This window comes from Lampris incognitus, chromosome 8 (assembly GCF_029633865.1).
Source record: "Lampris incognitus isolate fLamInc1 chromosome 8, fLamInc1.hap2, whole genome shotgun sequence".
Classification (NCBI taxonomy): Eukaryota; Metazoa; Chordata; class Actinopteri; order Lampriformes; family Lampridae; genus Lampris; species Lampris incognitus.
Genome location: NC_079218.1, coordinates 18,029,813 through 18,169,378, shown reverse-complemented (window position 1 = coordinate 18,169,378; position 139,566 = coordinate 18,029,813). Strand labels below are relative to the sequence as shown.

General features: G+C 42.8%; 6 protein-coding genes across 7 annotated transcripts; 3 read left to right on the top strand and 3 right to left on the bottom strand.

The window, feature by feature from the left end:
- The first annotated feature begins 30,915 nt into the window (after nucleotides 1-30,915).
- LOC130116925 (voltage-gated potassium channel subunit beta-3) lies at nucleotides 30,916-61,577 on the top strand. Of its 2 annotated transcripts, XM_056285029.1 has the most exons (14): nucleotides 30,916-31,163; nucleotides 48,358-48,401; nucleotides 48,488-48,525; nucleotides 49,016-49,095; nucleotides 49,339-49,383; nucleotides 57,189-57,233; nucleotides 57,341-57,384; nucleotides 58,540-58,626; nucleotides 58,831-58,916; nucleotides 59,034-59,154; nucleotides 59,404-59,498; nucleotides 59,652-59,772; nucleotides 61,214-61,302; nucleotides 61,488-61,577. In XM_056285029.1, exons 1-14 carry the CDS (start codon nucleotides 30,916-30,918, stop codon nucleotides 61,575-61,577), a joined length of 1,233 nt encoding a protein of 410 aa, XP_056141004.1. The 2 variants fall into 2 exon arrangements, with proteins under 2 accessions (XP_056141004.1, XP_056141005.1); XM_056285030.1 differs by lacking the exon at nucleotides 58,540-58,626.
- Nucleotides 61,578-71,053: 9,476 nt separating this feature from the next.
- neu3.1 (sialidase 3 (membrane sialidase), tandem duplicate 1) lies at nucleotides 71,054-73,077 on the bottom strand. Its single transcript, XM_056285026.1, has 3 exons — nucleotides 72,959-73,077; nucleotides 72,540-72,779; nucleotides 71,054-72,408 (listed from the first exon to the last, which is right to left on the bottom strand). Exons 2-3 carry the CDS (start codon nucleotides 72,762-72,764, stop codon nucleotides 71,401-71,403), a joined length of 1,233 nt encoding a protein of 410 aa, XP_056141001.1. The 5' UTR covers nucleotides 72,765-72,779; nucleotides 72,959-73,077; the 3' UTR covers nucleotides 71,054-71,400.
- A 734-nt stretch (nucleotides 73,078-73,811) lies between these two features.
- Nucleotides 73,812-86,902, top strand: xrra1 (X-ray radiation resistance associated 1). Its single transcript, XM_056284220.1, has 17 exons — nucleotides 73,812-73,893; nucleotides 75,829-76,007; nucleotides 76,124-76,201; nucleotides 76,300-76,372; nucleotides 76,454-76,551; nucleotides 78,453-78,598; nucleotides 79,518-79,622; nucleotides 80,428-80,546; nucleotides 80,719-80,762; nucleotides 80,917-80,994; nucleotides 81,086-81,179; nucleotides 81,276-81,394; nucleotides 81,529-81,750; nucleotides 83,565-83,724; nucleotides 83,829-83,944; nucleotides 86,507-86,612; nucleotides 86,748-86,902. The coding sequence occupies exons 1-17, from the start codon at nucleotides 73,812-73,814 to the stop codon at nucleotides 86,900-86,902; spliced, it is 1,974 nt and encodes a 657-aa protein (XP_056140195.1).
- A 23,340-nt stretch (nucleotides 86,903-110,242) lies between these two features.
- Nucleotides 110,243-128,985, bottom strand: chrdl2 (chordin-like 2). Its single transcript, XM_056285024.1, has 11 exons — nucleotides 128,808-128,985; nucleotides 128,251-128,363; nucleotides 127,969-128,062; nucleotides 127,673-127,818; nucleotides 124,243-124,336; nucleotides 122,559-122,620; nucleotides 122,051-122,210; nucleotides 112,382-112,570; nucleotides 112,103-112,276; nucleotides 111,895-111,987; nucleotides 110,243-111,696 (listed from the first exon to the last, which is right to left on the bottom strand). The coding sequence occupies exons 1-11, from the start codon at nucleotides 128,893-128,895 to the stop codon at nucleotides 111,563-111,565; spliced, it is 1,347 nt and encodes a 448-aa protein (XP_056140999.1). The 5' UTR covers nucleotides 128,896-128,985; the 3' UTR covers nucleotides 110,243-111,562.
- A 533-nt stretch (nucleotides 128,986-129,518) lies between these two features.
- On the bottom strand, nucleotides 129,519-134,193 carry spag7 (sperm associated antigen 7). The gene is made up of 7 exons (XM_056285032.1): nucleotides 134,063-134,193; nucleotides 132,994-133,061; nucleotides 132,249-132,337; nucleotides 131,934-132,018; nucleotides 131,709-131,798; nucleotides 131,338-131,494; nucleotides 129,519-131,228 (listed from the first exon to the last, which is right to left on the bottom strand). The coding sequence occupies exons 1-7, from the start codon at nucleotides 134,145-134,147 to the stop codon at nucleotides 131,113-131,115; spliced, it is 690 nt and encodes a 229-aa protein (XP_056141007.1). The 5' UTR covers nucleotides 134,148-134,193; the 3' UTR covers nucleotides 129,519-131,112.
- A 41-nt stretch (nucleotides 134,194-134,234) lies between these two features.
- defbl2 (defensin, beta-like 2) lies at nucleotides 134,235-137,842 on the top strand. The gene is made up of 5 exons (XM_056285035.1): nucleotides 134,235-134,250; nucleotides 136,186-136,217; nucleotides 136,411-136,707; nucleotides 137,082-137,202; nucleotides 137,443-137,842. The coding sequence occupies exons 3-5, from the start codon at nucleotides 136,650-136,652 to the stop codon at nucleotides 137,462-137,464; spliced, it is 201 nt and encodes a 66-aa protein (XP_056141010.1). The 5' UTR covers nucleotides 134,235-134,250; nucleotides 136,186-136,217; nucleotides 136,411-136,649; the 3' UTR covers nucleotides 137,465-137,842.
- Nucleotides 137,843-139,566: the final 1,724 nt, after the last annotated feature.

Sequence of the window (139,566 nt, the reverse complement as noted above, 5' to 3'; positions counted from 1 at the left end):
ACTCCGGCCTGCTGACTAAGGACAAAGTATGCTACAAACAAATAGACTGTGCTGAGTGGAAAGGTCCCGGTGTGGTCATTGGGGAGGATGGGGCGGGGATCTTTGTGAGACATGGAGGCACCTATGTTAGAGTAGTGCACCACTCCAGATTACAGAAGGTAAATGCTCATCACACTGAGGAGGCAGCTATAGCAGGGGGAGGCCACAGAGGGTAACACAAACTTACAGAATATTGAATCCACAGATATGGACAATGAGACTGACATTGAAAGTGTGGGAGAGACCTCCCAGCATGACAACAACAACAACACTAGGAGTACAGACCAGGGGGTTACAGACCACAACAGCCAAATGATGGTCAGAGTTTGAAAGACAGACTATAACATATGTGGACAGAGAAAGTGGAATGGCACACACAACAAAGATACTTGGTCGAACAGGGAAGACAAATTGAAAATATAAGAACTGGTACAACCTGCAATACTGTAAGCCAACAGATGTTGCTGGTACCACAGGGTTAGCTGACCTAACACAAGTAGACAATCTCCAGATTGAACCTGAAGACAATACAGAGCAAAGCCCTATCAGACATAAGAATGGTGTTCTAATCTCACAGGATGTGTTATTTGACTCAGCTAAACAGATGAATTTAGCAGCTGGAGGCAGACTAGTGTTTTGATGAAGTGAAAGACATAGGCCAGAAGTGCATCTCCACAAGGTGGGTGTGTACCCTAAAATAAACCACTGATGGTATTTTACCCAAAGCACAATTGGTGGCAAGAGATTTTGAGGAAATAAACACAAAAGAATGTCCTAAAGACTCACCTACATGTGCCCCAGAATCCCTGAAATTACGAATGGCAGTGATATTTCAAAAACAATGAAACTGTACTCCATGGATATCAAGTCAGCTTTTTTGCAAGGACAGGAGTTGACTCAGGATAGCTACATCCGTCCACCCCCTGAGGCTCAGAGTGAAGGAACTCTGGAAATTAAAGAAGCATGTGTATGGATTAGTAGATGCATCATTGTACTGGTACAACAGAGTCAAAGACATAATGCTGAGAACAAAAGGAAAAATGTCACAGGTCGACCCTGCAGTGTTCTACTGGCAGGATAAGGCTGTAATGTGATAGGAATGCTGGCTTGTCACACTGATGATTTCCTTTGGGGTGGCTCACAAACATAATCATTCCTCAATTGAAAGCAGCTTTTCAAGTAGGTCGTGAGGACCATGACAGCATCAGCTATATACTAGGAATGGAGTTAATATCTGGAGATTCAGGGGTACAAGTGCAACAAGAAAACTACATACAGAGCCTTCAACCTATGCATATAGATCCTGTTAGAGCTGTGCAGTGTGACGGCTCTCTCACAGACAGTGAAACTGATCAACTGAGGTCAAAAATAGGTCAAATCCTGTGGGTTGCCAGACAGAGTAGGCCTGATGTAATGTGTAATACTTGCATCCTTGCATCAAACATTAAACATGCAACAGTACAAAATTTGCATGAGGCAAAAAAGATAATCTGAAAGTTGAAATCAGAACATGTAACTTTAAATTTTCAGAATGTGGGGAACGACAGCACACTAAGATTAGTGGTGTTTAGGGATGATTCAATGGGGAACCTTTCAGATGGAGGTACTCAAGGGGGATATCTCAGTCCTTATGGGTGAGGAAGGAAGATTCTCACCTATCTGCTGGCAATCAAAAAGAATTGGAAGCGTTGTCTGGAGTACTTAAGCTGGAGAGGCACTTGCTGATGGTATTGACAATGCCATCTTTCTGTCCACGCTTTACTCTGAACTTAGCATAGGTGAGGCTATACAGCACATCTTGCCTGTGGTATGTGTTACAGATAATTATTCCCTTGTGGATGCTATCAATTCTACCAGGTAAGTGGCAGAGAAAAGGCTCCGCCTTGAAATTAGCAGCATCAAGGAGCTCCTCCACAGTGGAAAGAGCCAATATATCCTGTGGCCAGCCACAAAGAAACAGCTCCCTGACTGTTTAACAAGAAAGGGAGCGTCAGCTCTAATGCTCCTTAAGGCACTGAATGAGGGATTGTGGAAGCTTGACAGAGACTAAGAATAAGTTACTCGAAGGACTTGATTTTATGAAAATTGTAAAACAATTTCCCTCTTAATAGAGACTTTAATGGGCTACTTCTCTTTAGGGTACTTTAAAAAAAACTGTTCTGTTGCTTATTGTTTGCTCTTATTATTATTTTTTTTTTTTTAAAGAAGTATGGGGAGATTGTTAAATTGTAAATTTTTAGCAGGCATTGCATATTGCTATCCAGGGGTCCTCTCCCTGAGTGCGCGGGACTTATTGCACTTCCGGTGGTTATTGTAGTTTTTGGCGGTTGTTCTACGTGACTGTATGGTTCTGATGTTTCATTAAAGTTGTTACACGCTCGTGAATGTTGTCGTTAATTTGACCTATCACTATGCATTCGGATTCCACCTCTGTGCTTCTACTACTGGACCTAGGTGCAGCCTTTGACACCACTGATCATTATGTACTATTAGACAGAATACATTTTTATTTTGGCGTCTCTGGCCTAGCTCTCTCTTGGCTTAAGTCCTACTTATCTGGAAGGAGACAGTGTGTCTGCTATAATAATACTACTACTACTTTCGGCTGCCCCCGTTGGTTGCCACATCAGATCATTCATTTCCATCTCTTCCTATCCTCTGCATCTTCCTCTGTCCCACCAGCCACCTGCATGTCCTCCCTTACCACTTCCATAAACCTCCTCTTTGGCCTTCCTCTTCTCCTCTTCCCTGGCAGCTTCATTTTCAGCATCCTTCCCCCAATATACCCAGCATCTCTCCTCCACACATGTCCAAACCATCTCAATCTTGCCTCTCTTACTTTGTCTCCAAACCATCTAACCTGAGCTGTCACTCTAACATTCTCATTCTTCATCACTCCCTATGAAAATCTTAGCATCTTCAACTCTGCCACCTCCAGCTCCTCCTCCTGTCTTTACATCAGTGGCATTGTCTCCAAACCATACAACATAGCTGGTCTCTTGTAAACCTTCCCTTTAACTCTTGCTGGTACCCTTCTGTCACAAATCACTCCTGACACTCTTCACCCACTCCACCCTGCCTGCACTCTCTTCTTCACCTCTCTTCCACACTCCCCATTACTTTGAATAGTTGACCCCAAGTATTTAAACTCATACGCCTTCGTCACCTCTACTCCTTGATCCTCACCTTTCTGCTGTCTTCCCTCTCATTCACGCATAGGTTTTCCATCTTGCTCCTACTGACTTTCATTCCTCTTCTCTCCAGTGCATATCTCCACCTCTCCAGGCTGTCCTCAACCTGCATCCTACTCTTGCTACAGATCACAATGTCACCCATGAACATCATAGTCCACGAAGACTCCTGCCTGATGTCGTCCATCAACTTGTCCATCACCATTTCAAATAAGAAAGGGCTCAGAGCCGATCCTTGATGTAATTCCACCTCCACCATGAACCCATCTGTCATTCCAACTGCTCACCTCACCACTGTCGCACTTCCCTCATACATATCCTGCACCACTCCTACATACTTCTCTGCAACTCCCGACTTCCTCATACAATACCACACCTCCTCTCTCGGCACCCTGTCATATTCTTTCTCTAAATCCACAAAGACACAATGTAACTCCTTCTGGCCTTCTCTATACTTCTCCATCAACATTCTCAAAGCAAACATCGCCTCTGTAGTGCTCTTTTGTGGCATAAAACCATACTGCTGCCCACTAATCATCACCTCTCCTCTTAACCTAGCTTCCACTACTCTTTCCCATATCTTCATGCTGTGGCTGATTGACTTTATACCTCTGTAGCTGCTACAGCTCTGTACATCACCCCTCCTTGCTTGTCAGCACATTTCCATCTCTATCCTTGATCGCCGTAACCTGCTGCACATCCTTTCTAGCTCAGTCCTTCTGTCTAGCCAATCGGTCCCTTTCTCCTTCCTTAGTGTCTAACCTCTCATTCAACTCACCATACGCCTTTTCCTTTGCATTCACCACCTCTGTCTTCGCTTTATACTACATCTCCTTGTACGTCTGTCTGCTTTCTTCATCTCTCTGACTATCCTACTTCTGCTTTGCCAAACTCTTTCTCTATATACGTTGCTGTACTTCCTATCCCACCACCAAGTCTCCTTGTATTCCTTCCTCTGTCCAGATGACAAACCAAGTACCTTCCTAGCTGTCTCCCTCACTATTTCTGCAGTAGTTGCCCAGCCGTCCAGCAAGTCTTCACTACCACCCAGTGCCTGTCTTAACTCCTCCCTGAACTCCACACAACAGTCTTCCTTCTTCAACTTCCACCATTTGATCCTTGGCTCTGCCTTCACTCTCTTCCTCTTCTTGGTCTCCAAAGTCATCCTACAGACCACCATCTGATGCTGCCTAGCTACGTTCTCCCTTGTCACCACCTTGCAGTCTCCAATCCCTTTCAGATCACACCTCTTACATAAGATATAGTCCAACTTTGCACTTTCCTCCACTCTTATATGTCACCCTGAAATATGTATTCACCACAGCCATTTCCATCCTTTTCATAAAAGCCACAATAATCTGTGCTTCCACATTCCTCTCCTTGACACCATACCTGTCCATCACCTCCTCATCACCTCCGTTTCCTTTACCAACATGCCCATTGAAGTCCACTCCAATCACCACTCTCTCCTCTTTGGATACACTCTCCACCACTTCATCCAACTCACTCCAGAATTCTTCTTTCTCTTCTATCTCACACCCAACTTGTAGGGCATATGCGCTGATAACATTCACCAATACACCTTCGATTTCCAGCTTCACACTTATCACTCTGTCTGACACTCTCTTCACCTCCAACACACTCTTGGCATTCTATTCCTTCAGAATTAACCCTACCCAATTTCTCCTCCCATTTGCATCATGGTAGAAGAATTTGAACCCACCTCCAATGCTACTGGCCTTATTCCCCTTTCACCTGGTCTCTTGCCCACACAGTATATCTACCTTCCTTCTCTTCATCATATCAGCCAGCTCTCTCCCTTTACCAGTCATAGTGCCAACATTCAAAGTTCAGACTCTCACCTCCACACTCTTACCCTTCCTTCTCTCCCACTGCCTCTGGAAGATGGCTCCCCTCTCTCCTTCTCCTTCGCCCAAAAGTAGCATAGTTCCTACCGACACCCTGTGTCTGCTGTAATACTATTGCACTGAAATTCTCTGACATGGAATATAGCATACCTCAGGGCTTGGTTCTTTGCCCCTTACTTTTCTCTTTTTGTATTTCACCACTTGGCCAAATTATATGTAATTATGGAAATAAATTTCCATTGCTATGCTGGTGATACTCAGCTGTATGTGCTGATAAGGGCTGATGATCATACTCAAATGATTAATTTAGAGGCCTGCTTGGCTGCTGTGAAAAATTGGATGTCACTAAATTTCCTGCTTTTAAATTGTGATAATACTGATGCTGGTCATTGGCCCTGCTAGACACAGACATAAATTTGATCAAGTAACAATAACACTCGACAACTCTGATTTCACAAAGAGTGGCAGCCAAAAATCTTGGTGTTATATTTGATTGCAGCCTTTCCTCTGATAAACACATTAAAGAAGTCACAAAGACTGACTTTTTTCACTTAAGTTACATTGCCAAATTTCAGTGTTTCCTGTTACGGCTGATGCAGAGACTCTAATACATGCATTTGTTTCATCCAGACTTGATTACTGTAATGCTCTGTTGTCAGGTCTGGCACACGCTAGTGCTAAAACTCTTCAGATGGTTCAAATTGCTGCAGCTAAAATCCTAACTAAGACTAGAAAATTTGACCATATTACCCAAATTCTTACCTTCCTTCGTTGGCTACCTATCCATGTTAGATCAGATTTCAAGGTGCTTCTGTTGACTTGTAAAATCCTAAATGGGCTTGCCCCATCACACCTGTCTGATCTCCTTAAACCGTATATTCCATCTCAAGCTATCCACTCTCAAAATACAGGGCTCCTGTACCCAAAGTTAAAAAGAAGTCAGCCTTTGCAGGGCCTTTTTCTATCAGGCCCCCGTTCTTGTGGAATAATCTGTCTGCTGTCGTCAGACAATCAGAGTCTGTTGAGTCCTTTAAATCCAAAGTTAAAACTCTTCGTTTTGCCTTAATCTACAGTTAGTTACCTTTAAATTGAATACTTCATGACCTGTACTGCATGGCAGGTCGGTTTGTCTCAATGAATTTACCAAGCACTGTTCTGCTGATGAGAGTATAGGGTATAGATTATTGACTATTGCAACTGTTATTTTTTTCCTCTCATGTCTTTTCTCTCTCTCAACGATGTCTTCCCCTGTTTCTTCTCCCGTGTATGTGAATGGTGTGATATGAGTCTCCCCCGTGTGCACGTGCAGTCTGTTCTCCTGCCAGGTCTCCATGGTGATGGTGGACACCACCTGGACACTGCTTGGCATTCTCCTCATCACATTTTTATAAATCCGTATAATTTTGTTATCCTGTTTAATGTTATATCTTTCTCTCTCTGATTAATGTCTTTCTCATCTCTTCTCCCGTGTATGTGAATGGCGTGATGTGAGTCTCCCCCGTGTACATGTGTATTCTGTCCTCCCGTCAGGTCTACATGGTGATGGTGGTTGCATAGTTCAGCTCCCAGGCCGTTCCAGTGGCATCTGGACACTGCTTGGCATCCTCGTCGTCATATTATTCATGTATCTTATAATTCCATTATAATTCTGATATCCTCTTTCGATGTTGTATTCTGTAAATTGTGTAAACACAACATCCATTTCACGTCTGTTTGGGAGAGAGAGCCCTCCTCTGTTGCTCTCCCTGAGATTTCTTTCTATTTTTTTCTGCCTGTTAAAGGTTTTTTGTTTTTTAGGGGAGTTGTTCCTTATCCAATGTGAGGGTCTAAGGACAGGATGTTGTATTGCTGTAAAGCCCCTTGAGACAAATTCGTAATTTGTGATATTGGGCTATACAGAAAAAAATTGACTTGACTTGAAATTGCTGACACTCCTGCCTATACGGTCCACTGCCTCCTTCATGCACGTCACACAGGGAAAGGGGATGCAATACCTGGTGGACTAGGAGGGTTATGGTCCAGAGGAAAGGTCCTGGGTCCCCCGTCGCAACATCTTGGACTCTATCTTGGTGAGAGATTTTCATCGTCACCATCCAGAGAAGCCTGGGAGAATGCCAGACACGTCCATGGGGGGGGGGTACTGTCATGACACTATCCCACCCCCATGAGCCCCCATGTTACTGTGTTCTTTTACTTTTTAAGTCTCTTTTTAGTATGAATGCTTTGTGCCTGACGTGGTGTGCTTTGGTTCTCTCTCTCATTCTCTCTCTCTCTCTCTCTCTCTGTCTCGAGCAATGATGTTAATGGACTCCTGCTGAGAGCACACCTATGGAGGATCCTCATAGTTTAGATAAGATGAGGGCTGAATGTCATAGCTCATTGCTTAGTTTATATATATAGTCGGAACTTTGAATGTTGGCATTTCGACTGGTATGGGGGGAGAGCTGGCTGATATGATGGAAAGAAGAAAGGTAGATGTACTTTGTGAGCAAGAGACCAGGGGAAAGGGGAGTAAGGCCAGGAGCATCGGAGTTGGGTTTAAACTCTTCTACCACGGTGCGAATGGGAGGAGAAATGGGGTAGGGGTAATCCTGAAGGAAGAGTATGTCAAGAGCATGCTGGAGGTGAAGAGAGTGTCGGACAGAGTGGTGAGTATGACGCTGGAAATCGAAGGTGTATTGATTAATGTTATTAGCGCATATGCCCTGCAAGTTGGGTGTGAGATGGACGAGAAAGAAGATTTCTGGAGTGAATTGGATGACGTGGTGGAGAGGGTACCCAAGGAGGATAGAGTGGTGATTGGAGCAGACTTCAGTGGGCATGTTGGTGAAGGAAACAGAGGTGATGAGGAGGTGATGGGTAGGTAGGGTGTCAAGGAGAGAAATGTGGAAAAAAAGATGGTGGTGGATTTTGCGAAAAGGATGGAAATGGCTGTGGTGAATACATAGTATTTCAAGAAGAGGGAGGAACACAGGGTGACGTAAAAGAGTGGAGGAAAGTGCACATAGGTGGACTATATCTTATGTAGGAGGCGCGATCTGAAAGGGATTAGAGACTGCAAGGTGGTGACAGGGGAGAACATAGCTAGGCAGCATCAGATGGTGGTCTGTAGGATGACTTTGGAGACCAAGAAGAGGAAGCGAGTGAAGGCAAAGCCGAAGATCAGATGGTGGAAGTTGAAGAAGGAAGACTGTTGCGTGGAGTTCAGGGAGGAGTTAAGACAGGATGGCTGGGTGGGAGTGAAGAGTTGCTGGATGGCTGGGCAACCACTGCAGAAATAGTGAGGGAGACAGCTAGGAAGGTACTTGGTGTGTCATCTGGACAGAGGAAGGAAGACAAGGACACTTGGTGGTGGGATGAGGAAGTACAGCAAAGTATACAGAGGAAGAGGTTGGCAAAGAAGAAGCGATGAAGAAAGTAGACAGGGGTACAAGGAGATGCAGCGTAAAGTGAAGAGAGGTGACAAAGGAAAAGGAAAAGGCGTATGGTGATAAGAGGTTAGACACTAAGGAAGGAGAGAAGGACTTGTACTGCTATGTATTAAAAGTTTTTTCCTACATCTATCTATCTATCTATCTATCTATCTATCTATCTATCTATCTATCTATATATATAAAATATAATCCAGTGAGTCAAATATTTTGCTCCTTGTTTGTTGAGCACTTTTCCTACCACTGAGTGTTTCTTTTAACAAAGTTATATAATATAATTGCATATATATATATATATATATATATATATATATATATATATATATATACGTGTGTGTGTGTGTGTGTGTGCTGTGTTCTTTACTGTAGACCAACAGTTCCTATTTTGAGTATTTTCAGCCTCTCAGTTGTTTTAGTTTGTGAATTCTTCAGTAAATAATTTCCACGTACCTTCTGCCGTGTCTCCTTCTCTGCATCTGGGTACATTGTGCCATAAAGACATTGCTGAATGAGGCAGTTTCACGAGTTTATACTCAAAATTTCACCATTAAATGCATTGCTGGAGCCTGATCTGTTGACTGCCTGCATGCACAAGCTTGTGTCAAGCCATCATTGCAAGGAAGGATTTGTTTTTAACTGATTTATTAACAATACAATGATAATAATTACACGCTGTATTACAGTTAATGTGGAATGACACTTGTATGTTTTGGCATAAATTTGATCAACACCAATTCAATTCACCTTGTTAGACCACAGGCTTGCAATAGTCAGATCACGCCCGCCCTTCTGTCGCTCTATGGTGGAGCTCCTCCTCAAGCTGCTCATCTCTTCTTCATATTCTCATCTTTTTGCTCTCATAGTCTTTCTTTTTAGTCTCATTTCACTCTTTCCTCTTAAAGTCATGTGTGTATAACTTCAGTTATTCAATGTTTGAATTGCAAATTGAGATTGCACAATATTGGCCTCAGCCACAGCTATAGGAGCTACCTCTCTTCCTATCCCCAAAGTCACGATGGTCTTCCATTCATTTGTTTTTCAAAGAAATTTACTTTGCAAAGGGCTAACATTCTTTGAACCAATATTGACTATGATGAGGATATGAGCATATCTAGGGCTGAAATCTAACCTCCACCCTCCTTCTAAACTAATGTTGAGATTTCACATCCGGCATAACAACGCATGTGTTATGAAGGACTATGTGGAGCTGACGGCGTGAATACAAACATCACATCCTCGGGACTGGAGGCCGTCCATTTCACTGGTTTTCAGCACATCCCTGCTCCTTCGGGCTGCTCTGTCTCAGCTTTCACTTTCCACACTCCAGCCGTCTATCTCCCTATGATCCCCTTTGTTTTCCACTCATTTAAAATGTGCTTATTCCCTTTCTCTGAGAAAATGAAGGAGGTGTGAGCTTCCTATTTCTCATCTCCTCCTTGTAAATCACTCTATATTCTGAAACTCAAGCCCCGGGCTCTGAGGCTCACTAAGAGACATTAAGGGCAGTGGAAAACTATCACATTCCTCCAAAAAAGATCTTTTGGTAGGAACAAGCGGGGAGTTAATGTCACAGACAGCGATGGTGTGAGAGAATCCATCTGCTCGTAGTGGAGGAATGTTGAAAGAGAGAATTTGCTAGGAGGCGGCTAATGACTCGTATTTAAAGAGAAAAAAAAATGTTTCTCAAAAACGTGTGTTTGATTGCTTATTTGAACTCTGTTCCAAAGTGTACCAGTTTGCTAGCCAGACTTGCACTTAACCTTTCACATAGACCTCAGCTCATTCTCTTATTTCACCCTAACCTCCCCTCAGCTATGAACCCTAGAAGTATAAATCCTTCCAATTCCCCGTTGCTGAAGAGCGCTATGCTGTCTTGTTATGTCTCCCGCTTTTTTTTACACTGGAGTCTGTTTTTATGTTTGTATGACTGCCATAGCAACACTTCATTGTATACTGATAGTTTTTCCTCCTATATTATATATCATTTTATATTATAGTATATTGTATTATAAAGTCTTCGATCGATAATTGGCCGACTTTTGCTAAAAGGATGCATGCTAAGTTCTATTAACTCCCACATCTGAATCCCAAAGTAATCCCAAAGTAAAGGTATTCATCAACTTTATTGACCGCAAATTGTGAAAAGCGTTGGATAACAGATCGAGAAAGAATATAAGCCTGACACGAGGGACTGAGTGGTGCATAACATAATAAAAGAAAGAAAATAACACAAGCAAAACGAATCTCTTATGGGCATAAAAGAGCAAAACAGAGCTACCTTTTGCCTGTGCTGAAGTCTCGGTTCTATAACGCCGGGGAGGGGGTGCTTTAACGTTATGTTGAGGTTTTCCTGTTCAATCGCTTTTTTGGAATGCATGAACACAATTTCACATATAAGGTTTGAGTTACCCGTAGTGTGTGCCCCTTCTGTTCCCCGTTAGCCTCAAGCCTCTCCCTGTTGTTTCAGCCCTATTTGAATGATTTACTGTCCCTTATAAATGTTAATCACAGTGAAAAAATATTACCACTCATGTTCATTACTCACCCAACCACCAGCATGACGTGTTAGACTTACATTGTGACAGTCTGAGTGGCAGCTTGAGCTGTGTGCTTGTCATGATGTATGTTTTTCTTTGAATCCCTACACCTTTGTTCACCATGTGCATACTTGGAAACTTAAGGATGGAGCACATGGTTGTGATTTAACTGGCATCTGGTAGCAATATATGCGGTTTCCAAGGCCTACTCTGTGTGTGCATGTGTGTGTACGTGTGTGTGTGCGTGTGTGTGTTAAATTTGGGGATTGATTAGATATTATTGATATTTTATGAACAATCTATTATTGTTAGTATTAGAGTTATAGGGGTTATCAAAAACAAATACCCAGTTCATATTATCGTAGATATATACACCAATGTCCCTCTCCTGCAACCCTTTAAAATATTTTCTTCATAAACACGTTAAAGGAGAAGGCTATCATAGCTATCATATAGTGTAATTAAATATGAAAAGAATCAACAACAATATACAAGAGGGCTGGTTGGTATTGATCGCTTCTATTTCCAGTGTTATGTCTCCCTCTAGCGTGTAAAAAGGGTAGCGTGTAAATCTGCTTTTTTTGTTCCTTTTTCTTTTCCCCCCTGAAATTGAGGACATCTGCATGAGAAACGCAATCGCCATACTCCATATTTATCCGTCGTTCATTCAGGACAGCTCTCAGCCCTCGGTAATGACTTTCTCGTCAGCCGTGTTATATTGTTTATATGTATCCATATTGTGCATAGCACACAACGTTCAACTCGCTTTGCTGTGTCCACCGTGGATCAAAATGTAGGCTATCCGGTTTTTGTTGTAGCCCACATGTTCGACTGCAGTCGAAACTAAAGAGACAACGTGTCTGAGTTCGCAACTTGGGTTGACCCATTTGAGTCTAATAAATGGACAGTTCCCCTTAAATCACCTGCGGATGGCAATGCTAACAATATTTAACAATATAGAGCATAATCTGCACGTAAATTACGGATCAATGGGTACATACATTAGCGAAGTTCAAATAAGGATCTTTTTTATTTTGGTACAGCGGTCTGCACACTTCGATGCTGGCCAATGTACCGAGTGCTCTCCTCTAGGCTCTCTTTGAATCCAGATGTGGAAGGATAAACGAAAACGCGAAGTGTCCACGACCTACTTGTGCGATTTTTCGGCCGCACTTCGACAATTCTCACCATCACGGAGTCGACTTGCCGAAAGGCATAGGGTGACAAACATAGGTGCTACATCTTCCATTAATCCAAAATGTAAAAAAAAAAAAAAATAATAATGATAAAAGATTTATGTATTAATCCTGTATCTACCCAGTAACAGCAGCACTCTTTTTAAACGGAGAGCAAATGATATTGCGCGTTGATATTTGATCCCTCATTTATTACGAGAATTAGCTTTGAGTCGATACAGCGCAACGTTTGAACGCTGTGCGTAGTTTTGTCGCCATCCTGTGGCATTACAGGATATCGCAGGCAGGGAGGAGACCCCAGGGTGCTGGGAACAACAACCTGTATAAAGATGACGCTGACGATGAGGGACACTGCTGCCATGTGGGACACACAACAATGGGAAGAAGTAGTAACTTAATAGTCAAAACAGTCAAAAAGGAACCCAAGAAAAAAAATGCACACTTCTCAGTCAGTAACAGAGCTCTGCTAAAATATTATTTTTTTATATCAGAAATTGACATATAACTGACATACATATCCGATATAACGCTGATTTAATTTTACCTAGTTAAAATATCAATTGTTGGTATAAAAAATTCTATTACAGCGAGTTCAAATGCTGATATTAGAAATTAATTTTTAACTCGTAAAGATGCAAGCATATCAGATACTCAAATCTAAGATAGTCGTACAGCACAATCCATCAGGTTTCTAAAAACAGACCGGCACTGTTCAACGCCACATTGCTGGAAACAGGGATCTCTCTCTCTCTCTCTCTCTCTCTCTCTCTCTCTCTGTCTGTCTCACTCTCTGTTTGTCTGCCTCACTCTTTGTTTGTCTGTCTCTCTCTCTCTGTGTCTAGCTCACTCTCTCTCTCTGTCTGTCTGCCTCACTCTCTGTTTGTCTGTCTCTCTCTCTGTCTCGCTCTGTCCATATCTGTCTCCCTCTCTCTCTGTCTATCTATCTCACTCTGTCTGTGTCTCTCTCTTGCTCTCTCTTTGTCTGTCTGTCTGTCTCACTCGCTCTGTTTGTCTGTCTGTCTCACTCTCTCACTGTCTGTCTGTCTCACTCTGTCTGTGTCTCTCTCTTGCTCTCTCTCTGTCTATCTGTCTCGCTGTCTTTCTGTCTCACTCACTCTGTTTGTCTGTCGTCTCACTCTCTCACTGTCTGTCTGTCTCACTCTGTCTGTGTCTCTCTCTTGCTCTCTCTCTGTCTATCTGTCTCGCTGTCTTTCTGTCTCACTCACTCTGTTTGTCTGTCTGTCTCACTCTCTCTCTGTCTGTCTGTCTCTCTCTTGCTCTCTCGCTCTCTGTCCGTCTGTCTTGCTCTCTCTCTGTCTATCTGTCTGTCTGTCTGTCTTGCTCTCTCTGTCTGTCCGTCTGTCTTGCTCTCTCGCTCTCTCTCTCTCTCTCTCACACACACACACACACACACACACACACACACACACACACACACACACACACACACACACACACATTTTGACTGGATCGAATCAGTTTGTTCACATCATTTGTTTCCTTTATCATCATAAACAGGACTTCACTGCACATAATCCATAATTTCCCCAAATCCTAAATTAGTCTGAAAACATCTCAGGCTGTAATTTACAGGGGGAGGATGGAGAATGACCCCAGCCAGCTGCCGGTATGATTCTGGTCCATCCAAAGAGCGATTACGGCAGCTTAATCCCAGATCATCTCTGTCTCTAAAAGTAACGGCAGCACAAACAGGACACGGCAGCCTAGAGACAGTCCTTGGCTGCATGGACAGCTGGGAGATTAAGGAATTGAAACAGATGTGAAATACATATCAGTTAAGACAGCTGAATGGGATTTCATGTACCCGTGAATGAGGCAATGAGGGAAATTGTGTGTACAGTGTTGATGAACTTTCATTCATTAAATGAGTATGCACGAGGCCTTTTGTACCATCCATTTCGATATCCGTTGACATGATTGCTGCCAAAGTCGTATTTGGTGAGTGACAACGTGTGGCAAACTTATATTTCATAACCTCCCGGTCGTCGCTAATGCAATTTCGAAACTTTCTTTTGAGATAAAAATTTTGAGTTCATGTTGAGAAACCAGGCTAGACAGAGGGACCAAGCTGCAAAGGATGTGCAGCAAGTTAGGGCGATCAAGGATAGAGATGGAAATGTGCTGACAAGCGAGGAGAGTGTGCTAAGAAGGTGGAAGGAGTACTTTGAGGGGCTGATGAATGAAGAAAATGAGAGAGAGAGAAGGTTGGATGATGTAGGGATAGTGAATCAGGAAGTTCAGCGGATTAGCAAGGAGGAAGTGAGGGCAGCTATGAAGAGGATGAAGAATGGAAAGGCAGTTGGTCCTGATGACATACCTGTGGAGGCATGGAGATGTTTAGGAGAGATGGCAGTGGAGTTTCTAACTAGATTGTTTAACACAATCATGGAAAGTGAGAGGATGCCTAAGGAATAGAGAAGAAGTATACTGGTACCGATTTTCAAGAACAAGGGCGATGTGCAGAACTGTAACAACTACAGAGGTATAAAGTTGATCAGCCACAGCATGAAGATTTGGGAAAGAGTAATAGAAGCTAGGTTAAGAGGAGAGGTGACGATCAGCGAGCAGCAGTATGGTTTCATGCCACAAAAGAGCACCACAGATGCGATGTTTGCTTTGAGAATGTTGATTGAAAAGTATAGAGAAGGCCAGAAGGAGTTGCATTGTGTCTTTGTAGATTTAGAGAAAGCTTATGACAGAGTACCGAGAGAGGAAGTGTGGTATTGTATGAGGAAGTCAGGAGTTGCAGAGAAGTATGTAGGAGTGGTGCAGGATACGTATGAGGGAAGTGTGACAATGGTGAGGTGTGTGGTTGGAATGACGGATGGGTTCAAGGTGGAGGTGGGATTACATCAAGGATCGGCTCTTAGCCCTTTCTTGTTTGCAATGGTGATGGACAGGTTGACGGACAAGATCAGGCAGGAGTCTCCATGGACGATGATGTTCGCGGATGACATTGTGATCTGTAGCGAGAGTAGGGTGCAGGTTGAGGAGAGCCTGGAGAGGTAGAGGTATGCACTAGAGAGAAGAGGAATGAAAGTCAGTAGGAGCAAGATGGAATACCTATGCGTGAATGAGAGAGAGGACAGTGGAATGGTCAGGATGCAAGGAGTGGAGGTGACAAAGACATCTGAGTTTAAATACTTGGGGTCAACTGTCCAAAGTAACGGGGAGTGCAGTAGAGAGGTGAAAAAGAGAGTGCACACAGGTTGGAGTGGGTGGAGAAGTGTGTCAGGAGTGATTTGCGACAGAAGGGTACCAGCAAGAGTTAAAGGGAAAGTTTACAAGATGGTTGTGAGACCAGCTATGTTATATGGTTTGGAGACAGTGGCACTGACGAAAAGACAGGAGGCGGAGCTGGAGGTGGCAGAGTTGAAGATGCTAAGATTTTCACTGGGAGTAACGAAGAAGGACAGGATTAGGAACGATTATATTAGAGGGACCGCTCAGGTTGGACGGTTTGGAGACAAAGCAAGAGAGGCAAGATTGAGATGGCTTGGACATGTGTGGAGGAGAGATGCTGAGTATATTGGGAGAAGGATGCTGAATATGGAGCTGCCAGGGAAGAGGAGAAGAGGAAGGCCAAAGAGGAGGTTTATGGATGTGGTGAGGGAAGACATGCAGGTGGCTGGTGTGACAGAGGAAGACGCAGAAGACAGGAAGAAATGGAAACGGATGATCCGCTGTGGCGACCCCTAACGGGAGCAGCCGAAAGTAGTAGTAGTTGAGAAACCAACAAGACACCCCAGGAACTAAAAGGACAATTTACAAACTAGCCACTAATACATAACCTGGAAGGTTTTGAGAGATATAACTAAAAACATGTATGTAGCCCACAATTTCTTGTTAGAAATGTCCATTTTCATCAAAATGACATGATGTGCAACAAAAAAAGATATCCTTTTTTATCTGAACAGCACTGCCAAGAATACCGTGAAGAACAAGTGAGCAAAAAATAAAAAGGCAAAATTCTTACTCCAAAGCAAAATTGTGGACAAGTTAGCCAACATTAATCATAGTTAATAGACTTCCTCGTTTGCATCGTTGAAGTGATAAGTTTAAATCTTTTATCCTCCCATATTTTCTGACTAACTTTCCCTTTCTAGGCATTTATTTATCCTTTTGTTTACTCATATTTCAATATTCGGATAGAGATAAATGGATAATACATAAACACACAGCTGTTCCTCTCCTGCTATGTACGTGCTAATTTGGGAGATGGACAGGCCAGTCATGCCTCCTCCTCTGTTATAGGCTGCGTTGAAAGAAAAAGAAAATATTGACGCCTGGGGGTTTAACAAGAGAAGTGGCGTGGAAGCTAACGATAACACTCACCAGCATCCTGCAGCTTACTGCAGGGTTTGGGCTGGACGCCATCCCAGCACTGTGTTCAACCCAGTAGGAGCTAGAAGGCAAGAAGAGGCATAGTTATGATAGATAGCATCCCCCCTCACACACACAACGCTCAGGGTCAAAGTCCATGTAGACTGATTGATCACTTCTCCAATGATGGAGAAAGGGTCTGTTGCTATTACACACCTGAAAAAGGTCAGAGAGAACCAAAGCCCGTCTCCAAATACTCCTGTGACCACCAGCGAAGTACTTATTCTTCATCCGGGTCTTCTCTTAATCTGGGCGAGTGTAAGCTGGTGGGGCTTCGGCGTAAATCCCTCACTGTCCCTCCTTTGAGAGATAAAGAGAGAAAGGAACAGATTGCTTTCTCTATTCATGTTTAGTCAAACAACAATTCATGTCCATATGTGACTGCCGATTTCATTTTTCATGCCTTGACCGTCTGATATATGAGGATTGGTTTGGTTTAATTTCGGATTTAGACGTCAAGGAGAGGACCCAGTGTTTATATTTTTTTTCCCATAAAGCTCTTTTTTACAGGTGCTTTGGGTACTTTTTTGCAACAGTTTGTCGCTTGTAATATTGCCCCTTGGCTGGATGGTTGAAAGGCCTCAGTTATTCCAGGTGATAATAGCCGCACACCTTGTCTCTTTCTTCGTGACTGACACTTTGGACACCTGACAACGAGGCGATAAGTAAAGCCATCAAAGAAGCAAGAGGAAAAGTTCTGAGCATCTTCTGTCATTTGGAAGATATTTCAAGAATAATGTTTGCTGGTCGTGGTGGTGGAGGCAAGGGAGGGAAGTTCTCGGTGGAGGATCTGTATGGCATCAGTAAGAAGCCCAAGGCGTCGTCTTCCTCGGGGACAGTGGCGAAGACTGGAAATCGGGGGAACAAGAGCCAGACCCAAAGGACGGAGTCGGAGGCCCTGGCGTCCCAGATACTGGAGGCAGCTCACCGGCTGGTGGAGCGCCGCAGGTTGGAGCTCTACCTGAGGGAATGTGGCGTCTCCCTGGCCGACTGCGAGGCTGAGCGCGCCGCCATGACATACAGGTTAGGAGAAGAAAAGCAGAACTGAAAGAGCTGCACTCAGAGTTTCAGTTCAACTGAGGCACTTAACATTTGGCACAAAAATGATTGATATGAAAATAGACTTTGGCCACACTTTGGTACCTGATAACATTTTTGATCGTCAGCATTTTAATAACGATCTTGCAAACAAGATGACAAAATAGAATACAGCAAAATGAAAGAAATGAATAAAAAAGATACATGAAACGATTTGGGTGGACGTGTTCAGCATTTCACGATGCTCGTGTCCCAAACTGCTCCTTTATGGTGACAGAATGGGTTCAACAACAGCAAGAGCATCCTGTCGTTGTAAGTCTTCTAAGTAGTTTTGGATAAAGCGTCTGCTTAATGGGTACGTGTAAATGTAAATATGAATACAAGCCACCATGCACTTTCACCATAACAGAATATACAGGTATAGTAAAAACAAAATTAATACTGCTGGACACACTATCTGTATGTATATCTGTATGTGTGTGTGTGTGTATATATATATATATATATATATATATATATATATATATATATATATATGTATATATATATATATATGTATATATAAATTGTATATACATATAAGTAAATTGCTCCTTGTTTGTTGAGCACTTTCCCTGCCATTGAAGGTTTCATTTAATGAAGTTATATATATATATATATATATATATATATATATATATATGTATTCTTAATGTTCCGTTCCTCATTTGTTGAGCACTTTTATCTACACCACTGATGGTTTCTGAAACAAAAACGCTATATATATATATATATACATATACACACACACACACATATATATATATATACACACACACACACACACATATATATATATACACACACACATACACGTATATACACATATACATATATATACATATATGTAAAGATTATATATATTCTTAAGATTTTATATATATATAATCTTTATAGTCCACTCCTCATTTGTTCAGCACTTTTATCTACACCATTGATGGTTTCTGGAAAAAAAAAAATTATTGTGGGCACTCAGTTTGGCTATTTTGGGGATAAACTATCATTTATCTCACAAACTACTGTAACAACAGGAGTGTTTTAGGTAATTAAGGAAAATTCAGTTTATGACGTGAAAGAAATTAACAATGGTCAGCACTTAAATATTATTGTTGGCTTATACTGCATGTAAAAGCCCACTGTAACTCACTAAGGTTCACATATTCGTTAAAATATTCTTCAAGTATACAAATGTGCCTCTAGGTGGCAACATAATCCTGCTATGGGACAAATGTGCATTGTGGCATAATGACTCAAGAGCAGAATTAAAACAGAATTTAAGGCAATAACGAACGATAACTGCAGAATCCTCTTATGTCACCATTACATATTAGTACTTCTGAGAAACAGGCCTTGTTTTCACTGGAAAACAAGAACAGGTATGGGAAATGTTGTGAATAGTTTCTAACCATTGAATTAGTGATTATTTAACAAGCTCAAATATTTACCTCAGATATTCCAGCTTCCTCTCAAAGTAAACAATTTGCGCACAGCCACTTCCATCATCACTTTGTTACTGCTAATGGCTTTTGTGAAACTCTACGCTGTCTTGTTTATTTTAGTCTTCCAGATGGCAACGACTGCAGTTCAAACAAAGTGTCCAAATAAACTGAACTTACTTTCCCTGGAATAAGATTTGGTTCAAACCTGAATGAATAATGCAGACAAACTAAATAAATGCAGCGCAGTCCAAAGACATGTAGTTCAGGTGAATTGGCTATACTAAATTGCCCCTAGGTATGAGTATGAGTGTGTGTGTGTCTGTGTGTGTGTGTGCGTGTGCGTGTGTGTGTGTCAGCCCTGTGTGATGGATGGCCTGGCGGCCCTTCCAGGGTGTCTCCTCGCCTGCCGCCCAATGACTGCTGCAATAGGCTCCAGCATCCCCGTGACCCTGAGAGCAGTATAAGCAGTTCAGATAATGGATGGATGGATGGATATATATACATATATAATCCAGGTCTCATAAAGAATTTACTTGACTCACTGGATTATTTTGCTCTTTATTTGTTGGGCACTTTCTCCACCATTGAGTGTTTCTTTTAACAAAGTTTTATATATATATATATATATATATATATATATATAGTATATATATATATACATACATACACACACACACACACACACACACATATATATATATATATATATATATATATATATATATATACCTAGCACAAAAAAGTAAGTAAATTTGTGTTTGGTAGAATATTTCTTTGGTTGTAACAAGTAACAGTGCTTCTTGGCAATAAATCGTATACCATTTGTAAGGAACATGCATTTGTGGGATGAGCAGCAGAGTTGACTATGTGGGTTGCACCCATGAAAAATTTGCCAAATCTTCTCTGCCAATGCCAAACAGCTTATTTTGCTGTTGCTATTGACTCTTGTTTTGAGCTTCTGGTACCCCAGGTGCTGACAATGCCTGATATAAGATTTATTGCCAAGAAGCATTGTTGCAACAACGAAATAATCTACCAAACACAAATTTCTTTACTTTTTGTGCTAAATTTATACACACACACACACACACACACACACACACACACACACACACACACTATTATGGTAATCCACAAATGTCTTTTCATAGATGCATACAAATACCGTTCATCTAAAGAAAATAATTACACAGAAGTATTTTTTAATCTAAATTCTCTTATTCTACATATCGTTCTACATTTCTACAATGTCCTCTAATTTTACGCAAAGACGTCTATGCTTGAGAGTAATAACACGTAGACTGGCTCAGATAAAACTTGACTTGGCTTGACAACTGCACAGGGCTCCAGTGCTCTGCAGTGGGTCGGACCAGTCATTCTTACGTTTGTTACTAAAGGTGAGTGTGACGTCCTTACCCTGGAAATGCACGAATAAGCAGGGTGAATCGGGTGGCAGCTGCTGACAACAGCGCATGCTGAAGTTACCTGATATAAGACAGAATTATCAACTGGTTAGACCCCATTTCCATCTTCAGTCTGACCTCCTCCACTCTAACCGATTTCCGTGGGGGGGAGGGGGGTTCGATTTTCCCTAACCAATCAGTAGAGACCAAAGTCTCCGCCTGACTCTGACGTCATTTTAAGTCGACGCTGATGCGTGGCCATGCCAATTTACTGGTTTTGCCGGGGTTTTACGAGTGGAGCGGGGCGAACCATAAACAAAGACGTCGGGCGATTTTGAGAAGACAAGCCGTCTATGTTACCCTGTTTTTTTAGGGGGGAACATAGACGTAAAAAGGGGAGGGGGCGGAGGGTGTGCTCCAATTATCGGGGTATCAATTTGGTCGTAGACTCCTTTCCAGCACCCTAGGATAAACTTCCAGTACCCTAGAGCTGTGGTTCTCAACCTTTTTGGGGTCCTGGACCCCCTGCGTATTTTTTATCTACCCTGAGGACCCCTCCACCTGATCTTGGGGGAGGGGGGTTGCAATTTGATAGAAACAGTAGAAACTGCATTTTAAATTGCATTATAGCATTTATTCACTCTTTGGGGCAAAAATAAGAGCTTTCAGTTGTAACTTAGATATAGTTAACAAAACAGAATTCTTATGCAGTAACTTTCAGATATATGTAACAAAACAGAATATGTATTCAGTAACTTTCAGATGTATGTAACAACAAAATGTTTATGCAGTAACTTTTAACAATGCAAACGGGAGCGAGATCTCTTATTAAAATACAATAAATTACACTTGTGAAACAGATGTAATTAGAGAAAAAAGTCCTGTTACCCTTTATAGTTTAGGTAGATAAAGGTCTCAGTCACATTTGAGTAAAATAATCCTATTTCTATAAATGTCATAGGATCTTTTTTTTTAAAAGATTTTTATTTTCACGGACCCCTTGCAATTACACCACGGACCACTAGGGGTCCGCGGACCCCCGGTTGAGAAACACTGCCCTAGAGTCTAGGATGCTGGAAGTCTATTCTTCCAGCATCCCTCCAATTGGTACGGAGACTCCTTTCCAGCACCCTAGAATAGGCTTCCAGCACCCTAGACTTTCCCACGGAGGCTCCCACTGCTCAGCCTCCCTGGGGAAAGTCTATTCTAGGGTGCTGGAAAGCAGGCTCCGACCAACTGTCGAACCTCGGATCCAGGAGGAGGAACAATGCGGATTCCGTCCTGGCCATGGAACAACGGACCAACCCTTTACCCTTGCGGAAGTGGTGAGGGAGGCATGGGAGTTTGACCAGCAAGTCTACATGCGTTTTGTGGACACAGAGAAGGCTTACGACCGTGTACCCCGGGGCACTTTGTGGGGGGTACTGCGGGAGTATGGGGTACCGGGCAGTTGCTACAAGCCATCCGGTCCTTGTAAAACCAAAGTGAGAGCTGTGCCCGTATTCTCGGCACAAAGTCAAACACGTTTTCGGTGGGTGTTGGACTCCGCCAAGGTTGTCCCTTGTCTCCGATTCTGTTTGTGATATTCATGGAGAGGATCTCAAGGTGAAGAGTGTATCCGTTTTGGAAACCTCAGAATTGCATCTCTGCTCTTCGCAGATGTGGTTTTGTTGGCCTCATCAGAACGCGACCTCCAGTGCGCACTGGAGCGGTTTGCAGCTGAGTGTGAAATGGCCAGGATGAGAGTCAGCACCAACAAGTCTGAGGCCATGGTTCTCTACTGGAAAAAGGTGGATTGCTCCCTCCGGGTTGGGGATGAGTTGTTTCCTCAAGTGAAGGAGTTCAAGTATCTCGGGATCTTCTTCACGAGTGAGGGTAGTGTGGAGCGGGAGATTGACAGGCGCATTGGTGCAGCATCAGCAGTAGTAATGCGGACGTTGTACCGGGCCGTTGTGGTGAAGAGGGAGCTGAGCCGGAGGGCAAAGCTCTCAGTTTACCAGTCAATCTTCGTTCCAACCCTCACCGATGGTCGTGAGCTTTGAGTAGTGACCGAAAGGGTGAGATCGCGGATACAAAGGGCTGAAATGAGTTTCCTCCGTACAGACATCCGGAGGGAGCTCGGAGTAGAGGCGCTGCTCCTTCGCGTCGAAAGGAGCCAGTTGAGGTGGCATCTGATTAGGATGCCTTCCTAATCAGCCATCCTTTGGAGGGTTTTCCGGGCACGTCCAACTGGGAGGAGACCCCGGGGTAGACCCAGAACTCACTGGAGGTACTACAAGTCCAATCTGGCTTGGGAACGCCTTGGGATCCCCCAGGAGGAGCTGGAGGGCGTTATTGTGGAGAGGGACGTATGGAGTGCCCTTCATAGCTTGCTGCCATTGCGACTCGACCCCGGAGAAGCAGCTGATGACGAGATGAGATGAGATGAAGCTGTCTATGTAGCTTGACAACAGTTTGACAACGGCGTTACTCCCGCTCGTGGTGCCGATTGGCTGATGGTTAGCCCCCCCCCCGCATCACTGATTGGCTAATCGTTAGTTAGTCTCTCTCTCTCTCTTTCTCTCTCTCTCTCTCTCTCTCTCTCTCTCTCTCTCTCTCTCTCTCTCTCTCTCTCTCTCTCTCTCTCTCTCTCTCTCTCTCTCTCTCTCTCTCTCTCTCTCTCTCTCTCTCTCTCTCTCTCTCTCTCTCTCTCTCTCTCTCTCTCTCTCTCTCTCTCTCTCTCTCTCTCTCTCTCTCTCTTCCCCCCCCCCCGGTGCTCATTGGATAATCGCTTTTACAACCGAGAAACCGCTGTTTCATGTCATGATACCAGACAAGAAGAATCAGTCAACTCGGTGAAGTGTGCGGATTCAAAGGTCTGGACTCAGGCCAGTGCTGAAGGGAACTGACTTGAACTGGAGTTGAGCTCACTGCTCAACTTGTCTCACAAAGTCTTAAATAAATGTGAGCCGATCCACATGTCGGTTTGTTTGGTTGTTTGTTTTTCAAATACAATGTAAAGATATTTGTAGTGGCGTATATTGCGGAATTATTTTCTTCGCATTTGTTTGCAAGACAAGCGTTAACTACGTTCTCTCCGTTTATTTTGTTGTGTCTTTGAATTTATTAAAATTTGAAACAAATCTGGTTCCACGTATTTCAGTTTACTTGAGAAAAAACGGTTTCCCACTATGATTTAGCTCCTTTTTCTTGGACTCATTTATAAACTCATAGATAGGAGAGAAGAGGAATGAAAGTCAGTAGGAGCAAGATGGAATACCTATGCATGAATGAGAGGGAGGACAGTGGAATGGCCAGGATGCAAGGGGTGGAGGTGACGAAGGCATATGAGCTTAAATACTTGAGGTCAACTGTCCAAAGTAATGGGGAGTGCAAAAGAGAGGTGAAGAAGGGAGTGCAGGCAGGGTGGAGTGGGTGGGGAAGAGTGTCAGAAGTGATTTGCTACAGAAGGGTACCAGCAGGAGTTAAAGGGAAGGTTTACAAGATGGTTGTGACACCAGCTATGTTATATGGTTTGGAGATGGTGGCGCTGACAAAAAGACAGGAGGTGGAGCTGGAGGTGGCAGAGTTGAAGATGCTAAGATTTTCACTGGGAGTGATGAAGAAGGACAGGATTAGGAATGAGTATATTAGAGGGATCACTCAAGTTAGACGGTTTGGAGACAAAGCAAGAGAGGCAAGATTTTGACATGTGTGGAGGAGAGATGCTGGGTATATTGGGAGAAGGATACTGAATATGGAGCTGCCAGGGAAGAGGAAAAGAGGAAGGCCAAAGAGGAGGTTTATGGATGTGGTGAGGGAAGACATGCAGGTGGCTGGTGTCACAGAGGAAGACGTAGAAGACAGCAAGAAATGGAAACGGATGATCTGCTGTGGCGACCCCTAACGGGAGCAGCCGAAAGTAGTAGTAGTAGTAGTAGTAGTAGTAGTAGTAGTAGTAGTAGATGGATAGTGACAAACTGTTTTCAATGGACTGAAAGCATAATTTCATATTATGATACAAGGATTCATTATTTAAATTAGAAAAGATAAAAAGTTACTTGCATGTTATGCTGGGTGAATCATGTCTTTCCTTTTTTATGAATTACTAATCTAAAGGTTTCCAGATGTTGGAGTACTTGCTAAGTTTTCAAAATAGAATTTAAAATGGAGCCAGATTATACCACAGACACCATGAAACAAGAAGTCCAAAGGAGTTACAATAAGTTTCATGGAAAATCCACTGCAGGCCCCTGGGTGTGTTTCTAAAGAACACGTGCATGTCATATAGGTGCACATGTACAGAGAGCATTTTATGAACATATCTACACAGATACACTTAGCACATTGAAGCAAACTGTTAGCATCTCATGTCCTTGCTATAGCTATCACATCTTATAAAGATTAACTGTCCAATAAAATAGATTTAGATATAGCCCTCTAAATGAGGTGCTCTTTAGGGAGTTGTTCCTTATCCGATAAGAGGGTCTAAGGACAGGATGTTGTGTTGCTGTAAAGCCCACTGAGACAAATTTGTAATTTGTGATATTGGGCTGTACAAATAGAATTGACTTGACTTGACTTTTACTTCTACCTGTAAATTCCAAAATGACCAATAGGGATTTAGCCACTGGCTTTTTACCCAAAGCCATTATTTATTTATTTTATATACCAAGTAAAAGCCAATAAGAGTTTGTGTCTCAAAGTAACAAAGTAAAAGACAACATCAGCTGAAAACAGATCTTAATCTGATAAACTGCATGCCCTAATGCCTTGATCAGAATGTCAGTTCGATTATAGCTAGTTATCAAACTTGATCAGTGTCATGTAAACAGGTCCATCTTTATAATGTTCAGTTTACCGTGAGCCGAGAGATTTCCCTTTAGCTAAACACACACAAAACTATGGAACTTTGAGATTCTGTATATATTCTCAGTAAAAGGTTTTTGAGATAAGAAGGAGAAAATGTGTGGTGAGCTTTTCACTTTGCGTGAAGAGATGTCCCATTTATAGAGGCATACAGGCGCTACTAGCAGTTGGTTTTGTCAGGAGCACGGGTGGCAAGTTAAATGGCAGAGAAGAACAAAACATCTGGTTACTGGACACAATCCAGTTGATGAAGGAGAAGAGCAGCTGTTGTGTTACAGAGAGTTGAGGCAAGTTCTTTTTGCCTTGGTTGGATGTGGTAAGAAGGGTGACGTTATATTGACACCAGGAAAGGCGCTACCAACTTTGTATTCTCCTACCAATCAGGTAGTGGAAAGTAACTAAGTATATTTACTCAAGTACTGCACTTAAGTACAATTCTGAGGTACTTATACTTTACTTGAGTATTTCCATTTTCTGCAACTTTGTACTTCTACTCCACTACATTTGGGAGGCAAATGTTGTACTTTTTACTCCACTACATTTATTTGATAATTGGCAGATTGGGAATAACAATATAAAATATAATCAACAAATAAATGATGATGTAATATTATAGATTGAGATAAAATAAAACTATATTAAGCTGGGATGAGGGGGGCAAACTGCCCACAAAGTAGTTAAAATAAGCCCTCCCTTTACCAGCTGCAAATTTAATTCATTAACTACACATTAGTGCATCAATACTTATAATACAATTAAGTAACATTTATTATTCTGAAATCGGCCATTCTGCACAATGAGTACTTTTGGTGCTTTAAGTATATTTTGATCCTAATACTTTCGTAATTGCACTTGTACTATTTTATTCAAATTTCATTGTAACCTGTAGAATGACAAAATAAAGTGTCTTTCTCCTTGAATTAAAAAAAAAGAAAAAGGTGGCACAGTGGCCCAGTGGTTAGCGCTGTTGCCTCGCAGCAAGAAGGTCCTGGGTTAAAACCCCAGGCCGTCCCAGGTCTTTTCTGTGTGGAGTTTGCATGTTCTCCCTGTGTATGCGTGGGTTTCCTCCGGGTGCTCCGGTTTCCTCTCACCATCAAAAAGACATGCATGTTAGGGTTAATACTCCTGTCTGTGCCCCTGAGCAAGGCAATGGAAAGAAGAACTGGAGTTGGTCCCTGGGTGCCTGCAGCTGCCCACTGCTCCTATACAATGGGATGGGTTACATGCAGGGAACACATTTCATTGTGACCTGTACAATGACAAAATAAAATGGCTTTCTTCTTTCTTCTTTTCTTCTCAAGTCCAATTTTGAATGTTAGACTTTTATTTGTGACAAAGTATTTCTACACTCTGGTATTTCTACTTTTACTTAAGTAAAAGATCTGAGTAGTTCTTTCACCACTGATCAGGTGCACATGTATTTTGTATGCCTGAATTTCTGTTGGAAAACAGGCAGCAAAGGTCTGCACTACGAACATGATTTGCATGTATTTTGGAGCATTTCAGTTGCAGAACACAGAAGAAAAAGAAGAAATTAACCAAGTGACTGTTCTGAAAGCACTGGTCTTAGACCACAATTGCCAACAATCTCCACAAATTCATGTTAGTGGGGGTTTAACATAGCCCCATAACAACCATAACCGGAGTAAGAGCATAACCCACAATAATGTGCTTACTTTTCAAATGTCCTTTGTTCTCTCTTATCAGTGCTCATGAATGTCTCTGTTTTGGGTTCTGCACCAGTGGTACCACTGTCCTCTGGTGTGAAGCCGAGCAACAAATTACTTGTACAAGCATGTCTCTCATTTTGTTATATGAACAAACCAAAAGTCAAAATGGAGGTATTTAACTTTGATTAAAGTTTTATCCGTTTGCATTTGGACCATACCAGGGTCAGCCGTCACCTTAACCTGTACAATTCCTACTGCAGTTCGGTTTCTGAAGAAGTGAGCAGGCTAATTTCAGGTAGATGCGGAGGGGGGAAATGGCGAGGTGGGATATGGTGGGACACTGTAAGTATACGCTCAAGACCAGATGCAGTGTCATTATTGCGTGATGTTGGTTCACAAAAGGTGAACCACTTGAAAGCCCCAATAATTCACCCATCGCGTTTCTCTCTCGCATCCAAATGAGGTTCCAGTGTGGGCGTCCATCCCACTTTAAAAGGACAAGGGATTGTTACATCTGACTCGGTGCTTTGGTAAATGTCACAGTGGGGTAGCACTCAACTATTTTTTCTGACTCAACAGCTGCTGCAGCCCACTTCAGATTGTATTGAATCCCCCTTCTCGATGGCTGATTGCCTATGTGCTGCCTTTCATGGGCTGCTGACTGCTATGCCGTTTGCATGGGGGAACATCATTGTCTCGAGCCGTTGGCAATGGGATTTTGCCAAACCCAAAAAGAAGCGAAAGTGTGTGCGTATGTTGTTATGTAATCCTCTGTGTGTGTGTGTGTGTGTGTGTGTGTGTGTGTGTGTGTGTGTGTGTGTGTGTGTGTGTGTGTGTGTGTGTATACCAGGTTTTTCCATCCTGTTGGGGACATTTGGTCCCCAACAGGATGGAAAATTTTGAAACCACCTACCTTGTGGGGGACATTTTATGGGTGCCCATGAGGAAAATGGTCCATTTTAGGGTTAGGATTTGGGTTTAGGGTTAAGGTTAAGGTTAGAATTAGGATTAGGTTAAGGTTAAGGTAAGGATTAAGGTTAAGGTTAGGGTAAGGATTAAGGTTAGGCATGTAGGTATGATGGTTAAGGTTAGGGTTAAGGGCTAGGGAATTAATGTAGTCATTGAGGGGTCCCCACAAGTATAGGGTGATGTGTGTGTGTGTGTGTGTGTGTCAAGTCAAGTCAAGTCAAGTCCATTTTAGTCATATAGCCCATATCAGAAATTACAAATTTGCCTCAGGGGGCTTTACAATACAACATCCTGCCCTTAGACCCTCGCATCAGATAAGGAACAACTCCCTGAAAAAAACAAAAAAAATAAAAAACCTTTAACGGGGAGAAAAAACAGGAAGACACCTCCGGGAGAGCAACAGAGGAGGGCTCTCTCTTCCAAGATGGACAACGTGCAATGGATGTTGTGTGTACAGAATAAAACACAATTTACAGCATGGAAATAGGATAACAGCATTATAACGGCATTATAAGATATAAGTGTGTGTGTGTGTGTGTGTGTGTGTGTGTGTGTGAGAGAGAGAGAGAGAGAGAGAGAGAGAGAGAGAGAGAGAGAGAGAGAGAGAGAGAGAGAGAAGTAAGGGATGGTAACCCAAGTGTTGCCAGTCAGACTGCATGTTGCAGTGTGAAACAAAGGGACAGCTGACAGAGGTGATGAAGGAAGGGACAAAGACGTGTTGGATCACAGCCCCTCTTCACAGGACAGATAATTAGCACTGTAAACTGACCCTTGTGCGAGCAATTAAAGTAGCCCGGCGACTAAACTGACAGTTAACTTTTCATGTGCTGTGATGTGATTTATTAGCTGCGATGAAGAGAAAGGTTTGCCTGCCCGCTCGGTAAAAGTTGGCTTTATCCAACACCGGTTCTAGAGCTTGTCTAGAACACGGTACCAGGACACATCGACCCAACGCGTCAGGTTTGTTTGCAGCCACTTCTCCAAAGCTCAAATACCGCATTTGCAACTATGCGGCCTGCCCACGTGCATAAGGGCCAATCTCCCTGACAAAGTGACCCGACCCAGTAAGCCTCCTTTAATTCCACACGATGCATTACGCTATAACACGGCATGTGCACGCAGCGGAGAGAGGGTCCAGTATTAACCGAGTCCACGCGAGCTATTTCTGAAGACTAGGGCGAGCATTTACTCCTCACTGCAGCCCGTTTGCTGCAGGGCCCTTTGTCCATCCATGCGTGGTTGTGTGGTTGTGTGTGTTGTTTTGGTTGTTTTTTTTTTGAGTGACATTTTCGAAACCAGTCAGATAATATTTCACTGTTACCTCTCCGCATGTGCGCGTGGTCTGTCTGTACATGTGTACCCCCTGTGACGGAAAATGTGGCGATCCCACCCGTCAGAGAGAGAGAGAGAGAGAGAGAGAGAGAGAGAGAGAGAGAGAGAGAGAGAGAGAGAGAGAGAGAGAGAGAGAGAGAGAGAGAGAGAGAGAGAGAGCGCGAGCGAGAGCTATGCAAACCCCCCCCCCCACTTTGCGCGTGCCGTGAACATTTTCGGACCTGTGCCCCTGCGGGGGAAAGCTGGTACGGGATTATAAACTGTCAACTTGACGATGCTCCGTTGAAGGACAGCCTATCCAAGAAGAGGTTTTATTTATTTATTTATTTATTTCTCTATCTTTGACGCGTCTATCGCAGCTGCATCCTTGGCCAGCAGCATGCCGGCATTTTTTTTTAAAATGACCACCATCAGCGTGACGTGAGGTTTGGTTTTGGTATTTTTTTTAAGGTGTCTCCAACGAGACAGCACAGTGGCTCGGCGACATGCCACGCACCGCATCAAGTGAAGGTAGCAGCGCCCGCTCGCCCCTGGACACGTAATCTGACTGGACGCTGTGTGGGCACGGGCGGACCTATCGATGGATTTAGACTGCGCGAATCGGCGTCACAGCGAGCTGAATAATGGCAGATCGATCATGTTGATTATGTAAGAAAAAAAAGAGAGACATAGAGAGAGAGAGAGAGAGAATCGCAGATCACCCAATTTTCATTTTCATTTTCGTTCTTGTTGTGGTTGTGTTTTCTTGTTTTTGGTTTTATTTTTAAATTTCCGATACGCTCGCGACAGATATGCGCTTCGACGCGAGGTGTGAGAATGCCCGCGGCTGTGGTTGTGTCATTTCTGCGGCACACTCCGGGGCAGAGGGAAGTAGCCTCGGCTGAGGGGGACACAGCGAGCTGGCAAGCGCCTCGCCATCCAGCATAGGGCACATGCCTGTGCATCACACACGTATGTGATAGAGGGCCAATCAACCGGCTTCACACTCCCGCACCTGAGAGGGCATTGTTGGAGCCGCCACACAGTAACCGCACCACTCCTTCCAGCATCCATCTGAGGACCTACTGCAAGCCTACAAGCCCCCTGATGCTTCCTGAAGGACAGCCCTTGATGCCCCTTCCAAGTGTGAAAACTCAGCAAGTCTTTGCCAGGGTTGCATCACCAGACGGGAGACAGACCAGACGGTGACTCCGTGTGTGTGTGTGCGTGTGTGTGTGTGTGTGTGTGTGTGTGTGTGTGTGTGTGTGTGTGTGTGTGTGTGTGTGTGTGTGTGTGTGTGTGTGTGTGTCAGGTTACCCGCCTGGATTCTTCTTGCCCAATAACCCCAACTCTTGCCCAAACCCACTACCCTTCCCTGCTTGGAGCACATGGTCTGGGCGCCATTGCATTATACAAAGTGACACAGTGTTTCAACAACAACTGAAAAGTTGTACCAGCAACTTTGCAGACATTCACCGCTTGCGCAAATCTTAATCCGATTTCCCTGAGAGACACTGTAAACGGGGGTCACAATGCAGGTGTCCTTCGCCTGCACTGAGCACAACCTGAAAAGTCGCAGCGAGGATCGCCTTTGCGGCCTTCGCACCGCGCCACCTCCAGGAGGAGGCAGCGGAGGTGTAGGGGGCGGACAAGGGAATAATGGCAACTACATCTCCCAAGGCTCATCCAAGACCAGGGAGGCGCCAGGCTCCCGCCCGACCCCACAGGGCCATGCACACATGAAGGAGGCCATTGGGCGCCATAGCAGTATGAAATACAGGTGAGCATGGGCGACGGCCAGGTGGAGAGAGAAGGCAAGGGGAGAAGCTTTTGTGGTGACATGGGGTCAATTTCTTGTGAAGACATACACACAAGTGGAGCGCTTGGCTCCCAGAGGGGACGGAGATGGTTTTTAATTGCAGTAAAATGTTGAAAGCTCATTGATCTCCAGAGAAATTATGAATTATTATGATAAGCATCTGTGGCAAACACCTCTCCCACTAACAAGGTGGCAGCTCAGCTTGTATGATGAGGCCTCCACTCCTATGAAGAGCTTCTCATGTACTGAGTTCAGTCCTCCTAGCCAGATTTTTGCTGGTCTCTGTTTCTTTTTCACTTGGTTGAGGTTATGAGGTGAACGACTATGTTAGGCTAGCTGGAGTCAGAGGGCTGTTTGGTGTCTGCAACATACTGCATTCCTCAAGATATCGTGCCGAATACTGGAAAATGACTAAGTGGGCATGCTCAACTAACATTAGTTATCCAAATTATTTCATTCCTTTCCAAAGTAAAACAAAAAAAAATGCTTATTTTTAGGTCTTGAATGATCACCCACTTTGATAGTTGGATCTAGAAAACATCTTAATGAACAACGGAAGTTGTTATATTTTTTTTAATTTTATATAGCAGAGTCATCATATCAAATATCCTGCAAATCAGTCAACCATTAAGCCATATAATGTTCCTCAGAACATGAAATAAAGAAATGACACACTATTAATGCAAATTTTAAAAAAAAAAACCAAGTATAATTCACTTTTTTTGGCATATTTAGTTGGTAAAGTTGCAGCCTCAAAGGACAGGTCAGTTTTTGGCACAAAATACAGACTGTTGAGTTGACCTTGATGGATTGGATTACACATTGAAATGGGCGGTCTTTCTTTCTAGGGGGATGTTTTGTACCCTCGACTGATCCAACTGCAGTGGAAAGTAGCACAGTTTTGACTTGCATGTAAGAAATCTACCACAGACACGGCATATGAGTATACATTTATCTTGCAATTATTTAGCAATCAGTGGTAAAGACATGATGTAGACAGGTGAAGAAAAACCCTCACGACCATCACTGTATTCCCCAATTTAGATTGCACCGTGCCATACTTCAGTTTTTAATGATCCATTGCTCCTGTTAATCAGGTTGACTTAAATGCCGCCATTCTCTTCGCTCAATTTAGTTTTCATTTCAGGCCATTTAAAAAGGGAATGAGGTGCAGGCGGGAACAGGGCTGGCACCAGCTCCCCCCCCCCCCCACTGTGAGCTGCTTGCATAGATTGTATTGGGGGTCTGCTAGTTATTGTTCAGCGGTCTTTGGAGTTCTGTCACTAACAGAGGATGCAGCAGCACAATAAGTCTATACAGCATATGGCCAGCTCCAGTTGCCAGTGGCAACACCCGAGGCATTGCCTTTATTTTTTTTCCTTCTTCTTCTCCTCTTGTTTTCTCATCAGCAGGCATTGCTGTCCCCTTTATCAGTTCCCTTTTTGCATCTGTGTCTGGCCAAAGCTCCACCATCACAGCCTCTGCTCGTGGGCATCGCCACCACTGAGGTGTGATACTGACAGAGCAGCTACATGTGCTCCATTTTACAGTCATGCCAACAATCTGTTAGGTTTTAGATGAACGATTTGCACATAAAATAGTTCCACATATGTATGACTGCATGTTTGTAATCATAAACAAAGATGTAGTTTGCAAATATATCTGTATAATCTTTTTTTTTTAATCTTGTGACAGCTTGTAAATGATAGTTAATAATATGCCTAGTACATTTTTCATTCATGCCAGCAATCATTTTGCAGGTAAAGGGATGAAAATTTGATGATGCATATTTTGGATTAAAATTTGACCAGACGAGCCCCGCTTCTTTCATTCGATCATACCGTATGAAAACTGCAATAGAAAAAAGAGGGATCAATTGAAGGGAATTTAACGTAATCCCATTTTTTGCACATGGCACCTGCCTTTACTATCCTGTGGTCCTTCTTCCACTTAGTGTTTTCTAATCCCTCATGCTCGCTCATTAACCTGAGTATCATTACTAACTAACGGGCAGGTCGCAGATGATGGCACATGCTGCCAGCCACCGCTTTAATGAGCCTTCCCCACAAATCTCTCTCTCTCTCTCTCTCTCTCTCTCTCCCTCTCTATAGTCTCTCTGTCCATTTTTTCACAGCACCCCAATCTTCATCTCGCCACCATAATTCCCCTTGGTTTTCCCTTCTTTGATCTGTTACCCCCCCTCCCTCCCCGCTCTCTCTCTTTTTTTCTTCTTTAAAACCCTTTCTTTCCACTTTCATTAGTCAGCACAGTTGTGGTACACTGCAGCATTCTCAGCTCACCATCTTATAGAGAGGTGTGTCTGTGTGTTTGTCTGTGCCTGTATGCACACACTGTTGTGTGCCAGTGCATTTGCATCGGGTGTGTAGATGCGTATCCATGTGTCTCAACTCGCACAAACACACATTTGTGTATGCGTGTCGATATTTGCATGTTGTCTACACATGTTTATAGTTTTCTGCATACTTCACAAGAAGCAAAAACACCAGCAGGGTTTGTCTCCCTCAGAGATTACATGTGGAGACCATGTTTATCCGCGGCTCCATTTTTCGTTGGGTGTCAGTTTAACGGTTGTTTTGGCAATTTAAACAGGGCCCAAACTCCCCTGACACTGTGACGTCAAACTGATTTGCAGCTTCACTGGAAATGCGTCAAGAAGGATGGAAATGACATCTGTGAACAACATTCCCAGGGGGAATTTGTGGGACACGGATTCCATTTTCCCAAGGAAAAGGTAGCGTGAAGCTCAGTCTTGACAGACAACGAGATTTACCCCACAATCTCTGTCTAAAACGATGGCATATGTGCCTCTCTACACATCCTAGTCTGAGGGTTTTATCTCTATGTAGCGATTAAGCCACTTAATGGAAATGGAAATTTTGGATCGTTAAAATAACGGGCAGGTCACGACTACTGAGAAAGCATATGCTAAATGCATGTTTCCAAGAACTCGCAAGCCCCGATGTCTCGTCTTAAACCCCCACGAAGTACGGTTGTTTCTATTGTTTTGTCTTTTTTTGTTTTGTATTAATAAAGTTTTCAATACACAGTTTGTTAATGCAGTTTGCATATAATATGCAAAGATTTGCCAGACCTAACAGCCTCACAAGGTCTCCTTTGGCACACAATCTAGCTATTACATAGACCCACCAGCTATGAGAGAGAAACAATATGCACTCACCGGCCACTTTATTAGGCACACCCGTCCAACTGCTCGTTAACGCAAATTTCTAATCAGCCAATCACATGGCAGCAACTCAATGCATTTAGGCATGTAGACATGGTCAAGACGATCTGCTGCAGTTCAAACCGAGCATCAGAATGGGGAAGAAAGGTGATTTAAGTGACTTTGAACGTGGCATGGTTGTTGGTGCCAGACGGGCTGGTCTGAGTATTTCAGAAACTGCTGATCTACTGGGATTTTCACGCACAACCATCTCTAGGGTTTACAGAGAATGGTCCGAAAAAGAGAAAATATCCAGTGAGCGGCAGTTCTGTGGGCGAAAGTGCCTTGTTGATGCCAGAGGTCAGAGGAGAATGGCCAGACTGGTTCGAGCTGATAGAAAGGCAACAGTAACTCAAATAACCACTCATTACAACCGAGGTATGCAGAAGAGCATCTCTGAACGCACAACACGTCGAACCTTTAGGCAGATGGGCTACAGCAGCAGAAGACCACACCGGGTGCCACTCCTGTCAGCTAAGAACAGGAAACTGAGGCTACAATTCGCACAGGCTCACCAAAATTGGACAATAGAAGATTGGAAAAACTTTGCCTGGTCTGATGAGTCTCGATTTCTGCTGCGACATTCGGATGGTAGGGTCAGAATTTGGCGTCAACAACATGAAAGCATGGATCCATCCTGCCTTGTATCAACGGTTCAGGCTGGTGGTGGTGGTGTAATGGTGTGGGGGATATTTTCTTGGCACACTTTGGGCCCCTTAGTACCAATTGAGCATCGTGTCAACGCCACAGCCTACCTGAGTATTGTTGCTGACCATGTCCATCCCTTTATGACCACAGTGTTCCCATCTTCTGATGGCTACTTCCAGCAGGATAACGCGCGATGTCATAAAGCTCGAATCATCTCAGACTGGTTTCTTGAACATGACAATGAGTTCACTGTACTCAAATGGCCTCCACAGTCACCAGATCTCAATCCAATAGAGCACCTTTGGGATGTGGTGGACCGGGAGATTCGCATCGTGGATGTGCAGCCGACAAATCTGCAGCAACTGCGTGATGCTATCATGTCAATATGGACCAAACTCTCTGAGGAATGTTTCCAGTGCCTTGTTGAATCTATGCCATGAAGGACTAAGCCAGTTCTGAAGGCAAAAGGGGGTCCAACCCGGTACTAGCATGGTGTACCTAATAAAGTGGCCAGTGAGTGTATATACAGCCTCCTGATCTCCCACCTATCCTAAAATTAGATTCTAAGCATAACTGAACTTTACAGAATAACTAATGAATAACCTCCTGGTTCACTTGACTAGCATACCAGCATTTTTATGCATTATCAAAAAAACTGTAGAGAATTTTACACTGGCAGTGCAAAGCAAAGCAACTGCACAGAGATTTTTACTGATCTGATGGAGACTCATTAAAAATGCACTTAGTAAAACTGCATAGCGAAGATATCAGAAATGAGCGTTTGATTGTTTTTTATATGTAAAATGTTCCTTAGAAGTGATGACGTAGCATTTACAATACAAGTACAATTGTTCTTAATTTGATGTTTTTGAAGCCCTTCAGAATGTGTGAAAATGGGAATGATGAGATTCATTGTTTTTGAGGGGCCATTTGGGGTGTGTGTGTGTGTGGGGGGGGGTAGACAACCAAATGTCATTCAGGCACTTACTGAGTTGTGTCACTTAGCATATTGGCCATTGCTATGGCAACCATCCACTCTCCATTCACAATCAGTAACTTGAAAACCAAGCTGGAAAGGTTTGATCATAGATTTATCCAGATTTCAGGGTTTTGGTTTTCCTAATGACTACGTCACACGCTGTCACACAGTGTCAGTGACAGCCCACTCGATGTGGGTATTTAGACGCAAGTTTGAGAGCAGGATCACGGTTAGATACTATCATAAAAAAGGGGAATAATCTTATTTTCGTCATCTGCCGCAACCACTCGCTTGACCGTTGTGTGAGCAACTGAAAAACCAGTGTGCTGAATTACATTTGCATAATGTAACTACAGTATGACACATTTAAAAGAGAATGAGTAAAAATACCACTTGTGTTGGGCAACTCTGAAGATGTAGAGAGAGCCAGGAGCCCTGGAATGAGGACATGTGACCAACATCCAGCATCTTCTGCTGCTGATCTTCTTCTGTGCTGGAGATCCAAGGGAGCCCAGCTGAGCCGAGCATTTTGCTGACGCCCCGTGCACGAGCTCTCTGATCACCAGTGTCAGAACACAGTAAGCGCTTATAAAGCTCAGATGGACAAAGGACTCGGCCTTTTTGCTTGTTTCTTCACAGAAATCCTCACAGATCATGTATAAATTGAAATTTCTAGTGCTTGCTCTTAGCACTTCTTCATCCGGTCCCACTCTAGTTGAAATGATTTGCAGTTTAGACCAGCAAATATACATCCATTATTTCCAGATTCAATAAATCCTCGGTTCACCCTCAGTATTGAACTCTCCATGAAAAATGTGTGTGTGTGTGTGTGTGTGTGTGTGTGTGTGTGTGTGTGTGTGTGTGAGTGTGTGTGTGTGTGAGTGTGTGTGTGTGTGTGTGTGTGTGTGTACATGTTTAACTATCCTAGTGTGGACCAAATGTCCTCATTAGGATAGCAAAACCAGAAACCACCTACCTTGTGTGGCCCTTTTAGAGGTCCTCACAGGGAAAAGGGTCTATTTTAGGGTTAGGACTTGGTTTTAGGGTTAAGGTTAGAATTAGGGTTAGGTTAAGGTTAGGGTAAGGGTTAGGCGTGTAGTTTGCGTGGTTAAGGTTAGGGTTAAGGGCTAGGAAATGAATGTAGTCAATGAAGGGTCCTCATAAGGATAGTGAAACGAGTGTGTGAGTATGTGTGTGTATGTGTGTGTGTGTGTGTGTGTGTGTGCGTAGGGCTGCACGATTATTGTTTAAATTAAAATTCCAAGCATTCACACAGTAACGCTGCGATTGCTGTTTAGCAAGATTATCAGTCTCAGTGAATTTGGGACCAACATTAGGGAGACTCGCTGTAGCCTTCTCCCAACACAATTTTGTGCAGCACGTTTGCATGCACGACAAGGACAAGATGCTGTTGAGGATATTTTTTATGATGTTTCATCATAAAAACATTTCTAACACATAGGTCTGCAGTGCATTTCTGCAATGTCATCTGTTTTGTAACTGAACCATTTTTTTCCATAGACAACTGAGGATCCATTTTTAGCTGTTAAGATGATTTTGAGTTCACACTCGGAGGACGGCTTGCCCGCTCTATCATCACTGAGTTTACTTATTTACTGCTTGCTGTTTTCACTGATGGCATGCCAGCAAATTATTTCAGTTTGGCCACTGTACGTGCTTCTCGAAGCTCAGACACTTGGCTACTCCTATTCCCTACCATCCGCCATCACGCAGCGCAGCTTTTTCTTGTATGCCCAATGCATGCTTGAGTCAGACTGAAAGGCAGATATATAGTGAAATTAACTCCACGTAGTGCACCAATCCGCCCTGGGTGGCCATCGTGGTTTCTGAGTGGATGAATGTCATCAGGAGCGCTTTGTTTTATGGATGAAACACCTGATTCTAGTGTTTATGCTGGAAACTAGAATAAAGATACTTTATTATGTCCTGGCGTCCAGGTGGCGTAGCGGTCTATCCCGTTATCTACCAACACGGGGATTGCCGGTTCGAATCCCGTGTTACCTCCGGCTTGGTCGGGCGTCCCTATAGACACAATTGGCCGTGTCAGCGGGTGGGAAGCCGGATGTGGGTATGTGTCTTGGTCGCTGCACTAGCGCCTCCTCTGGTCAGTCGGGGCGCCTGTTCGGGGGGCGGGCGTGATCCTCCCACGCGCTACGTCCCCCTGGCGAAACTCCTCACTATCAGGTGAAAAGAAGCGGCTGGCGACTCCACATGTATCGGAGGAGGCATGTGGTAGTCTGCAGCCCTCACGGGATCGGCAGAGGGGGTGGAGCAGCGACCGGGACGGCTCGGAAGAGTGGGGTAATTGGCCAAGTACAAATGGGGAGAAAAATGGGGAAAAATCCAAAAGAAAAAAAAACATACTATATTATGTCTCAAGACTGATTTTGCAGCCCAACGAACAAGCTAAATACCCATATTGTGTCAAGGTATCCATAAATAGTTATTGGAATGCTCCATGCTTTCCTGTTCAGTGTTGAAATAACTCGTTTGGCCTTGGCAAAGAAATCAAAAAATAGAGGACCTTCATAGCAGCAAGCCCAAAACTGTTCCAAATGTGTAATAGAACTTTGTGGATGAGACTGACTTTCTCCAGAAAAAGAAAAAAAACTTTTATATTATCTGGTTGGATTTATTGGCATCATAAAGAAAAGAGCGTTTATCAAATTGCAAGAAGAGGTCACATTAATAATTGAGAAAAGCACTCAGTTCTACAAATCATTGTCAAGGGACAGAAAATGATCATTATGACCTCTAAATATCCTGCCAAGACAAAGTTTGCCCTTGTCTTCCAGCAGCGACAATACAATACATGCAGTAAATGCGTGTTATCGCACAAGGGCATATTGCAGCATAATGACAGTAATCTCAGTATTCCAGCAAATGTTCAGGCTTATTTCTAAAGCACTTTAGTCAAGCAGACCAAGGGACAGGACAGCATGGCATGCCACTTCTGAGCGCCAGGAATGTATTGTGTACTTCCGGGTTACTTGGGTTTTGTATGTCTCTCGCTCGTTACCTTGACATCATTCAGTAAAATCATCTATGCACTTACCGGATCGTGTGTGTGTGGCTTCGTGAGTGTCCTCACCTTATACCGGCGTGGTGGCAGCGTTTAACGAATTTACGCTCTTGGTGAAGATTATCAGCGCGGGAGTCCGGCTAAACACGAACCGGGAAGCTATCGCTAACATGGCTAACGTGCACAGAGCACCGAAGTAGTGGCGCCTAACGAAAATAGAGACCGTGAATTCTTTTGAAAGCTGGCGCCAGAGTCTTCTCTACACACTGTCGCTAGATAACGAGTTTGCTCCTTTTCTTGTTGAGGGTGTGCACTGGGAGAAAAAGTCTAAAGCGTCTGCGTTCACAGGTTTCACCGACGACGGTGTGACGAAGTCCCTGTCGCTCTGAGACGTACCAGACAGGAAAGAGTTAACATGCTGGCGTTAATGCCGGGGCAAATAGCCAATTATTGCCCAGTCGTCTCACGCAACACAATCGTCAGAAATCCCCCGTCTGTAGCTTACATTTGGTAGACTATTCGACTGCACTATGGATTCCAGTCTACAGGTGTTCACTTTATAGACTTTGCGGCAATTACACTGGAGGCAAATGAGAGACCAGAGGACCTGTTTCAGAGGCTTATGCCCTTTGTGGAGGATAAGTTACTTTGCAAAGATTCCGCTATTACTTATTTAGGCGCTCCTGGGACTGAAGATGAGGCGCTCACTCCCACTGTAGAACATGTCATCGTGCTCACCTGGCTCCGCCTCATACGCTCTGACCTACCAAAGCTGGTGAAACAACGTTATGACACGGAGTTACGGTCACGCACATTGGCCTCAATTAAACCTGAGATTTCCCAGGCAATTGATTCCTTGCTGGAACAACTGCGGGCTTCTGATGATGCGAGAGCCATGCGCGCAGCTGTGTCTGTTTTGCCCCGGCCCAAACAGATCCCTGCGGTAAGAACAAAGAGGTCCTGCCCACTGTGCAAGGAGGCGCGGAGACCCGACAACCACTTCTTAAGCAAGTGCCCATTTCTGCCACCTCAGGATAGAGTGTTTATTGCTAAAGCCAGACAGGTGGCTGAGGCACCAGACGACACGAGGAGTGAGCCAGATGACTGTGAGGGTGACGCCATGGCCATACCCAGTCTCATGCGGCGTATGCTTATCCGGCAGTCACCATACCTCGACGTTTTCCATGACCACACCCCCCGTGAGGCGCACCATTGACAGCGGTGCCACAGGCAACATGATGAGAGCCTTATGTGCAACCAGGCTGGGTGTCAAGAGTTACCAGCACACAATCTGCCCATCAAGCCGATGGCTCTTCTCTCCTAAGAGTGGTGGGGGAAACACGTGCACAGTTTAATAGAGATGGACACTGTATTTATTTTGAGGGCCTTGTAGTTGAAAATCTGGATTCTGATATCCTGGCTGCCATTCCCTTCATGGAGAAGAACTATGTCTCTATTCGACCAGTGAAACACCATGCGTCCGGGATGACATGTATCGGTATGGCTCCTGTCAGACATCCATGGACAGGCATGCTGTCCAGAACCACAGTGTGGCCTGGTGAATATATAGAGCTTGGGCTTCCTACTGAGCTCCGTGATGTCGATGGTGAACTGGATGTGGAACCACACGTGGGGACACTACATGGAGTAGACACTGCCCCCTGCTGGCCCGCTCCATCCTTGTTGGCTAGTGTATCAGGGAAGATTAGTGTTCCCAGTCTCACAAATGAACCTCAGTATGTGAGAAAAAATGACCATGTATGCCATGTTTGCATAACCTTTGTCCCCGAGTCCGACAATTCAGAGATGCCCCCCCGCTTAACATTATCTCTCCACCAAGATCTGCACCCTTCTCCAGAGAAATTAGGCTAGACCAAGACAATATTATGCCATCTGACATAAGGAACAAATTTCAGTTACTGCACAAAGACTTTGACGAGGTATTTGACCCCCACTTCAAGGGATACAATGGCGCCATCGGTCCGTTCCATGCAAAAGTGAATATGGGTCCTATTCAACTACCACCGTGCAAGGGTAGAGTTCCCCAGTACTCAAGAGGCCAGTTGTAGGCGCTCCAGGCCTAGTTTGACACACTGGAACAGATAAGCGTCTTTAAGCAGCCTGAGGATGCTGATGTGTGTGTGGAGTATGTCAACCCATGGTTCCTTGTAAAAAACCCAAATGGGGGTTTTCGCCTTATCACTGCCTTTGCAGATGTGGGCTGGTATAGTAAGCCCCTGCCTTCTCTCATGCCAAACGTCGACTCCACCCTGAGGATGATAGCCCAATAGAAGTACATTGTTGCAACTGACCTCACCAAGGCATTCTACCAGATACCATTATCCAAAGACTCAATGAAACACTGCGGGGTGGTAACACCTTTCAAGGATGTTCATGTATATGCTCGATGCGCCATGGGCATGCCTGGCTCAGAGACTGCCCTAGAGGAGCTAACATGCCAGGTCTTCGGTGAACTTCTGGAACAGGGTAAAGTGGCCAAGGTCACAGATGATTTGTACTGTGGGGCAAATACGCTTGAAGTTCTGCTTAGTGTCTGGAAGGGAGTGTTTGTCAGCACTGCGACATTGTGGACTCAACTTACTGGCTGCAAAAATAGTTGTTGCCCCTCAACAAACAAACATCCTGGGCTGGTTGTGGCATGATGGGACCATCCAGGCCAGTCCCCACCGTGTTGCTCAATTAGCTGCATGCTCCCCTCCTAAGAACGTGGCTGGCCTTTGATCATTCATTGGTGCATACAAGGTGTTTGCCCGTGTGATTAAGGGCTGTGCATCCATCCTGGCCCCACTGGATGATGTCATTGCTGGCCGTGAGTCAAAGGATGTGATAATGTGGTCAGATGAACTTCTGTTTGCCTTCAACAATGCACGGAAAGCCCTGGCCACTAACCACTCAGTCACATTGCCTCAACCAGAGGACCAGCTCTGGATCATCATTGATGGCGCAGTCAGGGAGCCTAGTCTAGGAGCCACACTTTATATCACTTGTCAAGATTCAGTGAAAGTTGCAGGCTACTTTAGTGCTAAACTCTGCAAGAACCAATCAATTTGGCTACCATGCGAGGTAGAGGCCCTATCTATTGCTGGTGCACTGAAGCACTTTAGCCCATACATAGTCTAGTCCTCAAAGAAAACTTGTGTGTTAACAGACAGCAAGCCTTGTGTACAAGCCTCTGAAAAGCTATGCAGAGGAGAGTTCTCAGCTAGCCCCTGTGTAACGACCTTTCTGTCTACAGCCAGTAGGTTTCAAGTCTCCATTCAGCATGTGGCTGGTGCAGTGATACTGCCTTCTGATTTTGTCAGTTGCAGTGCTCCCGACTGTGACAATACCACCTGCCAGATCTGCACTTTTGTCCGCACCTCTATGGAGTCTGTTGTACACCAAGTTACGGCTGAGAGCATTCTTCAGGGGTCCCAAAAACTCACCTTTACCAACAGATCAGTGTGGCTGGCCATACAGGCTGAGTGCTCTGACATCCTCTGAAGGACATGTGCTCACCTCCGCTAAGGAACCCACCCCTCAAAGAAGCTAACTGACATACATGATGTTAAACATTACCTGAATGTAGCCACATTATCCAACGATGGTCTTTTGGTGGTGCATCGCCATACCCCCCTTGCTTCCTCAGCTGACTGTATCATAATTCCAAGGTTGGTCCTGGATGGCCTCCTTATGTCCTCTCATAAAAAACTTGATCAGCCTGCAGCTGGCCAGCTGAGGCTGGTTGTGCAACGCTATTTCTATGCTCTGGACATGGGTGCTGCCATCCAGTGTGTCACTGAGGGTTGTCACCAGTGTGCTGCACTTAAGAAAGTCCCTGCCTTTGTGGTGGACCAGTCAACGTGTGATCTGCCAGTCCTCGTCGGTGCATCCTTTGCAGCCGATGTGTTCAAACGTGAGCACCAGCTCATTCTTGTGGTCCGTGAGTGTGTCACCTCTTTCACAGCGTCCACTCTCATTGAAGATGAACGGCACCAGATCCTTCATGGTGCTCTGATTTGCTTGTGTATTGGCTTGCGGCTGCTGGATGGTCCATTTGCTGTGATCTGAACTGACCCAGCTCCTGGATTTGTGGCGTTGGGTGGCAACACGGCCCTTGCCAGGCATAGGCTGACTGTTGAGGTCGGCAACGCTAAGAACATCAACAAAAACTTGTCGCTGAGAAGGCCATTCAGGAGCTCCAAGGTGAAAAACTGCATCTTGAGCCAAACTGCAGAGCTGTCACCCACCTGCTTCTGTCAATTGCCACTGCCCACTTGAACAGCCGCACAGATCCCACGATTTTTCTGCCCATGAGATGCTATTACAGATGGACCAGTTCTCCAACAATTAGTTGCCTATCAATGAGCGGGACATCATTATGCAGCAGCGTGCGCAACGGTTGATCAATCATCTACGTATATAGCATGAAAGCCAAAGCTCCCACTGGTCATGTTGCATCACCTTCCATAGTTCATCCTGGCGACCTTGTATATCTCTATGGCGATCGAAATAAGTCTAGAGCCCGAGACAGATACCTTGTCATCAGTGTTGAAGGGTCATGGTGCAACCTGCAGAAGTTCACAGGTACCCAATTCTGTTGCACTTTGTACAGGGTTAGATTGAGTGACGCTCCTGACGTGGTCTTCTGTGATGACGCAGATGAGGACATGTCTGACACGGATCCTGATATCTCCCCTCCCAAGGAGCCCCGACATTCTCCCGTCATAGCCGAGCCTGCTCCAGCGCCCTTTCTGCCCGCTGGGGTTGTCAATTGTCTTCCTCCAGACGAACCCTCTGCTGGTCCAGTTAGTGATCAGCATGATAAAGAAACCCATGGGACTATTCCACATACTGGTGAGGCTCTTCAGCGTTCCAGCTGCTCCCGAAGGCCTCCCACTGGTTGAAGGACTTTGTTGCTTTATAGCTTTCTTGTTTATTCCTCCACACCACTGTCGGACATTCCCATAATTCCTTCAGGGTCTGTGTGTTCTGCCTTTGGAGCCTGTTTCAGGTTTTGTTACTGTTCTATTCTATAGTGCCTTACTGTGCCCTTTGTAATGTTTGTGCCCTAAGTGGTATTTTTCTACACTGTTTTTTAGTTGCCTTATGGCTGTTATGGGTGGGTTTGGTTGTACTGGAAAAGAGGGTGGCACTAGGAATGTATTGTGCACTTCCGGGTTACTTGGGATGTGTACGTCTCTCGCTTGTTATCTTGACGTCATACAGTGAAATCATCTATGCACCTACCGGATCGTGTCTGTGGCTTTATGAGTGTCCTCACCTTATACTGGCGGAGAGACTCAAGATTTATGGGAAAACAGAGTAGGGAAATGGCAGATCATTCTCAATTTTATTTATATCTTTTACTGGCTGATTTTAATGTTGAGTTTGAAAAACAATTTACCAACATGACAAGATAGATGTAGGTCAACTTGATCCCTTCTTCGGAGGTCCATTGTAGTTTCAGAGAATAGATGCATTGTATAGTCATTTCTTGCATTGGCCCTCCTTTAGCATACAGTGTTGCTATATTCTCAACCCAAATCCACAGGATAGCACCTGCATTCAATTTTGCCATACACTATTCCAAATCCAGACCCCCTTCAAAACATGCACATTCGGTGATCCTCCAACAAAATCCCTTAAACACATGCACTATATAGAGAATAAGCGGTAGTGCACATGTTCTCATGTCAAGTTTGCTTTTTATCCATCCCAATTTTTGAATATATATATATATATATATATATATATATATATATATATATATATATATATATATATATATCTGTCTTGGGAGGCATCATAAGATTATTACTGATCTTCTCACACTACCTCAGACTATGCCACTTTATTTCATTTAAGTAATTTCGGCTAATTGGAAGGTCACAACCACTGATGAATGACAGTGGTTGTGCAAGCGTGTATGTGTGTGTACATGTGCGTATGTGTCTGTGTGATGCAAGCTTTGTTATAGATAGATAGATAGATAGATAGATAGATAGATAGATAGATAGATAGATAGATAGATAGATATTTCGATAGTTATTTGTGCACTTTCAAAATTTTGAGCTTTTTTTGTACAAAAAAAGAAATCAGTCATAAAAACTCATCTGCTCATAGTATCTAATCCCCTTCTCAGGTGATATCCCCGGTGAAATAAACTGTTGGCATCAGCGCAGGTTAAAATGCTGACTAAACCGTGACTGTGCATCTGTGTGCCATTTTCTTTCCTCTGTTAATGCTGTGTAGAACAGCCAAGTCCACATAATCACCTAGCTTGGGCTCGACGATTTATGGCGAGAGAGTGGGAAAAAAAATAGGTAAGAAATCACAGAAAGCCCACATACTTCTACAGGGTAGAGAAAAGCATCTGTGTTTCCGTGTGTGCCCTGCTCATGTGCGCATTCATGCGCGCATTCATGCATGACTGTATGCAGATCTGTGTCTATTTGCGAGTATAATTCCCATCAAGCGTGAACATTTACGTTAAGAGCACCGACTAGCATAACAACATGTGTGCTTGCTATGTCCGCCAAATCCATGTCAGCTGAAATATAGGCCACACATGAATGTGTGTACGTGTTCAATGGTAAGCGTGCTTATGTGTGTGCGATGAGGGAAGAGGAGAGAAGGGAGCGAGCATGACTCCCTCCAGACCTTCTCCAGACTCGCTGATAGTAATTTAGCAGACTGCAGCACTGCAGAGGATGGTGGAGCTGAGGAAAGGAGGAGGAAGGGGGGTGCAGTTGTCACGCATTGAATTAGTGACATTCCCATTTGCCAAGACTCAAAAAATGGCTGTTTTATGTGGCACACCAATCACGGTTTCCATGTACTGGTGCATTTCAGTTCACTATCCATTGCTGTCAGCACGGACTCAGTCTCAAATAGAAATTGAGCTTCTTATGTAAACTCAAATCTGTGCAAAACACGTATGATTCAATTATATATGCCACAGCCAGCCTTTAGCTTCCTTTGAGTAAGTATGTAAAAATAGAATGTCTGCTAATGTACTTTGGTTGTATTCGTAGCAGCAGGAGGAGTGTGAATTCTGACTCATTTTGATGCTGTTGGCGTTTCCTCACAACTTACCTTCTCTCCCACCACCACCACCACCTGAACAAGTAAAGGCATCGGGAGGGTGGACTGTCTATTCGCTTTTACATAAGATGTTGCCTGCAGGCTTTGCGTAAGACTTGCTGCTTGCAGGATAAAGTTCCCCACGGAGTGTCTTTAACGTGTTAGAATCCTTGCCACGTGTATTCCTGCGAGCACACGTTAGCAACACGAAGCTAAAATTGACACGGTGTGACAGCTATTTCAGAGGCTGGACTGTCTGAATACCAAACAAGCATGGTTTGAACAACAGCCGCGCACGCACACACACACATACTGAAGGCAGCCATTTCCTGTGGGGCAGAGAAATGTTCTATGTGGATACTTCACGCATGGACCTCACCCTGACCAGTTTTCTTTTTATTTATTTATTTATTTCAACGCAACAGTCCTGTGCTGATTCATCCAACTCTCACTCATCGCTTAAAGGACAGAGATATCATCTGCTCCCAGTAGCTATCCGGCAGATGATGTTTGCTCTGTTAACTGACCCCTTGATTTGAATATTAACCCTAGCCATTGTTTTTTCTGCCTGCATTGAAAACTGTATCATACATGTTCTCAGTGCCCCTCTGCTGTATAAGTAAAGACATGCTAATTGGGAAAAACTTAAATATAACCTCTCCCTCGTCCCCCATGTCTTGCATCTGCATTGTGTTGATGCATGAAGAAAAAGCAACACGGCGTGTCACATAGTTGCAGGTAAAGGACTATACTGTAACGTGCATGGATAAGTAGACACGTTGGCCCTTGGCTAAAGGGTCGGACTCTTTAGTCGACTGGTTAACGTTGTCGCTTGCGGAGTGGGAGACACGGGTTCGCGTCCCGGGCTGTGGCGACGGTTCCCGGACTGCCCCCCGAATTCGCTACAATACGAAACAACTGAGAATATGAACTTGAAATGTCTTTACGAGATACTGAAATCTACTAAGAAGACCCAGTGTTCAGAGCCAAATGTTTCTCAACAACACACTTGGCCGCCCTTTATTGACGAATGGTGCTGGTCGGAACGCTGTACGTGGGCTCATCTCACGGCTGCAAACTGACAGGAAAACCTGCGCGTGTAGCGTTTTTGGGTCTACTACCTGTGTATTATTTTGGCAGCACATCAGGTAAATGACACATACAGCATGCCCACACCAAGAGCACAAATGCTCACTAAGACCCTCCACATAACACATGAGCACACACACAATGGAACAAAAAAAAAAGCTCACATACGCAAGAATCTAAAAATAGTCTCGGTCAGACAACAAAAATAGAACAGAGCAAAATAAACGCCGCGCTCGTCCGCCTGTGTCTAAACGCTCTGACAGTCTGTCTCTTCCCATTTGGCTATTCGTGGCGGACACAGGGAGGCAGACAGGCAGAGAGGGGCGGGGCAAGGCGCTGGGAGATGAAACGGCGGCGAGGAGCCACGAGTACCGCTGCAGTTTTGCCCCCTCTCCAGCTGGCTCGCGCTGCCTAATTAGAATGGAGGAGAGCGCGCACATGGAGGAGAGAGACGAGCATGAAGCCCGGATCATTTTCAGCCGTCCGCGCTCCTGCCAACGAATCAGAGTCCGTTGCATTCTTTTATCTCGCCCTTCAAAACTCACCAGCCCTGATAACCAATCAAACGTGGCGTGTTTCAGCGCAGGACGTCGCTGTGCCCTGTGTGGACCGTTTATAGATCAGCTCCCTGTGTTTGCCTGCGCAGTAGTAGCACATCAGCCACACTCATAGCACCTCGCGGTTAATACGGGGACTCAGCGTGTCACCGTGACCTGTTGAACTACCAGAGATTGAAATACCAGAGGTCAAAGGTCAGATATTCAACAGAGAACGTTACCGCAAGTCAGAGACTCGCTCAGCAGGACTGAAAAAAAACCCATAAAGACAGCCTGGGCTTCGTTCCATATCTTTCTTCTCCCCATGCATCATTTAAAGGCATCGATGTGCAATAAAGATATAATTTTGTGCCTATTCTTCACCAAGGGTTGATGATGAAAAAATGTTTATGAATTCGATATTTGTATTTATATTTTTGATTTTTCGTTTTTTATTTCTTTTCTTTTTTTTAATTAATAGTTTCTTGGACTTTTTTCTCTTCCCCCAAACATCCAATCTTTTCCTACAGGAACCTTGGGAAGTCAGGCCTTCGAGTTTCCTGTTTAGGATTAGGTGAGTTGGTTCAAAGACTAAATGTAATTCATCTCTTTTTAAATCCGATGGCGCTAAATAGCATTTCCATCTCTGTCTTTGTGAAGGTACCTGGGTGACATTTGGATCACAGATCTCCGATGAGGTGAGAGAGCCGATGTTATTCTATTCCCATGAACAATGCCTCCGGGTTTCCTCCACCCTGCATAGACATTGCTCTCGTGGAACTTGATCGGTGTTATAAAATGTTATGACTCCCCTGCAAATCTGACTCCTCTTTAGTGTGAGGCTAGGTTAGGCTAACCCTACCCCCCCAACCCCCTAACCCTAATCCCCCAACCCTAACCCCCTAACCGTAACCCGTTCACACCAAGGGGAGTCAGATTCTGAGGGGAGTTATAAAATTCTGTAACACCAGGGAAAAGCTCTTAGCACTTTGGCAACACTGATTTTAGTTCCATAGCGTAAAATAACGCAAGTCTTTAGCATTCACACTTACTTGCTATCCTACTAGAAACCACTTTCGAGAGGGGAAAAATGATTTTGCAAACATTGTACCCTTCTTGGTGGGTCACTCTGCATGACTGGAGTAGCCATAGCCTCCATCCTTCAGTCCTTATTTCTGTTTCCCCCAGATGGCTGAGAACCTAATGACCATCGCATATGAGAATGGAGTGAACCTGTTTGACACAGCAGAAGTGTATGCCTCTGGCAGGTCAGTCTCATTTCCATTCCTCTCCTTGGTGAAATGGGTTATTCTGCTTTTCCTTCCTTCACGAGTTTCCTGATGAAACATTTTATAACCCATCTACAAATATTAAGCATCAGAAGGTCAAAGTTTCATCAACACATTTGTGTTTGTAAATTCTCTGTGTACTTTGTTAATGGAGTGCAACAGAGTGACATCCACATTACCCAATGTTTATCACAACCCAAGTTGTCCTTACCCCCACCGCAGAGCTGAAATCACCCTTGGGAACATCATCAAGAAAAAAGGATGGAGGTAAATATTACTCATTTTACTGACCTGACTCACATGTACGTGAATATCCAACTCTTATTAAATCATGAATGTTTTCTTGCAGGCTTACCAAACCCCTTTCCCTTTCTATGAAGGATTTTATAAGTTGTTATTTAAACTGGAAAAATTACAAAATTACACCGTGAGAAAAAAAATAATCATTTTAAAATGAATACCAAGTTTTAGCTTCACAAAGATAATAATAAGCAAATTGGAGCCATCCAAATAGAAATACCCAAAACTTGAGTCTATATTGTTGATCTAATACCCCATTTAGGATATTTACCTTTCTATAATAACAATTAATGTAATGAAAAATATATAATCAAACAAAATGAAAGTTTCAAATTCAGTATATATATTCAATCCCAACAAGCTATTGTTATGACAATATCTGAACGTACAGTATAAATTAACTAATGTGTAAACAATTTGTGTTTGAAATAAATGCAGAAAAAACAACTTTTAATTAAATTGATGTAGCCCGTGGAATTAGATACCACACAGGACACAATTACTTCCGGGGTTCTTGTAGCTTTAATTTTATTGTTTGAACCTTCGAATGCAGATCGTTTTACTGAGTGCATACATTCCTGTGTCTTTCGAGCAAACAGCTCATAAATGTTCACAGATGTGGCAAGTTTAACAGAAAAGATTTTAAAAAGGGAAATAATAAATACAAAATACGGTGCAAAATACGGCAGTGGACTATGTACGTTAAACAGGGTTTAACAAAGACATGTGGAACTTCCTGAAGATCGCGCAACTTCTCACTCTGTCAGTTACCTTGTCATGCCTGCAATGGCGAACAGCGGTCGACGGCTCGCGCCCAAAATCACCGAACATCAACTCCAGTAGCGTCCTTACTTACTACGGAGTCAGAGCACTGTCACCGCAATCTTCAGGCGCTCCACACAAGAAAAAAAAAAAATACCCAAGATGCACTTGGATAACTTGCACGGAGTTACAATAAAAGTCCGCCACTGCCACTTACTGGTCAAAACATGCAATGACAACCAAAACTATAAAAATACACTCACAATCTGCCTCACAATTTAAATACATCAAATGACATTTTACATGGCTTGACAGTGTAACAATTACATATATTAACAGTTAAACTATACTAAATTTAAGTGGAAAATCTTTTAACATATTTAACAGATTTACCACCCGGCTACATACTCCCCTGCAAATATAGTCAACGTCCTCGGTGACTACGAAACATGAACTGACTCAAATACTCCCTGCAAGGCCTTTTCAAAGAGAGCAGCACCCAGGCTTGTCAAAACCTTAGAGACCATGTCTGTGCTGACTGAGACTGCATTACAGGCTGACTTTGGCAGATGAAATGGGTTTGAATGAGATCCAGCCATTTCCCGCTTGCTTTTCCTAATGGCAGGTGCATAGGTTCTACGTCCTGCTCCACCAGCATCCTCTGTTAGTGCGGGCCTGTCCCTGTTTTCAATAATGGGCAAGTCACTGTCGCTAACGTTTGGATGCACATCATTAACACATTCTGTTTCTGTGCCACAATTTCTCATATCTGAATAACCTTCCTCAGGTCCTTCACCGTCACTCTCATCTGTGGGTGCTGTCACAGGTAAACTAACACTTTCTGCTGCAAGAGGCAGGTTAGGTACTTGCACAAGCCGGCGAGGGATGACTTCCTCAACAATAACAAAATCAGCCTCAGGTGACTCAGGCTCATCCTCAGCTACAGGCTGTGTAGTGGTCTGTAACCTAGTTCTAGTTCTTGGTTTGGGAACTGGTTTCGCACAAGGTCGCAACTCTGACCTATGAACTCTTTTAATGGGACCTCCCTCAAAAGGTTCAACAGTGTGTGTGGTACCCTGGATGTCAACTACCTTGTAGACTGTTGAGGTCCATGTGTCCTGAATCTTATGTCTACCTGGGGGTCTGTGACGTAGGAAAACCAACTGACCAATGTCCACAGGAGGACAATACACCTTCTCATTTTGCAGTGAGATCCTCTCAGCTGCCTTCTGCTCTGAGTACTCTCTGGCTCTCTCATGTGCCTGTCGGAGTCTCTCCTGATGAACAGACAACCAATCCTGTTTCCTGTCTGACACACACTCACGCCCTAATAAAGCATCTACTGGGAGATGTGGCTGTACCCCGAAAAGCAAATAATAAGGCGAGTACCCTGTGGTGGAATGAGGAGTGACATTATAGGCATATACTACTTCAGACAGATGCTCTGGCCAACGCTTTTTTTTTCTCTGGTGGGAGTGTCCTTAACAAGTCATGGAGTGTGCGATTGTATCTTTCACACTGACCGTTTCCCTGTGGCCTGTAGGGAGTTGTCCGTGTCTTTTTAACCCCATAGAGTTTGCACAGCTCTGCTATAATTTCACTCTCGAAATTTCGACCTTGGTCTGAGTGCAGTCTCTCTGGGACCCCATATTTCATGAACCACTCCCTGAGCAAAACTTTAGCTGTAGTGTCAGCCTTCTGGTCTTTGGTAGCATACGCTTGTGTGAACTTTGTAAACACATCGGTCACAACAAGGACATTTTCACGGCCATCTGAAGCTGCCTCCAACACAGTAAAATCAACAGCCACCACTTCTAGAGGTCGGGAGGCCAGGAATGCCTGAACTGGAGCATGGATTTTTGGCTGAAGCATCTTGGTCAAAATGCACCGCTCGCAGTTTTTAACCCAGCTTTCCACATCCTCGCATAGCCCTACCCAAAAACACCTCCCTCTTAGCAAGTTTATCGTGCGCTCTATGCCCTGATGTCCCATGTTGTTATGTACATTTTCTAGAACTTGGTCCCTCAAACAACTAGGCACGAGTAACTGCCACACTTCTCCATGACGTGGGTCTGTGATAACCCTGTACAACAACCCTTCTCGTTGTTGTATGCATCTCCATTGTTTCAACAATCTTTTCACTTGACTAGACAGGGCTGCTCTCTCTCTGGGACATGGCCTCCTCCCCCGATCCCAAAATGCCCTAAACTCTTTTAGGGTGGGGTCACCGGCCTGAAAACCTACCAGCTCCTCTCTGGTATAACCTGGCAGTGTGGGGGTGTTGCCCTGTTTAGTACCTGTCTCACCAGACCTCGACTCCCCAGCACGGATCTGTCTCACTTTGTAACACTCCAGACCTCTAGAGACAAGACCAGGATCCAGAACTGTTCCTCGCTCAATCAGGTTACACACAGTGATACAGTCGTCAAAATCCGAGTCAGGGTCTGTTTCAGGCTCCCCTGCAAACTCCTGCCTAGAGAGAGCATCTGCGGCGGCATTACTGCAACCAGGACGGTACTTAACCTCGAAATCAAAAACAGACAGTTGCGCTACCCACCTCTGCTCTATAGCACCTAACTTGGCTGTCTTGAGGTGGCAGAGGGGATTGTTATCAGTCAGGACAACAAACTTTGAACCAAGCAAGTAACCCCTGAATTTTTCAGCAACTGCCCATTTTAAGGCAAGCAACTCCAACTTCATGCTACTATAATTTCGGTCATTCTTCTCAGCCTGGCGTAGTCTGCGGCTAGCATATGCTAGGACACGTCTGGTGTCACCTTGCTGCTGACACAATACAGCGCCTAATCCATGCTGACTAGCATCTGTCTCAACTACAAATGGTTGTGTGAAATCGGCAAAACCCAAAATGGGAGCAGAGGTAAGTTTTTCCTTTAACTGCTCAAAGGAAGAGTCACACTCTGGTGTCCACATATTACAAAACTGGTGACCTACTTTCCCTGTTTTTTTCACACCTGAACATTTGTTGACTAGGTCATGCAGTGGCCCGGCAATCTGTGAGAAGCCTCGAATGAATCTCCTGTAGTAACTACAGAAACCCAAGAACGACTGCAGCTCTTTGGCAGTGGTTGGGACCTTCCAGTTCTTAACAGCAGAGACCTTGGAGGGGTCAGTTCCTATACCTTCTGCTGACACCTGATGACCCAAAAACTTTACTGACTGTTGTAGAAAAGCACACTTCTGCAACTTCACCTTAAGGCCCGTCTCTGCCAGTCTCTTAAACACAGTCTCAAGTCTCTCCAAATGCTGCTCAAATGTCTCTGAAAAAACCAAGATGTCATCTAGGTAGACCAGGAGTATCTGAAAAATGAGATCATTCATAGTAACTTGCATAAGTCTCTGAAATGTAGCTGGACCGTTACAAACACCAAAAGGCATTCTCACGTACTCATACAGACCAAACGGTGTAGTAAATGCAGTCTTAGTCCGATTTCTCTCATGCATAGCTACCTGGTGGTATCCGCTCGCCAGATCTATGGTCGAAAAGAACTTTGCCCCTCTCAGCGCATCAAAACTCTCATCAATTCTCGGGAGCGGGAATGCATCACGTCTTGTCTTTGAGTTGAGTTTCCTGTAATCAACACATAGCCTCAGACTACCATCTGCCTTTCTCACTAGTACTATGGGCGAAGCATAAGCACTAGAGCTTTCTTGAATGACCCCTTTTTTAAGCAGCTTGCCAATATGTTCCCTGATTTCACTGTACTGTGTGGGTGGGATTCGTCTGTATGGCTGTGTTACAGGTATGTCATCTGTCAGATGGATCTCATGTTGTACTTTGTCAGTGTGGCCTAGATCTTCATCTTCTGTTGCAAACACAAAAGAGTACTTCTCCAGTAACAAAGTCAGCTGTGCTTGCTGTTCTGGGCTACCACAAAAATTGAGCTTGCCGAGAATTTCCTGCACATCTGGTGGTGTTTCGGGGTGTTCACTGATACTCACTTGTTCAGTATCTGCTGAGATTCTCTGGAACTGTACCTCACAAAGCTCATCACTTTTCACACAGTCTACCTGAGTCAAAACCCCTAGCCTAGTCCGTGGCCCTAGCCAGATATCTTCATCAGACATGTTCATGACTCGGACTGGAAAAATGTGATTGCCCGATGAAACCAAAGTAGGCACAACAACCAAACCTCCAGGAACGGGGACACCCACAGACTCCAGCAACAAAAAAGAACCATCCTCACTCACGGTCCTGAGTCCCCTAGCCATAACTGTAGCAGCAGATGAAGCAGGTATATGGACTACATCCTTACCAGCTACCCTAGCGAAAGAGAGTCTGTCTGTTACATGTACTGCATGAAGATGATTAAAAGCCTCTCTCCAGTTTGAGTCAAACCTCTCCTGCAGTGTGGTGTCAAACTCAGTGTGCACTAGCTCTCTGCATTTTTTGACAATGTTCATCCCTATTAGACCTGGAACAGAGGAAGAGTGTTCAGAATCTTTAACTATCAGAAAACCCCACTCCTGGTACCAAAATTATGTAGCCCGTGGAATTAGATACCACACAGGACACAATTACTTCCGGGGTTCTTGTAGCTTTAATTTTATTGTTTGAACCTTCGAATGCAGATCGTTTTACTGAGTGCATACATTCCTGTGTCTTTCGAGCAAACAGCTCATAAATGTTCACAGATGTGGCAAGTTTAACAGAAAAGATTTTAAAAAGGGAAATAATAAATACAAAATACTGTGCAAAATACGGCAGTGGACTATGTACGTTAAACAGGGTTTAACAAAGACATGTGGAACTTCCTGAAGATCGCGCAACTTCTCACTCTGTCAGTTACCTTGTCATGCCTGCGATGGCGAACAGCGGTCGACGGCTCGCGCCCAAAATCACCGAACATCAACTCCAGTAGCGTCCTTACTTACTACGGAGTCAGAGCACTGTCACCGCAATCTTCAGGCGCTCCACACAAGAAAAAAAAAAAAATACCCAAGATGCACTTGGATAACTTGCACGGAGTTACAATAAAAGTCCGCCACTGCCACTTACTGGTCAAAACATGCAATGACAACCAAAACTATAAAAATACACTCACAATCTGCCTCACAATTTAAATACATCAAATGACATTTTACATGGCTTGACAGTGTAACAATTACATATATTAACAGTTAAACTATACTAAATTTAAGTGGAAAATCTTTTAACATATTTAACAGATTTACCACCCGGCTACATTGAAAACAGTTGAAACAAGCAGAGAGCAAACCTAAATGGGTAAGTGGACTAAACAGCCTAGTTTCATACACATTCACTTCCCATTTTCTTGGTTATCTGCTGGGAAATGTATCTCAGGGAGAAAAAAGCCTTCTGGAGACAACCTAATGGCTATCGGTAGCTAGGAGAAAACAAGTAAATAAAAACTTAAATGTATTTCTCACCGCCAGCCTGGGTCTCCGGTCTTGGTCAACCGTGCGGCCATATTGCTCGTTGCCTAGTTCAACTGAAGCAAATACTCTGTAAATACAAACAATGTGGCCTGTTTGTGGTTTGTAACGTTAACATTTTCCACTCATTTACTCGCGAATTTAAAGCCAAAATCAAGGAAATCGTTGGTTTTGTTTAGCTTGACTGCCACCTTGTGGTTGTACGAGTAATCGCATTGGAGTCAGACCACTCCAAATCCCAGAGATTGATTTGAAGCGTGATCAGTCACCACCGGCACTTATGTTTCAGCATCTTCCCGGCTGCTGAGGGGGGTGGGGGGCATGGTTGAACATGACTTTGGGGCTATAGAATTGTATTGTATTGTATTGTATTGTATCTCAGTAAATTTAAGTCACAACAACTTCGCCTCTTCTGCAAACTCGCCGTTACCCGCCCAATTCTTTGCACTTGGTTGCTACGTTGGAGACGCAAAACCTTACGCAGTGTATCGGTACACACATACTTCACAAAACCATTAAAGGTTCACTAAGCGATTTCACCATGGCTTGCCCCCCCCCCCGCAAAGGTTCTTCTTCTCCTTCTAAAACGGCCGACATGACACCGGTCTTGCGCTCTGCCGACACCTATTGGCGTAGATGCAGCTCAGCCGCTCTTCTAGATGCCACGATGCATCTCATAAACTTTCTCTTCCACTCAGTATTTGACCCGCCAAAGTAACGACTCACAAGAAAATGCATGTGGTTAGAACACATGCATTTCTTCTTTTCTTTCCCCCCTCCCTTTTCAGGCCTAATTGTTTCAGACACCCCGTGGTGTCAGCAACTATGCTTAACTCGCTAGCCACCGTGCATAACTGTAGTCCACTGACTTCCGGTTTCTACTGCAGTGGTCATACCAGTTTCCGTCCGTCCGCCCGCTCATCCTCATAATTGTGGACGTAATTTGATATGTACAACTTGAAACTTTTCACCCGTTTGCTGGTAGGTGCAGGTGAAAGTTTGTCGACAATTCTGTGCATGTGGTTGACATTTATCCATGGTAAATCTTTCAGGCATCGCGAAAAATATACCATTGTCAATAGCACACGCCAACAAACAGGAAACTAGCATGACCGCTGCAGTACAAACCGAAAGTCAGTAGCTTTGTGGTGCGGAAGTCCTTCAAGTCACATGGTCTGAACATGACAGTGAACACGGGGGGCCACAATGTGTTGGAAAAAAATAGCTTACTCTAGCTTATTCAGAACCTACAAAACATTTTCAGTCCTGATCTACTGTAAGGGTACATTATTTAAAACATTAATTTTAGTTAGTTGCATGAAATTTTGTATTCATTCTTTGTATATGTACATTTGTCTTTTTTTTTTGCCTACCAAATCTCTTGGTGCTCCTTTAAAATGAGCAACTACAAAAGCATTCATGATTTTAGGGTATTCCCAGATCAGATATTGTCTTAAATATGACAGTATTATAAAGTATGACAAAGGACACTGGTTTCCATGTAAATCTTCAGGATTGTATCTTTAATGAAGATAACAATGCACCGGACTCCAAACCTGTGTTCCTTGACCTTTCTTTTTTCGTATCCTTACCAGGCGTTCAAGTTATGTCATCACTACTAAGATTTATTGGGGAGGCCAGTAAGTATACTAATAGAAGACCATAAGCCCATTTTACTCCATTCAAATGCAGTTTCTATTGTTTAATTAGGTGGATGAAATGAAATTCCATTTTTATCGCCCCACAGAGCAGAGACAGAGAGGGGCCTATCCAGGAAACACATCATTGAAGGTAGCGTAAAACACACCTGTAGCTAATTGTTAAATTCATAAATTGCCAACAAGCTTAACATCTTTGATAAGACAATGGCAGTATCACACGATTTTTTAAGAGAAGCCTTTGACTAGTTGTGTTTCACAGCCTGCTGTTGCTCTTCTTGGAGCTTGGCATGCACTTGTAAATTATATTTTCCTTTGGATTCACTGTATGAAATTATTGCAGACTAGCACTGAACTGAATCCAAGCATTTGTTAATCAATGGTAGGGTAAAGGAAAAATGCAGTGTGAATTGGCTTTCGCTAATGTGGTTAGTGGAAAAATTATAATGCACAACCATGACTTTCCTAAAATATTTTGGATCACCACATTATTAAATCCTTGACGAGGGGAAGTTATTTGGTTCAGAGTGCATTGCAAAGTTACACCCTGTAAATTTTTGCAATTAATGCTGGCGGCGCGGCAGAAATCATTAAAATTAAGTAACTCAGCAAGTCATTTATAGCAAACATTTGCACAGGGCAAGCAAAAATGATATCATCTGTGTTTTCTTAATCACTTTTTTTGCAGAATATGTTACCACTGTTTGAAAAACGGTATTTCCTGCTTTATAGAAACAATGTATAAATAACAATACTAGTGATTACACACTTGTTTCACACAACCAAATGTGCTTCAAAATACAATTAAATGTAGGGTTCCCAGACTGAATTGTTCTTTTTCCTAATTTAGAGGATTCATTTAACACTCGCAGTAGCAATTCCTACTTAGTGCAAATCTGAAAATCACAAACTGACTTTGGCAACCGATTGTTGATACTTTAAGATCAGGTTTGCACTTAGCAATCTGCAAGTTTTGTTCTCTTTTGATGAGTTTTTACTCCTCATCACGTACTATGTACTTGAGAAGTCTTCATAGATTATAACAATCAACATGCTGCTTGGGTACCCCCCTCCCCCCCATTCATTTGCAATACCCTGCAATTATGCAGTTATTATTGATTTAACAATAATTACTTGGCAAATTATTAAATTATTTTTGCAGTATTCCAGTTTATTATGTATTGTATATATTAATAATGATGGTATGATAACAGGAGAGAAGAAATGATGATTGTGGCTGCTTATTGACCATTAATGATGAATAACCATTGCTAACTGACGCTAATAGGTTTGAGAGGATCCTTGTCAAGACTCCAGCTTGATTATGTGGACATCGTTTTTGCCAACAGAAATGATGTTAACAGTCCTATGGAAGGTCAGTCATAACTTTGTGAAATTATTATTCTCGTTCACTCAGAATTGGTATGCTAAAGCACTGTCACATAGTCTGCATTAAATGTTTACATGGGTAGTGCTTATGTACCTGTGTGTAGTTTATGTGCCGGAGGTAACTGCATATGGTTGCCCATAACACTAGAATTTGATTTATATAGATAAGATTTTTTATTTTGTTTTGTAGAGATTGTGCGGGCCATGACGTTTGTAATTAACCAGGGTATGGCCATGTACTGGGGAACCTCACGCTGGAGTGCCATGGAAATTATGGTGAAACTCACATTTATAACACCTTAGCTTCGATAAACTCAACACTGTCTCTTTATGTCTCTTTATGGCCTGACTCGACAAATGACCGCTGCCTTTTACATGTTCTCTTGTCATCAGGAGGCATACTCGGTGGCACGTCAGTTCAACCTGATACCGCCTGTGTGTGAGCAGGCAGAGTATCACTACTTCCAGAGGGATAAGGTGGAGGTGCAGCTGCCTGAGCTCTACCACAAGATAGGTTGGCAATAATTGATTTTTTTTTTTTAACCAAACCTTCATTTAGTCCAGTTACTCACACTGTAATCATATCACTTTACAAGGTTGAGCCAGCAGCTTACAGACAAGCAGTAGCTACCTCGAATGCCAGGTGGTTGTCTGACAGCGGTGCTTTGAGTGGTCAGAGATGTTTAGATGCTCCGAGATGCTTTTCTGCTAACCTGCAGTAAATCCATTTTTCTCCACCCCACCCCTAATGTTATCCTCTTAGGTGTTGGCGCAATGACCTGGTCTCCACTTGCATGTGGACTAATCACAGGGAAGTACAGCGAGGGTGTACCTGACTGTTCCAGGGCAGCCATGAAAGTTAGTCGAGCAGATCTTTGCAAGTGTTTCCATATAGATAATTTTCAGTGCAATTTTCCTCTTGGTTAGTCATTTGCTTTTAAAAACAGGGTCAGGAGAGGAATGTGTAACTGTACATTAACATTGCTTGTGACCCATTTATCCCGGGTGAAGGGTTACCAGTGGCTGAAGGAGCGGGTGAACAGTGAGGAGGGCCGCAGGCAGCTGGCTAAAATTAAGGAGCTCCATCTGCTGGCTGACAGACTGGGCTGCACCGCCGCACAGCTAGCCATAGGTATGACCGAGGACTGAGGCCTCGTCCGTGTGTGTGTGTGTGTGTTTGTGTGTGTGTGTGTGTGTGTGTGTGTGTGTGTGTGTGTGTGTGTGTGTGTGTGTGTGTGTGTGTGTGTGTGTGTGTGTGTGTGTGTGTGTTTGTGACATCACCTGCCTTTTGGGGACATTTCACAGGTCCCCATGAGGAAAAGGGTCTATTATTTTAGGATTAGAGCTTGTGTTTTGGGTTAAGGTTTAGGGTTTTTTGTTTTTGTTTTTTGTGAAGCACTTTGTAACATTGTTTTAGAAAGGTGCTATATAAATAAAATTATTATTATTATTATTATTATTAAGGTTAGGGTAAGGGTAAGGTTATGCATGTAGTTATGATGGTTAAGGTCAAGGTCAGGGTTAAGGGCTAGGGAATGAATGTGGTCAATGAGGGGTCCCTGCAAGTATAAGGTGACATGTATGTGTGTGTGTGTGTGTGTGTGTGTGTGTGTGTGTGTGTGTGTGTGTGTGTGTGTGTGTGTGTGTGTGTGTGTGTGTGTGTGTATCAAAAATTATTTTAAAAAACCCTGGAAGAACTGCTTTGATCTCTAAATAATCGACAGAAAAATATATGTGACAGGCAAAGATTTCTGACTTGCTCACATGCTCGTTTTCCATTAGTGTCCTTATTATCAGAGTGGCATTCACTGACCTAATAAGTTAAGCCACTAAATGCCACTCAAACTATCCAAATACTCCATATTATCATTTGCAAAGCAGCATCTTTACGTGTGACTGTCCGCGATATTATATTTCCAATTTTTAATGAGTTGAAAGCTCAGTTGTTTTTCCTGCAGTCAGCACTCCAGGCCTACATACGGAACAGTTCCCATAACAGTAGGGATCTGAAACAATTGGTCAGGTCATTAAACCATATATATACTTATGCGGAGAGGGAATTTAGACCCCCAGTATCTACTACAGGCTTTGAGGTCCGGAGAAATTCTGTTTTACTGTCTTGTTAGCAGATATGCTGGATGTAATTGGTCCATTTGTCTGCAATAAATGTCAAATACTGACAATAATCTTTGTTCTTTTACCCATTAGGCTCTCAAAGCACGCATTATCTGCATCTTAAAACTCTCAGTATATAACGTTGTGATGCTCCAGAATTGTCACTTCTGCAAGTGTCATTTTATTATTTATTTATTTCACTTTATTTTTTTTTCTTCCATCACTTTCATAAGCAGCAATCGATGTCACTTGTAGTCACAAAAGGATCGAAGACTCGACAAATCTAAACCTATTGCCAAAACTATATGGGCCTTAACGGGTAAATCAATGAGTTCATCAATATCTGAGATGGTGAATCTTTGAGGATGAAGGGTTTCTGCAGGACACTGGCATGTAATTATCGTTCTCTCTCTCTCTCGCTCTCTCTCTCTCTTGCTCTCTCGCTCTCGCTCCTGCAGCCTGGTGTCTGCGTAGTGAGGGAGTCAGCTCAGTACTGCTGGGTGTTTCTAACGCTGACCAACTAGTGGAGAACCTCGGCGCCCTTCGGGTAAATAATTTAATCCAGTTCATTCTGCCTTAAACGCTCACCTACAACTCATTAAACCAATAGATATGCTACTTATAGTGCAATGACTACTCAAGATGCCACTTTATAGCTTGGAAACTGGCAAAGGAGGACAAATCCCATTTGGCCAAGTTTTAAACTCATCACTGTCTGTTTTATCCTCACAGATTCTCTCCCAAATGACTCCTCAAACAATTACGGAGATTGATTCCCTGCTGGGAAATAAGCCACACTCCAAGAAAGAGTCACGGGCCTGAAGGTGCAAATTAGAGTGATAGATGAAGATGTAGGAAAAACAAAGAAGACCAATGACATTGGAAAACATCGCTTTTTGCTCTGCTGTATACCCAACAACTTGCATGCACTCAGCAACATTACGCTTCCAGTGTGTGCGCATATCCATTTTGCGCATTACATTGTATCATGTATTAAAAAAGAAAATCTCTCAATGTGTCTAAAAAAAGAAAAAAAGATTAGGTCACATATTACTCATGGCAAATTTGTCACAGACAAAACTTTTCTATATAGAGGAGCATCCAAAGCGTGGTGTTTCAGGTCTCTGCCACGCACAGAGATCTAGAGGGAGATTTGATAAGTGGGAAGTGGAGAGATGCAGCGGTCGTGTGCAGTTTCCAAAGAAACTGGACCCCGGCTAATCAACTTTGTGAGAGAAAGTGGAGCGAGGCTTCCCTCCTCTGTGCTGTAATGCAAATTGACAAACTGTTTGATGGAGGGCACCGTTGTCGGACATCCGAGTCTCCTTTCCATGCAGCCGCCTGTTGTTCTGTATGGTGTTTAGTACTCAGCAGCCACAGAGCCAAAGGTTAGTGCGTCTGTGTCTAGCCCGACATCTCCCCCAGTGTGCATGTGAATGGCCTGCCACTCTCGCTGTTTTACAGGGTTGGGGAATAATGGATTACGTATCCTACAGTGGGATTACAGTAATCTCATGTAAAAAAAAAAAAAGTAACTAATTTGTTACTGTTACTGTGGGGGGAAAAACTCAAATGAGAGTTAGATTTGTGATTACTTGTGGGATTGCTCTAAATGTGTTTGAAGGGAGAAAAGACATCAGGATAGTCAAATTACAGAGGCAAGTATTATTTTACACACCTTGAAAGAATTCACATTAGCAGTAAACGATGACAATACCATTGATTAAAGTAATCACACAATGGAGCCCAAGGAGTAGATATCTTTGAATTTAGAGTGCAAGTTCTCAATTTTGAGAGAGTAATCAGTAATCTGTAATAGATTACATTTTCAAGGTAACTTTCCCAACCCTGCTGCTTTAAAGTAATCACACAATGGAGCCCAAGGAGTAGATTTCTTTGAATTTAGAGTGTGAGTTCTCCATTTTGAGAGAGTAATCAGTAATCTGTAATAGATTACATTTTCAAGGTAACTTTCCCAACCCTGCTGCTTTATCAGCAGTGTCTTTTTCTTTTTCTTTTTTGCCTCCTCTGTGTGTAAACTGTGCGCATGTCCCTTTAAAGAGAGAATTGCCCTTTCAGGGTATAAATGTGGCATGGCTTTTATGGCTTATGTAGATTTGCAGTGCCGTTGTAAGCCATTTTTTTTGTGTTTTTTTACTCTAAATGGTCTGGTAGGTTGATCCGAGATCTGTTCAGGCGGACACTTATACTTTAAAGACTCTCCGCGTTCTGCAGACGGGTTTTGGGTGATTGCGTGACATTTAAACATCATACCGTCCTATGCTATATAGTAATGACCTCACGACATCACAACCACTGATGGCACTCATGACGGGAGAATCTTTTTTTGCTGAAACACGTGTGAAACTGGGGGGCCCTTACAGAAAGGTTATTACTCAGTGACCCGGACAAAGTGCTGGCGAGCTGTGGTGAACCGTTATTATGGTTATTTATTTATTTATTTTCGTGCAAATTCGAAGACATCATTTATGTTTGTGCTTGTCCAATGTCATTACTTTAACCACAGGTCTCTTGTGGTGTGTGGTTTATCCGGTAGATTTTGTTTTAGCGAGTCGCGTGTTGTCACTCATTTGCAAAGGTCTGGAAACACAGCTCCTCTTCTCTTCGCGCGTGTTCTTTCGACACTTTTCTCTCCGCGCCACATTTTATTTCCTTGTGTGTTTGCATCGTTTCCGTTTCGTTTTCCCGCGGTTTTTAACAAAAGTTAATTTCCTTTGTTTTATGGAATAACGGGGACAATTTGTTCTTTTTTGTGTGATTTCTCATGAACTCAAACGAAGGTCTCGAAGTGTATTTTGATAAATTGTCTGATAATTTGTTTGTGTTGGCAAACATATACCGTTGTAAATAGGCCTAAACTAACGGTCACTGGATCATGATAGAGGCTGCGTTTATGATTCATGAGGGAGACTTCATAGTGGGAGCTCATACACCGGCCCCATCTGTGACTCTGTGATGATGTACAGTTCTACCGAGTATAGCTTCCGATGTACATAGATGCTGCAATCAAACCTTGAAACTGTAACTTTGCCTGCATAACTTATATTTTATTGTCTTGCAACAAAAAGAAGAGAGAAGAGAGAAGAAACAGCCTGTGCTGAATGTATCGTGTTTGTCTCAAATTAATTTCATGCAGAATGCACACAACATTTTTTGTTTTTCAGACAGTTTCTTACTTATTTAGGTGCTGGAGAGCTGTCATGGGGTTTAGGGCGGGGCGTCCGGGTAGCGTAGCGGTCTATTCCGTCGCCCACCAACACGAGGATCGTCGGTTCGAATCCCAGTGGTACCGGCTTGGTCGGGCGTCCCTACAGACACGTGTCTGCGGGTGGGAAGCCGGATGTGGGTGTGTGTACTGGTCGCTGCACTAGCGCCTCCTCTGGTCGGTCGGGGCGCCTGTTCGGGGGGGAGGGGGAACTGTGGGCAATAGCGTGATCCTCCCACGCGCTACGTCCCCCTGGTGAAACTCCTCACTGTCAGGTGAAAAGAAGCGGCTGGCGACGCCACATGTATCGGAGGAGGCATGTGGTAGTCTGCAGCCGTCCCGGGATCGGCAAAGGGGGTGGAGCAGCGACCGGGACGGCTTGGAAGAGTGGGGTAATTGGCCAAGTACAACTGGGGAGAAAAAAAAAGGTGTGGGGGGGGGATTTAGAGCTTCACCCCATCACCCCATTCAACCACAAAAACCTGTTTCAGATACACTTTGGCAAACTAGAATATGCTATTGTGTTTATAAAAGGCCAGAAAACTCTTATGAGGACCCTGAACATATTAGCTAGAGCATGCTGATGCTTCTTTGGATGCTGAGACATGGACACACCCCTCTCCATTTACATAGGCATACGATGCACCAATTTGTGACCATAAGTGACCCATGCTGAATAAAAAGAATATTCCAAACTCTAGAAAGTCCCTTCTGCTGTTTGAAATATTCTTTTTATTCATTTACGCAAAAATATTCTTGTTTAACCCCATATAAGAGCTTACAATGTATACCTCATCCTGACGTGAGGCGTTACCCAGAGCTCTGTGTGCATGCAAACATGAAAATACAAACCCAAAACGGGGTTGTTGAAGCCCTTAAAGTCAGATGGCCGTGTCCTTGCCCCCTGAGTAAACCTCCATTCTCACATCACGGCAAACGATGGGTTTTCATCTTTCTTATTTACAGTTCACTGCACTAGCACTCAACTCACACATCATGCCTGTATGTATCTCTCTCTCTCTCTCTCTCTCTCTCTCTCTCTCTCTCTCTCTCTCTCTCTCTCTCTCTCTCTCTCTCTCTCTCTCTCTCTCTCTCTCTCTGTCTGTCTGTCTCACTCGCTCGCTCATACACACACACACACGCATGCACACGAAGTGAGATGACCTATTAAATAAATGTAACTTTCCCCCATGCAAGTTAATGCAACCTCAGCCAGACCTTCACCGCGTACAATTTACACATTCGCTAAGGAAAAAGGCTTCTTTGACATTTTACTCGTCATGCAAAACATTATGCATTACAAATAGGTGGCAAAACCGACTGCAAGAGTTCAAGGCTCTTGAGCATTAGACCCTGTATGTGCATTCCCTGCGCAACCAAGTCGGGAGACCAGAAGAAAACTCATGCAATCTAATTGTAAAACTATTTCAATAAGTGACCCCTCTAAAATTTGATAAGAGAGGAGGCCTTTTGAGTTGTTAACAAATGTCGTGTTGAATGTCCAGCAGTATGCTTACACGGCCTCCTACATCTGCTGCAGTCAGAGGATGACGCGACTTGCATCACAGCTGGACTCACACAGCATGTATTGTCGCCACATCTGTGCCCTGTAACCCAATTATAGACACTTAGCATATAAGGCGCCCTGCTGGTCTCTTTATCTTTGGAGGAGGATCTTGGAGAACTTGTTAAAACTGGAGAAAACCACTGATTGCACATAATTGTAAACAACAATAAGAGCAGCTCATTATTCATGGTATAGCTCTTGACAATTCCTCTAATATAAAAGCCTTGTAATGAATAAATGGGTTTTATAGGTCTTTCTTTGGGCAGTTACATCTGCCCAAAAAAAAAAAAATCCACGTCAGATTTTTTAACCAGGTTTTGCATGTGAAAATACGGGAGAAACTGGAGCATGGAGTTGATGTTTGCTGGCTAATTAATTGATGTATTTTCAGAGTTAGTGGTGTTGTGGAGGGAATTAATCAAGTGACACCCCAGGCCCTGTGCTTTACTAAATTAGATTGGGGTAACTGGATTAAGTGCAGTTTTCTCTTCTGCTAATTCTTTTTTTTTTATCCTCCGTGACTCCACGTGCACAAACAAGGTACGGATGACTTACCTTTTAACAATGAGCACAATGTGGCTGTTTTGCTGTTTGCGAAAAGAAAAGGGGCTTATAACAGATATACTATCAGCAAGCGAAGAGTGTCTGATCACTACCAGGCACATAAGTCACAACCTACTCCATCCTGAGAATTACTGGATTTCACATGATAATGAGAAACAGATGCAACCATGCAAGTGCTCTAACTCTTGCTTCTGCACCAATTAACTTTTACGACATCCTCAACGTGTTTCACTTCATAGGCAATTAGTATTATTTGATACTGCAAGGTACATTTGTTGCACAAGTGAGACAGTCTATATATACCCTCCACATTCCTGGCTAGACTTTCCTCTACTCTTGAAGACACCAAGGATAGAAAGTATAGAAAAAAAGCACTTGTTTGCATGTAAATCTTGAAATTTAATATTATAATGTAATCTGGGATTCAGTGACCCCGTTAGAGAAGTTCTTGTTTTGTTTGCGTCCCCTCCACAGGGAGAGAACATTTCAGTGTCAGAAACAGAAACCGAACCGCACACACATGGGGTCCATGTCTGGCTCAACAGCGCGTCTGCAGGGTGGATGTTTACTGAAGGGACCTTGAACCTGGGGGCCTTGTCTAAAAAGGACGGCATGCCCACTGTATTCACACTTGTCCCTCCGCACTCCCATTTCATTCGCAGGTGTTACATTCAAATAACAAAACCACGGTTTGAAAAACAGTCAGAGCCCCTGGTTTCATCTGGGCTTAATTCCCTGTAAGAGAACACGTTTGTAGGCCACCGTGGTCAGTATGGTGACAACCAAGGGTCTAAAAACGTCTTAGCATGAAACAGGATCAAACAATTTAAAATGTTCTTTGTCTTGGGGTAGGATGCCTTTCCCTAAAAAAAAAAAAAAATCCACATTTCATTCCAGTTATTCATAACTTCCAGAAATAGCCCGAAAGATTGTCTTCTGGGTTTTACTTCAGACCATACAGGAACATGAATGATTATCTGAAACGCAAGATTTATTCAAACCCAGATTGTGCAAATAACTACTTTCCACTCCTCATATCCCTTTTCCCTGCCACCACCCCACTTTTACGTAACCGTGGCTGCTATAGACATCTATAATCCAACCAAATGACTCATTACATAATCACCAAGCACTCTGAGATTTGCTTTTGATGGAAAGTGCATCACAAATAAAATGCATTATTATTATTATTATTATCATTATTGGCTCAGTGGCTAAACTATGAATAATCACATGATCTCATTTGGCAGCTTCAGGTTTAAAGATGAACTCCTCCTCTGCTGCTTTCGGTGCTGTTACCCCATTCTACTAACCCATTTAGACTTTTCACTCGGGGATACACCGTGTTGTATATTTGGCACTGACCTGGAAAGGTGCCAAACCTGTTTTTATAAATAGCAAACTGTTATGTTGCCTTTTTTGTTTGGCTGCCACCCCTGGGTCACTTAATTTTTATCTGATAACACTTATTCCCTCCCTACTCCGCCAACACCACTCCCCCATATATCTATGTACCTGTTGCCTACCTCCATCCACCAGGACTTGGATGTCCTCTGTCCGCCCCAGCTGTCAGCATCAGATGGGATCGTGGTGGGTGGCGACGGCAACAAGGGCACGATATTAGAAGGTGTTACCTCTTCAGCCAAATCCTCAACTAGAGTCCTTATCCATGCCTTCGTAACAACCCAGCTGGACATCTAGAGCGATAAACTGACTCCAACATGTTCCCAAGCAACATTCATTGGCCACTGACTGACCATTAAATGTTACATCACTTTCTAAGCGCAGCAGGGTCAGACTTTTTTAGGCTGGTTATTCTCTTAAAGGGGCGTTGTGTAATATTCAAGCATCATATGATGAGTAAATCTCAGTAGGGGTGCAGTGATCTCCGCAGACAATATCTGCTAATCGGGTTCAAAAGTGGCAGATGTCCATAAACATGCTGAATATCTTGCTGTCTTTCTGTGTGCACTGGTTTGTCTTGTCTGTTTCCTTTTGCACTTTTCATTTACATGGCTGAACGATAGAGGTCAAGTCAAGTCCATTTTATTTGTATAGCCCAATATCACAAATTACAAATTTGCCTCAGCGGGCTTTACAGCAACACGACCTCCTGTCCTTAGACCCTCGCATCGGATAAGGAACAACTCCCTAAAAAATAAAAACCTATAACGGGGAGAAGAAATACGAAGAAACCTCAGGGAGAGCAACAGAGGAGGGATCTCTCCCCCAAGACAGATGTGAAATGGATGTTGTGTTTACACAATTTACAGAATACAACATTGAACGAGGATGACAGGATTATAATGGAATTATAAAATATATGACGAATATGATGAGGACGATGCCAAACAGTGTCCAGAAGCCGCCGGAACAGCCCAGGAACCCGAGCCACGTGACCAGCATCACCATGTAAAGAAAAAATAAAATAAAATCAGTCACATCTTAGTGAGAGGACATTAAAATGGGATAACAAAATTATATTGATTTACAAGATATATTAAAAGAAAATGTGATGAGGGGGATGCCAAGCAGTATTCGTGTGGTGACCACCATCACCATGTAGACCTGGGAGGAGGACAGACTGCATGTACACACAAGGGAGACTCACATCACACCATTCACACACACACACACACACAAGAGAAAGGAGTGGACGTCATTCAGAGAGAGAGAAGAGAACAGTTTGCAATAGTCAATAATCTATACGCTATAATCTCGTCGGCAGAACAGTGCTTGGTAAATTCATTGAGACAGAAACTGACCCGCCCTGCAGTACAAGCTGTGAAGCACTCAACTTAAAGGCAACTAATTGTAGGTTAAGGCAAAAAGATGAGTTTTAAGTTTGGATTTAAAGGACTCAACAGACTGATTGTCTGACGGCAGCAGGCAGGTTATTCCACAAGAATGGGGCCCAATAGCAAAAGGCCCTGCCGCCAGCTGACTTCATTTTAACTTTGGGTACACACAGGAGTGTTGACACAGGTCAACACTCAGGTACACGTTACACACAGCCCCTATGACCTTAACTGCTGTTATGTTATTTTTGGTTTCGTTTCAGTGTTCTGAGTTATTATGTAAGGCAGGTGTATAAGAAAAAATTGAATTACTTTTAGAAAGTGACAATTACAAGTTACGCATCAACATAAGACAGGATTAAACAGTGGACAAACGGTCATTGGCGTAAAAGAAGAGGTCGAACGGGACATCGCAAGTTACTTTTATTTTCAAGCAAATGAATATTTCATGCACATCTTGTCAATTCCCACAATAACCCACGAAAAGACTAGCATGTAAAGGAACATCAGGCATTCACAATGAGGCTTAACAACCTTAGGCAAAAAGGAAAGAGGAGGTAGTTCCAGCCAACTTGAGACTAGCGTGCACAGTTTAGGTACAACGGCACAAGCACAAGAAATACAGCAAATGATGGCAAGGATAAAACACAACAGCAACAATACCTCACTCCGTTCAGCACCACCTATCCCCCCTCAGCAGGTTTGTGATCAGTCATTTGAACATAATTGGGTCTGCCATTTGATATGAGTTGTCACTCGCTGCCACTTGGATTTGATTAGTTGTAAAACTGTACTTGGACCATAAATTATAAACGCTAAAGCAAAGCAGGCTGGATACTGGTTTTAATCTGCCCCTTTACAAGGGAGAATTCTGCCTGTTGCCAATTAAACAATAACAAGACCAAAGAAAATTCAGAAAACAGATGATAATCCAGAGACACAAGATGTGTTGAGTTGACTGTTTGTGGAAACTGGAGGGAAAACAGCTGTAACAGAGTATAGTATTGCTTTAATAAAATCAGCGTCTTACAATTCACAGTGCAGTCCAGATTGGATTTATAGACAACATGAAACTGAATTCAGAGTGTGGAGAGTGGAAACTGTGATTCCAGGTAAAACAGGATATTAGGGCAGGACAAAACATAGGGAGGGATACAATTTGATCCTTCGGGATTTTATTGGATTGTGTAAAAACATTTTATTATTGTTTTTTTTATTTTATCACTGGACATTATTGGTTGGAATGTTGCTCGCTTGCCTGCTTGGGCTTTCTGATGCAATCACAAAACCCCCGCTGTTTTACAGCAGTTCAGGGGATTAGATTTTGATGTAAAATAAGCAAAAAAAAATGAAATTTAGGGGATATTTTTTGCAATAAATTGTTGAATAGTTTCATAGTATGAGTGGGGAAATCAGATAAGGTAAAAAAAAAAAGGTCCATTTTCATTTCACATTGTCTTTAAACAGTGCAATATAGTAAAGTGTGCATGACAAAAGTTGCTTATAGTACGTGAAGGTCACCTGGAGATGGGATGTGCCTTGTCTCCATTAACTAAATGTGGCCCAGGTGGGGCTAGCTAAGCTATGGTCCAGTATGGTTTGAATCTCCATTAATTAGCCAGCTAGCTAAGGAATGGTATGATTTGGAAAAAAAAAAACAAACAAAAAAACAACATCTCATACACATATTAAAATCTTGTTTAAGTGCTTAATTCAATAAAAGGTGGACCACAAATAAATGGTACCTAAGTGAGTTTCATTATTCTTTTCAAAACATTATTTTATCAAACAGGTCCTCTAAATAGTCAAGCAGGATGTTTCACAAAAGCACTTCCTCATTGAAAAGGAAATGTTCTAATAACAGGTGAATCAAGACACATCAAACTTTTTTTGTTTTTGCTTGTAACTCGCTTCAGCCATGCTTGGAATGGTTATGAAAAGCAAAAAAGTGTTCAAACAATTGTGGCTGGGTTTTTGTTTTTAATAATGGACACGGAGAACGTAAGTTGAACGGGATATGGTATGGCTTAAGACCGGCCAATGCAAACAAGGCATTTGGTGAATCAGAAAATACTAAACACAAATGAAACACAAATCATTTTTGTAAAGTTGATCTGGATTGAAAAGACAGGTTATCCACAAAGCGATAGTCTGAGTTTGAAGTGAAAACGAGAGGTAGGCAAATTTTCTATGCTAAGGAAAAAAAATGTAAGTAGCATCCTTGCTGCTTTACCAAGGAACGTGAATCAAACAACCAATGGAAAGTATTTGAAAAATTCAGCAATGCTTTGCTACATCCAGCAAATCCTCTCAACTGTCCAGTAGAAATGGAAAAAATGGGAAACTACCCATTTTGTAATAAATCCTAGCCTAGACCATTTGAAAAAAAAAGTTAGACGTACGTTTATAACTGTCTAACATCAGTGAGTGTATTCCAGTGCAGTGCAAAGTAATAACTGCTAGATTTGGGGAAAAACAACATCCAACATATCAAAGTACTTTCTTTTCTTTCTTACTGACTGTATCCAAGACTTCACCAAGGGTAAAGGACACAAATGCAATTTGTTCAAGCTCACTCTCTTTGCCACACTCCATCAGGCATGAAAACTGCTCGTTGTCCTCATTGTAAGCCAGGTCTGAGTAGCCACTGGGTCCACAGTGGATAATCTTGGGTGGATCCCATCCTGATGAGTGCAGTGGGGAGCGGTTCAAATATACTCCCAGGTCCCTTCTACTAGACCTGTTAGTTGGATGTGTGAAGAGCAGCCAGGTCTGTGTGTCAGGAGACAGAAATGATGTGCCGCTGCCTTGGTTTTCAGCATTGTCATCTGGTACAAACTCAGGAGCAGGAAAACCTATCACACTTCCCTGACATCCACAGTGTGGTTCAACGAGCTCTGGAGCCATGCGGGGTTTGTCAAAATAAATACCACTATTTTCACTGAGGGCCTCCAATCGATACCCCCTCGTATTACGAGCATTGCAGTAAAGACGGCTCCTGCCCTCGTGATCTATGATCTCTGCCATTTCACATTCACATGACTTTACCTGAAGCATCTTTCCTATTTTCCATGTCTGACCAAAGTCATCACTGTACACAGAGAATGCACGTGGGTGTACTGTAAATGGGATTGGGAAGGAGAAGAATTTGATGGGGATATAGTAGGCATAGGCTGGGATAACCAATCGTCCCCCCTCCAGTTGAATGCCATGGCCAGGCCCAACAGCAAATGTAGCCCACTTGTGGACAGTTGTGCCAATCACATTCTCTGTCAAGTCCGTTACTTGGCTCCATGTTTGACCATCATTACTGCTGGTAACATAGCACAAACGGGCCTTATTCCGGCCTGTGATGATCTGGCGATGCTCAGGGGTGTTCCGCAGGACGCAGATGAAGAACAGGAAGAGGGTTTTGCTGTTTTTTTCAAATACAGGGCAAGGGTTCATGGTGCGGTGATCTGGTAGGGATGCTGTTGACAGCTCCTGACAAGACGACCACTGCAAAACCATACAAGGACAACGACAAAAGATAAATGAGCATAGATAATTTTGACAATGAACTGAAATGCAATGGTGTAACACACATTGAAAGTTTGTTATGCAACAGCATAGTGTGCATAACTTAGTACCTGAATAGATCCATTCTCTTGAAATGTTCCTCTTCTCATTACAAGAACTTTAGCATCACTGTCACAAGGCGTGTTCCTCTTCTCTGCAAAGGCAAGCAACATGTGACTGTGTCTAAGGTAAATGAGGGCAGGAATTCTGTACGTTATCCCAGATGGCTCCTTTTTAAACAAAGTTGTTTTAACAGGCTCCTTTCCACTGCCGCACTTTGATGGCGATTTTCCCATGGTGGCCCAGAGTTCCTGTGAATACCACAATGTGTCACATGCATTCAAATCCTTCATGTTTTATTACTATGGGTCATAGGTTATAACTGCTCGGTTTCCTTGAAAACCATTGGGGCAGCTCACACTGAAAATTGCACCATTCAAATCTGATAATGGCATCTTGCTTTACTGTGAGTGCAAAACGAGACTCTTACCTTCACACCGCTGCAAATCTTGAACTATTAGTAAAAAGCATCACAGCAACCAACTCTACACTAACCCACTGACTCGTGATGTTCTCAATACTGATCGCAAAGGTCTGACATAGAGGGGGTACACGAAGCGAAATAAGCCCCGGTTCTACTTCCGTCTTGGTTTACGCTGGCAAGCGTTTAATTTGACCGAGTCATCTGGGTCGTCAGCGATTCGGTCAGTACAATAGTCAAATTTGATTTTGATGTTCTAATTTTAAACGATCTCTTACGACTTATACATAACGCAAAAATGCATTAGATCTATTACAGCACAAAGCTGCTCTCCTATGCAGTTGCGCGTTTTGCACATGCGCGCTTTGAAAACGTCCGACACCGACGAACGAACATAAACTAGCAAACGTCACATTTTATTTAATTTCTGGTATGCAGCCAAAGATAATATGTTAAAAACCAGCCATCTTATCAAGCAAAACTGCCAGTTGAACGCCTACATTCTGCAGGCTCGGATGGTTGTCGGTGGAAGTACTTGTGTGCGAAATGTCCCGCTGACGCGGAAATGTTTGACAGTTTTCCTTGTTGTTGTTGTATCTCTGATTAATTCGGCGGTCTTTATTCTCGCGGTAGACCACGAGGCTCACTATCGCCCCCTACGGGAACAGGAGGACCGGATCTCACCTTACGTGTTGCTAGGTTACGCGGTACCTGACAATATACAGTATCTGAAGATCAAATATGGCGCGGAAAGAAACTCCGTCAACAGGTAAAAATCTCTCTGGAAGCTACGACAAAAAATAGTTTCATTAATAACAAGATCGTAGAACTGAAGGCTGTTCAGTAACGTCTACTCATGAATATGGCTACAGGCATGTACTACCAATTTGATGTTGGTGACAGTCATCCTTCCAGCTGTTTCCCCGTCCGTCAAAGGAAAGAAGGTAATTGAGTAGGAGTTCAGCTATCTCTTACTTTACAGTATAACGTAAGGTACGTGATATTTGACTTGGCTGAAGTACCTGAGACGAAGAACTCTGAATTGGGTTACCAATTGTTAATGACAGTACTTTTTTGTAATAACTATTTGTTATTTAGACCTTTAAAGTGTCACTCAAGCCCACGTAAGAAGAAAAAAATCCTCCAACTACGTCCAATTAGTCTCCTATACCTTGCTTTCGATGTTGTCATCTCGTCATAATTTTACATATGTTCATTTGCCGAGATTGATTCTAGTGGGCTGTGAGGTTCGGCATTCAACGTGTCTTCAGAACAGAACAACTGGCAAATTGGATCCGAAAGTCCTACATCTTGCCATTGAAAAAAAAACCCAAACAAACGGACCCGGAAGTGGTCTGAATGGCTCAAAATAATGTCATCACTGAAGAGGTCAAGCTGTCACGTTGAATCGGAGTGCCCAGAGGAAACCCACGCAAGCTCTGCGCATAGGTCCTGGGTTAAACTCTATTAGGGCCACCGTGACTTTGGATAATGTGAAATTTAGCCACAATGCACCAGCTAGTTTATACCTGGGTAAAAAAAGAAAGAAAAGAAAGTTGCTGTTGCTGCATTGGCATCCCCTAATCAAAAAAAATCTTATTGTAAAGCTCTTATTTCATAAATCAAATCAGTAATTTTAAATTGTGGGTTTCACTTTTCATCTACCTGCTGTCGTCAACATGAGCCTGCCCTAATTTCGATATTCTGCACTCTTTAAGCCATATAGTATCGCTGCAGGGCATAACTAAATGGTCTCTCACATGGCGTCATTACCTAGCCCTCGCAAAGATATGATAGTTGCTGCTGACCCTAGACTACTATATATTGCAGATAGCTCCCTGACCTCTTCTTGTGATCTCAGACGAGACACACACAATTCAACTGATTCTACAAAAGCCCTGTTCTCCTTAAAAATGATTGACCCATTTCTGAAGTCAATTTTAATTTTCAAAGCCTAAGAAAAAGTGGCCTCTTAGAGTGCTCTTGGAAGTGCTGTGATTAAGAAAATAAAATTTATTTTAAAAAAAATGTAGTTGGGCTTCCGTCCACATCACTCCACTGAAACCAATCTTCTTAGGGTGAACAGTGACTTTTTAATGCATGCTGATGCAGTGCTATGGTTTATCTTGGTGCCTTTGGGTTTAGTGCTGGAAACCTATTCGATACCACTGCACCTTATCCTCCTAGGTAGGCTTAAGTCGATTGGAAAGTCTGGAGCTGCCCTTGAGTTATTTTCTTCCCTTCTCTGATACAGAACATTTTGAGGTCCCCATAGACTATTTATGCTCCAGACCTGTGATGTAGAGTGCTGCAGGGGTCAGTCCCAGGTCCAATATTTTTGCCCTTCATGTTTCCCTAAGGTCAATTGATCATTTAACATTAATGTGTTTCTTATCAATGCTGCACAGACAGTAAGCAGCTAATGCCTCCATAAATTCTAAAAATCTCAAAAGATTAGTAGGTCTGCCTGACTGTCTGATCGCCTGTCTGCTGTTAAGAGTTTGATGGCACAGTATTTTTCCAGACTATTTAATGCTGTGCTCCCGTCCATCACGTTTTTATTAATACCGCACAAGGTGACGTTTCAAGTGACATGCTCTTCATCACTCCATGAGCATGTCACTGGAACCATCACCTGTGTGGTATTTATAAAAAAGTGATGGATGGGAGATTAAAACAGTGTGCCAACTCAACTTCGCTTCATCACCTGTACTAGCCGAATTATCTTAAAATGGAAATTTGTGGAAATCAAAATTGCATATACGAATGACATTGGTTGTAAAAATCATAAACATAACAATAATACTTTTTATATGACAACATGTTATTGTACTTTACACATTCATACGGATAATATGAATATACCTCATTCTTTTTAGGTGCTGGTCATTGGCTTTTAGTGCACAAAAATGAAATGGAAAGTAAATACAGAAATCTGCAGACTAAAAAAAAGAAGCACCATCTTAGAACAAAATCAAATGAGTCAGGAATCAAAAGCACAGCAGAGAGTGGCACATCAGACACACCTACGCACAATACCTTGAATGCTCACTTCCTGGTAAGCAATTCATTTAAAAAGAAATTTGAAATTGACATAGCTGGGAATTTTGATATTCAATTTATAGATCAGAAATGACACCACTGACCATGTCTTTTTCCATGTTTTCTTTGTAGATGCGATTGCATTGTGTTGATAAGCCATCTGAGTTGTGCTCTATTGATATCAGTGACCAGAGACTGACAGAGACTGCTGTAAGAATCACTGGGTTTTTACATCTTTATTATGCTGAAATCAAGTGGTGTGTATCTGCATAATGCAGAAAAAAATGCAATGATTTGCTTTTTTAAAGGTCAAGTCAGAAGACTTAAAAGAGTTTGACACTGTAGTTTGCATCAATGCATCAGTTAACTCTCTCTCACTAGGTAATGTAGCATTTCATTTTCATGCAAATTTACTCTTCATAAGATAATCAGTGATTTTCATCAGTCCTCTCTTTTCTGTAGGATCTTTCAGCAATTTCTGCTCTTTAAGAGAACTGGATCTATCTTTGAATGGGCTCTGCAACATGATTTTCAATGCAGAAGACTTCCCTCACTTGGAGGTAGTAGGATGACTGTGATTATCTGACTGTCTCATTATCAATATGCCACTCTAGTAATCCATAATAATCTAATGACAGTTAGTTTTATTTTTAATTCTTCTCTTGACTTTCACTTGAATTAGTGTGTCAGGAAAGAATAGGTCATGATGTTGTTTTACTCGGTCCTGTTTAGAATACAGATGTTATTCCTTTCCTCCTGTCAAAAGTCATTCTCATATTTTCATTTGCTCACAATGCAATTGCTAATACCATAGTGTGAAAATCATATGTCAGCAGTTTTAAAATCTTAGCTGGCCCCAGTTAGCCCATAACTATTATTTAATTCAAGTTATATTACAGACCTTGTCGTTCCCAATGAGGGGAAAATGCACCTTGAGATTCTTGGGCGGGGCACTCCAGTCTGTTTAGCTGAGTGGATGTAAGACTGAAAGTGATTTCCCTTTTGCCATTAAGGTCCTTAGACTCTGGAAAACTCTGCCTTAGAAACAGGCTAGCAAATTCAATAAAATGTTTCAAAACAATTCTTCTTCTTAATGTTGCACATAGGACTCGCCAACCTTTTTTTTCTTTTTCAATCTGGTGTTGTTTATTTCCTTGTTATAGCTTTTACAAGTTGGGTTTTATCTGTCTTGTCACCACAATAAACAAACAAAGCAAACATCGCAACTATAGATGCAATGTTTGCTTTGAGAATGTTGACTGAGAAGTATAGAGAAGTCCAGAAGGAGTTACATTGTGTCTTTGTGGATTTAGAGAAAGCACATGACAGGGTGCCTAGAGAGGAGGTGTGGTATTGTATGAGGAAGTCGGGAGTTGCAGAGAAGTATGTAGGAGTGGTGCAGGATATGTATGAGGAAAGTGTGACGATGGTGAGGTGTGCGGTTGGAATGACAGATGGGTTCAAGGTAGAGGTGGAATTACATCAAGGATCGGCTCTGAGCCCTTTCTTGTTTACAATGTTGATGGACAGGTTGATGGACAAGATCAGGCAGGAGTCTCCGTGGACGATGATGTTTGCGGGTGACATTGTGATCTGTAGTGAGAGTAGGGTGCAGGTTGAGGACAGCCTGGAGAGGTAGAGGTATGCACTGGAGAGAGGAGGAATGAAAGTCAGTAGGAACAAGATGGAATACCTATATGTGCGAATGAGAGGGGGGGGACAGTGGAATGGGTAGGATGCAAGGAGTAGAGGTGATGAAGGCATATGAGTTTAAATACTTGAGGTCAACTGTCCAAAGTAATGGAGAGTGTCGCAGAGAGGTGAAGAAGAGAGTGCAGGCAGGGTGGAGTAGGTGGAAAAGATTTGCAACAGAAGGGTACCAGCAACAGTTAAAGGGAAGATTTACAAGATGGTTGTGAGACCAGCTATGTTATATGGTTTGGAGGCAGTGGCACTGACAAAAAGACAGGAGACAGAGCTGGAGGTGGCAGAGTTGAAGATACTAAGATTTTCATTGGGAGTGGTGAAGAAGGACAGGATTAGGAATGATTATATTAGAGGGACTGCTCAGGTTGGATGGTTTGGAGACAAAGCAAGAGAGGCAAGATTGAGATGGCTTGGACATGTGTGGAGGAGAGATGCTGGGTATATTGGGAGAAGGATGCTGAATATAGAGCTGCCAGGGAAGAGGAAAAGAGGAAGGCCAAAGAGGAGGTTTATGGATGTGGTGAGGGAGGACATGCAGGTGGCTGGTGTAACAGAGGAAGATGCAGAAGACAGGAAGAGATGGAAACAGATGATCCGCTGTGGCAACCCCGAACGGAAGCAGTCGAAAGTAGTAGTAGTAGTTTTATCTATCTTGTCAAATGCTTTGTAAACAGCTTTTATGAGTATTTTATGACAAGAGATTAGGTTATTTTCAATTATGATATATTCAAATACTGTTTTTAATTCCTCACAGGTTTTGGATTTATCCTACAACAGGCTAACTGCCAGTGACATTGTTTCCATTGGTCTGCTGGCACGTCTGAAAATCCTTCATCTCTCTGGGAATAAGCTACATGATCTCCCACCCAACCTGGGTTGCTTAAACCATGACCCCACACAGTTAGTACCTTATCTTCTGCTTGGCAGCAAGTGTCGGATAACATGGAGTACATTTAGTGTTAGTAGTTTTGTCCTGTTTGTAGGATTAGTTTGTAAGTTTTGCATATATTTTTTTCATTATTTTTCTGTTATTATTAATTGACAAACATAGAATTAACACATTTGATAGATCCAATGAAATACAAGTATTAACTTTTACTAAGACCTGAAATAATATATACTGATGTACCTGTACAACCAGTTGTTGTGAAATTTTCATTATATTGGTATCAAAATGCTACCTCAAGCTATCTTCATGTTAATCAAGAAGGTGTAACATCAGTGTTTGCAGTCTGGCGATGTAAATTTTGTAAAATTTGGTCCACCTGCCCAAATGCCAGGTTGCTGATAGTTGATCTGGTCATCATTGAGCCATGTTGGTGTGGCCTACATATTTTAAAATGTTTGTTTGATAATTTGAAACATGTGAGAATTGATATTAGCATTAGCGTAAATAATTCCTGATCTCTCGTAATGTAATGTAAAATGTCTAGTGAGCTCATTAATTTTCCATGAATGAAAATGACACAAAACAGCTCAAGAGTGAAAATGACAAACTACCAGTGCTGGGATCTGAAGCATTGAAGATCATCTGTCTTGTTTTTATTACTAATTACCATCTGCTCGTAAGAAGCTAAGGCTCCCTGTGGAGTTACAAGACTAAATCCAATTAGTTGCTAAGGTTTACAAACGATGTACTCTGAACTGCTTTGATTTTTACAAGCCCAAAAGCAGAATATACTGACTAGCATAATCTCTGACCTGAGTGTGATTTCCACAAGCATGTAAGGGAGCTCATTTGTGTGATGAGAATCTTTCTGTATATTGTTTCAGCATTACTGGGTGTATAGTGATAGTCCACCACCTTGTTTTTCCACAGTCCAACTAAAGAAGAAGGTGCAACTTTCAGGGCTCTTGAAGTCCTAAGGCTTGATGATAACAAGCTGTCTTCTGGGATCTTCAGTAGTCTTGCACACCTTAGAAGGTCATTATCGCATAATCTGTTTCAAAGTTTGAATTGCAGTAATTGAAAGAAGAACATCTTACATCCGCAGTCTCTAGGTTTCCTTCTTTTAAGGCACACTTTGTACAAGCACAGCGTTCTGAAGCACACTATTTTTTTTTGGACTGCTTAAAAGGAGGCACATCAATTTATTGATTTCATGGAAATTTAACATTAGGTGTTGTTAAAGGATACCGACAAGGATGCAACCACTCAAGTGTTGTTAAATGATACCAACAAGTATGGATAATAATATTTGTGTAACACTTTCAGTAAACTACTATACAAGAAGTTATATTAATTGTGAGAAAAAAATTTGATTTGTTTACCAAGTAACATATGGTGCAGCAAAAATAACAATTTGGCACTGAGATTTTAATATGATACAGTAAGTTATCTATACATCCATCCATTATCCAAGCTGCTTATCCCAACCGGGGTTGCGGGATGCTGCAGCCTATCCCAGCAGTTATCTATACATCACAAATAAAATTGTGGTAATTTATATTAAGTTCATCAATCCAAGATTTTGTTTCACTCTTGACTGGGGAGTTGAAGGGACAAATAACCTGTATGTCCAACTCCTTGGTAATGATAAGTGCTTTGCCTTCTTAAACATCTCACAAGGTTGCATAATATGTAGCTTAGGAGGCAATAATACCACATTTTCATTGTTGTAATTTGTCAAAATCAGAAGGCAAATCTATATTTATTTTATAACAATAGGGAACCCCTTGTCTACAGCTGCAAATGCTGATAAACTCTAATTTCTTATTGTCGCACATAGGCTACGACATTTAAATCTGCAGAAGAACTACATCTCTGCAGTACCAAATTTGCAACCAAGGGGCTGTTTGAATCTCCTGCAGACTTGTAAGGAACAGAAGGACAAAGCTCATAACTCTGGTAAATGTCCCATCTACTTGCAAGCATGATTTACAGTCAATGCGGCTACCAAGTAGATATGTTCTGGGAGTGGTATACTCATTAGCTATTAAGTAATTTACTGATCCATAGTACTCCCATACCACTCTCAGATAAAGTCGTGAATTACCCGTTTATCATCTTTTCAATACAGTCCACGTTTCATCAAATCCAGAGAAATTGAAGAGAGTTGTGGAGGTAATTTCCCGTTAAATTCAAATATAAATAAATAAATATCCTCAGAAGATTTTACCATTACATTTACTCATATTACCTTTCAAAATTCAGTCTCGCAATGCTTATGTGTGGTATTGGGTCAACGCAATTCTCCAGTCACATATTTTTTGACAAGGAAAGTCAAGAGGACTATTCAGAAGGATCCAGTCCACCTCTACCGAAGCTTGAGTACCTCAACTTAGCTCACAATAAGGTCTGTCATATATCTATCATCCATAGATAGTACAACCAATATGCTTCATTGAGAATTAAGATAATATACCCTGTGACCGTCTCATCATTAGATTGCCGAGGAAGAAGCCCTGTTGGCTGTGGCTGTATTTCCTGTGCTTAAAGAAATTGTTATTCATTCCAACCCTCTGACCACATGGCGAAGCGGTATGCAACCTCTTGTTATTATGTGAAGCAGTTGTTGGAGTATTTGATACAGGATATTTGATACATATCAGTGAAATTTATTGTCTCTCAATGCAGGAGGCTGTCCTTTACTGACTTACTTCCTTCAAGAGAGGCTGGCTATAAAAATCAAGCGTAAGGAGAAACCAGAAGTTGTAAAACCCACCATCATATTGTCGACCTACCCCAGAAAGAAGGTTTGAATCGCATCAGTCTTTATTCTGAATTGATTCACTTGTTTTTATATTAATACAGAGGTCTTTTAATCAAGTCCACATGGAAATGTTTGGTTTGAATACAAAATCGACTCACCGTTTTTTGTTACTTGTAGATCAAGAAAAACAATGCTAAGCTATCAAAGAGGCCACTATTAATGGAAGTGCCCATTAGCTCTCGGTTCAGTGAGCATCAACCTCTAGGGGAGAAACAATATAAAAACAAGTGGGAAAATCTCAAGACACGCCTCTCTGCACAAACCCAAATTGAGAAAAATGAGGAGACATACAGGAAAACAGCAATAAACAAAACTACAGAGCCTCTCTTTGTTACTCAGGTAAGTGTGGTACCACATGCACCTATAGTTGTCGAGCTTATCAGAATAGGTGAGATATGTTCCTACTAATAGCTGTGGAGAGTTAATTTCATTAATTGATCCTGAAATGTTTTCATAACAACCAGAGTGAATGTCACAATCTTTTGATCGCTGGTAAGTGATCATAAAAGACATACACACACTGTATCTCTGTATCTCGTATCTATGTCAAGTCAAGTCAGATTTATTTGTATAGCCCAATATCACAAATTACAAATTTGCCTCAGTCTATTTAATAATAAATAAAAAGATATTTCCTTTATTTAAAAGATGTAATGTTGTATGACAAATGTGACGTTATATGACATGGGTCACGGAGCAGTGAAACTTATTAAACTTTAGAAGATCTGTTTCAGATAATGCAAAACATGTTAAAGTCAAGAAACAAATCTGGGTGCTCCAGTTTCCTCCACAGTCCAAAGACATGTGGGTCAGGTGAATCGGCCATACTAAATTGTCCCTAGGTGTGTGTGTGCGTGTATGTGTGTGTGTGGACCCTGTGATGGCCTGGTGGCCTATACAGGGTGTCTCCCCATCTGCCGCCCAATGACTGCTGGCATAGGCTCCAACATTCCCACGACCCTGAGCAGGATAAGCGGTTTGGTTAATTTGTTTATTTTTATTTTTTTATTTTATTACTTTATTGAGCCCCGTGGGGAAATTCTTCCTCTGTATTTAACCCATCCTTGCTGTATAGTTAGGAGCAGTGGGCAGCCGCCGTGGAGCGCCCGGGGACCAACTCCAGTTTGTCTTGCCATGCCTCGGTCAGGGGTACAGACAGGAGTATTAAGCCTAACACGCATGTCTTTTTGATGGTGGGGGAAACTGGAGCACCCAGACAAAACCCACAGATGGATGGAACATCTACAAATTTTGAAATAGCACCAGGCCTTTTTATTCAAAATTTCAGTCCATAATGGTATGAAAAAAATGATTATGATTATACTTAATTCATTGTTGAAACTATATTATATCGCACATTGAGAGATTATGATATTTGAACATTGTGGCAAGGTTGCTGCCACAACCTGGGTTCCCAGACACAGACCCTGAATGTGAGCATAACAGCCAATGTATTAAAACAACGATTAAAAACACCAGCATTAAAACCTATGGAAAAGCGTAAAAACAAACATTCATTTGGGGTTGTGGAACCAATTTGTCCTCCTGAGGTAATTAGACCAAGTCAGGACAGCTGCGCCACACTCCACTCTGCCACACACTTAGATTTTATATATCAAATAATAACTATGAATAAAACATATTTCACTGTAATTTAGGTTAAGGCATAATTACTCAGAGGCAACCCAAGCAGCAAGGCCAATAAGTCAAAGGTTCCTATATTTACAGAATTATACACATAATACAGCTATAAAATTAATACAGCAAAACGTTGTTGTCAAGTATGAATTCAGGATTAGAATCAAATCCATTCAACTCTTATCCTGTTCTTCTGTCCAAAGATGTATTGCCTACTTTTTGTATGATACAATTTTGTATAAGATATTTATCTAAAAATGCAATCTTGTGGTAATGCCTCTCAAAGTCTCCATATTGTTAGTGGAGAAATAATCCCTTTCATATGTTAGTGATGTTGATACATTGCTTTTATTAATGTTGAAAAGTATCATCAAGATATTACTGCATTTCTGTGCTGTTGTAAATGGGTTCATTTGTGATCCTCTTGCATTTCAATCAGTTTTGGGTAAAACTTCTCCCTCTAGCATTGTGAATGTTGTTGTTGTTTTTTTATTTGTCATGTTTATTAATGTCAGACAACAGACTTTACTGATTATCAACTCAGTCTGCAAGCTGATGACAGAGAAATTACAAAGAGTATGGAGAACAATGAGGATAATGTCATTTCTGAAAAACTGAAAGGCTACAAAATGTTATTGGATACCAAACCAAATCCTGATGTGGCAGAGCCCACTGGTGAGGAATACAACTTAAGCCATACTGTAACATAAATTTCTAAAGATTTCTTCAGACCTTTGCCTATATCAATATGATGTTGCTGCATTATTTTCATCCTACAGGAATTCAGCCTACTGTGAGAATACTGGCATACACACTGAAGAATCTTCTGATTTATAGAGATTCAAAACCAAAACTTGACAGCTTCCAGAAACCATACAGAGAGAAAGAGAAAAAGGTTTGTGGGTTGTTGATTTTTTTTTCCAATGTAGAAATGTCATTCACCCTCAAAGTCATTACTGCTTTCAAATACAGTGCCTTGCATAAGTATTCAGCCCCCTTGACAGTCATCACTCATTTCTGGATTATAAAAGATACTCATACATCTGTTCCTGAACAATATTATTTTTGTGACCCCATAAGCTCTAACAGCATGTTCCCAAAGCCAAAATAAGTTATGTTTTGCTGACTTTTTATGAATAAATTAAAAACTAAAATATAGTGTTTGCATACATATTCAACTCCTTGTGCTCTGAAAGCTCCAAGTTTACACAAATGACAAATTATTCCTCAAACAAACCCAGGTTAACACATTCATCCATCCATTATCCAAACCGCTTATCCTGCTCTCAGGGTTGCGGGGATGCTGGAGCCTATCTCATCAGTCATTAGGCAGCAGGCAGGGCGACACCCTGGACAGGCCACCAGTCCATTGGACATAATTAGCGTGCACTTGTAAGATATTAAAGTAACTGTCTCGTTTATGGGTATAAAAAGCACTCTGTGTAAAGTTCATTAGCCCGGTGTGAAATCCATCAGAAAATGAAGAGAAAGGAGCATAATACTGAAGTAAGAGACAAAGAGACAAACAAAAGGGATACAAAACAATATCCAGGTGTTTGGATGTCCCATGGAACACTGTTGGATCCATTGTCAGAAAGTGGAAGCTGTATCACACCACCCAGACGCTTTGTAGGACAGGCCATCCCTCAAAGCTAAGTGTCTGAGCAAGACGTGGGCTGGTGAGGAAAGCCACAGATGATCCTGGAGTCCCTCTGAAGGAGCGCCAGAGGTCAGTGGCTGAAACTTGAGTAAATGTGCATGAATCAGGCATATCACGGGCTCTCCATAAATCTGGCCTTTATGGGAGGGTGGCAAGAAAGAAGTCGTTGCTCAAAACTATGCATATAGAAGCACACTTGGAGTTTGCTACCAAGCATGAGAGAGACCAAATTTAGGATGTGGGTAAAGGTTTTATGGTCAGATGAGACGAAAATTGAGCTTTTTGGCCAAAACTCAAAGTGTTGTGTGGCGCAAACCTAATGCTGCTCATTCCCTAAAAAAACACCCTCCCTACAATGAAGCATGGCGGCAGCAGCATAATGCTATGGATTGCTTTTCATCTGCAGGCACTGGGAACCTTGTTCAAATTGAGGGACGAATGGATGGAGCTAAATAAAGGGAAATATTGGAAGAAAACCTGTTGTAGTCTGCCATAACACTGAAGCTTGGGAGAAAGTTCACCTTACAGCAGGACAATGATCTTAAGCACAAGGCTAAAGTAACAATAGCATGGCTCAGCAACAAAAAGGTTAACGTTTTGGAGTGGCCAAGTCAAAGTCCAAACCTCAACCCCATAGAAAATCTGTGGCACAGACTGAAAATTACACTCCAGAGACGCCACCTGCAAGACCTGTACAAATTCGGCCAAGAAGAATGGGCAAAAATTATTCCAGAAGAATGCAAAGCTTGTACATGGCTGTTATTGCAGCAAAAGGGTACTCTACAAAGTATTGATATGCAGGGGTTGAATACTTTGCAAGCACTATTGTTAGTTTCTATTTAATTTACAAAAAGTCAGTGAAACATAACTTATTTTGGCTTCAGGAACATGCTGTTAGAGGTTATCAGAAACACTGTCATTTAATTTCATGCACTTGAGCACATGAAACAAAACACCGTTTCCCACAGCAGTGCAACCCAGACAAAAACACATATCCAAGAACTACAAGAATGCATACTATATCTAAATGAGAAAAAAAATCACTGTCCAGGAGAACGAACGCCAGCCAGGATGACTGTCGGAACGGCCAGTCTGCATGGGCTAGTAATTAGCTTAGCTTGCCCCGCTTCCGTGTCCTGTCAGACTGCTCTCAGTGCTTCCTGTTCGGGCGCAGCTCCAGTCAGGGCTGTGGTCCTTGGGCCCACAGGACGCAGCAGACCAAGCTCCCTCAGCAGATCCAATGCTAGCTCTCCCAGCCAGACACCTTCGAAACTCCCCCCTGCATGCCACACGATGATACTAAAAACACAGTCAAGGTGAGGCCGCCGCAAGACCACCCTCTGTGTTATCGGAACTGCCGGTCTGCATGGGTTAGCAGTTAGTTTAGCCTGCCCTGCTTCCACATCCTGTCAAATTGCTCTCAGTGTTACTGCTTTGTGCACAGCTCCAGGCAGGGCCGTGGTCCCTGGGCCCACAGAATGTGCAGATCAACCTCTCCCCGCCATCAAACGAAGACAAACTTAGATGCAGACGTGGACAAAGACACTGCATGGACGGTACTGGGTGAGGCCGCTGCAAACGTGAATTTGTGCCACAATCTTCCCACACTGGAAGCAGAAGATGGGTTCACAAAAATATTGTTTGGGAATAGATGTGTGAGTATCTTTTTATAATCCAGAAATTAGTGATGACTGTCAAGGGGGTTGAATACTTTTACAAGGCCCTGTATATGCCATGCTTATGTCATAAATTAAGATTAACATAACAATAATTAAAATGATACATTTTTATATACAGATAAAAAACCTTCCACCACTGAAATCAACACAGAGGCAAGCTGAAAAGGTTGAAGAAATGCTTAAGGAAATCAAAGGGAGTAAAACATTAAAAAGAATACCACTAGGTGAACTCAGATTACCTTGATTTTACTTCTGTGATTTTGGGATTAGCGTAAAGTAGGGATGTAGACATGTTTATGTAGGACAAAAAGCCAATCCTAAGAATTAGTCACTTGTTGCATGATCATTTTCTTTACTAGGCCATGTTCTAGATGGTAAGGGTGCTAACCAACAAGAATATGAAGAGGCTCTGTCACTGCTGGAGGACATGAAGAAAAAGTACCAGTTGGTTCTTCTAAAAACGGCAGAACAAGCAGCCCGCATTGAATCTGAGATCAACATCCACCAGAAATAAAATCAGAACCTCTACCTATGCAGCACCTCTCATTTGTATGATCCTAAAGGGAAATTTCACCACTGGTTTTGTGTATGCGCAGTCAGTACTGATGAGTAATGTAGTCGATTGAATTAAGTCCTCACTGTTTCTTATATTGACAGAAAATTGATGTTCTCCTTCTCAGTCTTTCCCACAGTGCCTACACGTACCAGAATGCATTGTGTGTAAGCTTCTGTATCCTTGTTGGTCCTGTCTAGGTGGTAACCCTAGATTTGCGGAACTCTTGCACATATGCACTTGACTTGATAATGGAGGTTAGAATAAAGTAAGCATGAGATTAGGTTGTGGGTTAGGTTAAGGTTAGCTATCGGTTGAGGTTAGATTAAGGTAAGCAACCATAAAATCCTCTGTGCTATGTTGTGGGAGATCATTTCCATCGGAAACGTAGCTTAGCAGAGAGAATGAGCATGTTTTGTTTTTGTCGTTTGTTTTTTTTTGAAAGCGTGTTTAGAGTAGATTGGAGTATTAGAAACCCTTCTAGGCTGTCAGTTTTTCCAGCCACCAACTGACGTCATGGTACGTCACTTGGCACACGGAAAAAACTCGGTTTCATTGCCACTCTAGAGCACTGTTGTGAATTAAGTGACCTTGTCAGAAGATTTAGATACTTTTGACTAAAAATCTCATCTTGTGACAAATTTGGCGACTTCTCATAACTTTGGCAACCTCCATTCTCATTGTCGAACAACAGCAAAAATCACCTTTCACGGATTTGTGAATGATGTCACATCTGCCTTTCCTAGTGCGCTAGCATTGCCCACATTCACAAAAGTAATGATTGACCTATGTAGAATCAGCTGCTGCAATTACACTGAAGAAGATTTTCCACAGATCTAACAAATATACAACACAGCTCGGCCAACGAAGGCAGTAGAGGATGCCATTCAGCTACATGGCATATGCAAATTGGACATGGTTACACATTATGTGACGTCATCACGCAATCTAGCGACATTTCAGAGAGCCACTAGCGACTTTACATTTTTTTTAATTTTTTGCACCTTTATTTAGTGATAGTCGAGAGAGAGACAGGAAAGGTGGAGAAGGAGAGGGGGTGACATGCAGCAAAGGACCCGGGCTGGATTCGAACCCAGGCTGCTGTGGTAAGGACTCAGCCTTATGTGATATACGCTCTACCAGCACTTTACAAAGTAAAAAAAAAAAACAGACCAGAGTGCCAGTTCATTTTAATAATGAGCATTTATCTATTTATTTATTTACTGCTGCTGCTTGTCTCCCCGCCTAGATTCCACATGCCTAAAGATCTGTGCTGTACACACACACACACTTTATTATTTGTGCAAATGTATGAAAATTACTAGGGAACAAAGGAAAATTAATTTAATCTTACCAATTTATTGGGACCCTTGGTTGTCGCAATATCTGGTAGCCACTGCTAGACGTAGAGCGTTGTTTCCATCCACGCTAAGGCAGGACCCGAAAACCTGAATATTCGGCTATTCGTTCGTTGGGTAGGTAGAGCTGGCTGATATGATGGAAAGAAGAAAGGTAGGTATACTGTGTGTACAAGAGACCAGGTGGAAGGGGAGTAAGGCCAGAGGCATCGCAGGTGGGTTCAAACTCTTCTACCATGGTGCGAATGGGAGGAGAAATGGGGTAGGGGTAATTCTGAAGGAAGAGTAAGTCAAGAGTGTACTGGAGGTGAAGAGTGTCGGACAGAGTGATGAGTATGACGCTGGAAATCAAAGGTGTATTGATGAATGTTATCAGCGCCTATGCCCCGCAAGTTGGGTGTGAGATGGAGGAGAAAGAAGAATTCTGGGGTGAGTTGGATGAAGTGGTGGCGTGTGTACCCAAGGGGGAGAGAGTGGTGATTGGAGCAGACTTCAATGGGCATGTTGGTGAAGGCAGCAGAGGTGATGGGTAGGTATGGTGTCAAGGAGAAAAATGCGGAAGGACAGATGGTGGTGGATTTTGTGAAAAGGATGGAAATGGCTGTGGTGAATACATATCTCAAGAAAGGGAGGAACACAGGGTGATATATAAGAGTGGAGGAAAGTGCACACAGGTGGACTATATCTTATGTAGAAGGCACAATCTGAAAGGGATTGGAGAATGTAGCTAGACAGCATCGGATGGTGGTCTGTAGGATGACTTTGGAAACCAAAAAGAGGAAGGCAGTGAAGGCAGAGCCAAGGATCAAATGGTGGAAGTTGAAGAAGGAAGACTGTTGTGTGGAGCTCAGAAAGGAGTTAAAACAGGCACTGGGTGGTAGTGAAGAGCTGCCGGATGGCTGGGCAACCACTGCAGAAATAGTGAGGGAGACAGCTAGGAAGGTACTTGGTGTTCTCAGGACAGAGGAAGGAAGACAAGGAGATTTGGTGGTGGAATGAAGAAGTGCAGCAAAGTATACAGAGGAAGAGGTTGGCAAAGAAGAAGTGGGATAGTCAGAGAGATTAAGAAAGCAGACAGGAGTACAGGGAGATGCAGTGTAACGCGAAGAGGTGGCAAAGGAAAATGCGTATGGTGAGTGATATGAGAGGTTAGACACTAAGGAAGGAGAAAAGGACTTGTACTGATTGGCTAGACAGAGGGACTGAGCTGAGAAGGATGGGCAGCAGGTTAGGGCGATCAAGGATAGAGATTGAAATGTGCTGGCAAGCAAGGAGTGTGGCCTGACAAGGTGGATGGAATATTTTATAGTATCATAGTTTGGATATTATATATTTTGGTATTTTGGTTTTGGTATTTTCCAAATATTATATATTTGAAACGAGCTATACAGACTCTGTATAGCTCGTTCGCTTTGACCATTGGATTGTGGGAATCCTGGGCTTGATGTCGTGTGCTTAAACTCCCACTCCTCTGCGAATTGTCTGAACTCCTCGCACGCAAATTGCAGCCCATTGTTTGACATGACCTCATCTGGAACCCCATGCCTGGAAAACATGGATTTAAGAGCTATGATGACATGCTTGCTTGTTGTCTGGGGCACTTTGGCAATTTCAGGATATTTTCAGTGATAATCTACACACATTAGATCTTCACTTTGATCAAAATGGAAAAGATCCACACCTAGTTTTGCCCGAGCTCTGTCTGGTAGGATGTCATGGCACAGAAGTGGTTCTTTCACATTGCTCTTTTTGAAAGTGTTACAGGTAGCACACTTCAACACTGTGCCCTCTATCTGTTTGGACATGCTGGGCCAGAACATCACATCTCTTGCTCTCTCTTTGCATTTTATGATCCCAAGATGGGCTTCGTGGTTTTTCTGTAGCATTTCTGCTCTCATATTTTGGGGGACCACAAGTCTGGAGTTCTTAAAATCAAGTCCTTCTGAACAACTGAGTTCTTCTCTGAACATCCAGTAATTATTTATTCCATCTGGAATTTGGCTAACCTGCTCTGGCCACCCTGACTGAACCGCTTTCATCACTAACTGTAGTTCTCTATCTTCTGCTGTTGCAGTTTTGAACTGACCCAGTTTTTCTTCTGCGATTGGAAGGTGTGCTGATAGAAGATTAACTTCTATTTCCTCCTCTAACAGATGTTCAGCCCGTTCCTGCAGATAAGCCCTGCTGAGTGTATCTGTTATGTGCAAGTCTTTTCCTGGTTTGTAGGCGACATGCAAGTCAAAAGCCTGCAACCTCATCAGCATCCTCTGGAGTCTGGGAGGAGCTTTGTGTAGTGCTTTTTTGAACACTGTCTCAAGTGGTTTATGGTCGGACTCCACTTGTACCCGTTTTCCATACAGATACTGTTTGAACTTTTCACACCCATATACAATGGCTAGGAGTTCTTTTTCAATTAGTGCATATCTCTTCTGTGTGTCAGTAGGAGCTCTTGACCCGTATGCCACTTGTTGTCCATCCTGCATTATTACAGCTCCCAACCCTTCAGAGCTTGCATCCACTGACAATGTGACTGCCTTGTTTACATCATAAAACTTGAGCACTGCAGCGTTGCTTACCAGTTTTTTCAGCTGTTCAAAGCTGTTTTGTTGCTGTGATTCCCAAGGCCACTCGACATCCCCTTCCAAAAGCTTTCTGAGGGGGGCACTCACATCTGACAGGTTTGGGATGAACTTTGAGAGGTACTGCACCATGCCTAAAAACCTCATCAGTGCTGCTTTGCCATGTGGTTTCAGCATGTCCATTATTGCTCTGACCTTTTCTTGGTCTGGCTTCAGGCCCTGAGCACTCAGTGTGTGTCCGATGTATTGGATTTCAGTCATTCCAATGTTACACTTTGTTACACTTTCTTTCTCGCCATCTTTCTCGCCTTTGTTACACTTTCTCGCCATCAGGTGGTGCCATTGGGCACCACCTGATGGCGAGAATATTTCACCAACTTGGAGCTGGACCTCAATAGTGGTGCATCCTTGTAAAAGGTAACACGTTACAATCAGCACCGGTATCTCGCCTGAATGTGAGCTTTTGTCCATTCACTTTGAGTACTTCAGTCCATTTTTTTCTCCTCTCTTCTTTGATTCCAGTGCTCCAATGAACATTTCACTTTCTCTTGTTCAATTTCATTGACACTTCTCTCCATCTTCCGAAAGCTTTCATTCGGTCTCTTTGTTCGGCACATGCGAGCATAGTGAGTTTTTTTGCTTGAACTTTTCATATTTGACCGTACGAGGCTCATGTTTGTATCCACACTTGCTGCACTCACTTTCTCGTTGACACCGCTATCTTTGGGCTTTTTTTGCTAGTTTCATTTTACTTAGCTTGTTCACCGTCACTTCACGTTCTTCATGTAAAGCTTTCAGGTGGCTTTGTGTAGCTCCGTTAACTCTGCAGATATCAACAGCTTTACTCAATGACAAGTCCGGTTCCCTGAGCAGTCTGGCTCTGACTTGATCATTAGTAACTCCACACACGATGCGGTCTCTTATCGGTGAGTCTGTGAGTCTGTGAGCTGCCTATTGTATTTAGAAACCACGTCAGGACACAGCGCTGTCACTCGACACAACCGCTACGTTGCATTCTTTATTTAGCCTGACACAGCATCACAGGCAGACCCGATCAAACAACCCAGAGCCCGCAGGCATCACCAATCGATCCCAGCACAATAGAACAGCACCAAATCAAATGCAGCACTGTCGATGTGTGCAGACATAACATCCCCCCCCCCCCCGGCAGGATTTCAAACATGAAAGGTTGACACAAAGTCCTCTAGGTGGCCAGGGCGTAAACGTGTGCGAACAGGTCGCGGGGCGGCCTGAGGCTGGGCAGGCCAAGGTGGGGAGGGAGAAGGCAGGGGAAGCTGAGGCCCAGGAATGTCTGGGGCCCGTGTAGGAGCTGCATGAAGCCCCGGGGCATCTCGCTATGCCGAGGGAATGGCTAAGGTTGTGTCACCAGCTGTGTGTGGCGGAGCTGACACCTTCCGTAGACGACTGGAGTGCCACCGAGTGCCATCGCCAGGAGGTAAGTGGCTGGGCCCAGCTGACGGGTGACTTGGAGAGGAGAGGACCAGTATGAAGCCATTTTATTGTCCCTGTGGGGCCTGCAGACCCTGACCCAGTCTGACACATTGATGTCTGGCACCCTGGTTCGTTTTGACTGGTCAAACCGTTGCTTCATCCACGTCTGCTGACGAGTGACTGAGGCTCTGACCCCAGAGGGAGGTGCCTGGGGTGTAAGGGGCGGAGCCTGTCAAGGGGCATGCACAGTTCCCGGCCTAGCATGAGAGAGGCTGGGGAGACGCCTGTGGTCGAGTGCTGTGAGGCCCGATAGTGCAGCAGAGTGTGACGGATGGCCTGTGTGAAAGAGCACCCTTGGGCCATGTGTGCTCTGAGGCCGTTCTTCAGTGACTGGTGAAAACGTTCAACGCCGCCATTGGCCTGGGGGTGGTAGTACGCAGTGTGTATATGACGGATGCCCTTGCTTTCGAGATAAGCAGTGAACTCAGCAGAGACCAGCTGAGGGCCATTGTCAGTGGTGATGGCCCTCTGCTCCCAAGCAGTGTAGCAACAGAGCCGTCTTCCTAGCCTGGCTCACGCCGTCGAGCCCTGAGGCGATGATGTAATTTTCAAAACTATGTAGCCAGCGAGTCCATGGTACCGGAGGCTCGCCAGGTAATGCCAGGAAGGGGGCAGGTGGTGGGAGAGAGATATCAGCCATCCTCGTCGCCAATATTGTATTTAGAAATCACGTCAGGACACAGCGCTGTCGCTCGACACAACCGCTACATTGCATTCTTTATTTAGCCTGTCACAGCATCACAGGCAGACCCGATCAAACAACCCAGAGCCCGCAGGCATCACCAATCGATCCCAGCACAATAGAACAGCACCAAATCAAATGCAGCACTGTCGATGTGTGCAGACATAACACTGCCAAAACTCGCAGTCCTTAGCTTAGCTTCACTGGACTCTCGTGAAAAACATGTCTCTCAGGTAAGTTATGTTCTTTCTTGGCTCACAGTACTGCCGAAACTTTTCTTTCAGTACATCAAAATCGTCAAAATCATCATCAAAGTCAATGATATTAAATACCTTTATAGCGTCGTCTCCCGTCACATTTAAAAAGGTTGCGCACGTCACCTTTTCCGACTTTTCTGAGATGCCGCTCGCTATCAGGTATAGCTTCTGGATCCACGAACTCCAATTTTCCGCCAAGTTTCCTTCCATGCACAAGCTGTTCGGTGGCTTTGGTTTCTCCATTGTTTACTTCTGACCCCATGTCATAGATATATTATTATTTGACGAGTGCATACAAAACTGTGCATCGCAGCCACCCAGGAGGAGTGGGCCACGAAGGCCAGCAGACTGTGACTAAGAGGACTGACTGCTGGGATAAGCTCCAGCATCCCCGCGACCCTGAGAGCAGGATAAGCGGTTTGGATAATGGATGGATGGAATGCATACAAGCCGAGACGGAGAGCTCTGCATGTGTTGACTCGACTCTTTACTCGGTGATTCTTGTTCTGTGACGTTACATGTTGTTCAGCAGGTAAGTAAGTTAACAGCGCCCCTAGTTGCTAATCATTATTACTACACATCACAGACGAACCAAACAAGAATGAGGTGGCAGCAGCGGTTGACATAGCACAACGTCTCGTTCGACTTAAAACCGGAAAAGAAAGAAACGTGAGACCACGCCAGATCATCGTGAGATTTGTGTCGAGAAGCGATCACTCTGATGTCATACTTTTGCAGCCTCAGAAGCATCCGCTGCAGTCTCTCTGGTGCACTGAGAAGTGGCTTACTGTGAATATTCTCCATATTGGTGAAACTTTTTCCATCCCAAACACTATTGCCAAGTATTCTTTCTCGATTTGGGCATATCCCCTCTCAGGAGGTGCGAGTGCCCTACTACCGTATGCTACTGGTTTACCTCTCTGTGTCAGGGCTGCTCCCAGTCCTGTTTCTGATGCATCACACTAACGTCAACTTGTCGTCCTGGCTGTAGTATTTCAGAACCGGTGCATTGGCTATTTTGTCTTTCAGCCTCTGAAATGCTTCCTCTTGTACATCAGTCCAGTCCTACATGTTCTTCTTGTGTGTGATTTGTCTCAAAATCTCACGATCATCTGACAGGTGATCATATAATTTTGACAGGTAGTTTACCATACGCATCAGTCTCTGTACCTCCTTTACATCTGTCGGCCTCGGTATCTCCCTGACTGCACGTACTTTTCCCGGGTCAATCCGTAGTCCCTCAGTCGTCAGCGGGTGTCCAATGTAGGGTACTTCCGGTCGCCGTGGCTTGAATTTGTCTATGTTCAGTTTGATGTTTCACTCTCTGCACCTGGTCAGGAAGCGTCTGAGTTTCTCATTGTGGTCTCGGTTTGCCTCCTCCTGTGTCGCCCCTTCACCTGTGATCAACACATCATCTGCTATGATGTATACTCCAGGTAAGCCCTCAAGCGCCTGCATGAGCTTCCTTTGGAAAACTTCTGGTGCTGGAATTATACTCATCGGCATTCTCAGCCTCCTTTTTTCAGCAACACACTCAGTATACTCCAGAATTGATTATTTTTCTATGCAGAAAGAAAATAAGGATAGAATAAAAGAATGTCAAATTGGAGTGTCCGGCGTGTCTGATCATAGTGCCATTTACCTAAAAGTTTATTTAAACAGTAGACAGAACGATGCAATATGGGGATTGAATGTGGGAATATTAAACAATAAGTTGATAGTTGAGCAAATCAAAACAGATATTCAGAATTATATGGAGGAAAATAATAATGATGAGACGGACCCAGCTATAGTGTGGGATGCATTAAAGGCAGTCATAAGAGGACAACTGATTGCAATTACAAGTAACCTCAAAAAAGAAAAACTGAAACAACATAAGATACTCTTAACCGAACTAAGACAATTGGAACAAAAACATTAAAGAAAAACTGACCAAAAGATACAACAAATTAAAGAGATGAGAAAGAGAATAAATGATTTACTCCAACAGGAAATAGAGATAAAAGCAAGATACTTAAAACAAAATTACTATGAATAAGGCCCTAAAGCCACCAAATTACTGGCGAGATGATTACGGAAACAACAGACAGAAACCAAGAGCCATAAAATGCATGACCCAAAAACAAGTCAATTTAAATATGAACCAAAAGAAATTGAAAACATTTTTAGAGACCACTACAAAGAACTCTATACCCAATCATCAGCCCCTAATCAAAATTATACTAAAGCATTCCTTGACCCCTGGACCTACCCTCTATAGGTACAGAGTAAAATGAGCACATAACAACAGAGATAACTATAGATGAAATCCAGAAAGCAATGGGAAAACTGAAAATAAACAAAGCACCGGGTAGTGATGGATATCCGTCGGAGTGGTACAAGAAGTTTGAAAAAGAACTGGCACCTCTACTCCACACTACTTTTAACTGGATTAAGATAAGATACTTTATTGTCATTGTGTGTATACAACGAAATTTAATTTGGTGGCTCTCAGACCAGCAACACTAGACAAGGTAAATGATGAAAAAAACAAGATGAAAACAAGGACAAACAACATTTAGTATAAATAAGTGAGGTACCAAAAATAAGTGTGGTCGCAAAAATGATAATGAGACAATAAAAGATAGCAGCGGCTTTTAAAGTTAAAAATAGTGTATGGGATTATTGCACATAGTTATCCATATTGCAGCGGATTTAGTACCAGTTAGTCCACGGCAGCTATAGGCAGGTGTGTGTGTGTGTGGGGGGGGGGGGGGGGGCGATGGAGGCTACAGCTCTGGGGAAGAAGCTGTTCCTCAGCCTGTTAGTCCGGGTGTTGATGGTGCGGTATCTTTTCCCTGATGGCAAGGGAACGAACAGATAGTGACCAAAGATACTATCCCGCCCTTGTGGAAGGAAGCAATAATCACAGTACTACCCAAACCACTAGATAAGGATTATTGCCAGAACTGCAGGACAATATCAATTTTAAAAATTGATTGCAAACTCTACACCTCTATTATATCGAACAGGCTCAAATCATTTGTACTGGACTTAACAGATGAACATCAGACTGGCTTTGTTATGGGTAGACAAACAAATGACAATATTAGAAGAACGCTACACATCATACATAGAATACATAGAAATAAGTTACCAGCAGCATTGATCAGCCTAGACGCAGAAAAGGTATTTGACAGGATCAATTGGGAATTTTTATACTTAACACTGGAAAAATTTGGCTTTAACAGAAAATCAAGTAATTGCATTAAGTCTATCTATAACAAACCCACAGCTAGAGTAAAAGTGAATGGATCTCCCTCAGAAAGATTCGCATTAGAAAGAGGAACCAGATAAGGCTGCCGCCTTAGTCCGGCTTTATTCGCGCTATACATTGAACCATTGGCCCAAATGATCAGACAGGACACTTCATTACATGAATAGAAATCAACAGTCGTAAACATGCAATAAGTCTTTTCGCGGATGATGTTATGATCCACCTGAACAACCCAGTTAACACCTTTATGCGCCTAATGAAAATTTTGGAAAAATTCAGCTCATATTCAGATTATGAATTAACTGTACTTAAAACTCAAGTTCTCATATTTAACTGCTCACCAAACCAAAAATTAAAGAATTTAATTCGGAAGGGCAATTCCGTACCTGAAGGAATACTTCCACGCAGCGCAATTGCGCCCACTTATTCACTGGTGCAGTGCAGATTACGTAGCCCAGTGGAAATACATTGAAATGTCTAAATCTAAATTCCCAATCCAAACAAGTACAGGGGAAAGACAGATCCCTGCCCATATAAAAGATGAGGTAGATCTAGACTCTATAACATAATTTACTCTGGAAACATGGCATTCCATTGGCAAACAATTAAAACTGGGAAATGAACTTGGTCTGTTAAGATGAATAGCATATGATAATGAATTCAAACCAGGAATAACTGATACCAGATTCAAACAGTGGACAGGAATGGGCATAACAGCCATATGCAAGGTAACTCAAAAGGGTGAAATGAGAAGCTTTCAAGAATTAAAAACCACACATCAGCTAACAAATCAGGATTTATTTAGTTATCTACAAATGAGGGATTATTATAACAAACAAACAAAATCAAGAAAAATCAGAATAAAATACACCCAATCATTAAGGTATTAGTACAAGCATACAGTAAGGCTACACCCAGAGCTGTGTCAATCTTGTGCTCTTGTTTGATGGAATCTAGAAAGGACTCAACATTCTATGTAAAAGCGAAATGGGAAAAAGAACTGAATGTAGAGATCCCAGAAAAAAATGTGGTATGATATGTGGAAATACATCAGAACACAACAAAATCACAGAGATGGAGAGATTTTATTTGGATGAACCAAATTCGGTACTTTATCACACCCAAACTTATAAGTAGTCAAATAAATATTCAACAACTATGTTGGAAACTATGTAACCACATGGAACCCAACCACACACACATTTTTTGGAGTTGCATGAAAATACAAGCTTTATGGGATGGTATACGTTCTGTTCTGTGTGAAGTTTTGGGTTACAAAATCCCCCGAGCCTGTCTTGTTCTATACTTGGAACACATGGAAGGAACCGTGCATAAAGGAGACCAATATTTGATCAAGATCCCCCTTGCTGCTGGAAAGAAGGCAATCACAAAGAACTGGCTCAGGACAGATGCACCAAACCATAAACAATGGTTGGCCATCATAGAAGATATCCTAGTGATGGGGAATCTCACATACAAGTTACAGATGAAGGAAGGACATTTTGAAAAAGACTGGGGAAAATGGTTAATATATAAATAAAAAATATAAAAAAGACATAAACAACAATGCAGTCCAAATGAATATGGACTTGCTCACCCCTGCAGGCTCTGTTCACCTTTAGTTGTGTGTCTGTATTGTTGAGTGCTTCTACTCCCCCCCCCCCCCGTTTTTTTTTTGTCCGATGCGTTTTGGTTCTATTACTCTGTTAAATGTGTTCATTGTTTAGTTTATTGTTATTATTTGTTTGTGTGTGTCAAGTCAAATACATTTTATTTGTATAGCCCTAGTCTCGTGATACCAGACAATCGGAGATCTTGGGCAAAGCGTTTCGAGACTGACTTGTGAGTCTAGTATAGCCCAATATCACAGATTACAAATTTGCCTCAAGGGGCTTTACAGCAACACAACATCCTGTCCTTAGACCGTGTGTGTGTGTGTGTGTGTGTGTGTGTGTGTGTGTGTGTGTGTGTGTGTGTGTGTGCGCGTGTGAAATATATGCAAAGTTCAATAAGATATTGTTAAAAAAAAGTATTGTTGTTATAACAGAAATAAGCGTGTTTTGTATCTGTTTGACTCTTGTCGGGTTCAGGTTGTAAAACGTTATAGACTTGGGCTAATAGCTGATGGAATGTGGAACTGGAGTTGGCCCCGCCCACTGCTTCTAGTGTATAGGAAGGGTTAAATGCGGAGGACAAATTTAATTTCAGCGTATGCGAGTACTGAGAAATGACAATACATTTTCAATAAATGTAAATATAAATCTCAAATCTTGAATTTGTTGGCGCTAGTATGCTGTTTCTGCGCTTCTGTTTCACTTTCTCGGGCATTGTCTTGGATTCTGAGCCTATTATAATGAGCATTTATGTAGCTCTATAATTTATCCATGGTAAGAGAAATTTGTCACAAGCTGTTATTTCACAAAAAGTGCGTAGATGGGACCTCGTTCAACCATATCCCTCGGGATAACAAACATCCATAAAACACACCAAAACTTTTGGAAAATTGTTTTTATTAACAAATAACAATGCAAACAACGATACTGTAGAATAACAGAATCCATCTCTCATCTCATCTCATCATCAGCCACTTCTCCAGGGTCGGGTCGCGATGGCAGCAAGCTAAGTAGGGCATTCCAAATGTCCTGCTCCCCAGCAACACCTTCCAGTTCCTCCTGGGGGATCCCAAGGCGTTCCCAGGCCAGACTGGACATGTAGTCCCTCCAGCGAGTTCTGGGTCTACCCCGGGGTCTCCTCCCAGTAGGACGTGACTGGCAAACCGCCAAAGGAAGGCGACCAGGAGGCATCCTATTCAGATGCCTGAACCACCTCAACTGGCTCCTTTCGATGTGAAGGAGCAGCAGCTCCACTCCAAGCTCCCTCTGGTTGTCCGAGCTCCTCACCCTATCTCTAAGGCTGAGCCCAGACACCCTACGGAGGAAGCGCATTTCAGCCGCTTGTATCAGAGAACTCACCCTTTCGGTCACTACCCAAAGCTCATGACCATATATGAGGGTTGGAACGAAGATTGACTGGTAAACTGAGAGCTTTGCCCTCTGGCTCAGCTCCCTCTTCACCACAACGGTCTGGTACAATGTCCACAATATGTACTGCTGATGCTGCACCAATCTGCCTGTCAATCTCCCACTCCATTATACCCTCATTCCTGAACAAGACCCCGAGATACTTGAACTCCTTCACTTGAGGCAACAACTCATCCCCAACCCAGAGGGAGCAATCCACCATTTCCCGGTAGAGAACCCTGGCCTCAGACTTGGAGGTGCTGACTCTCATCCCGGCTATTTCACACTCAGCTGCAAACCACCCCAGTGAGCACTGGAGGTCACGTTCTGATGAAACCAACAAAACCACATCATCTGTGAAGAGCAGAGATGCAATTCTGAGGTTCCCAAAACGGACACACTCCTCACCTTGGCTGCACCTTGAGATCCTGTCCATGAATATCACAAATAGAATCGGAGACAAGGGATAACCTTGGCTGAGTCTGACTCCCACTGAAAACATGTTTGACTTTATGCCAAGAATACGGACACAGCTCTCACTTTGGTTATACAAGTACCGGATGGCTTGTAGCAACTGCCCCAGTACCCCATACTCCCGCGGTACCCCCCACAGAGTGCCCCAGGGTACACGGTTGTAAGCCTTCTCCAAGTCCATCATGTAGACTGGCTGATCAAACTCCCATGCCCCCCTCACCACTACCGCAAGGGTAAAAATTTGGTCCGTTGTTCTATGGCCAGGACGGAATCTGCATTGTTCCTCCTGGATCTGAGGTTCGACAATTGGTCAAGCCTCCTTTCCAGCACCCTAGAATAGACTTTCCCAGGGAGGCTGAGAATCCTTAACAATTAACACATTTAATTAAACTGAAAGACATGTGTTACACCGCTATGCCGTCCATCTCAGCCAACAACGTAGAAATGTCCTTCCTGAGTCATGCCACCGACTCAGCCCAAGTTGAAAAGAAAGAGCAACGATCAGTACTTATTTAACACTAAAAGTATTCAAGTATGAAATCAGATCTCACACACACACACACACACACACACACACACACACACACACACACACACACACACACACACACACACACACACACACACACACACACACACACACACACACTCACCATCTGGCCAACTTGTAACTACAACTATGTGTCCGTAGAGTTCAACACATATTAAAAGCTTGTTGGATTCTGTTGAAAGCATGGAAATCTTAGTCTTCATTAAGACTAAGATCAGTCTTCATTAAGACTAAGATTTCCAGTCATTGAATATGAATAATTTAAAAACCTGAACTCAGGAGACCTTTTGTTTGCTCCTCATCTACATCAAGGTTGTCTATCCCAGCCGTTTCGCTCCATAGCATCTCCAACAGCAAAAGCAGTGTGATGAAACACCTTTAATTTGTGGTCTAGTCAGTAATTTCCTATTGGAAACTCATTGACTATGTAGTGTTTTTTTTTCTGCCTCAGTACCCTCTTCATTCCATCCTGAGTTCATGGTCTTGCCATCCGTATGATTTCAATTATTTTCTGTCTATGCTGCTTGCAGATGTGGAATGCACTGCTCAGCCCAGGTGGGATAAATCAGTAGGTGTTTTGAAGTTTTATCAAGGGATCCCACATTATGGCATCGATGTGGCCCTTGTGCAGAAATGTTCCTGTTTTTGAGTTCACTGAATAATGAGCTGAGGGGAGTGCCTCATTATTTTGTTTTCTTACATCTACAAAATATAAAGACAACTTGTGGAGTCAATTCATACTCTTAACCTACTAAGACAAGTATCAACTAGGCTGGCAAACCCCCCCCCCAAAAAAAACACAAAAACATCCTGCTTAAATACGCTTACGCGTCTGATAGCCCAGGTGGAAATCTCTTTATGTGAAATAACTGAAACATCTGGTTTATTGCATCAACACCTTTATTCAGCTGGGCTTTTTCCTTGTAATTGTTTTGTTGATAACTCCTTGTTTAGGTCACGGTAAGCCATCTTGAATGTTTTTATTATTATTATTATTATTATTATTATTGTGTAGAAATACCTCAAACGCTAAAAGTTCTGATCACAAGTTGAATATCTACCTTTACCAAAGCAACATCACTGAACCGGTTCAGTCTCTGAACAGAGTGATCAAAACAGCAGCTTCCCTCACCTAAAGTTCAATGATCCAACATTCAGACTCGTTTGCCCAGAAGAGCTTATTTTCTCAATTGGACGTTTAATTTTCTCCAGCATAATGCCAAACATCTCCACAAGACAAGTTATCTGAATCAACTTACAAGTGGTCTTTACTCGGCTACCTTAAACTGTTGAAGGAAAGACATGCAGTACTTTGCATGGGAAGCTGGGCTATGACAAAATAACTGAGAGCTTGCTGGTCCATTCGCTGGTGGTGACTGGAGTGTATGTCCTGGTTCTGTGTTAGCTGAAGGTTGTGTGAACTGCAGGTTGACTGCTTTTCCAACCACACACACACACACATACACTACCGTTCAAAAGTTTGGGATCACCCAAACAATTTTGTGTTTTCCATGAAAAGTCACACTTATTCACCACCATATGTTGTGAAATGAATAGAAAATAGAGTCAAGACATTGACAAGGTTAGAAATAATGATTTGTATTTGAAATAAGATTTTTTTTACATCAAACTTTGCTTTCGTCAAAGAATCCTCCATTTGCAGCAATTACAGCATTGCAGACCTTTGGCATTCTAGCTGTTAATTTGTTGAGGTAATCTGGAGAAATTGCACCCCACGCTTCCAGAAGCAGCTCCCACAAGTTGGATTGGTTGGATGGGCACTTCTTTGAGCAGATTGAGTTTCTGGAGCATCACATTTGTGGGGTCAATTAAACGCTCAAAATGGCCAGAAAAAGAGAACTTTCATCTGAAACTCGACAGTCTATTCTTGTTCTTAGAAATGAAGGCTATTCCATGCGAGAAATTGCTAAGAAATTGAAGATTTCCTACACCGGTGTGTACTACTCCCTTCAGAGGACAGCACAAACAGGCTCTAACAGGTACTATTTAATGAAGATGCCAGTTGGGGACCTGTGAGGCGTCTGTTTCTCAAACTAGAGACTCTAATGTACTTATCTTCTTGCTCAGTTGTGCAACGCGGCCTCCCACTTCTTTTTCTACTCTGGTTAGAGCCTGTTTGTGCTGTCCTCTGAAGGGAGTAGTACACACCGGTGTAGGAAATCTTCAATTTCTTAGCAATTTCTCGCATGGAATCGGCTTCATTTCTAAGAACAAGAATAGACTGTCGAGTTTCAGATGAAAGTTCTCTTTTTCTGGCCATTTTGAGCGTTTAATTGACCCCACAAATGTGATGCTCCAGAAACTCAATCTGCTCAAAGAAGTGCCCATCCAACCAATCCAACTTGTGGGAGCTGCTTCTGGAAGCGTGGGGTGCAATTTCTCCAGGTTACCTCAACAAATTAACAGCTAGAATGCCAAAGGTCTGCAATGCTGTAATTGCTGCAAATGGAGGATTCTTTGACGAAAGCAAAGTTTGATGTAAAAAAAATCTTATTTCAAATACAAATCATTATTTCTAACCTTGTCAATGTCTTGACTCTATTTTCTATTCATTTCACAACATATGGTGGTGAATAAGTGTGACTTTTCATGGAAAACACAAAATTGTTTGGGTGATCCCAAACTTTTGAACGGTAGTGTATGCACAAGTGATTCAAGAAAATTAATTTATTCTATTAAATGCCGACTCAATTTTTTTTATCGTACCAGTTTGGGAAAATGTTTTAATAATATTTCAGAGTCAGAGCAGAATTTAGAATATTTAAAGTGGTAGAAAATTTTTAAAAAAATCGCAACAGTACTGAGCCGCCCAACACCTGGTCCTCAGTTTTAGACTCCTCTTGCACCTATGATCTTGGCCTGCCTATCTGATAATAATGAGGAACCTGAGCCAAATGGCACAGATTTGCAACACTCTGCTAAAGAAACAATTTTCCGGCTCATTGGTTACAGAGGTATGCACTTTGGCACCTATTCAATATGACTCCGTGCAGTTAAGTGGGACTGTAATATTAAAGAAAAGGATGAAAGGATGAAAAAGGCATTTCTATGCACACGGCACATATCGGCATAGAACCTCAAGGGCACATCCAGATGTTTTTTTAATCCTATTTTCCCACTCTGGTGCAAACTAGGAACAGTTGTAGACCAGCATAGAACAGACTTAATATCTGCATTTTGTTTCACCTCATTGATGTTTGATAATTATCAAATTCAGTCCTTGTTTATTTGACCTGGTTCCAAGTAACTTAATGAAGGCCTGTTTTCAAAATGGCCAACAGAGGGCGCCACGGATACAAATAAACGATGCTGTTGAGTTTGATACATTTAAAGTTATGAAAGTTGTGTTATGATAGCGAAGCTCTCAGGTTTTGGGATATAGTGCTGAAAAGTATAGTCACATAGCCATCTTTAAACTCTGGGTAAGTGGAACTACATGACTGAAACCCTCTGGAGGACTTTCTTCTTGCACTGTTGATAACTGCTTGCTTTTTATGGATCAATGACGTATTGGAGTTTCTTTGTACAGCCAGTATAACGTTTTGGCACGAATTTGATTTGGCCCCACTTGTGAGATTGTGAATTTGTGAGTCTGTGAAATATTTTTAGATAGTACTCTCAGAGGGCTGATGGCAAGAACATATTCAAGTATCTAAAAAGACTGATGTTTGTTACATGTGTGGATTGCAACACAGATGTAGAAAACTGAACGCAACAGAACAAAATCGCCTGAAGAGGCTGGGTTTTCTTTTTTTTTTTTTTTTTTTTTGCTTGGAAAATTTTGCTTGAAGAAAAAAAAATCTGGTTGCATTATTTATTTATTTATTTATTTATTTATTTATTTATTTTTGGAGGGCAGTATTCATGGGCATTCATTTTGGGTATTGTTCAGTATCCCTAGATAATGATGCATTTCATTTGGGGAACATCTGCACAGAGCCCCTGGGAAGGCATGAAATATCCCATTCAGCAAGGCTTTAAGTCAGTAGCAGCTGAAAATCTTCATCCTCTGCAAATGCAGAGGAGCAGACAGTGAACTATTACAGGGGCTGACCAGAAATCAAGTACTAAAAGTTTGCTCTCGTGTGTTGGGAGGTTTTTTTATGTATTTGTTTTACTTACTCCTGAGATGAGGACACTGTGTGTTTTGGATACCTAACAATTGAAACTGATTTAAGAACTTGGCATGGTCTCTGTAGTTTATAGCATATTCAGAGCACTTTGAACAGGAGCTTCATAACAGCTCCCCGACCCATCTTGCTCCTCATGTCAGCTTTTCATAGATGTTTGTGTAATCATATCAGTCATGACACAGCGGTGGGAGAGAGTCTCGCACTGTTCAATATAATGTCAAAATGAAAGTTGTCCAAGCAGTTGCAACTTTTCACAGGAAGTTGTGTCCCGGGGTTATCTCAGTTGTAGTGATACTGTAAAACTTTTAATTAGACATTTGGTCCTGTTTGTATGTGGATAGCTCTCCTTTCCCAGCTTCCCATTTGCTACTCGTCCTTTTTTCTGGACTTCTTTCTGTCCAAGTGAAACGTGTTGGATATTGGAAGTCAACAGGAAAGTGTAATGTTAGGTTTATGTTAGCTCAATATGCTGACACGTTGCTTTATATAGATATTTAAAAGCCCATAGTGCCCACTTGCAAGGACATACAAAAAGCATTAATGCTCGTTAACAGTCATTAATTATCACTCTCCAATGTATGGTATCACAAATCAGTGTAGTATTTTAGTCATTTTGCATTGTATTTCATCGTTAGACCTTGATCATCACTGTCAGATAGGTTAATTTTGTTGAGCTAAGGCCTTCTTTGCCTTGGTCAGCGCTGCTTTAGCTGTCAGAGCTTAACTGTCGGGCCAAACATCCGTTACTCCACCACATGGTTTTTTGGTTTTACACATCAAATTCCTCAAAACCGTCCACAGCTATTCATTTTATTTCTTCCAAAAACACACAATGGCAACACAAACATGTCCTAGTGGTGGAAACGTCAAGATTTAGGAATTGGATCTGAAAAAGATAGCAAGAAAAATACCAACCGCACCCTCTCTCTCCTGCCTGCGAACCGGATGTACGGCCTCAAAACCTGACGGGGGTCTTCTGCTGTTGTATCTCTGGGCGGCTATCGAGAACGCAGAGGCCATCAGATTGTTTCGAAGAAGTAAATCATCTCTGACATTAAAATCATCACCACTGGCGCATTGATCGAGCAAATACACTATCATGGGTCGGGGGCGGCGTCGTTATTGATCGTTTTGTTCTAACCAAGTGAACACTGGCCCATAGAAAGAGGTTGTGTTGGGAAGTTTTTTTTTTCATGTATCTCTGTCTTGTCTGTCCATCCATCTATGTTGACCATCCCACATCGGCACTAAATAAAAAAATGCACAAGGAGCACAGTCGTGATTCCATTTGCGACCTCTTTTGTTCTTACCATGAAAAGCAGTTGAGGTGAGTTTTTAATTGAAAACACATTTTTATCCATGCTCTTAGAACATGGTGATATAACCAAGTCTGGCAGCAAAGAGAAACACTCTGTCCAAAAAGAGAAGATAACAAAGACACGGTGGGGAAAGACATGCAGACCCTCGCACGGCTTTAGTAGTTTGCACTGCATCTCGGGCAAGATAGATTTTTTAAGAGGCATTACATTCTCACACCTGGAGCAATTACTGTTGCAATCAAGCCTGAGAAGTGTTTGGATATGATTTGTTTGACTCCCAAATTAAGGGCCAACAGTTAAGCTTTGAGAAAAGCCCTGTGGAGACTCAAACACCGAGTTTGGCTCGGAAAGAGCAGGCCCGAATACTTCAACACTCCTCATTATTCAACGTGCCAAATGAGTTCGCTGCAGACTGGACCCATTCATTATTTCTTTTGATGGACAATTGAACTGTAACACACTCGTCATATAACCTCGGGGGTGGGGTGGGGGGTTACTCTGGCAGTCATCCGAATGAGGTCCATCATTAATCAGAGATGATAACGGCGAAGCTGTCGTCCATTTTATTCGTTCTCCGAAAACAAACGGTCCCACCGTCAAATGTGTATTTTCAATTATAGTTTACATTCATGACAAGCATGTGTTTAAAAAATTTGACCTTCAAGCTGAGGCGCTGAGAAACAAGGGTCCGGAGAACAAAGTGTTCATGACATGAATCTGAGTATTGTCCAAATTCCCTTGGCAAGACTCAAATCATCAAGCTAAAATGATCAGGGCCAACTTAATTAATGAGAGGGGAAGGGTGTAAAAAACAGTGCCCTTAATAGATTTCGGAAGTATTTTGATGAAGTATAAACTCCGGGGTTCTCTTGAGCACCTTAATCAGCTATGAAAGCAAACACATCTATCAGACTTAATTAACTGAACACAGTTTGGCTCGCTTTGAATCAAAAGACTGCCTGATTGATTTACAATGCTTCAGTTCCTCACAAACACTGTATCTGCAAGAAACCACTTGGTGTAGCAGCTCGGGGCCAGATACTTTAGACACTTTTTTGGGTTAAGCTCAGCTCATCTAATTTAATTACAACAATGCACGGTCGAATACTGCAGCTATAGCATTGCACTACTATGCTATAGCGGTTGTTGATTCAAGTGTGCATGTAAAACACAGATCATATTTTGGATAGCAATCAAACATGGAGATCTTACCAGTTCTGCCACAGGTGTGCACGCTGCACAGTACAACGTCCCTTTTTTTTTTTTAATTTGCTCTCTCAGTGTCTCACAAATGAAGCACAGGTTTCATTCTCAGAGGCAAAATTTAGTACCGTCATAATAATGAGAGTAGACATGCCTCCGGTCCTGTTCCTCATCCTAACCGTGAGTCTGTAGCCCGTCACTTTCTTGTAGAACTTGGAGTACACTGGCAGCAGGGTGGAGTACACATACAAAGAGAGCTGACCTACTCCATGATTTATACCCACTGACTGCCCCCAGCTGTTACCACTGCCAGAGCCAAAACTAAGCATGCATAGCTGAATTGGCCACTAAGAGATTTTCAAACATCCACAACAATTATGGACAGATCACCATTCGGGTAGGATTTGCTTCAGAAATAGGGGACGCCGTCTTGAGATGAAGGTATAAACACCAGGTAGCGGATGTTTGGGTACTGCCTATAATTTTCTGGTAGTTGTGCCAATACTTGGGATTTAATTGGTTTAGTGTGCTGGTCAAAATGAAAATATTCATGCAAATAAAACTTCCCCCATAAATGCCCCGCATGGGGAAAACGAAAACCTGAAAATGTTGATTATAGACTGACACGGGGATTTGTGCTGGCAGCAGTATAGTGGTACACCCTTTTCATTAACAGCGACTATATCCACTTGAACAGCTAAAGGGGAAGACCGGTGGAAAACTGTCAGCTCCAGGAACCACACACAGAAATATGACAGCTTTTTTTTTTCTTTTTTTTTGTTAGAGTAATGAAGGCAAACAAGTGAAAGGCAACGGGTATCCAAATGTTTTATCATGCCCTTACTGAGAGATGGACAGAACTGTCTGGCGCTACGTGTGAAAGAAACACAATGAGTCATTGTAGACCAGGGGAAAGAAAGAGAGTACACATTGCCGAGTTCAAAGAGAAGAGACGCAACATAATTCACGAGTTTCTGAACTGCCTTCCAAGTCTATCAAAGTGTGCAGCTCTGAGCTGCCTGTGCCATGGGAACCGCGGGGATGAGCTGACACCTGTTGACCTAAACTAACATGCATACAAGGGCTCTTAACAGGGCTGTTTGCGGTCACAGTCATATTTCCTTTTTTGTTTTGCCTTTTTTTGTTTTGTTTTTCTTGCACACAGGCTACAGCTTTGGCAGATTTTTTTTATTATTATTATTATTTCTTTTATATTTGTTTTTGCCAGAACTTTTAGAATCTGTTTGATATTATCTCCATTTCTCCCTCCTTTTTTCCTCTATTACACCCGCATTGTGAAATAAAAGTGTTAGTTACCTTCCTGAGCCAGTCTAAATCTACCAATACAATCTTAAGCCAAATGTCAGCAAAACCACCACAGAGGGTAAAAACACTGAAGTGGAGACAAATCTTTATATAACGAATGATAAATACTCAGAAACAAATATTCGATAATGATAATGTGCAAAAAAATAACAGTTTTGAATGTATTGTGGGATGGATGATCCCTCCATCCATCTTTTTTTAACGCATTTTCAGTGTCACAGAATTTAGGCCAGGTTGCTTTGGGCACTGGATGAGGAAGACACCCTCAATACATTACAAACCCTTTCATGGGGCAAAGGTCAAAGAAAATGACATGATCCCTGATGGATTCAATCTTCTTTTTTTCCGATTCCTCTTCAGATTAACTGTTTGAATCTCCATCCTTGTGTTAATGGAAAAAAAATTAGCAAAAAAGCAATCTCTATTGAATATTCAAATGAAATCCACTCAAATGGCATCACTTTAAGCCCACTAAATGTTAGATTTGAGACAAGTAACGATGGGTGCATGTAAGTCATACTTGTCATCAGACAGTTGTCCTTATCATTTATTCTTGTTCTCAGAACCCGTGCAATCTTTGAATTCTCATATAACTCTTAATCCCTGACACCTTTGAATCTCTAACTAGTTTAAAGCATAAAACACTCACTTGGGGATCACTTTTAAGATTAGATTTTTAGGCCTTTATTATAGTCTGTCTCAAATATCAATACAAATTGCCAGTCTCCAGTATTTCTAAATCTTTGGTGGTGGTATTTGTATGATTTGTGAACGCGGGACCCAATTCAATCTGTAAAACTTTCTCTCCAAGCGCCTCTGCCAGCACCCGATACGTGTGGGTTTACAGCTTCAGCGGGTTTCAATCACCAACGGAGAATCTCAACAAAGCAAACTTTGACTGAAAAGGTCACTGGGAATAGAAAGCATTATTCACAGGGCACAAAATGGAGGCCCAAACCTCCGCCGCTGGTGACAATGGCGGAGGTGAGGTTGCCGAGGGATGTCCCACCTTCTGCTTCTGATTTATTTGCCTCTGATAAAAACATTTCATCTCCGGTGGGACCACAGTTTATCCTCCCTTCCTGACTTCTTTTTAATGAAAGCCTGCAGGCTATGGCATTAGGACCACTTGAACTCCATTGCCTCTTACCTCTGTAGTGGTCAGTATGCAGGCCCTGAATTCAGGCCCGAATTAATTAGCAAAACACTTTGTGACAATGTCTTGGGGAAAAAAAGAAAACAGAGAATCTATGGCCTTATCTTGAGTTCTCGAGTCTGAGCTTCTCCCGTCTGTGTTATTCTCGATGTGCACGAATGCATGGAAAAAATGTATGGTGTGCAAAAGAGATTAGAGTGCAGGGTACTGTTTTGTGATTGACATCATAGCTCAGCTATATTACATATGATCAGCTGTTTACAGTTGAAACTGCATCTGTATCTAAGCCAAAATAGTTGTTTACTGTCAGAAAAAATAAATAAATCAAAAAATTTAAACGTGGTCCAAACCCACTATTCCAAAATACCACTGCACCCACACGCTTAATGCGCAGATCTAAACAAGCAAGCCACTGTGTCATGTCAGCATCAAAAGAGTTCACCAACCCACCAGAGTACCAAACAGGACCTCTTCCGTTTATTGTAGCAGTCGGGTCAGGTTATGTTTTAAATGCAATGTTTCTACTTCATCATGCAATGCAAAAATTCCATACATTCAGATGTATATACACAGAAATTATACAAGTAACAGTTACAATCCTTTAAATTATGTGACAAAATGTCTGCTCATATTTACAATAAATATGGTGAAAACCATACAACAAACTCAGAAAGTCTTTTTATGTTTTGAACAGTAGCGTTTACAAAGCCCATTAAAATAAAGTAGGTATCTTGTGTCCCCGTGATGTCCACCTGGACTCTGTGCAGCGATTCGGTTGTCACATAATTCTCAATTAAATAGATTAGTTTCAGTCAGATGAAGCCAAGGGACAGCAAACTCCCCTCAGATCAAATAAAAATACTGTTTTGTTTGTCTCTTCATGCACTGTGTACGGGTGACAGATTTTTAAGAAGCTATTCTGAAGTTTTCGACATGGAAACCCCCACAGCCGATGAATAGATTATAAATGGTTATAATGTCAGCATACCCTGGCTCCCATTCAACCAGAGCCTGTTTCTTTTAATACCCGCTAAATGTTTACAGGCCGACCGCATATTTCTGCAAACATTTTGAACAAATGTCATCGGCGGAGGCATGTATATGCCGTTCTAATATGCCAGCCACAGAATGGCCGTATTCCCTACATTTGACACTTTCTGAGTCAGAGGTAACAGGAACTGATTTGTGTTGCTGTGATGGCACTGGCGAGCAAATTAAGGATAAGTAAGTTGATAGTCATCAGCCAGTTGCAGCAGAGTGTTTCATGTTATCACAAGCGTCTTTGCTGTATATTCCCATGCACATTGTTTACAGATTGAATCCAGATCCACCAAGTACACTCATGTTTCCATCATGAACAGGACAGCAATTGCTAATTGTTAATTAATGCGCAACAGTGATACCACACACCACCGGTGTCTTTGCTTGGCTTTATAGAACAAATACAATGACAGAAAACTATGGATTCTTGTAAAAAAATCAAGCTAAATGCAAAAATGTAACTTTCCAATGCCTTTAACTGGCTTTGCTGGTGGGATTTTAGATTGCACATTCTGCTCACATATGCCATCAACAAGAACATTACAGATAAACAATATTACACATTTTATGAGTGATTTCATAACATCAAAGTGCAACAATTAAAATGAGAGATCAGAACTTCCCCCCCCCCTAAAAACAGTTCTATTTTCTGCTTTAATGAACGAAGAGTGTGAACCATGTACTTGTTTGTAATACTGCTATACAAATTAAGAAGAAGAAGGGAAAAAAATCATTTAGGGGGAACACAGGCCTTCCATCTGCTTGGGGTTTAGGAAATTCACTATGTCCCGTATGCCGTCTTCACAAGTTGTGGTTTCAGAGACTTCACTCAAACTGTCGCCCTCTTCCTTAAATTTTCTCCAAGTTTCTGCAGAATTAGCATAACTTTAACATATCTTACCATCAAAGAATTTGGACAAATAAGGAACATATGTATAATCGGTTGCCAAAGTCATTAAGAGCGAGGCAAATTAAATAACTGCAAAATAATTACTGCTGGCAGGTCATAATAGATAAAATTATTGTATTGGATGATATTTTAAATACATTTTAATAGAAACCTAACCTTGATCAACTGTTGTTAGTAATGTGTAGTTTTCTGGATGATCCATAATAGCTTTCCTTTGAACTTCTTCGATTTCCACCAGCTGTAAAACGCCTACAAAAAAAAGAAAGAACTCAGACGAGAGCTGAAGAGAAAGATGCAAAACTGCTATAAAGAATCACATATTAGATTTGCATGCCCAAGTATCTTCAGTCTAGGAATGCAGTACCTTCTACAGTCTTCCATACTTGCACTTCAACTTCAGCAGTAGTTTGTCTTTCAATAGCAATGATCCTAATTGTGTCGGGAGCGTGACCTTTTACTGCTGACTCCACTTTGTACACCAGGATGTTATTTCTAAATCCGGGGTAACACTGGCTGTCATTGCTTTGAGCTTTAATCTCTGTAGAGGCAAAAACAAAAACAAAACAAACATTGACATTCACCTTTATGAATAAGCTACTCAGAATTTCATCGGCTTATTATTTCCCCAACTATGTCAGGCTACCTGGACAAGTCTTGCAGCACTTCCCCACGGGCTTCATGGGATGCTGACATGGGTATTGGCTTGGACAGGTGATGCGTTTGCAGTCCTGTAGGCCATCATTGCAGGTGCAGAGGATGCATTCCAACACCTTCCCCAATACTGGGTGCCACATATCCCCATGAGAGTATGTCTTGCCATTGTATAAGCATGCTGAGAGAAATGACAAAAAGAAAATATGTTGCAGTATATCTGGAAGCGTCATTAAAATAAAATGAATATGAACCAACATTGATATAAATTGAAATGCTCTTTTTAAAGGGACAGTACCACTAATACATGTTTTTTGAGCCGTTAACTGGGTAATATTTGAGGTAGCAGACAATAAACTTGACAAATGAGTGCATTTTGAGGGGGGGTATTTTTCCCCCTTTTTCTCCCCAATTGTACTTGGCCAATTACCCTATTTTCCAAGCCGTACCGGTCGCTGTTCCACCCCCTTTGCTGAGCCGGGGAGGGCTGCAGACTACCACATGCCTCCTCTGATATATGTGGAGTCGCCAGCTGCTTCTTTTCACCTGACAGGGATGAGTTTTGCCAGGAGGACGTAGCGTGTGGGAGGATCACGCTATTTCCCCCCAATTCCACCCCCCCCCCCAACAGGCGCCAGAGGAGGCCAGAGGAGGCGCTAGTGCAGTGACCCGGACACATACCCACATCCAGCTTCCCACCCGCAGACACTGCCAATTGTGTCTGTAGGGATGCCCGACCAAGCTGGATGTCACACGGGGACTCGAACCAGTGATCCCCATGTTGGTAGGCAACGGAATAGACTGCTACGCTACCCGGATGCCCGATGAGTGTTGAAATGATGTTGTTTCAGGTAGTAAATCACAATTCTGTTTTTTGTTTTGTTTTTTTTGGGGGGGGGGTTGGAAATCAAAAGGTGTGTGTCATTGGATGTTTCATATTGTCTTACTTTAGTACGACTTGACTTCATTGGACTTCGTCAGTTTTAAAACTGTCACTGCCTCCGCTAAAAGTACACGGGAACCACCGCGGCCAGAACGCGAACCCATATTTCCCACACCGCTAGAGACAAAGCTAAGCGCTGAACTAAAGGGGCCGAGCTGTTAGCCAAGGACCAACGTGTAATGCACGTTACCCCCCTCCTTCGGGAAGCGCGTCCGCGCGCATCCCACCAATGTAGCGAATTCGGGGGGCAACCACAGGAACTGCCGCAGCCGGGACGCGAACCCGTATCTTCCTGCACCGCGGGAGACATCGCTAGCCGCTCGACTAAAGGGGCCGACCCGTTAGGCTACCGAGCCTATTCATCCGTGATCGTTACATTGCCCCCCCCCCCTCCTTCGGGAATGTAATGATCACGGATGAATAGGCTGTGGGAGATCTGAGTTCGCCTCCTGGCTGTGGCGGTCCGGCCGGGCCGCCCCCCGAATTCGCTGCATTGGTGTCAGAAGTGGGATGCGCGCGGACGCGCTTCCCGAAGGAGGAGGGGTAGTGTAACGTGCACGGATAAGTACACACGTTAGCCCTTGGCTAACGGGTCAGAGCCTTTAGTCGACTGGTTAACGTTGTCGCCCGCGGTACAGGAAATCTGACTTCGTGTCCCAGCTGTGACGGTCCAGCCGGGCCCCCGAATTCGCCACAATACACAGTGAGGATTTTATTGCTTCAGTCGACCACATGACTCGTCAGTACTGATTGCACACACACAAAAGCATCGGTGAATTGCAAAACGAATTAAACCTACAGTGCAGAAGTTTTGTCTTCCTCTTCCGGCAGTGAGAGTAATTACTTCTCTTCCTTCAGCGCTCTCCAACAAGCAAAAGCTACACCAACGGTTATCCATGTTTGTCCTCACTGTCCATCGCTTTCTTTTTTTTTCTTTTTTTCCCTTTATCCTACCCCTGAATGCTGAGTTTTGGGGCTTTTTTTCTCTCTCTCTCTCTGAAGCGTCAGATTTTTTTCTTGGACACTTCTTAGGTTTTTCCCGCCATTGCTTCCAAGCCTGGAAGCTTGCTGGCAGAAAGCCCTGAAGGCAAGCCAATCAGGGGCATGCTTTTGTCACACGGAAGTTCTGCTCTGGCAACGCAATCATTGTTGGTTGACGTAAAACGCATCACTATGCATCAGTTCCGGTGCACCAGCGCGGGAATGTCGCCCACGGATGTACGATGTCGCCCCAGACACCAGATTTAAAACGCCGGTATACTGAGAAATACAGATATTGTGATAGGCTTAATTAATCATCATTGTTTGAATCCATTTGGCAAGGGCTTGAATGTCACGGAAATTCATTTATAGTGTAGCGTGCACGGCGAAGTAGACGAGTTAGCCTTAAGGGGTCGGACCCTTTAGTCCACTGCTTAACGTTATCGCCTGTGGTGCAGGAGATACGGGTTCGCGTCCCGGCGGCGGCGGTTCCCGGGCTGCCCCTTAATTTACTACAATATTGTAGCGAATTCGGGGGACAACGCAACCACAGGAACTGCTGCGGCCGGGACGCGAACCCGTATCGCCCGCACCGCAGGAGGCATCGCTAACCGCTCGATTAAAGGGTCAGACCCGCGAGCCAGCGGCCAGCGTGTCTACTTATCCATGCACGTTACAATATGTAAAAGTCCCGCATTCTAGCTTTAACTGTACGGTGCTATCTTTTTTTGGATTTTCACCCTTTTTCTCCCCAATTGTACCCATCCAATTGTAACCCTGTGGTTAAATTATAGGCCTTAGATATATTATATTGCACTATTAGATAAGAGTTTGGCCTATGTTTGTTATTTTGTTTACCCTTTGAATATGAATATATTATATTGTTGATATTGTTCTGCAAAACAGTTGTTTACCAATGTGAAATGCATTTACTTTTATTGTTGAAAACTTACCATTGCTGTGATTGGCTGGCTGTGGAGAGAATAACTTACCTTGAATGTGATTGGTTGAGAGGGCAGCGGGGAACGTCAGCGCGAGCAGACTGAACAGTGAGAGAAAGGTGGTCACTCGTCCCTTGTGTGAGCAAAACGGAGCAGTTTGATGTCGAGTTGTTATATGCTATTTTGCGGTGAGAGAAATGTAATTGAAGTTTAGTGAACAGTGATGTGTGCGGGTGTCTGACCGAAGCCCATCCCGGGAATTGTTTGTGTGGACTGGGGAGACAAACTGACTACTCGTCAGTCCCATATGTGGACCCAGCGACGTTACGGACCGAGCTAGCCAGTCGGTGTTCGTTGCTAGCACAGCAAGACGGGCGAATGGACTGGATGCGGTAAGGGGCTTGCCCCACAATGAGTCGGGCCGTCTTCTAGTTTAGCGAAGTAACGTTATCAGTTACAGTGTAGTGTTGTGTTCATGCGACCATCGAGGAACGCAGAAGGAGTCGTCTGTTGCCGTGTTGTGCTGCCGAGGCGAGCGCACGGTCCGACCGTGAGATGGTGCTAACGGCTAACTAGCCAGTTAGCTAGGATGGCTGCCGGCCTGACGTTCGCTGCTGCGCTGCAGTGGGAAGCGCGAGACGAAGAGGAGCATTCATTCTTTGTGAGTACAAGCTGGAAGTGCGGGCTCCCAAGGGGAGCGAAGAGGGCTGTTTAGGGTCCGAACGTACCCGATAAAGAAACAGGCCTGCAACTGGGGGTTGACTTTCTTTCATTTTTATTACCGGCTTAGTTATAGGGTTGTTGAGCTGAATGCTAATGTGTTGGTCTGATTCATTTGTGTGTATATGAATGCAGATGCTTGTTAGCCATTGAGGCTTATTACTTTCATTCATTCTAATAATTATTACTCATAATACATTTGTATATATAATTCTATGTACCTGTGTGAGTGTGGATTATTCATGTGTGTTTATTCCTGTGGTGTCTAGGCTATGGTAAGTGACATGTTGAGACAACCTTAAAGGGCTAGTCCACCTTTTTACTGGAAGTAACCTGGGACACCCAGAGATGTGTAGACCATATAACCTTAAAGGGCTAATACACCATATTTTAGAACCTTAAAGGGCTAGTCCACCGTTTTAATATAAGTTACTCGGTGACACATTGAGGTGTCTAGACCATGTTAGATTGCCTTAAAGGGGTCATATGCCATATTTAAGCGCCTTAAAGGGGTAGTCAACCTTTTTAGTTAGAGTTACCAGATGACACTGTAAGACATTTAGAGCCTTTAGAACATACTTTAAACACATAAGAAGCGAAGTTAGCATACTTCAATAGTTTATTGGATACCGAGTTGTATAGAGAACTCAGGAGCATTGTCCTTGACAGTTAAAAGGGATAGATAGTGCTACATAAATGGAGGCACCGCTGGGATCTTTTTATGTGTTTAGCTGTATGTAAGACCAGTACATTTAAGTCCAAGTCATTAAATTAGTCATTAGTCAGTTACCTGAGCCAAGAAATTAGAATTGAGTCTTTATTAGTAAGTTTACATAGAGATACAAGACAACAAGCAAACATGGAGTTAGTTAGTGATCTAAAGAGCTGGTGCAGAGGTGAGGGCCTGCAAGAGGACCGTGCAGTAATGGTTCTAGCACCTGAAGATACCGAAACTGCCAAAGTTGAAGAAGCCATGGAAACCATCAAGTGTTTGGGAAGAGTACGAGTTAGAGGAAGGAGGTTCAGTACAAAGCTAAGGAAGCTGATGGTGCTGTGTGAGTGTCGAGAGAGCATCAGGTCAGAGACCGTCCCCCCCTGAAGTGTTACCTATCGAAGGACAAGAGGCATGGCCCATCGTCATGGTAGGGGACCTGGAAGCTACAGTTGAACACTTCAATAGTAAATTGAGAGCCTTACTGCGAGCTGAGGGGAAGACAGGAGAGGACCTGCAGGCTTTCGTCGCCACTACTCCACCCGCAGCCGAACCCCTATCAGCCACTGAAGCCCTCCTACGAGTGGTCGGCGACCTACTCGATAAAACCTCCAAGCCTTCCTCAGACAGTGGTGGCTTCCGGCGACTACGGATCTTCTCAGGAAACCTACCCACTTCAGCTGGTGAAAAGCCATTTGATCACTGGCTAGAGCAAGCCCAACTCATGGGGTGAAGAGAGGCAAAGAGACTGGGAGACCATCTCGCAAGCTGGAGTGCAGTCAATCTGTCAACGAGTAAGCGTTCTGAGCTCCCCAAAGACATCTCCGAGATATGCTGAACAGCTAGGAGCTCGTCCTGAAAGTGTCCCTGAGCTCTACGCCTTCCCCAAGTGCATGGATGTGAGTGCGCTAGGACAGATGTCCAGGTCTGAGCTTAAAGCCACACAGAAAGAGGATCCTGTGATAGGACCGACGATCCAAGCTCTGAAACACGGCCAATGGCCAGAGGATCTGGAAGCAAATCCAGATGTGAGCCAGATGAAAAGGAAGCTGGGAAGACTACAACTGAGAGACGGCGTACTCCATCGCATTAGCAAGAGACCATCAGGAGAAGAATCCTCTCAGCTGGTGCTGCCTGCTGTGTTCAGAGGTGTTGTGCTAAAGTCCTTACATGATGATATGGGACGTCTAGGCATTTAGAGAACAACTGACCTGCTGAAGGCAAGATTCTACTGGCCGAGAATGGCAGGAGAGACAGAGCAGTATGTCAAAAACTGCGGGAAGTGTGTCTCACGGAAGAGTCCCTGTCAGAGAGCTACGCCGCTCTACCAGATCCGGAGCAATGGGCCAATGGACTTAGTCTGTATAGACTTCCTCTCTGTGGAGCCAGACTCCAAGGGTATTGGCAACGTGCTAGTGGTCACTGATCACTTTACCCGCTATGCACAAGCCTACCCAACGAAGAACCAGAAGGCGCTCACAGTCGCAAAAGTTCTCAACGAGAAGTTCTTCGTAAACTATGGTCTGCCAGCAAGGATCCACTCAGACCAAGGCCGAGACTTCGAAAGCCAGACAATCAGAGAAATGCTGAAAGTGATGGGGATACGAAAGTCCAGAACCTCTCCCTACCACCCACAAGGAGATCCACAACCAGAATGGTTCAACCGTACCCTGCTGTCCATGCTAGGCACACTGAATCCAGAGAAGAGGAGGCGGTGGAGTGAGCAAGTGCCCCACGTTGTGCATGCCTACAATGCCAGTAGGTCTGATGCAACCGGCTACTCGCCATACTACTTACTATACGGGAGAGAGGCGAGGCTGGCCGTGGATGTGTGTTTCGGGACGTCTCCCGATGACTATGATGTCAGTCACCACTCACGCTATGTGGCTAGACTCAAAGAAGATCTGCAGAAGGCATACCAACTGGCCTCTGCCACAGCCGACAAAACATACCAGAGGAACAAGAGAGCCTATGACAGCAGGGTGGGATCACAAACCCTGGAACCCGGCGACAGAGTGTTGGTGAAGAATCTCGGAGTCAAAGGCAAGCACAAACTCCAAAGCCGATGGAAAGAGATTCCTCATGTGGTTGTGAGTCAGATGCCAAACTTACCTGTCTACAGAGTGAAGCAGGAGGATGGAAACGGAGGACTCAGAACATTGCACCGAGATCATCTCTTACCTATCGGGCAACAAGTCAGAATGCAAAGAGAAGAGAGCGACCACAGACCACCACCAAAGCCAAAGACAAGAGCTGACACAAGAAAGAAGCAACAAACCAAACAGTCTCAAACAGTCAGTACAGAAGAAGAGGATAGTGAAGAGGGCTCGACCGACTCATCTTCAGAGTCTGAGTACGAGAGACCGATACCAAGACCCTACAGCACTTAGCTGGAAGATGTCCTGAACAAGCGTAGAGCTGCACGGGAACAAGCAGTTATCCCTCAGGAGGAAGAGGAACCTCCTGGTGCTAGAACTGAAGAGCATAATGAAAAGAACCAAATGATGACAACAATGACGAAGACAAAAGTGAAGAAGAAGAGAGGGAGATTGAGTTTGAAGAAGAGTTAGCTCAAGAGTTAGCTCAGGAGTCAAGAGTCTGACATAGATGAGGGCCAAGCTAGCAGCGTAGATGAGGAAGCTAGTCCCCAAAGACAACCAGTAGGTAGGCCGAAGAGGTCAGTAAAGCCAGTCGTAAGACTTATCTATGATGAGCCAGGAAAAGCCAGAGATAAGCCTATAACTATAGTACACAGAGGTGTCACTATCAGGATAGGAAAGAGTTAGTGCACCACACTTAGTTTATACCCTCAGATGTTCAGAGACCTTACTAGTTAGATTTAGGTGAATGAGGGCATTCACACGTTCAGTAGGGGGAGGGTGTAACCCTGTGGTTAAATTATAGGCCTTAGATATATTATATTGCACTATTAGATAAGAGTTTGGCCTATGTTTGTTATTTTGTTTACCTTTTGAATATGAATATATTATATTGTTGATATTGTTCTGCAAAACAGTTGTTTACCAATGTGAAATGCATTTACTTTTATTGTTGAAAACTTACCATTGTTGTGATTGGCTGGCTGTGGAGAGAATAACTTACCTTGAATGTGATTGGTTAAGAGGGCAGCGGGGAACGTCAGCGCGAGCAGACTGAACAGTGAGAGAAAGGCGGTCACTCGTCCCTTGTGTGAGCAAAACGGAGCAGTTTGATGTCGAGTTGTTATATGCTATTTTGCGGTGAGAGAAATGTAATTGAAGTTTAGTGAACAGTGATGTGTGCGGGTGTCTGACCGAGACCCATCCAGGGAACTGTTTGTGTGGACTGTGGAGACAAACTGACTACTCGTCAGTCCCATATGTGGACCCAGCGACGTTACGGAGCGAGCTAGCCAGTCGGCGTTCGTTGCTAGCACAGCAAGACGCGCGAATGGACTGGATGCGGTAAGGGGCTTGCCCCACAATGAGTCGGGCCGTCTTCTAGTTTAGCGAAGTAACGTTATCAGTTACAGTGTAGCGTTGTGTTCATGCGACCATCGAGGAACGCAGAAGGAGTCGTCTGTTGCCGTGTTGTGCTGCCGAGGCGAGCGCACGGTCCGACCGTGAGATGGTGCTAACGGCTAACTAGCCAGTTAGCTAGGATGGCTGCCGGCCTGACGTTCGCGGCTGCGCTGCGGTGGGAAGCGCGAGACGAAGAGGAGCATTCATTCTTTGTGAGTACAAGCTGGAAGTGCGGGCTCCCAAGGGGAGCGAAGAGGGCTGTTTAGGGTCCCAACGTACCCGATAAAGAAACAGGCCTGCAACTGGGGGTTGACTTTCTTTTATTTTATTGCCGGCTTAGTTATAGGGTTGTTGAGCTGTATGCTAATGTGTTGGTCTGATTCATTTGTGTGTATATGAATGCAGATGCTTGTTAGCCATTGAGGCTTATTACTTCCATTCATTCTAATAATTATTACTCATAATACATTTGTATATATAATTCTATGTACCTGTGTGAGTGTGGATTATTCATGTGTGTTTATTCCTGTGGTGTCTAGGCTATGGTAAGTGACATGTTGAGACAACCTTAAAGGGCTAGTCCACCTTTTTACTGGAAGTAACCTAGGACACCCAGAGATGTGTAGACCATATAACCTTAAAGGGCTAATACACCATATTTTAGAACCTTAAAGGGCTAGTCCACCGTTTTAATATAAGTTACTCGGTGACACATTGAGGTGTCTAGACCATGTTAGATTGCCTTAAAAGGGGTCATATGCCATATTTAAGCGCCTTAAAGGGGTAGTCAACCTTTTTAGTTGGAGTTACCAGATGACACTGTAAGACATTTAGAGCCTTTAGAACACACTTTAAACACATAAGAAGCGAAGTTAGCATACTTCAATAGTTTATTGGATACCGAGTTGTATAGAGAACTCAGGAGCGTTGTCCTTGACAGTTAAAAGGGATAGATAGCGCTACACAATTACCTCACTCTTCCGAGCCGTCCTGGTTGCTGCTCCACCCGCTCTGTCGATCCCGATCGGCAGAGGGGGTGGTGGTGTACACTTGAGCTGAAACAACACTTAATTGACGGTTCAGTTAATCCAGCGATAATATGACCATTTGGACTATTTTGCAACATGTGTCTAAAATGTGTGGTAAGTTTACTTCAAACTGCAGTGACCCTTAAATTTTTTTTTGGACTTTTTATGTCCAAAAAAAAGCTGGTTTAGAGTTCGTTGAGCATCTTCAAGGCCAGTGTTTCCCAACCCGGTACTAAAGTTTAACTCATGTCTTAGGAATTGTCTACATAGGTACACCTGCTTGTATTTACTCAACCGATTAGCACTTAATCGTGCAAGATTTGGCCCATCTGGTATAACTGCTATAATGGTGTAAGTGCTATAATTTTTTTTCTTTTCTTTTTTTGGACCCCCCCCCCGTTTTTCTCCCCAAGTGTATCCAGCCAATTAGCCCACTCTTCAGAGCCTTCTCGGTCGCTGCTCCACACCTCTGCCGATCCGGGGAGGGCTGTAGACTACCACACGCCTCTTCTGATACATGTGGAGTTGCCAGCCACTTCTTTTCCCCTGACAGTGGAGAGTTTTGCCAGGGGCAAGTAGTGTGTGGGAGGATCACGCTATTCTCCCTACACAGGTGCCCCGACCAACCAGAGGAGGCACTAGTGCAGCGACCAGTATACATACCCACATCTGGCTTCCCACCCGCAGACACGGCCAATTGTGTCTGTAGGGACACCCCACCAAACCGGAGGTAACATGGGGATTCGAACCAGCGATCCCCGTGTTGGTAGGCAACAGGATAGACTGCTACGCTACCTGGACGCCCCCTGTACAGTGCTATCTTGAGGAGTTCTTACCTCTTTGGTGTTTCCTCTGCAACAGAATCTTGACCGTGGTCTCTGAAGCTCCTTTGAGATTAAATTTATTGAGATTCAAGCCCCTTGGAGTCGTCCTGACCGCTGATCTGTCAGACCGCATGCTGAGCTGCTCTCCAGCACACTGGTCTATGGAATGTCTCTTGTGTTATAACAAATACAATAGCATTATCCTCTATTTTACTGACTATTTTCTTTACATGCTTTCCCCCGTGAGCCAACATTGTCAGTCTTGTGTAATGTTAGTGCTAAGATGCTAATGCTAAATTGTAATCATTTGAGAATCATGAATGAGAAATAGCTGTTAAGTCATAATAGTGTAGAATAGCAGTAGAAAAGCTAACATGAAGAAAAAGGGTTTAAAATTAAACGTTAACACGTTGAAAAGTTTGACAACACCGATGAACAAGTATTTCAAGTTTCAAGAAAATCTTTTAGATGAAAGCTAATCAACACATGTTAATAAGAAGACAAATCTACAAGGACATACAACTCCTCGGTTCAGCTGCTGGTTTCCATCCTCTGTAGATGAAGACCCACTGTTTCCATGATCTAAATAAAGAGAGAAAGGCCAAAGCCACGTTTGAGACTAGTGTACCTGGAATTGTAAATAAGACAGGATAATTGAATTTCCTAAAAAAAACCAAAACAAAACTATGGATTAGTCTCCGCCCGTCTATTGGTTCATCTATCTGACACTGCTGGGTCGAGTTGATGCATCCTCACACTGCTCCTCCACCATTTACAATAGCGACAACTGGACAGGCATGGCACCCCCTGCAGGCTGAAAACATCCCAAACGCACAATGTCTCAGACACCATTAGTTTTGATGATATCTAGAGGAACAATGCATCCTGACACTGTGTGTTCCGGCATATACAAAAAAAAACAACAACATTTGACCCAACATGGAAATTATCAAACCATTATGATTTTCCCACTTATTTTTCTGCCAATTTACACAATGTTGTTTGCACACTCTATTGGCATTATCTCAATAACCACAAGGTGAAAGTTTGGTCCAGTTATTTCAGGGAGGATCATTTCACTGATTAAAACCAAAACAAAACAAAAAAAAACATAAAATTTTGTCATTGCACTCCCCAAAATATCAAAGTGAAACATTACCGAATTCCTCTCAAATTTGAACAAGGAAAACTCCACTACCGTTGCACATAGAACCCCAAGTTTTAAGACATTTGATCTGTGCATGCATTTCATTTTGATTCCTTGTTATCAGGTTGAAAACTTGAGGGGATGATGCATTTTGTCAAGGAAATAAAAAATGGAAAAGAAGGGGGAGGTTGAGCTCCTGCTTTGATTGTCACGGATTAAGCCAGAGAGTCACTTCATCATTTGTGAGAGGAAATTTACTGTTGTTTGATGACTTGTTGTCATGAGTAGCTACATCTTCTATATTGTAAAAGTATACACATGAAATTTTGTCATTCCAGGTAATAGAATAGCTGTAAAATTACTTTATTAGCTTGTAGTTTTACTGTAGCTGCAATGTAGAGGGGGGAAAGAGGCAGCTTGCAGCGTTCATTGACTGGTGCTTGGCAGCCAAGCCCGCAATTGAAAGTGTCAGACTTGATAAATTAAAAATTCAAACTCTGAAATGCTACCGTGATATAATGATGATCCCTGACATGTTGTGAATAATTAGAAGTAAAAATGGGCCTCTGTTAAACAGCTGGAAATAACCTAGAGATTTGTATATCATAAAATACCTTTTGGGTTTGCATAATTTTCAATATATTTAATTTGTCCCTGAAAGAAAAAATAATTTCATCTCAATACATAAGCTAGTTGAATGCACAAGTTGTGCTTCAAACCCCTTAACTATTTACAAATGTTACATTTGAGTGACCTAAACGCAATAATTTTAATCACTTGTGAATTTCATGTGTAAACAAGTTAACGGCAAATCCTACAAAGATTTGTAAAACAACTACAAACATATTAAATTATCGCCCTTGGACAAAGAGAGGCCTACACTCATAAAAGGCATTAATTTCAGAGATCATTAGGCAAGCTGCTATATAGTAAATGGACTTTATGGTTAAATAATAAACCTATCTGAGTAACTCTGTAAGCATGGTGTCCTTTAAATCAAATTTTGCCTAGGGATCCCAAAAATGTAGGGGGTTGGTCGAGCGAAAAGCAAAAGTACCTTTACACACCAAACAGCAGGTATCTGGAACTGAGACTGGTGAGGAACAAGTGAGTGTTTGGCAGGTTTTCAAAGCACAGAAGATGTTTCCATTCTGAAAGTAAGGGGAAAAAATGATCATATTTCAATTCCCAAAGTACAGTAATGTCTTCTTCTCAGGGTTGCCCAGCAGCACAGCTGGCATCTGCAGTAGTATTATTTGCACAGGACTACTTTCATTTAGGGACCTAGTGGCATTTACAATGTCCCACAATCTGTTTTCCAGAGGCGTATTATTAACATGGTGTTTTTACTGAGGCATCCTGTGACTGAATTTAAATACCTCATAGCCCTATTTGAACCACTGCTATCAATTATAACTATAAGCATAAAAAAAACAGTAGCTGTGGAAATAAAATAAAATGAAATAGAACAAAAAACAACAGTTGATAACTGGTTCTGTCACTGGGGAAATTTAGAAAGGAAAAGTAGTAAAAATCCAGCTGAATAAATGTGCAACTCTATTACACATTATTCCAGTTTTATGTTGACCAATAGTTAAACAAAGTGACAGTTTCCCTGTGCAGAATGCACAACGGCTCAATTTTGAGCCATAAATTTTGAGGAGGTGTCTTCACATTATCAGGACACGTCTGTCTTCAGCAAACACTGTGCACATTTTAGCTGTAATTATAATGTTAATATGTTATTTCATAGAAAGACTTTGCATATGAAATCCTTTTTGACCTTAACCATTATATCAAGGATCTGAATTACTCAAAGTAATATAGTTGTACATCAATAGGACTTAAGAAAATGTGCAAAAAAAACATACTCAGCAATCACATATCATCAAGAAACACTATGAGACAATAGGGGCCTCCAGTGTAAATCTCAAAGGCTGTGTGAAATGGCAATTTTCGCTCAGCTTGTGGCTTTTTCCTCTGATATTAGCACATAAACTCCAGGATAATGCAGGCTAAACAGTGTGAGCCCTCAAACTATGAAATTTGTCCCTGTAATTTACTGAGTTTATACTGTTTTTATTTTCGCTCACTGTGGTAAAAATAAACAGAATGATGTGAACATGTTACTTTGGAGGCTTCAGTGCGATACAGTGGCCCAGGAGTGCTCAACACAACAAGTTGTAAAGCAGAAAAAAAAAGATCGACAACACAACAGTAACAATTCCCAATACAGAGACGTTAAGGCGGATGTAGACGCCCCAGGTTTCCCCCTAACTAATCTCTGTCATAACCACAGACCCACTTGTCGCCTATTCCAAAGCATTGTGAATACTTTTTCATTTGTCAGTAGTGATCACCAATGGTCGTTTACACAGACTGGCGTGCATATTGAACAGCAAAGACACTTGAATAGTACTTTTCTACCTTGATGCATGCTCAATAATCCAGGTAAGAAAATCAAAGAAGGTTGAATCAGTTCATCTGGATACGTTTATTGACAGATATGTTTCATCACTCATCTAAGTGACGTCACTTAGTTGAGCGATGAAACTTATTGGTCAATAAACATTGTATCCAGATGAACTGATTCAACCGTCTTTGATATTTTATACCGTCTACACTGATGACTCCACATGGTAAACTCTTAGTGTTTGATGAGACTGAGTGCAGATCTGATCCCTTGCCTTTACTGAATCACACATATCAGACCTTGAAGTCACTGGAAACTGATGACTCGAGAAGGCATTTTTCTCATTTTAATGATCTAACATCCTATCGTGTGTGGAACAGGCAGGAAATCGTGCTTGCCACACTTTAACTGCTGACATGCCTCTGACACACGGTCCTCAATACCAAATTTAAGTGGGAGCAGAGGTGTCCAAGTGGCATAGATATATGGAGAAATTTTACCACCACTTGGCTGAATCTTTTTGCTGGGATTCAACACCATCCAAAGTGGCGATCCTTTACGCCCTCAAAAAGCATGAAAAACCATATCGCCTGCTCAGAAACAAGAAGCATACAGCCACATGTTGCGGCTAAATGTCGCTGCGTTGACTAGTCTTCTCTCCTTCATAAATGTTGTTTAGCGATGCACCCCTGGGTCATCATACACAAATGTCACTTTCATAAATGGCAGTTAAGATGGATGGATAGATGGAAAGATGCGTGAAATTCACATTAAGATTGCTTATGATTGCTGAAGAATGACATGGCCTATCATAGGATAGCTTCTCACTTTGGGATATTCGCAGGGAAATGAAGTATTCATGTCCTGACGTCTCCATTTGGATTATTAATATCAAAGTTAGAGCAAAATCCCTTGAAGCGGGGTTTGATGAAGTCACTTGTAAGTGACTGGTATGTTTTACTGTTAACACAGAAGACAGATGCATATAAATCCCAATGTTATTGTTCTTACCAAAGAGTATTAAAACTATTTTCATCACTTAAAAGCCAGTACGGCCATTTAAAACTATCAACCAGTAAATCAGTTATCAAAAGAATCGATTCAATCAATCAGTTAAATCATTAATCTCAAAAGATTATGTATCCTCAGTATTCCCTGAGTTTCCTGCAGGATATATAACATTATTGGCCTTAATAGACTCCTGAAGGACTACAGACATGAACCCAAGTTGAAATGGTGAAAATAAAAAAATCAAAAGAAGCATTACATGCCCAAATGCTCTGAATTTTTTGCTTTTGGAAAACTCGTTTTTTCTTTTTAATAAATAATTTCCTGTGTGATTTATGATCAATCCGCGTTTACCTTGTTGCACAGCAGCAGCAGCAGCACAACATCGAATATACGACTCAGGGAACAGAACAGATGACTAAAACATTACGACATGGAAAGAGGAACAGGTCGATGTTCTCAAGTCTGCTGCTATTATATTGGCACAAGTTCATAGGCCTCTACGCTGTTAAATAGGTAAACATTGTCTTGTATTGCTGCATAAATTGTTTTCCTCCATGTACTTCTCTGGCTGAAATGCACAGACATGGGTGTGTTCATAACTGTGGGCATAAATCACTGAATATGTTGATGATATATGATACAACTTTACATTTGTATTTAATTAAAAAAATGTGTGATTTCATCACACTGCTTTCTATTTGAAAATGAAAAAAATTAAATTATCTGGTCAGTTTTTGAATAATGTTTTCTGTTTATGTTCTCTTTTTTTAATCCTGGTTTGCTTTGGGTTCTTAAACGGAGTCTCACATTTTATTATTTGCATTGTTGCTATCGTCTGTAAAACACTTTGTAATCAAACCGTGATGTGCACATGAATTTCATTAATATGTGAATCATGTTCTGTGGGCGCAGCCCAAAGGCACAGCTTCACCTCGTGTTAACAGGCCTGTAGACATCTTAGCTGGTTAGTCTCATTATTTTGGATCTAGTTATTTTACCACGAGCAAAGTTAAGGACAGTGGCGTGATGACAAAGCAAAGAATCATTAGTGAAAAAGACTTACAGAACATGTGCACATAACACACTGATTGGTCTGCCTAGACGGAAAGAGGTCATGCTTGGTGAAGGTCTCCCCTGATTGATAAATGCTTCCGTTGTACCTGCAGGACTTAACTGAAGCTCTCAACCCTGCAGGGATCCTGGACTCATCTGAGGAGGCAACATCACGGGGAGAATATACATTAAAGTCAGTGGCAAATGCAGGGCATAATTCTTTTCAAGACTTCAGTGTGACCTGCCAGTGCAGTCTGGGAGGAGTGGTCTTTGGTTAAAAAAAAGAAGAAGAAAAAGACAGTCTACCTGTGCATCGTGGGCAGCACTGCTGAGGGTCAGTCACTGGGTTCTCGCAGGGCAGAGTGGGACACCTGATAGTATTGCATTTCACGTGTCCTGTCTGAAAGGCGAAACACAACGCAGTTTACACGCCACCACCTCCGCACCCCACCCACAACGACAGCAGCCCCATGCCTGTCCAAATCACCCCATCAAAGTAAACAGCCTGTGGTGCACACATCCTTTAACGTATGCTCCTTTCAGTATCTGCCAGACATAGCTATAGTTTTGCAGGATCAGTGGCGGTACCTCCGTGCAGACACACCGCATGCAGAACATGAATCCGAAGGGCTCCAGATAGGGATGCCAGCTGTCTCCCGGACTGTATGTCTTGTCTTTGAACGTACACAGCAGCCCCGACGCTGAGAGGCAGAAACGAGAGGGATGACCAGACAGGAGAAAGGCGTATGGCGCAGATACGTATCATCCCCGGCACAAAGCGAGGTAGTATAGGCTACATTTACCGCTCCCCTGCCCATTGTAGCCTGCGCCGCAAACACTGAGACGAACACAACACAAGGCACCGAACGACTTTGGATGACTTGTGACAGACGGCACAACTTTAGCGGAACGAGAACACACCAAAGTCGCCTCTGACTACTGAACTAGCAGGGGGGTTTTTGTTTCTTCTTCTTCTTCTTCTTCTTCTTCTTCTTCTTCTTCTTCTTCTTCTTCTTCCAAGTCTTGGCTGAATGTGAAAGAACACGTTTCTTTTGACTACCCTTTTGTCTTAATGCATAAAGTCCTACAAGTCAGAGGAAGAAAAAAGAAGAAGAAGAAGAACGCATCAGCAGAGTCTGCCTTACCTTTACTGGGTTTCAGCTCTGCGTCTGCAAGCCAAAAGGTGAGCATGAAAAAAACCATGGCCTTCATTTTTCCTACATTTATTTGCATGCCTTCAACGCGACATAAATGTCTACTTGTGAGAAACTGCGGGACAGTGTGAAGGACGGGTAGGAATCAGGCATTTATCCCCGCTTCACCCAAGGCGCCTCCTACAGGAAAGGAAAGTTCACGTAAAGTCGTAACTGCTGAGATGACAGCTCGTTCGTGGGGACGGACGCGCCGCGGAACCTTTAAACGCGACGCACAACGGCCCCGCGTTCACATCCTGTTTAAAGTAGGACCATTTTCACTGGGAAAACACTTTTACACAAAAATGGCCCCAGTTCGTCCGATGTGGCTAATGCTGAATACAGTGAGACCCTTTCGGATCCCATGATAGAAAAAGCGAACGCTCGAACCAACAAACGCCATTTTATTTGCGTTCGTGCGCACCGCTGTGCATAAATTAAACCGTTAATTAAGGCCGTTTTATTTGGCGCGTGATGCGTCCGCGGCCTGTTATCGTGACAGCTGATGCAGACATTAATGCAAGGCGATGAAATGGAGGGGGGGGGGCACGTATGGCTCCGAAAAACTGAAAATAGGCTACATGGTGGAAGTGGGCTTACAAAGTACATCTTTTGTTTTGGCATCAGCTTTTCGCACCTTGAAAGATTTTATTTGGGGTTCACTGTTCAGTTGATTTTTTTTTGTAGGTGGATTAATTCATCCTGAATACAAACTTTTGCCTTTGCAGAAAAGTGAATGACGACCTTGTCATGAGTTTGTAACAGTCCCACTTCCCCCCCCCCCCACTTGTGATCGGGGGACAAGTGCACCCATGTCAAAAAAGGGAGACGTCATGACACTGAAAACAGTTACGGTTTGACAAGATAGAGACAAAATAATAATAATAAAATGATGCACTATCAAACGATGAGATGCATCTCACTGTGACGCCCATGACAACCCGCTGGCGTGGCTTTGTACTGGTGTAGAATCATTAGGTCAGAGCAGTTGTACCAATAAAAAAACCAAAATCACGTTTACTCCAAAATTCATACCAACTGTTAATATTTCACTTTCCTAAAATGCTATTTTCCCCATCACGATGGACAAAATGGCACACTTGCGAATTTACCTCAAATCTTTGATTAGGCTTTATTATTTACCAAATAATAAAAAAAAACAATTTTAGCCACTAGATGCCACCAAAGTTTAACTTTAAAATACTGAACTTGTCTGACCAAAACCCCAAAAACATCAAACCTGAACTGTGCCAAAGGGGCACAGCTTTACATAACCTCACACAATGCTGAAAATTCCCAATATCAGTTTTTCAACAAGAGTTTGTCAAACGTGAGCATTTAACTCCATCAAAACTACAGGGCCTGTACGGATAGTATGACCAAGCTCATTTTCCTACCTGGGACAACTAGCATTAGATGGAGTGAAGAGACAGAAGTTGTAGAAGAGTTGACAAGGTCAGCATGTATATACTTTGATGTCGCAAAAACACTTAATCAATGATGACCTTATTAAAAAAAACGCCATCTAAAGCTTTTTAAAAATATACATATATGCATAAAGACATTGACCACACTTCAAGTAATTGAATTTTAAAAAGATTTACATATGTGATCAATAAATACTTGCATTTTCACTTCTTATTACCTATCCATCCTATCACACATCTGTGAAGCATGGAATTTAATAGAGCTTCATGGGAACAAGTTCAACCATGTTTCGCAACATTTAATTTACTTCCTGGATGGGATATACTAGAGCACTGAAGGAGACAGCTAAGACAAATTTTAAACCAGCTTCTTGCACCTCCTCTACAATCAGGACAGTGGGCAGCATGGCCACAAGAATATTGGTTTCCAGGTTGTGCAGGAAAAGAGGAAGTAGTGGAGAAGATGGGAAATGATTGGGGGATTTTTAGAACAGACCTCTTGAATCACCCTATCCATGCCTCGATCATAATACCCCTTTCAGTAAGAGTCACGTACAAAGGTCATTTCTCAAACTCCAAAAATGAAAGAAATTGGAGGGAAAATGGAAACCAATCACAGTCTAGGGTCGATGAATGGTATGCTCACAACATATAACACCAATCATATAAATTATGACTTTTGAACACTGAGTTATTATAGGATACTGCAATATAGCACTGTGACTATGTGACTAAGACTGTACAACTGATGTTTGTGTGCACACAGACACACGCACGATTACAAATGTGCGCGCACACGCACAGCAACTGTGGGGGGGAGACAGAGGAACTCAGGAACTGCTGCCGCCTGCCCCTGTGTCGTCCTCTCGCTTCTGCCGTTTCTTGGCTCTGATTTCATTCATGGCTTCCTCTATGGAGCGGGTGTCTCGCTTGTTAGCCACAGGCACTGAGATGGGAGAAAGGAAAGATGATGAGAAGAGTTGCTATTGTGAAGGTGCAGGATTTGGTGTTTTCTACGAGCTACTGATCAAAGCAAATGTTTAAATCATGCTCACCACAGCCATAGGCTCTATTAGCCTCCAGTGTATGCGCTGCATCCTTTGCAGCCGAGGTGCCGATGAGATGACTGTACTTATCTCGGTAGTTGGAGCTGGGACATACTTCTGATTTCTCGGACTGACTGGCTGCTGCTTCTTCTGATGCAGCTTGCTCCTGAAGTGAGGTAGGGAGGTAGAGAGACACAGAGAGAGACAGAGTGAGAGACAGACAGAGAGAACAAGATGAAGAATGTAATATTACCCCCCCCCCCCGCTAAACTCACAAACTCTCATGAGTATGACCATCTGTTATAAAAGGAGGATAAAGGCAGAGTAGTATTTACAAGTGCTAAGTTTAGTTGTATCGTGCAGTTTGTGGGCAACCTTACTTTAAGCCTACGCCGTTGCTCTGCCAACTTTGGGTCCCACTCCTCTCCTTTGCGATAGGCTTCCAGTTCCTCATCTGATGGAGCAAACTCCTGTCACAGCAAACAACAAAATATGATCTGCATTTACATATAAAGTAATACTAACATGCAAAAGTAACAGCTTACTTCAGTGTTTGCTGATGTCTTGAGAAGTGTATAATGAAATAAAGAGCAAAGTATCCTGACCTTCTTGAAAAGCATCACATATCGACTCTCCTCATCCTCGCCGAAAGAAAAGGAAGTCAGACCAGCCACCTCTGCGACATCATGCCTTGTTTGAAACGAAAATTGAAAATAGATCATGTCCACATTCTAGCTTGTTACTGTTATTTTTGTTGCATTGCTTATCACTGTCATGTTAGATTCGTTATCACTAATCCAATTAATACATTGGATTGGTAACCAGAATACCACTGAAATTTCAGCACTATTCCTGATGGAGGGTGCATTGGTACTCTAACCCGCCAATTCATCACCACCATGTTGCTCAATAATACTTACAATATGCTCCTTTCAATCTTCCCCATAGGGCTGTACTTCCTTTTTTGTTGCGTGCTATCTTGGATGAAATCTGATACCTCTTTTTCCATCTAAACATGAGATAAAAAAAACTTTAAAATTTCAGATGTAATTGAAACATAAACTATATTCACCACCTGTGACACCTTTCAAAATTACATTTTACATTCAAGCTAAGCCTAATAAAATCGAAAGCGCATAAACAATCTGATGCTCTGAGGTAACAAATACATAATTTTGATGTCGGCCTTATCCGTTTTGAACAGGGAGTCAAAGAGGCCAAAGAGGCCATCTATGTGAAGAGGGAACGACCATCCCTGAACCGATGGGGGGGGGGGGGGGTAAGATTACATCTGTCGTCGTCTTACAATGTTGTGATTGCAAACATTCCCAAATCCTCTGTGAATAGTACACATGGCCATTGTAACTCTAGTTAATGGTCACACCCATATTTGCATATGAAACTGGTCGCTGGTTTCGGTCGTTATGCCACTGTAAGGTTTATAAGGGTGGGGATACCTGCTGCCAGTTTAGACTGAAGAGGTTACTTAGATGAATGATGAAATGTATCTATGAATAAATGTATCCAGATGAACTGATTCAACCTTCTTTGATTATCAGTTTATTGTGGTAATTCGCAGGGTTTTTTTTTCCAAAGTCAAATAACTTGATAATGAGATTTCAAGCGAAACCTTTGGATGCAGATGCACTATCAGTTTTCTCTCACCTTTTTCCTGAACTCTGCTTTCTTTCTTTTCTCTAGCTCTTCCATCTTCTTGAGCCTTGCCGCTTGCTCTAAAAGTATATAAGTCACATTATCCAAGGGTCTCTGTTTATAAATGTAATGGTTGCATTATAGACACAGGAGCAAATGTATTATACCTGTGTTGGCATTTTATAGACTAAATGTGCAAACGTCTGAAATAGAGCTCCCGTACTGCTGCAAACACATTTCAACTTCATTCAGGTTGTTGAAAGCAGTGAGTCATATCTTACTTGATTTATAGGTCAGTGACATCTCATTTGTTCTTAGACCTATTCAGAAAAATGTCTGTCTGTCTTGTGTCTGTCTCTTGTTAAGTTAAAAAGTGTACCTTGTAGTAAATAGCAATTATCAGTACACCAAGAAATGTAGCATGTACACCACTAGATGTGCACATGTGCTCAAGTATAGTAGCTTAAAAAGCTCGGCATGTATTAACCACAAACTAGGTATACATCATGCATTCCGTTGAACCTCATGCACCTCTTTGTCTAAAGATTTCTGGATGGTACAAAAAGAAATGCTCCTGATTATTTGACCTGACAAATCATAACAGATGATTGTAACTTCTAACTCATTATACACATATCATTTTATTAATCACCCCGTGGGACATTTAAAATGGCCTGAATGAATCCCTATTATTAGGCAGGCTATATAAGGCAGGCTGTTGTGGATGAAACTGGACTGTTTCACTGATGTATGTTTTACAAGTTTATCCAGGTAAGATCGTTGCAAGTTTGTGAAAGTAAACTTTCTTCTTGATACCAAATCTCCAGTGGTCCAAACGGCATCTGCACGGCTTGGAGCACCGAGGTATGGTGAGCTACACAACACATTTATTCCTTTAAGGCGGTGCTCAGTTTGGGCGCAGTGCTTGAATGAGAGCTCGACTGGCCAATGAGAGTGCCAGAAACAATTCTTTTCCGTCTGTCCTTTAAATATCCTTAATTCGAGCGCTACGTAAATATACATATCGATGCCCTTGAGTGAAATGAATCGGAGCATGTTTTAACTATTCATAGGTCAATACCTCGGGCTTTCCGTCGGCTTTCCTGATCGCCGACTGTTGGAGGTTTTTCCATCGAGTTCAAGATTGAGCCCAGGAGGTCCGCCATCTTGAAATGACGGAACTTCTACGCCACCATCTGCCTCTGTAGGAAAATTGCGCGCAAGCGCACATCATTCCAGTGGTCAGAAGACGTCCTTCGTTGATAAATGGTGAGTGAGAAAACCACTGTGAAAAGCCTTTACTGCCTCCTACGTATCGGAATGCGTGTAACTGCGGCGCTTCGCCCGTTTTCTCAAATAATGTCATGCAGTCGAGGATATCAACCTTCAAGTCCTGCAGATATATCCTCTAGCATTTACTTTAGTGAAAGCACGTACTAAACATTTTTTCAAATCCATTTGTTGGTGCAATAGCTACAATAGTCTCAATAGCCAAATGGGTGAAGTTGGGATAATTATGCCTTTTAATTGCTTAAAACCGAGACTTCTGCATTCTATGATAACGCACCTTTACTAAACTTACCCTTTTTCTGTGAATTTAATGTGTGCGTGCGCGCGTTTGTGTGCGCGCGCATGCGCATGTACATACGTGTATGTGTTGCGAGGGGAACCCTTTGCCACGCCCCTTTGGTAGGGGCTCGCTTGTCCTTATGGTGTCTGCACAGTAATACCCTTAATTTACACAGGTTGTGAAGAGCGACAGCCAGGCTGCAACCAAGAATCCCGTACCACACTGATGCCAAATGAATGAAAACAAAACAAAACAAAAACTAGAATATGTCAGATGTTGACGTTCCACTTATGTGGTAGGTGATGACCTCACAGAGTTCACTTTTCTCAGCCAAATGCAGGATGCTGCAGGCTCAAGAATGAAAATTACACAATGATTGGAGAGTTGGACAGCCGTTGTCTGATGACATTTGGTTCCTGTGTTTTGTTTTGTTTTCATCCTGATGAGGTTATGGTGCTGGTAAAACCCCAGGGTATATTAAAATAAGTTTTAGGCCTTCATGTAAGACTGTGTTTCTGCCTTGTATTAAACAGATAAAGAGGGCAATGTTTTTGTTTTGACACCAAATTGTAATATTTATTTGTGAATTGTATTACCCACTTGCATGCAATTATATGAAATGAGATCTTATACTCTGATTTTTTTTATATTACTATTATTATCCTCAAGGGAAATATAAGATTCTTTCATTTTGTGAAACCAGTCATTTATCATCTGCTTTCATTTTTCATTTTCACTTAATTTCCAACTAAATGAATTATGTGGTGCGTTTCATTTTCCAATAAATCTAACTTACTACAACAAATGGTTAACTGTCTTTTTCCAGCTAAATTATGCATACTGTATCTACCTGTTATTTAACATTGCGGCGTCAAATATAGTTGGAGAAGTATGTTCTTTTTCTCATCAAGTCCATACAAACAAATAAAAGTAAATAAACAATTTGACAAAGGCGGTTCGACGCTCCTTCTTATGTAATATTTTACTCTTGAGACGTTAACTTGTTCATGACTTGCACGAGCTATGTTTTAAAGCATCGGTTTTGCAAGGGCAGAGTTATGCAGCCAGTGCAGCAGAGATTGAGTCATGATGAGCTAATCTGTGCAACGTGTGCATAAATACATCTCGAAACATATTATGAAATATATAACTAAAAATGTTATAAATGTAACTAGATTCAAATGGGTTATATATTAGCTGGTTGGTCACAGTAGGTGGATGGATGGATAGAAAGATAGCAGATAAACAGCAAATAAATATCAAATAATTGTATGGTTGTCTTCATTTTAGCACCAGGGGGCACAGTGTACTTGTACATTTTTTGTGTACCTGGATGCCATTGTTCCCATAACAATAGGGCATGCGTCATCGGAGCGGTGGGTTTTGTGCAGATTGATTGTAGTTTGACAGCATCAGCAGTATCCCATGAACTACTGTCATATTCCCACGTGGGCCGAGCGGTGGATGTAGTGGGGGGCATTGCTGAAAACAGTGGGAAGGCCAAATAATTGCAGTGTTTACTGTGTTAAAACCAAACTATTAGGTACTTCACCCATAACTGTGATCTGTCGGGTCTGAGGACTCATTCATTTGAGGGAGTCCCTTACAGTCAAATTATACTCTTCTTTTAACAGGCATTGCTGTGCTAAGCTGCCAATGGGGTTATGTAAGTACAATACACGCAAACATTGCACACATACTAAAGAAGCCTTCCTTTCTTTTTTTTCTCTCAAACTCTCAAAGGTGTTATTCATCAACACAAGGAACAATTTATCACCACGGGGGCTTCACCCACATCATAGAACATGATCAAAATTAAGTATTGTCATATGCATAGTTTGTAATTAACCACGATGTAGTTCCCTCCAGACAACGTCAACAAGGACGAGTCCACGTTTTCAAGATGCTGCAGCTTTTGAACCAAGTAGAGCACGTCAGCCGTGAGGACTTTCAAACCTCAGACTCCTGCCATTCAGAAATACTTTGTTGTTGTCGTCTGGACAGCGTGTGGGACTCCTCCCCTGTGGCTGTAACGCTGTATAAATGCTGCATCAGCCCTGGCAGTCGCGCTGTTTGAGAACTTAGTGGCACCAAAAACATGAAGGGATTGAGCTTGGTTTGCCTTGTGCTTCTGCTGATGCTCTCAGCCGCGGAGGGTAAGGGCCTTTCTTACTATACACCATGTTTACGTTGTTCGGATCCTGAAGTAGCTGATTAAATTATGCTGTTCTCATGAGTTAGCACTGGCTTCAGGGAGATATAAAGCAAACAAGACAATCAATTCAGTTTGTTATGTATGCATTTTTGTTATGTATTTCTCTTTCTTTTCTTTATTTGGCTTATATACCTCTATAGCAGTAGTTAGTATTGATTGGAAAGGGTGTACTGGTGGTTCTTTAAAAAGTAGCCCTTGGGTTACAAATCAACCAAACATTACAACGAGTACAGGAAAATGCTACCAACACATATCATACAGTAAGTAGTCCTAGTGAATATGTGAACATGTTTTGTGGTACTTTTACATGCTGTTTATTTACAGCCAATGATGCGGATGTGCAATACTGGACATGCGGGTATCGGGGACTCTGCAGACGGTTCTGCTATGCCCAAGAGTACATTGTTGGTCACCATGGTTGCCCACGCAGATACAGGTGGGTCTACTAAACTATCACAATGCAATTGTAAAGAGGCTTGTTGTTGCCGTTTTGCTGCTACTGTAGCAGCAGTAACATATAGGGGTTTTATGGACAGCAGTTATCCTCTTAGGAGCTGCAGTTTATCAAGAAACCCTCCAAATTAAGAAAAAAAAAGAAAATAAGGAAATCTTAATGAAAGTAAAGAGAAGTATTACAGACGCTGAGAAACTTAATTTGTGCTGTTTTCATTTCCAGGTGCTGTGCTGTGCGGTTTTAGCATTTGCCAGTCGTGTAATGATGCTCTTAAGGGTGTCTAAGGAAGAGGGCCGGTCGGACTCTCTGACTCCGAACTGAGTGGAAGAGGCACCTCATTGGAGAAGAGTAAGCTTGGAGCATGGGACCTTAGCTTTCCTAAGCCGGCCCTCTGGAACTTTGAAATGCGGTGGAATCTGGAACCGAGTGTTAAGACTTAGACTTCATCTATTTACTTGATAGTCCAGCATTAGAAATCTAACTTGTGTTCCACTGAAACCATGTTGTTCTCACAGCCATAGGTGTCACTGTGTGTGTGGTTGAACTAATTTCTCACATTTGTTAAGTTTCGTTAACCACGGCACTGTCAAGATGTTGATTTTGCGCTCTGTAGCAAATTTGCTAAAAATAAAAGAAAAAAAAAGAAGTTTGAAACGAAGTCTCTTTCCCCACTAGTATCATTTGGTTGTTGATGTTTAAAGTTGACTATACCCAACGACCACCTCCAGCCTTTGCAGCAGGTAGTAGCTTGGTGTAGAGTTAAGTTTTTTCATTTTTGTACTCCTGAAACCTTTTCACTTCACCTTGCACCTGGCTAGCCATTCGGGTTGACTTTTTTGAAAATAACAGCGTGCAAAGCAGTCCGAGTTTAGAGTGGCATGCTTTTGTTCGGCATTGTACAGGCAGGAGACAATAACAGTCAAGTGACTGACCCAAATAGCTGTGATGGATGGAGCTTTTGTGAATGAAATGTGATGTCTCTTCTCCGTGTTTATGTTGTCTCAACATTCTCTCCGTGTCAAGACTTCACTGGTCAGCACGGTTATGACGTCACCGACTAAAAAGCAAACATCACAATTCGAAAGCACATGCGTTGTCAAGAGGCTGTTGCTTACAGACAGGTACTCCGTTTCACAACCCAAACTCAACAGTAGATACCGGTGAATAATGTGATTTGACCGTCGCCACAAGAGGATAACGCTGGTTTCATGGCTGCTTCCCTCTTATTTGGCATGCGTCACTACTGCTGGCTGCAGGAAAATGGTTTCCATCAGTTTGAGGATAAATCCCTAAAAAAAAAAAAAGGCAAATGTTGTACTAAGCAACCAATTTACGAATTTCGCAACTCAACGATGTAGCAAGGTTGACTCGTCAAATGTTGAGAGGCAGCCAAGGTCTGAAGATGGTTGCTGACAGGCTCAGGGGCAGTAGAGGTCAAAGGCGTGGACGCTATTGGTAAACATGGGCCAGTGCATTGTGCACTGCATTGTGGTCTGGGTTGAATCTTTGTACTGTTCAGACAGCGCAGCGTGACAGAACGACAATGGAGTAAACCCCCACAAATCTGTTTACATGAGGCTGCCCTGTCATTACAGTTACACTGTATCCCAGCAAAACAGACAGACTCGTTAGCAGCAGCCTCAAACAGCCATCTGGGAGGGAGATGTTCTGGTGTTGTGATGTTGGCCATCTCCACTTTTCAAATGTCTTGGTCTACTGATACTTCAGGAGAGTTCAAGAGAAAAGTATCATACTTGTGAAGATGCATTAGAAAGCTTGGCAAAGCAGCACTGCGTCTGTCGACTTTATAGTCTGTGGCCCCGATGACAAGCTCCCTGATTTTAAAATAAAATTTTGTACAAAGCTTGGTGAGTCACGCATCAAAATAAATAAGAGGACACAGATTAAAGCCCCTCGGTAATGCTTCAAATCTGCCCAGATGGCACCTCATTACAACTCATCTGACAATGATGTGCTGAGAATATTTCTACAGTTCGCCTTGCTTAAAGAAAATTGAATGTATGTGTGTGTGACAGAGCTATTGCAATCTAACACCAAACCCTTCATTAACCCTTTAATGTAACTCGTCTATACAAATGTTTACCAACAGGGCAAAAGACCAAAAAGCTTTCAAGAAGCTTTCCCCTCTATTGTGAACGCTGACCTCGTCACATTTGGTTCAAAGGGATAAGTTGTTTGTTTGTTGTTGTTTTGACCTAATTGGCCCTGGCCTCCTCTCTTTCTCACAGGGCCTGATGGCTCCACAGTACTCTAGCTAATAGTTGCAAGCCTGCCAAGTTGCATGGGCAGTATAATTAACCTTATTCAAAGTGGCCAAAGTAGTCA

Bases quoted from the DNA above. Each gene is read 5' to 3' on its own strand.
- LOC130116925 (XM_056285029.1), top strand. From the start codon at position 30,916: ATGCAGGTGTCCTTCGCCTGCACTGAGCACAACCTGAAAAGTCGCAGC. The intron at 31,164-48,357 runs GTGAGCATGGGC...CTTTTCCTACAG, and splicing joins CATAGCAGTATGAAATACAG to GAACCTTGGGAAGTCAGGCC. The intron at 59,499-59,651 runs GTTAGTCGAGCA...TCCCGGGTGAAG, and splicing joins GTTCCAGGGCAGCCATGAAA to GGTTACCAGTGGCTGAAGGA.
- neu3.1 (XM_056285026.1), bottom strand. From the start codon at position 72,764: ATGGGAAAATCGCCATCAAAGTGCGGCAGTGGAAAGGAGCCTGTTAAA. The intron at 72,409-72,539 runs GTACTAAGTTAT...ATGGTTTTGCAG, and splicing joins AAGAGAATGGATCTATTCAG to TGGTCGTCTTGTCAGGAGCT.
- xrra1 (XM_056284220.1), top strand. From the start codon at position 73,812: ATGGCTACAGGCATGTACTACCAATTTGATGTTGGTGACAGTCATCCT. The intron at 76,202-76,299 runs GTAAGAATCACT...GCTTTTTTAAAG, and splicing joins AGAGACTGACAGAGACTGCT to GTCAAGTCAGAAGACTTAAA. The intron at 80,995-81,085 runs GTCTGTCATATA...TCTCATCATTAG, and splicing joins TCAACTTAGCTCACAATAAG to ATTGCCGAGGAAGAAGCCCT.
- chrdl2 (XM_056285024.1), bottom strand. From the start codon at position 128,895: ATGCAAATAAATGTAGGAAAAATGAAGGCCATGGTTTTTTTCATGCTC. The intron at 122,621-124,242 runs GTACTTTTGCTT...CTCTTTATTTAG, and splicing joins CTGCTGTTTGGTGTGTAAAG to ATCATGGAAACAGTGGGTCT. The intron at 112,571-122,050 runs GTAAGAACTCCT...CATTTCTCTCAG, and splicing joins GCAGAGGAAACACCAAAGAG to CATGCTTATACAATGGCAAG.
- spag7 (XM_056285032.1), bottom strand. From the start codon at position 134,147: ATGGCGGACCTCCTGGGCTCAATCTTGAACTCGATGGAAAAACCTCCA. The intron at 133,062-134,062 runs GTATTGACCTAT...ATATACTTTTAG, and splicing joins AAGCCGACGGAAAGCCCGAG to AGCAAGCGGCAAGGCTCAAG. The intron at 131,229-131,337 runs GTGAGCATGATT...CTCCCATCTCAG, and splicing joins TAATAGAGCCTATGGCTGTG to TGCCTGTGGCTAACAAGCGA.
- defbl2 (XM_056285035.1), top strand. From the start codon at position 136,650: ATGAAGGGATTGAGCTTGGTTTGCCTTGTGCTTCTGCTGATGCTCTCA. The intron at 136,708-137,081 runs GTAAGGGCCTTT...TTACATGCTGTT, and splicing joins GATGCTCTCAGCCGCGGAGG to TATTTACAGCCAATGATGCG. The intron at 137,203-137,442 runs GTGGGTCTACTA...TTTCATTTCCAG, and splicing joins GGTTGCCCACGCAGATACAG to GTGCTGTGCTGTGCGGTTTT.